Source organism: Pleurodeles waltl, chromosome 2_2 (genome assembly GCF_031143425.1).
Source record: "Pleurodeles waltl isolate 20211129_DDA chromosome 2_2, aPleWal1.hap1.20221129, whole genome shotgun sequence".
In the NCBI taxonomy this organism is placed as follows: domain Eukaryota; kingdom Metazoa; phylum Chordata; class Amphibia; order Caudata; family Salamandridae; genus Pleurodeles; species Pleurodeles waltl.
In genome coordinates this window covers 963,650,680-963,794,858 of record NC_090439.1, presented here as the reverse complement: position 1 = coordinate 963,794,858, position 144,179 = coordinate 963,650,680, and the positions used below count along the sequence as shown (strand labels likewise).

Below are 144,179 nucleotides of genomic sequence, written 5' to 3'. Positions count from 1 at the left end.
GTCATTGAGCCTTCAGACAACCCTCAAAATGGTTAAAAAAAAACAACAACAAAAAAGAGATGAGGTTCTGTGTTGACTACAGAGGCCTTAATACAGTCACCAGGGCTGAAGCTCATCCAATCCCTAGGGAAGATGAGCTGATAGATACTCGGGCTGATGCCAAGTATCTCAGTACAATTGATTTGACTGCTGGATACTGAGAGATCAACTTATCAAATGATGCCAAATCCAGAATAGCATTCTCAACACCTAGTGGGCATTATCACTTTACAGTGATGCCCTTTGGTTTAAAAAATTGTGCCTGCAACATTTCAAAGATTGGTGAACAAAGTTCTCCAAGGCCTGGAAAGCTTTAGTGCAGCATATCTAAATGATGTAGCTTTCTTTAGCGCCACCTGGTCCACCTTGGAAATATACGAGAGGCCCTGAAAAAGGCAGACCTCACTATCATGGCATCAAAAAGCCAGATAGGGGAAGGCAATGTGATTTATTTGGGCCACCTGATAGGTGGAGGCCAAATTCAGCCAAACATGCATTGGGTTGCCCCTTCTACTCAAACCCATATCAGAGCCTTTTTGGGTCTGACTGGGTACTAAAGGAGGTTCATTAAAGGGTATGGCTCCTTTGTAGTACCCTTAAATTACCTCAAATCCAAAAGGATGCCAAATAAAGTCTCGAGGACAGCTAACTGCCAGAAGCCCTTTGATCCCCTGAAACGGGCAATGTGCTCTGCTCCTATTCTAAGTAACCCTGACTATAAACAATTAATTGTCCAGACAGATGCTTCAAAGGTAGGGATGGGGCAGTTCTTTCACAACTAAATGAAGAGGGCCAGGGTCAATGCCCTAGAGAGAAGCGTTGGTCAGCCATTGAGAGGGAGGCCTTTGCTGTGGTCTGGGCCTTGAAGAAGCTGAGGTCATACCTGTTTGGCACTCACTTCCTTATTCAGACAGACCACAAGCCCCTCATATGGCTTAAACAGATGAAAGGTGAAAATCTCAAATTGTTGAAGTGGTCAGTCTTCCTACAGGGAATGGACTATACAGTGGAGGATGGACCTGGGAGTAACCACGCCAATGCAGATGGGCTCTCTAGATATTTCCACTTAGATAATTGAGACTCAACTGGGCAAAGTTAGTCTTATTGGCCTTTATTTGAGGAGGGGTTGTGTAAGAGTCACTCTTTTTGGCATGGTTACCCCCCACTTTTTGCCTGTTATCAGTGTGCTTACACTGTTCTCACTGGGATCCTGGTAACCAAGACCCCAGTGATTGTGCTCTGTCCTCTAAATGTGGCAGCTTGGTACCCTCCACACACCCCACAATCGGCATACTGGTGTGCCCCTGTAAGTCCCTACTAGATGGTACTTCAGTATCCTGGTCATTGGTACACCAGGGTTCCCCCATGGGCTGCAGCATTTATTATGCCACCCAAAGGAGCCTAAGCAAACTGTCTGCAGACCTGCCATTTCAGCCTGGGTGAAAAGGTGCATGCACACTTTTACTACTGCACCAGGTCACTAAGTCACCCCTATGGTAGGCCCCCCTAGTCCAGAGGGCAGGGTGCCCGGTGTGTGAGTGCACCCCTGAATGAGCAGAGGTGCCCCTACTAACTCCAGTTCCAATGCACTGCAGTTCTTAAGTGTGCGGAAGCCATTTTACCCTTGTACTGGCCACAAGTCACTACCTGTGGTCCAACTTCATAATGGTATCTCCGAACCTAGGCATGTTTGGTATCGAACATATCCAAATAATACCCCAATACTAATGGCAGTATTGGTTTGATGATTCCATGCACTCTGGCGGCTCCTTTAGACAACCGCCGGTATTGCTCCTACCAGTCTTCCAGAGTTCTGCGAGCAGCCCATGCTGCTTCAGCCACTCAGACAGGTTTCTGCCCTCCTGTTGCTTGACCAGCTGAAGCAGAGGAAGGCAGAACAAAGGATTTTGTGTGAGAGGGGATGCAACACCCTCTCTCTTGGAAGTGGGTGTTGGGAGGTAGCCTCCCCATGCCACTGGTTTGCTTTGAAGAGTGTATTTGGTGCCCTCCTAACATTATTTGGTTTGCACCCATCCAGGAACTGCCCCGGTCCCTGCTCTGGTGCAAAACCACACAAAGGAAAGGGAAGTGACTACTGCCTTGACTATCACCACCCGAGAGGGTGGTGCCCAGACCTCCTCCAGGTGTCCACTTGATTCTGACATATTGAAAACAAGATGGGAAGAGGCCAATAGGAACATCTGGTTGGTCAGGACAAGTAACTGATGTCAGTGACCACCTCAGATAGGTGGTCACCCTACAGAGTGGCCAAGCCCCCCTGTTAGGGATATTTAGGGACTCCCTTGTGGGTGGGTCACCAGATTTGGCATGCAAGACTCCACCAGTACTCCTCCATCGATCTATTCTGCTCCTGGCCACCGTAACCTCTGCTGGGATTCACAGGAACCAAACAAGCCTGCAACTCCTGATATAACCTCGCTTTGCAACATTGTTTCCCCGGCTCCTTCCAACAACTGCAAAATTTCCATGGCTGTGTATCCTCTGGGGTCGGCAAGACTTCAGCTGCATCAAAGAACCAAGAAGGAATCTTCCTAGAAGTAAATGAGTCACGCCCCTGCATCCACAGGCACCTAAGGCAACGACGGTTGATCCTCCAACACAGGTGGTGGTTCTGAGTAGCCCTCTAAGCCTTCTGTCTAACTTGGGAGACGGTGAGCCCGTGCCTCTCCTTGCAGGACAGAATCCCTGTGCACCACGACTCTTGGAGAAACCAAGGTGTGTTGACTCATGCTCTGAGGTATCTTCCAGCTCCAAGTAGCCATGGTCTCCAGCCTTTCCTAATTACAAGGACAGTCTCTCCTCCAGCAACATGGGACTCCTCTCCAGGAGTGCTGACTGGGCCTCACTGCAACTTACTGTGCCTGCTGCAAGTGGGTTGCCTGTGAGGGTTACAACTGCTTCTGCTGGCTCTCTCGACTACTGAGGGACAGCCCGGACTCCCCTCCAATGGTCACATCTCTGCAAATCCTCTTCTGCTCTGATTTGCGTTTGCCAAGGCCTGTTGGTGGTCCTCCTGACCACTAACCTGACTGTGACCCGGCGACTGGCATGGGCCAGCTTCTGCATGACTTCAGGGACTCTTCTTCAGCTCCTTGGCTCCACAGCTGGCCTTGATCATCCACTGTTGACTGGATCTTCATCCACAGAAGAGTGGGTAGTGGCTTCTGTCCTACCTGTACACTTCTGCGTGGACCGGACTTTGTCACCTTCTTTTTGCAGGCCCTCTTCTACCAGAATCCACTGTTGGCTTCCACTGGATGGGTCCTGTTCTTGCAAAGTTCCTTTTCCAAGTCCCCTTGTAAGTCATTGGGAAGACCAGGTAACTTGCCTCTGCTCTCCTGGTTGCTGGAGATCATCTAGGTACTCACCTCTTTGGGTCCTGAGTTCTCTCCGCTCCCTTCTAACTATTCTACATCCTTGGGTGGGGTACCTAACTTCGATTTCCACAATTTTAGTATATGGTTTGCCCCCCCCCCCCCCCCCCCCCACAGGACACTAGCAATTTTCTGCTATTTCTTGCCAGTGCTGGTTATTTTTCTATGCTAATTCCTAATACTTACCGTGTATCTATAGTGTGTACTTACCTCCAGTTGGGGAACTGCCTATAAGTAATCTAGTTCAGTGTTACTTTAATAAAGTACCTTTACTTTTGCAACACTGGTTTCGTGTGAGAAGTTACTGTGTGACTACTGTGGTATTGCAAGTGCTTTACACTCCTCCTAGATAAGTCTTGACTGCTCACCACAGCTATTACTACAGATCCCTTGCGTCATAGACACTGTCTTACTAACAAGGGTTGCCTGGACCTGGTATAAGGTTCAAACACCATAGGTGTCCACCACACACCAGGCCAACTATCAGCAGAACGGCCCTCCTTTCTTTCCATCCTTTGCATACATTCACAGAAACTTCAGTAATGGCTTCATGCCATGACGTTTGACTTGGGAAAACATGTCCTGCTTGCAAAATGCATTATCGAAAAAGGGGAGGAAGGTGCCTTCTGGAGACGTGGATTAAATATTATATCTGATATGATGAGGCTTCTAAGAGACCTTTGGATTCAAAACAGAAGGGATTAAGGGGGTAGCCTTGACAAAATAATGAAATAAATAACAAACTGATAAGCACAGTAAGGCAGTTTAGAAAACTGTAGTCTTCCCAAAGTAAGTGTGATTTCCATTCCTCAGAACCAGATTTAATGGATGAATATCGACAACCTCCTTATGAACCCTAGGAAGAATGGACAACACAGGGACCTGATCCACCCAACGATTATGTAGGGAAATGAAAGTGCAAATATCACACACCAGGTGTTACCTATACCCCCTACATTCTTAGTGCAAGCTCACCATCTTACATGTGATCCTGCCATAAATAGGTTTCTGGGAGCGGTGGGGAGGGACTGCATCTACATTGTGAGAAATTGGATTATTAAGTGGGGCAGGTGGTTGCACATTTCAAAGAAAAATCCCAGGCCTTGTGTAGAAAAATGCCTCTCATGGCATGGTTACCCCCTAACTTTTTGCCTTTTGTTGATGCTTGTTATGATTGAAAGTGTGTCGGGACCCTGCTAACCAGACCCCAGGACTAGTGTTGATTCCTTAAACTGTACCCTTGTCTCCATAATTGGCACAGCTATGGCACACAGATAAGTCCCATGTAAATGGTACCCCTGGTGGCCAGGGAAGGTCTCGAAGAGCTGCAGCATGTATTATGCCACCCTGGGGACCCCTCACTCAACACATGCACACTGCCTCACAGCTTGTGTGCTGGTGGGGAGAAAATGACCAAGTCGACATGGCACTCCCCTCAGAGTGCCATGCCCACAACCCAGTGCCTGTGGCATAGGTAAGTCACCCCTCTAGCAGGCCTTCTATCCCTAAGGCAGGGTGCACTATACCACAGGTGAGGGCATAGTTGCATGAGCACTATGCCCCTACACTGTCTAAGCCAAATCTTAGACATTGTAAGTGTAGCGTAGCCATAAAGAGTATATGGTCTGGGAGTTTGTCAAACACAAACTCCACAGTTCCATAATGGCTACACTGAATTCTGGGAAGTTTGGTATCAAACTTCTCAGCACATTAAATCCACACTGATTCCACTGTGTGATTTATTGAGAAATGCACACAGAGGGCATCTTAGAGATTCCCCTGTATCCTAGTCCAAATGCCACTGTTAGGATGACCAGTTCCTGCCAGCCTGCCGCATCCAAACAGGATTCTGGCCACATGGGGTGAGTGCCTTTGTCACTCTGTGGCCAGGAACAAAGCCTCTACTGTGTGGAGGTGCTTCTCACCTCCCCCTGCAGGAACTGTAACACCTGGCAGTGAGCCTCAAAGGCTCATGCCTTTTGTTACAGCCGCCCAGGGCACTCCAGCTAGTGGAGCTGCCCGCCCCACTTTTGGCGGCAAGTTCGGGCGAGATAATGAGAAAAAAACAAGGAGGAGTCACCCACCAGTCAGGACAGCCCCTAAGGTGTCCTGAGCTGAGGTGACCCTTGACTTAAGAAATCCTCCATCTTGTTTTGGAGGATTCCCCCAATAGGATAAGGGATGTGCCGCCCTCCCCACAGGGAGGTGGCACAAAGAGGGTGTAGCCACCCTCCAGGACAGTAGCCATTGGCTACTGCCCCCCCTGACCTAAACACACCCCTAAATTGAGTATTTAGGGGCGACCCTGAACCCAGGAAATCAGATTTCTGCAACCTGAAAAAAGGACTGCTGACCTGAAAGCCCCACAGAGACGATGGAGACAACAACTGACTTGGCCCCAGCCCTACCGGCCTGTCTCCAAACTCAAACAACCTGCACAGCGGCACATCCAGCGGGACCAGCGACCTCTGAGGACTCAGAGGATTGATCTGCACCTAAAGGACTAAGAACCCCTCCCCCCCCCCTCCCCCCAAGGACAGCGGCTCTGTCCAAAAACAGCAACCAATGAAACCAACTTTAAAGAGACTCTGGCCTCGCTCCGGAAGCGTTAGTCTTCACACACTGCACCCGATGCCCCCGGCTCAAGTTCAGGAGAACCAACACTGCAGAGAGGACTCCCAGCTGACTCCAACGACATGGACACCCTGAGTGGACTTCCTGCACCCCCATAGCGACGCCTGCAGAGAGGATCCAGAGGCTCCCCCTGACCGCAACTGCCCGGTAACAAAGGAACCCGATGGCTGGACAAAGCACTGCACCCACAGCCCCCAGGACCAAGAGGAACCAACCATCTGTGCAGGAGTGACCAGCAGGCGGCCCACATCCTAGCCCGGTCAGTGGCTGGCCCGAGAAGCCCCCCTGTGCCCTGCCTGCATCGCCAGAGTGACTCCCGGATCCCTCCATTGCTTTCAACGCAACACCCGACACCTACTTTGCACACTGCACCCAGCTGCCCCTGTGCCGCTGCAGGTGTATTTTGTGTGCCTGTGTGTCCCTTGCCTGCCCCCTCCCACCCACCCCCCCGTACTCTACAAAACTCCACTGGTCTGCTCCCTGAGGACGCAGGTACTCACCTGCTAACAGACTAGGACCCGAGCACCCCTGTTCTCCTTAGGTGCCTATGCTATTTAGGCCCTACTTTGACCTCTGCACCTGACCGGCCCTGTGCTGCTGGGTGTTTGGGGTTGACGTGAACCCCCCAACGGTGGGCTGCCTATGCCCAGGAGACTGAACTTGTAAGTGCTTTACTTACCTGTGAAACTAAGTATTACTTACCTCCCCCAGGAGCTGTTTATTTTTGTAGTGTCCACTTTTAAAATAGCTTTTTACCATGTTTGCATAAACTGTGTACATTACTGTTTTAATTCAAAGTTCCATACGTACCTGTGTGAAGTACCTTACAATTTATGTACTTACCTAAAATCGGAGTCTTGTGGTTCTAAAATAAATTAAGAAAATCATTTTTCTATATAAAAACCTATTGGCCTGGAGTTAAGTCTTTGAGTGTGTGTTCTCATTTATTGCCTGTGTGTGTACAAAAAATGCTTAACACTACCCTTCTGTTCGACCACACTACGTCAAAATAATTAGTATTATCTAATTTTGCCACTATCAACCACTTAGGGGAACCCTTGGACTCTGTGAACACTATCTCTCTCTTTGATATATATATATATATATATACTATCTCAAAGTGAGAGATAGTGTTCACAGAGTCCAAGGGCTCCCCTAAGTGGTTGACAAGGTGTAGGAAGTTGGCTCTATATATATATATATATATATGTATATATATATATGTGTGTGTATATATATATATATATATATATATATATATATATATATATATTGGAAGGAAATGCCTCCTTGGCATGGTTACCCCCTGACTTTTTGCCTTTGCTGATGCTATGTTTTGAATTGAAAGTGTGCTGAGGCCTGCTAACCAGGCCCCAGCACCAGTGTTCTTTCCCTAACATGTACTTTTGATTCCACAATTGGCACACCCTGGCATCCAGATAAGTCCCTTGTAAGTGGTACCCCTGGTACCAAGGGCCCTGATGCCAAGGAAGGTCTTTAAGGGCTGCAGCATGTCTTATGCCACCCTGGAGACCCCTCCCTCAGCACAGACACCCTGCTTGCCAGCTTGTGTGTGCTGGGGAGAAAAAAACGAGTAAGTCGACATGGCACTCCCCTCAGGGTGCCATGCCAACCTCTCACTGCCTATGCAGGTATAGATAAGTCACCCCTCTAGTAGGCCTTACAGCCCTAAGGCAGGGTGCACTATACCATAGGTGAGGGCACCAGTGCATGAGCACTGTGCCCCTACAGTGTCTAAGCAATACCTTAGACATTGTAAGTGCAGGGTAGCCATAAGAGTATATGGTCTGGGAGTCTGTTTTACACGAACTCCACAGCACCATAATGGCTACACTGAAAAGTGGGAAGTTTGGTATCAAACTTCTCAGCACAATAAAAGCACACTGATGCCAGTGTACATTTTATTGTAAAATACACCCCAGAGGGCACCTTAGATGTGCCCCCTGAAACCTTAACCAACTATCTGTGTAGGCTGACTGGTTCCAGCAGCCTGCCACGCTAGAGACATGTTGCTGGCCCCATGGGGAGAGTGCCTTTGTCACTCTGAGGCCAGTAACAAAGCCTGCACTGGGTGGAGATGCTAACACCTCCCCCAGGCAGGAGCTGTCACACCTGGCGGTGAGCCTCAAAGTCTCACCCCTTTGTGCCAGCACAGCACGACCCTCCAGCTAGTGGAGTTGCCCGCCCCCTCCGGCCACGGCCCCCACTTTTGGCGGCAAGGTCGGAGAAAATAATGAGAAAAACAAGGAGGAGTCACTGACCAGTCAGGACAGCCCCTAAGGTGTCCTGAGCTGAAGTGACTCTAACTTTTAGAAATCCTCCATCTTGCAGATGGAGGATTCCCCCAATAGGATTAGGGATGTGACCCCCTCCCCTTGGGAGGAGGCACAAAGAGGGTGTACCCCTCCCTCAGGGCTAGTAGCCATTGGCTACTAACCCCCCAGACCTAAACACGCCCTTAAATTTAGTATTTAAGGGCTTCCCTGAACCTAAGAATTTAGATTCCTGAAACTACAAGAAGAAGAAGACTGCTGAGCTGAAAAACCCCTGCAGAGGAAGAACAGAAGACACCAACTGCTTTGGCCCCAGACTTACCGGCCTGTCTCCTGCCTTCCAAAGAAACCTGCTCCAGCGACGCTTTCCAAGGGACCAGCGACCTCTGAATCCTCTGAGGACTGCCCGACTTCGAGAAAGACAAGAAACTCCCGAGGACAGCGGCCCTGCTCCAAAAGAACTGCAACTTTGTTTCAAGTAGCAGATTTAAAGACCCCTGCAACTCCCCGCAAGAAGCGTGAGACTTGCAACACTGCACCCGGCGACCCCGACTCGACTGGTGGAGAAACAACGCAACAGGGAGGACCCCCAGGCGACTCCAAGACTGTGAGTAACCAAAGTTGTCCCCCCTGAGCCCCCACAGCGACGCCTGCAGAGGGAATCCCGAGGCTCCCCCTGACCGCGACTGCCTGAACTCCATTTCCCGACGGCTGGGAAAGACCCTGCACCCGCAGCCCCCAGCACCTAAAGGAACGGAACTCCTGTGCAGGAGTGACCCCCAGGAGGCCCTCTCCCTTGCCCAGGTGGTGGCTACCCCGAGGAGCCCCCCCCTTGCCTGTCTGCAACGCTGAAGAGATCCCTTGATCTCTCATAGGAAACCATTGAAAACCCGACGCGTGTTTGCACACTGCACCCGGCCGCCCCCGCGCTGCTAAGGGTGTACTTTTTGTGCTGACTTGTGTCCCCCCTGGGGCCCTACAAAACCCCCCTGGTCTTCCCTCCGAAGACGCGGGTACTTACCTGCTGGCAGACTGGAACCGGGGCACCCCCTTCTCTCCATTGAAGCCTATGTGTTTTGGGCACCTCTTTGACCTTTGCACCTGACCGGCCCTGAGCTGCTGGTGTGATAACTTTGGGGTTGCTCTGAACCCCCAACGGTGGGCTACCTTGGACCAAAAACTGAAACCTGTAAGTGACTTACTTACCTGTTAAAACTAACATTACTTTACCTCCCCCAGGAACTGTGAAAATTGCACTGTCCACTTTTAAAACAGCTTATTGTGTTTTATGTAAAAAGTATACATGCTAATGTAATGATTCAAAGTTCCTAAAGTACTTACCTGCAATACCTTTCAAATGAGATATTACATGTAGAATTTGAACCTGTGGTTCTTAAAATAAACTAAGAAAATATATTTTTCTATAACAAAACCTATTGGCCTGGATTTGTCTCTGAGTGTGTGTTCCTCATTTATTGCCTGTGTGTATGTACAACAAATGCTTAACACTACTCCTTGGATAAGCCTCCTGCTCGACCACACTACCACAAAATAGAGCATTAGTATTATCTCTTTTTGCCACTATCTTACCTCTAAGGGGAACCCTTGGACTCTGTGCATACTATTCCTTTGAAATAGTGCATACAGAGCCAACTTCCTACATTGGTGGATCAGCGGTGGGGTACAAGACTTTGCATTTGCTGGACTACTCAGCCAATACCTGATCACACGACAAATTCCAAAAATTGTCATTAGAAATTGATTTTTGCAATTTGAAATTTTTCTAAATTCTTAAAAGTCCTGCTAGGGCCTTGTGTTAGTCCCTGTTAGCATTTCCCTTTAGAGTTTAAAAGTTTGGTAAAAGTTTGAATTAGATTCTAGAACTAGTTTTAGTTTCTTAAAAAGTATTCCAACTTTTAGAAGCATAATGTCTAATACAGATGTGAATGTGGTGGAACTCGACACCACACCTTACCTCCATCTACAGATGAGAGAGCTAAGGTCACTCTGTAAACTAAAGAAAATAGCAATGGGCTCCAGACCTTCCAAACTACAGCTCCAGGAGCTGTTGGCAGAGTTTGAAAGAGCCAACCCCTCTGAGGATGGCAACACAGAGGATGAGTATAGTGACTTGGAGGGTGATTCCCCCCCACCAGTCCTATCTAGGGAGGACAGGGCCTCTCAAGCCCTGACTCCACAAATCATAGTCAGAGATGCTGGTTCCCTCACAGGAGGGACCAACCTCTCTGAAATCACTGAGGATAACTCCAGTGAAGAGGACATCCAGTTAGCCAGGATGGCCAAAAGATTGGCTTTGGAAAGACAGATCCTAGCCATAGAAAGGGAAAGACAAGAGATGGGCCTAGGACCCATCAATGGTGGCAGCAACTTAAATAGGGTCAGAGATTCTCTTGACATGTTGAAAATCCCTAAAGGGATTGTAACTAAATATGAAGATGGTGATGACATCACCAAATGGTTCACAGCTTTTGAGAGGGCTTGTGTAACCAGAAAAGTGAACAAATCTCACTGGGGTGCTCTCCTTTGGGAAATGTTCACAGGAAAGTGTAGGGATAGACTCCTCACGCTCTCTGGAAAAGATGCAGAATCTTATGACCTCATGAAGGGTACCCTGATTGAGGGCTTTGGATTCTCCACTGAGGAGTATAGGATTAGATTCAGGGGGGCTCAAAAATCCTCGAGCCAGACCTGGGTTGACTTTGTAGACTACTCAGTAAAAACACTAGATGGTTGGATTCAAGGCAGTGGTGTAAGTAATTATGATGGGCTGTACAATTTATTTGTGAAAGAACACCTGTTAAGTAATTGTTTCAATGACAAACTGCATCAGCATCTGGTAGACCTAGGACCAATTTCTCCCCAAGAATTGGGAAAGAAGGCGGACCATTGGGTCAAGACTAGGGTGTCCAAAACTTCCACAGGGGGTGACCAAAAGAAAGGGGTCACAAAACCTCCCCAGGGGAAGGGTGGTGAGACAGCCAAAAACAAAAATAGTAAAGAGTCTTCTACAGGCCCCCAAAAACCTGCACAGCAGGGTGGGCCCAGAGCCTCTTCACAGAACAATTCTGGTTACAAGGGTAACAACTTTGATCCCAAAAAGGCCTGGTGTCGTAGCTGTAGTCAGTCTGGACACCAAACTGGAGACAAGGCCTGTCCCAAGAAAGATACCACTTCTAACTCCAATCCAGCTAAAACTGGAATGGCCAGTCTCCAAGTGGGATCAACAGTGTGCCCAGAGCAAATCAGGTGTCACACTGAAGCTACATTAGTCTCTGAGGGTGGGGTGGATTTAGCCACACTGGCTGCCTGGCCCCCTAACATGCAAAAATACAGGCAGCAGCTCTTAATTAATGGGACAAGTGTAGAGGGCCTGAGGGATACAGGTGCCAGTGTCACTATGGTGACAGAGAAACTGGTTTCCCCTGGCCAATACCTGGCTGGACAAACTTATCCAGTCACCAACGCTGACAATCAGACTAAAGTACATCCCATGGCTATGGTAACTTTAGAGTGGGGAGGGGTCAATGGCCTGAAACAGGTGGTGGTCTCCTCAAATATCCCAGTAGACTGTTTGCTTGGAAATGACCTGGAGTCCTCAGCATGGGCTGAGGTAGAACTGAAAACCCATGCAGTCATGCTGGGTATCCCTGAACTGGTGTGTGTCAAGACAAGGGCACAGTGCAAGGCACAGGGTGAAAAAGTAGAGCTGGAGTCTGGAAGAAAGGCCCAGCCTACCAGGAGAAAAGGAAAGTCAGCTGGGAAACCAGCTGCAACACAACAAGAAAAAGAGAACCTCTCTTCTCAGGAAGAAGTTCTGCCCTCTGAGGGAACTGAGCCTATGGAGCTGGAACCTTATGGGGTTGAGCTCTTTGGCCCAGGGGGACCCTCAAGGGAAGAGTTGTGTAAGGGACAAGAAACCTGTCCCTCTCTTGAAGGCCTTAGGCAGCAAGCTGCTGAAGAGTCCAAAGGCAAGAAAAATGGAACACATAGGGTCTATTGGGAAGATGGACTCCTGTACACTGAGGCAAGAGATCCCAAACCTGGTGCCACTAGGAGAGTGGTAGTGCCTCAGGGTTTCAGAGAGTTTATTCTGACCTTTGCCCATGATATTCCCCTTGCTGGGCATTTGGGACAAACCAAGACGTGGGAGAGGTTAGTCAACCACTTCTACTGGCCCAATATGTCCCAGAAGGTTAAGGAGTTTTGCCTCTCCTGCCCCACCTGTCAAGCCAGTGGTAAGACAGGTGGGCATCCAAAGGCCCCCCTCATTCCACTTCCAGTGGTGGGGGTCCCCTTTGAAAGAGTGGGTGTGGACATAGTTGGTCCACTAGAACCTCCCACAGCCTCAGGAAATATGTACATCCTAGTAGTAGTGGATCATGCTACTAGGTATCCTGAAGCTATTCCCCTTAGGTCGACTACTGCCCCTGCAGTAGCCAAGGCCCTCATTGGTATCTTTACCAGAGTGGGCTTCCCTAAGGAGGTGGTGTCTGACAGAGGTACCAACTTCATGTCAGCATACCTAAAACACATGTGGAATGAGTGTGGGGTGACTTATAAATTCACTACACCATATCATCCACAAACTAATGGCCTTGTTGAGAGATTCAACAAGACATTAAAGGGCATGATCATGGGGCTCCCAGAAAAACTCAAAAGGAGATGGGATGTCCTCCTGCCATGTCTGCTTTTCGCTTACAGAGAGGTGCCTCAGAAGGGAGTAGGATTCTCACCCTTTGAACTTCTGTTTGGCCACCCTGTAAGGGGACCACTTGCTCTTGTTAAAGAAGGCTGGGAGAGACCTCTTCATGAGCCTAAACAAGACATAGTGGACTATGTACTTGGCCTTCGCTCAAGGATGGCAGAGTACATGGAAAAGGCAAGTAAAAACCTTGAGGCCAACCAACAACTCCAGAAGTTGTGGTATGACCAAAAGGCTGCACTGGTTGAATTTCAACCAGGGCAGAAAGTCTGGGTTCTGGAGCCTGTGGCTCCCAGGGCACTTCAGGACAAATGGAGTGGCCCTTACCCAGTACTAGAGAGGAAGAGTCAGGTCACCTACCTGGTGGACCTGGGCACAAGCAGGAGCCCCAAGAGGGTGATCCATGTGAACCGCCTTAAGCTCTTCCATGACAGGGCTGATGTAAATCTGTTGATGGTAACAGATGAGGACCAGGAAGCTGAGAGTGAGCCTCTCCCTGATCTCCTCTCATCAGACCCTAAAGATGGCTCAGTGGATGGAGTGATCTATTCAGACACCCTCTCTAGCCAACAGCAGTCTGACTGTAGGAAGGTCCTACAGCAGTTTGCTGAACTCTTTTCCCTAACCCCTGGTCAGACACACCTGTGTACCCATGATGTGGACACAGGGGACAGCATGCCTGTCAAAAACAAAATATTCAGACAGTCTGACCAAGTTAAGGAAAGCATCAAGGTGGAAGTCCACAAGATGCTGGAATTGGGAGTAATTGAGTACTCTGACAGCCCCTGGGCTAGCCCAGTGGTCTTAGTCCCCAAACCTCACACCAAAGAAGGAAAGAGAGAGATGAGGTTTTGTGTGGACTACAAAGGCCTTAATTCTGTCACCAAGACAGATGCCCATCCCATTCCTAGAGCTGATGAGCTGATAGACAAATTAGGGGCTGCCAAATTCTTAAGTACCTTTGACTTAACAGCTGGGTACTGGCAAATCAAAATGGCCCCTGGAGCAAAAGAAAAGACAGCATTCTCCACACCTGATGGGCATTATCAGTTCACTGTTATGCCCTTTGGTTTAAAGAATGCCCCTGCCACCTTCCAAAGGTTGGTGAATCAAGTCCTTGCTGGGTTGGAATCCTTTAGTGCAGCTTATCTTGATGATATTGCTGTCTTCAGCTCCACCTGGCAGGATCACCTGGTCCACCTGAAGAAGGTTTTAAAGGCTCTGCAATCTGCAGGCCTCTCTATCAAGGCATCCAAATGCCAGATAGGGCAGGGAACTGTGGTTTACTTGGGACACCTTGTAGGTGGAGGCCAAGTTCAGCCACTCCAGCCTAAGATCCAGACTATTCTGGACTGGGCAGCTCCAAAAACCCAGACTCAAGTCAGGGCATTCCTTGGCTTGACTGGGTACTATAGGAGGTTTGTGAAGGGATATGGATCCATTGTGACAGCCCTCACAGAACTCACCTCCAAGAAAATGCCCAAGAAAGTAAACTGGACTGTAGAATGCCAACAGGCCTTTGACACCCTGAAACAAGCTATGTGCACAGCACCAGTTCTAAAAGCTCCAGATTACTCCAAGCAATTCATTGTGCAAACAGATGCCTCTGAACATGGGATAGGGGCAGTTTTGTCCCAAACAAATGATGATGGCCTTGACCAGCCTGTTGCTTTCATTAGCAGGAGGTTACTCCCCAGGGAGCAGCGTTGGAGTGCCATTGAGAGGGAGGCCTTTGCTGTGGTTTGGTCCCTGAGGAAGCTGAGACCATACCTCTTTGGTACTCACTTCCTAGTTCAAACTGACCACAGACCTCTCAGATGGCTGATGCAAATAAAAGGTGAAAATCCAAAACTGTTGAGGTGGTCCATCTCCCTACAGGGAATGGACTTTATAGTGGAACACAGACCTGGGACTGCCCATGCCAATGCAGATGGCCTTTCCAGGTTCTTCCACTTAGAAAATGAAGACTCTCTTGGGAAAGGTTAGTCTCATCCTCTTTCGTTTGGGAGGGGGGGGTTGTGTAATGAAATACCTCCTTGGCATGGTTACCCCCTGACTTTTTGCCTTTGCTGATGCTATGTTTTGAATTGAAAGTGTGCTGAGGCCTGCTAACCAGGCCCCAGCACCAGTGTTCTTTCCCTAACCTGTACTTTTGATTCCACAATTGGCACACCCTGGCATCCAGATAAGTCCCTTGTAAGTGGTACCCCTGGTACCAAGGGCCCTGATGCCAAGGAAGGTCTCTAAGGGCTGCAGCATGTCTTATGCCACCCTGGAGACCCCTCACTCAGCACAGACACCCTGCTTGCCAGCTTGTGTGTGCTGGGGAGAACAAAACGAGTAAGTTGACATGGCACTCCCCTCAGGGTGCCCTGCCAACCTCTCACTGCCTATGCAGGTATAGATAAGTCACCCCTCTAGTAGGCCTTACAGCCCTAAGGCAGGGTGCACTATACCATAGGTGAGGGCACCAGTGCATGAGCACTGTGCCCCTACAGTGTCTAAGCAATACCTTAGACAATGTAAGTGCAGGGTAGCCATAAGAGTATATGGTCTGGGAGTCTGTTTTACACGAACTCCACAGCACCATAATGGCTACACTGAAAACTGGGAAGTTTGGTATCAAACTTCTCAGCACAATAAAAGCACACTGATGCCAGTGTACATTTTATTGTAAAATACACCCCAGAGGGCACCTTAGAGGTGCCCCCTGAAACCTTAACCAACTATCTGTGTAGGCTGACTGGTTCCAGCAGCCTGCCACGCTAGAGACATGTTGCTGGCCCCATGGGGAGAGTGCCTTTGTCACTCTGAGGCCAGTAACAAAGCCTGCACTGGGTGGAGATGCTAACACCTCCCCCAGGCAGGAGCTGTCACACCTGGCGGTGAGCCTCAAAGGCTCACCCCTTTGTGCCAGCACAGCAGGACACTCCAGCTAGTGGAGTTGCCCGCCCCCTCCGGCCACGGCCCCCACTTTTGGCGGCAAGGTCGGAGAAAATAATGAGAAAAACAAGGAGGAGTCACTGACCAGTCAGGACAGCCCCTAAGGTGTCCTGAGCTGAAGTGACTCTAACTTTTAGAAATCCTCCATCTTGCAGATGGAGGATTCCCCCAATAGGATTAGGGATGTGACCCCCTCCCCTTGGGAGGAGGCACAAAGAGGGTGTACCCACCCTCAGGGCTAGTGGCCATTGGCTACTAACCCCCCAGACCTAAACACGCCCTTAAATTTAGTATTTAAGGGCTTCCCTGAACCTAAGAATTTAGATTCCTGAAACTACAAGAAGAAGAAGACTGCTGAGCTGAAAAACCCCTGCAGAGGAAGAACAGAAGACACCAACTGCTTTGGCCCCAGACTTACCGGCCTGTCTCCTGCCTTCCAAAGAAACCTGCTCCAGCGACGCTTTCCAAGGGACCAGCGACCTCTGAATCCTCTGAGGACTGCCCGACTTCGAGAAAGACAAGAAACTCCCGAGGACAGCGGCCCTGCTCCAAAAGAACTGCAACTTTGTTTCAAGTAGCAGATTTAAAGACCCCTGCAACTCCCCGCAAGAAGCGTGAGACTTGCAACACTGCACCCGGCGACCCCGACTCGACTGGTGGAGAAACAACGCGACAGGGAGGACCCCCAGGCGACTCCAAGACTGTGAGTAACCAAAGTTGTCCCCCCTGAGCCCCCACAGCGACGCCTGCAGAGGGAATCCCGAGGCTCCCCCTGACCGCGACTGCCTGAACTCCATTTCCCGACGGCTGGGAAAGACCCTGCACCCACAGCCCCCAGCACCTAAAGGAACGGAACTCCTGTGCAGGAGTGACCCCCAGGAGGCCCTCTCCCTTGCCCAGGTGGTGGCTACCCCGAGGAGCCCCCCCCTTGCCTGTCTGCAACGCTGAAGAGATCCCTTGATCTCTCATAGGAAACCATTGAAAACCCGACGCGTGTTTGCACACTGCACCCGGCCGCCCCCGCGCTGCTGAGGGTGTACTTTTTGTGCTGACTTGTGTCCCCCCCGGTGCCCTACAAAACCCCCCTGGTCTGCCCTCCGAAGACGTGGGCACTTACCTGTTGGCAGACTGGAACCGGGACACCCCCTTCTCTCCATTGAAGCCTATGTGTTTTGGGCACCTCTTTGACCTTTGCACCTGACCGGCCCTGAGCTGCTGGTGTGATAACTTTGGGGTTGCTCTGAATCCCCAACGGTGGGCTACCTTGGACCAAAAACTGAAACCTGTAAGTGACTTACTTACCTGTTAAAACTAACATTACTTTACCTCCCCCAGGAACTGTGAAAATTGCAGTGTCCACTTTTAAAACAGCTTATTGTGTTTTATGTAAAAAGTATACATGCTAATGTAATGATTCAAAGTTCCTAAAGTACTTACCTGCAATACCTTTCAAATGAGATATTACATGTAGAATTTGAACCTGTGGTTCTTAAAATAAACTAAGAAAAGATATTTTTCTATAACAAAACCTATTGGCCTGGATTTGTCTCTGAGTGTGTGTTCCTTATTTATTGCCTGTGTGTATGTACAACAAATGCTTAACACTACTCCTTGGATAAGCCTACTGCTCGACCACACTACCACAAAATAGAGCATTAGTATTATCTCTTTTTGCCACTATCTTACCTCTAAGGGGAACCCTTGGACTCTGTGCATACTATTCCTTACTTTGAAATAGTGCATACAGAGCCAACTTCCTATATATATATATATATATATATATATATAGAGCCAACTTCCTACACCTTGTCTAGGTGAACCCTTAATGTCGCTAAACCTGAGCCCTACTCCTTGGTAGCTATTGCATAGAGTAGATAGTCTTAACTTAAAGCAATCTGTAAACTATATTTATGCAGTATCACAACAGTAATAAAGCCAAAATGCAAAACAATAAAATTCCTAACCAAACTAGAAAAATAAATAGTTAAAATTTAAAAAAGAAAACAACAAAAATCCAATAAGGTTAACCCTGAGATGAATTTTGAGTTTTATGTAGAAACGGCCCCAAAAAGAGCAGTGTCTGATCGTCAATGACTGCTGTAGACCTGGAAGCAACTTGAGGCTGACTTTGATGCAGTGTGTTTTGGATACATCAACCAGGTTTGTCATAGTCCATGATTTTACTTTCTAACATAATTCTTTAAGCTCCAAACCACCACAGGAGTACACATCTAGAACCCCCACAGGAGCTTTTGGGGTTAGCACTTTAAACTCACAGGTTGTCAGGCATGGGTGAAAAGGAGGGTTGAGTCCAAGTCCAGTTGCTACTAGTGAGGTAGCCAGTCTCAGGGAAGCCCTTTTATAGCTTGTATCCCTGTAGCTTGAACCAATTCTACCTCCTTTGGGCATTATCAAATGACAAGTGTCTTTGGCCCCACTAAACTTGGGCTCAGAAGGCTCTGGATTTGTCTAGGTGAGAGCACTATGGTAATCCTAGTGTCCTCCCATATCGTAAAATGCAGTTTGAGGCAACCATACTACCTTCTATAAACTCAGACAGAAGTCTTGTAGGATAAAGGCAGGATTCTTCGGCAACCAGATTGTGGATACACACAAATTGTCTTGTATCCTGTTCCCTTCCTTTTAAGCGCTAAATGTATCCCTATCAATCCCTAAAGCTCCTTGCCGCCTGGTACTCTGCTCCTCATAGGTCCTGAACTCGGTCAAGAAGAAGGTCCTGAGACCAGTCGCGGAGCCCCCCATGTCTGATTCTGACCCTTATTCTTATGGTTTGGGGTATGGTGAGGAATAGTAGCAGTCTCTAGAATACCAGCTTCAAGATCCTATGGACTGGTTGATGGTCCTGTATGTGAAACCAGTGGTCTGAATACTTCCCCAGACACTGGCATGCTTGCTCCCCCTACCGTGGTAACACAGGAGGGAGCGTCCTATTTTATGGTGGTGTGAAGAGTGGCCAAGGTCCTGGGCCTCAAGCTGCCTTCCGTAGCAGTCAGGAATAACCTCCTGACAGAGGTGCTTCAGCCTCAGGCTTCATCCTCTGAACCTCTATTGCTCTTTACTGAAGCCCTTACTGATGTCCTGTTGGGTATGTGGTCCAAACCCAGCGCAGGGGCTCCTGTGAACAGGAGTACTGCCTGCTGATATCGACCTGCTCCAACTGATCCAGCGTCCCTGGTACAACATCCCACCCCTGAGAGCTTGGTTATTCAAGCCTCCACATCTAAGGGCGTGTTCCCTTCCGCACCCCCAGATAGGGATCCAAGAGGTGGGACCACTTTAGGAAGACATTTTCTTCCTTCAGCCTAGCATTGCGGCCCTTGAACACTGCATGCCTTTTGGACTATTACTTTCACACACTGTGGGATATGTTGCACAAGTGCTGCCAAAGGACCTGGAGGAGGCCCAGGCTGTCCTCTCTTAAACTGCTGGTGATGGGAAGGATGCACCAAAGTTCAGGATCCGATGTGGATAGGACATGACTGACTCATTGGGCAGAGTGGTTGCATCGGCGGTGGCCCTGAGGTGCCACGCCTAGTTGAGAATTTCTAGCTTTTCAGGGGATGTCCAAAAATACCCGTATGGGCATAACTTTTGATAGCACCTGTGTCTTCGGAGACGGAGCAGTCTCTCGAGCGCTTCAAGGATTCCCATGCTATGGCCAAGTCCTTGGGCCTAGCAGCTGCCTCTAGCCCTGCCTCAGTCTGCTTTTTTCCCCTTTCGTGGCTAAGGAAGGGGTGCCCCAACACATCCGTTCCCCTCCAGCCACCATGCTACACATGCTGTCCAGCCTCTGTGTGACCAGGTAGGCGGGAACCACCGTACTCATGGCTCAGGGAGCTAGTGTTCTAGCCATTCCTCTGCCCCAATCCTCCTCCCTCCCCTTTCTCAAATCACCCGTCCAACCCTCTGAAGATGCCGCCAAATCTTCCTAGTCTGACGATTCCCCACCAGGGACCAGTCAGAGGCAGGATTCGCCATTACCTGCTCTGCTGGCAGTCCATCGCGTCAGACAGGTGGGTTTTGCAGATAGTCCAAAGGGACTACTCCCACCCCTTCAAGACTACTCCTCCATCCTTGCCACCATCCTATGATCAGATAACAGATGATCACTTGGCACTTCTTCGTGAGGTGGTTATGGTTCTCTTGGCCAAGGGAGCCATAGAGGGGGTCCCTGTGCCAGAAGTAGTTTGTGGTTGTTTTTCCCCACTACTTTCTGGTGCCCCAAAAGGACAAGGGCCTCAGCCCTATTCTAGACCTTTGGTCCTTCAGTCTCTTCCTCAAGAAGTTGTTCAAAATGCTCACTCGGGCTCAGGTTTTATCTGCCAATGACTCAGGAGACTGGATGGTAGCGCTGGACTTGCAGGACACTTATTTTCATATCCCTGTCCCTCCTGCCCACACACATTACTTGTGGGTCATGGTAGGCCACAAGCACTTTGAGTTCACAGTGCTCCCTTTTGGCCTTACCAGCACCTTCCGGGTATTCACCAAGGTGATGGTGGTAGTCGCAGCTTACCTGCGCAGGTCAGGGGTTTGTCTTCCCCCTACCTCGACAACTGGCTGTTGAAGGTGGGCTTGCCCCAGGCTGTCGTCTCCCAACTTCAGACTCTGGCAGACCTTCTGCATTCGCTGGGGTTCACTATAAACATGCTGAAGTCACACCTGACTCCCTCTTGGATGCTCCCTTTCATCAGAGCTGTTCTGGACACAGTGCAGGCTCAGACTTATCCTCCTGAGCTGAAAGTCCAGGATATTCAGGCTATAATACTGATGTTTCAGTTTCTATTCTGGATTTCTGTGAGAATGACTGAGGGTGCTGAACCTCATGGTCTCCTGCATCCTGCCAGTGACACATGCCAAATGGCATATGTGGGCGCTGCAGTGGAACCTGAAGTTCCAGTGGGCGCAGCATCGGGAATCTCTGACATGGTCCAAATCTCTGAGGGAGTTGCCGGGGATCTGCAGTGGTGACTAACAAAGCATGATTGAGTAAGAGGCAGATCCCTTTCCCTCTAACCAGATCTAACAGTAGTGACAGATGTGTCACTCCTGGATTGGAGCGGCCACCTAGGAGAGGCCGAGATCAGAGGAATCCAGACTCCACATCAACCTGTTGGAACTCTGGGCGATCAGACTAGCGTTGAAAGCATTTCCTTCCTCTCTCAAAGTGAAGGTAGTGCAGGTGTTTACTGACAACACCACCGCCATGTGGTACTGCAACAAGCAGGGCACAGTGGTGGTGTGGACCCTTTGTCAAGAGGCACTGCACCTCTGGATGTGGCTGGAACAGTAGGGCATGTCCCTAGTGATTCAACATCTGGTTGGCTCTCTGAACGTCCGAGCAGACAAACTTCAGCTGAAAATGCTTGGTCAAGCAGGAATGCAGTCTCCATCCTGAGGTAGTGCAAGGTCTTTTTCATAAGCGGTGAGAGCACTGGTTAGATCTGGTCGCCTCTGCAGAGGACGCACAGTCAGCACTATTGCACATTGGAGTTTCCAAGGCTGCACTTCCTCTGTGACTCTCTTCGTCGCATGTGAAACTCAGCCTCCTGTACACCTTTCTGCCCATACCACTTCTGCCCAGAGTTCTCAAGATCAAGAAGGACCCGGCCCCAGTAACCCTTGTGGCTCCGGACTGGGCCCAAAGAGTCTGATTTCCTGTGCTATTGAGCATGGTCATTGATCCTCTGATCCGACTGCCCCTTCTGGAGAATCTTATGTTGCAGCAGGTGAGGGTTCTTCACCCGAACCTATCCAGTCTCTGCCTTCTTGCGTGGAGATTCATTGGCAACAGTTGAAAGCTTTTGACCTCCAGTCTGAAGTCTATAACGATAACTTGGCAGCCAGGCATCCCTCCACCAAAATGGTATACGCCTGTGTAGGAAGCTGGCCTGGTGTATGGTGGGTACCTAAGGTACTTGCACCTTATACCAGGTATCCTTGATCAGTGAAGTGTAGGCAGTGTCTAGAAGCCAGGCTCTCCAGAGGTAGCTGTGGATGAGCAGCCAAGGCTTATCTAGGAGACATGCAAAGCTCATGCAAAGCCACTGTAGTCACACATCACTTACACACATGAAAGAAAATAGTCAGTTGTACAAAAATAAAGGTACTTTATTTTTGGTCAAATAATACCATAAAGTACTAGAAGGGCAACCCTCCAATTGGAGGTAAGTAATACACTAATTATCTACACTAGTAAACCGTAATGAGCATAGAAAAGGTTAGAAAACAGTGCAAATGTAGATAACCAATAATGATCCTAGTGGGGAGCCTAAACCGCATACTCAAAAAATGGAATGTGAGCACAGGACCCCCACCTAGGTAAGTAGAATGTGTAGAGGGGAGCTGGGAGTACTAGAAAACTACAGAGGTAAGTAACACAGCCCCCCCCGCAAGCAGGATTAAACTACTGGAATTTCCCCCAAGCCACCCAAAAGGAGGAAAAAGAAGAAAAGACGACACACAGACAAGACTCCAAGAAACCAGCGGTGGATTCCTGGAGAAGACCTGTGGAGAGGGAACCAAGTCCAAACGTGTCAGTGGAGTCCAGTAGGAGGTACTACCCACTCAGCTGTACTTGCAGGAATTGGTCGACGGTGAGGAAGAACAGGTCAGCACTGCAGCCCTGGAGGCGAAGAAGAGTTCCTGATGGATGCAGACAATGTCCCACACTGGAGTGAAGATTGCAGATAGGTGTCTGTGCAGGAATTCCACTAACAAGCCTTGGCAAATGCAAATTTACAGTTAGTGGAAAGGAGGTGCTGCTGGGGACCAGCAAGGCCCAGGAGGACTCAACCCAGAACGGGAAGTCAGAGGGGGGACCCTCAGTGACATAGAGAGCCATGCAGAGGGCTGTGCATTGAAGGAAGGAGTACAGGGGACAGGAGCTACGTGTTGCCTGAAGATCCCTTGGAGGAGATGCAAACAAACTTTGGCAGCTGCAAGAGATGTGGTACATGGGGGTATTGTCCTGCGTGGGTAGGCAAAGGCTTACCTCCACCAAAGTTGGACAGCTGGCAGAGAGGACCAAGAGGACTACTCCAAACCACCACCCAGGATGCAGGATTCATGCAGCTCAAGATGAGGGGATATCCACGCAGCCGATTGTGGTTGCAGCAAGTGCCTGCGGATTCACGGGAGTGACTCCTTCACTCCAAAGGAGATGCCTTCTTTCTTCTAGTGCAGACCAAAGACATGCCGCCATCAGTGGATGAGCAGCTGGTGGAAATGTTGCAGTTGCTGGCAGGAGCCCTGGAAACAACATTGCAGAAGAGTTCTTCTTTGAAGCAGCTTGTTGGGTCCTGGATCATTCAGATGCAGTTTCTTTGGTCAGAAGTCGAAGTGGAGGTTGCAGTGAAATCCTGCTGGAGTCTTGCAAACTGAATCTGAGGAACCACCCAAGAGAGAGACCCTAAATAGCCCTGAGAGGGGCATTAGTCACCTAGCTGTGTGACCACCTATCAGGAGGAGGATCTGATGTCACCTGCTGGCACTGGCCACTCAGATGCTCCAAGAGTTCCCTGCCAACCTTGAATCCAAGATGGCAGACCTCAGGGACCCTAGGAGCTCTGACCACCACCCCTGGGGTGGTGATGGACAGAGGAGTGGTTACTCCCTTTTCGTTTGTTCAGTTTTGCACCAGAGCAGGGACTAGGGGGTCCCTGAACTGGTATAGACTAGTTTATTGAAGGACGACACCAAAAGTGCCCTTCAAAGCATTACCAGTGGCTTGGGGGAGGCTACCCCTTACAAGCCTGTAACACCTATTTCCAAAGAGAGAGGGTGTAACACCCCTCTCCCAAAGGAAATCCTTTGGTTTGCCTTCCTGGGCTTGAGCTGATCAACCAACAGGAGGGCAGAAACCTATCTGTGAGGTGGCAGCAGGTTGGGCTGCCTGGAAAACCTCAGAAGGCTGTAATGGTAATGCTGGGGGTCCTCTAAGGACCCCTAGAGTGCATGAAATACAAACAATGCTTGCAAAAGCACTAGGGTATGATTCCAACATGTTTGATACCAAACATGCCTATGTTCGGAGTTACCATTATGTAGCTGGACATAGGTATTGACCTATGTCTAGTACACACGTCAAATGGTGTCCTGCACTCATGAAGTCTGGGGAAAATGGACCTGGAGGGGTGCCCTCACACACAGGTACTTTGCACGTTGCCTTCTGGGCTAGAAGGCCTGCCATAGGGGTCACTTATAAGTGACAGGGTGCAGAAAAAAAGTGGCAGTGAAAGGGTGCTTGTACCTTTTCACGTAGGCTGCAATGGCAGTCCTGCAAAACCCTTTGCTTGGGCTCCATACGGGTGGGAAAATATATGCTACAGCCAATAGGGATCCCCTGGAACCACAATGCTCTGGGTACCATGGTACCATATATTAAGCCCTTACAGTGGGGCACCAATGTGCAAATTCTGGGATGAAATAAAGAGTTTTGGGAGAGAGAATAATCACTTGGGTCCTGTTTAGCAGGATCCCAATGAACAGTCAAACACACTGACATCAGGCATAAAAATGGGGCAACCGTACCAAAGAATAGGGTACTTTCTTACACATCCCGCCTTCACCCAAACGAAGGACAAGAAGACTAGCCTTGCCCAGATGAGTCTTCTTTGTCTAAGTGGAAATATCTGGAGAGTCCATCTGCATTGGAGTGGTCACTCCCAGGTTTATGTTCCACTGTAAAGTCCATCCCCTGTAGGGAAATGGACCACTCAGCAATTTGGGGGTTTCTCCTTTCATCTGTTTAAGCCATAAGAGAGGTTTGTGGTCTGGCTGACCAATGAAGTGAGTACCAAAGCGGTATGGTCCCAACTTCAAGGCCCAGAGCACAGCAAAGGCCTCCCTCTCTATAGCTGACCAACGCTTTTCTGTAGGGAGGAAGGGTCAACCTTCTGCTAATGAAAGCTACCGGTTGATCTTGGCCGTCTGAATTAAGTTGAGAAAGAACTGCCCAAACCTCTACCTCTGAAGCATCAGTTTGTACTATGAACTTCTTGGAGTAGTTAGGGCTTTTTAGAACAGGTGCAGAGCACACTGCCTGTTTAAGATCCTCAAACATTTTGACAGTCTGCTGTCCATAACACCTTTTTAGGCATTTTCTTAGATGTGAGGCCATTAAGTGGGGCTACAATTGAGCCATCGATCTTAATGAACCTCCTGTAATACCCAGTGAGGCCTAAGAAGGCTCTGTCCTGAGTTTGTGTAATAGGGGAGTCCAATCTAAAATGGTTTGTATTTTCCCCTTTAGTGGCTGAATCTCTTCCCCGCCTACTAGGTGTCCCAGATAAACCACATTCCCTTGTTCTGTCTGCACTGTGAAGCCTAGATAGTGAGGCCTGCTTTTTGCAGAGCGTCCAAAACATTCCAGAGATGGACCAGGTGATCATCCCAGATGGAGCTAAAGACAGCTATTTCATCTAGATATGTTGCACTAGAGGCTTCCAGACCTTGGTGGACAGTGTTCACCGGCCTCTGAAAAGGGCATTACTGTGAATTGATAGTGCCCTCCAATGGTTGAAAATGCAGTTTTTGGTTTAGTCTCTTCTGACAAATTAATCTGCCAATAGCGAACAGTAAGGTCAAAAGTGCTAAGGTACTTGGCAGATGCCAGTGTGTGTATATGAGCTCATCTGCTCTGGGGATAGGATGAGCATCAGTCTCATCAGTCTTGGTTACTGTATTGAGCACTCTATAGTCAACACAAAACCTCATCTCTTTTCCTATTTCGAGAGTGGGGTTTTGGGACCAGTACCACTGGGCTAGCCCAGGGGCTATCCGAGTGCTCAATGACTCTTAGATCCAGCATAATTTCCACTTCTGCTTTGATGCAGCCCCTTACATGGTCAGGCTGCCTGTAGATTTTACTCTCAACAGGTAGGATGTCCCCTGTGTCAGTAGTGTGTTCACACCATGTAGTTTACAAAGGTGTAAGTGAAAACAGTTCAGAGAACTGTCTTGGATTTCTGCAGTCTTATTTTTGAGACTCAAAGGCAATCTGCTAAGACTACCCCCTCAACTGAGCGATCAGCTGCAGAATTGGAGAAGAGATCAGGGAGAGGGTCACTCTTTTTCCTGTCCCTCATCAGTGGCCATGAGCAGGGTTAAGTCAGCCCTGTCATAGTAGGGCTTTAGATGTTTCACATGAAGTACTCTGAGAGGACTTCTTGGAGTGCCAAGTCTACTAAATAGGTGACCTCACCCTTCTTTTCCACAATGGTGTGTGGTCCACCCCAGTTGTCTTGGAGTGCCCCGGGAGCCACAGGCTCCAGGACCCACAATTTCTGTCCTGGTTGACAGCCTTCTGGTCATGCCATTGCTTTTGCAGTTCTTGGCTGACCTGAAAGTTTTAGTGGCCTTCTTCATGTATTCAGCCATCCTTGATCTGAGGCCAAGTACACAATCCACTGTGTCTTGTTTAGAGGGTTTGCTCCCATCCCTCCTTCACAAGAGCAAGTGCACCCCTAACAGGATGACCAAAAGGGATTTCAAAAGGGCTGTAGCCCACTCCCTTCTGGGGTACCTCCCTGTCGACAAAGAGGAGGCATGGCGATAGGACATCCCATCTCCTCCTGAGTTTTTCAGGGAGTCCCATAATCATGCCTTTGAGTGTTTTGTTAAAACGCTCAATCAATCCATTTTCTGGGGAGGGTGGTGAGGTGTAGTGAATTCATAAGTTCTCTTCCAGGGGGATCCTCATCAATAGTCATAAACACTGAATATTCCCTCCCACGTGCGGGGACCACGGAGCATATACAAACACACATGCATATATATGTGAAATATATGAAAAATAATACTTTAGTAGAGAATTTCAATACCAAAATAATATATACATGTGTAAACAGTAATGCAGTCTATGATGAGGAAACAGGCTAAAAATGCTTTATTTATGGAGGTTTTTTTTTCTTCTTCAAAATATAAACCTTCAATTAAAGGTACAAAACTTTCTGTAATCCAAGTATAAGGTATAAAAAGTATGAGTAATCTATAAGAAAATAGAAAAAACTACATTGAAAATAAAGGAGCATTATTAGCCAACAGGCTGCATGCAGGTTAACACAGTAGAATAAAGAAACTGGCACCGTGCCTTTAAAACCCTGAGCACCTCAGGTATCCCACCATGCCTCAGCAGTGAGAGTGAGGTGACAGCTGGCTCACAGTTAGGGCAGTTCTTTTTTCCGTCTCCTTCTGTGAGGATCCTGGAGCACTGAGCTCACATTTTTCTGTTTTTTTGGCCAGAAAAATGGTCTAAAAACATTTTTCTCTAGTTTACTCGACAACTACCCATATTGCCTGAGTAAAGTGACAATTTTTTTCTAAAGAAATGCCTTCACTTTTTGTGAAATGTCCTGCTTGTGGGAAGAAGGCCCAGTCAGACCCACACAGTGTGCATAGTGTGTTTGCCTCAGAGTCACTGCCCTGACACCTGCAGACATTGTAAGAATCTGTCCAAAAGAACTCTAAAGGACAGAGAAAGGATTTGTTTGCATGGACTAAATGAAAGAGGGAAGACTTCATCCTCCTCTCTTCCTAAGAAGATTTCTAAAGACGCTTCTGAAAAACGGCGAGCCAGATCGACGGCAGCTGGTAGGAAAATTCCTGTCTGTTCACCGTTGACGTCATCCCTTCTGTCGTCGCATCACCAGATGTCGAAGAGTACACCGCCATGGACGGCGATTCAAGCGACGTCGAGAGACATGACGTCGAAGACTCAACTCCCTCATCGGGATAGATCTCCGTCGACAGTCATACACCCATCGACGTCGAGTAGGCACAGGAGTGCTCATATTCCGTCGAAGACGAGTCACCATCCTCTGACATCAAGACATCTGACGTCGAAGTCGTCATCTAGAACAAGGTCAAGGTCCCCACATCATTCGACGTCGAGACGCTTGTCACCGTTGGCCCATCACTCAACATCAAGACGCTCAATGTCAAAGCATGTCCCTCAGTCGCCGTTGAGACCTGAGAAGTCGGGGAAGTCTCAGTCGACGTCAGGAACTCGTAGATCTCCGTCGACAACAGATCAACGTCGAGACAACCATCACCAGTGACACCTGTCTCTCAAAGAGCGACACTATGCACCAGCCCTCCTCAGAGGTCATCGACAGGACTGCAACCGACTGCTGAGACTGCCCTACTGCAACAAGGTGTCGGTGGTCACTATACAAAGTGGGTCATCGGGGGCATCAAGAACATTATCTCTAGGACACCTTTCGTCTAAAAACTTGTCTCTGAGATGGTTGGAAAGCCTTAACGACACCGGCTTCCCCAGACTCACAATATTTGTGCCTATATTTGCCGTCTTTGCCACGAACGCCTTCACCAACGACGGCCGCTAAACGGATAAGGCCAACATCGGATCAGCCCAGTCCTAGACACAGACGCAGCCCGTCAGGATCACTCACCAGGAGTAGTTCGCGATCCAGACGGTGGTCTAGATCCTCTAGATCACGACACCGACGACGCAGGTCTCCTTCGTGGTCGACAGCATCGCAGTCTTCAATTAGAGATTATTCACCAACCCTGACTAATACTCCTCCAGCAAGAGTGTAGCCATTGGACGATATAACAACCATCAAAGAAGTGTTTGTTGGAGGGGCCCAGAAGCTTAATATAGACATTCCAGAGCCGACAACTTCATTTCATCATTGGTAATTGTTGAGACCCTACATCATCGTACATCTTCTAGACAGTTGTTACCACTGGTGCCTGGTCTTTTACAACCGGCTATGGACATGTTTTTGACTCCTGCAAGCCTGTGTTCAGTGCCGGCTAGGATCTTAAAGAAGTATAAGGCCCCAGAGCAGTATCCTTTATTTCTCAGGGTTGATCCACCACCAAATTCTGTTATTTTAGCCATTGCCCGCTAGACCCATTCGGTGGTCTCATCATCAACGGTTCCTCCAGATAAGGAGAGCAAACATCTGGATTCGTTGGGCAGAAAAATGTGCGGGACCTCAGTAGCATTCATGAAGGTCTCTAGTGCCTCTGCGCTCTTGGGGAGATATGACCGTTCTTTCTGGGACTCTCTGAACAGGTTTGTAGAGAAATTGCCTAGGGAAGATAGGCAAGATTTCCAGGACATCCTTCAGGAGGGGAGTTTGGTGTCCAACCAGGTTATCAGTGCTGCTGTAGATGTCGCTGACTTGGCGGCTCATGGCTACGCACATGGCATTTGTGCAAGGAGGTCCTCTTGGCTACGCCTTACAGGATTGAAACAGGAAGCACAACACCGCATCCTGAACTTGCCATTTAATGGGAACTCCTTATTTGGCTTGCACACTGATGATGAGATGGCTAAGATGAAATCAGAAGTTGATATGATGAAAGCAGTGGGACTAAATAGGCGCAAATGCTATAGACGAAGGTACGGGCCGTATGATAGGTGCCCTTATCAACAGATGGTTCAAACCCCTCATTGGTCCCAAAGACAGCAGAAGCAAGGGCGACCGTTTTTTCAGTCCTGCAAAACGACTAGAAATCGTGGACCAAGCAGGCCACATCAGTCTACCCCCAAAGCATTGGGCAAGCAATGAGGATTTGGTTCCCCTAATCCTGTCCACCACTCTGGTGGGGGGGAAGTATTACAAATTACATACATGAGTGGCACACCATAACAAGCAACAAATGGGTGCTGAATATTGTTGAGAATGGATTTTCTCTGCGTTTCAAGTCTTCGCCTCCTCCAGTGCTCCCAACGAGAGCAAAATGTGCTCACCAATCTTTGCTACGAAAGGAGGTTCTCATCCTGTTAAAAAAAGAGCGATAGAAAAGGTTCCATCTTGGCGGCTCATGGCTACGCACATGGCATTTGTGCAAGGAGGTCCTCTTGGCTACGCCTTACAGGATTGAAACAGGAAGCACAACACCGCATCCTGAACTTGCCATTTAATGGGAACTCCTTATTTGGCGTGCACACTGATGATGAGATGGCTAAGATGAAATCAGAAGTTGATATGATGAAAGCAGTGGGACTAAATAGGCGCAAATGCTATAGACGAAGGTACGGGCCGTATGATAGGTGCCCTTATCAACAGATGGTTCAAACCCCTCATTGGTCCCAAAGACAGCAGAAGCAAGGGCGACCGTTTTTTCAGTCCTGCAAAACGACTAGAAATCGTGGACCAAGCAGGCCACATCAGTCTACCCCCAAAGCATTGGGCAAGCAATGAGGATTTGGTTCCCCTAATCCTGTCCACCACTCTGGTGGGGGGGAAGTATTACAAATTACGTACATGAGTGGCACACCATAACAAGCAACAAATGGGTGCTGAATATTGTTGAGAATGGATTTTCTCTGCGTTTCAAGTCTTCGCCTCCTCCAGTGCTCCCAACGAGAGCAAAATGTGCTCACCAATCTTTGCTACGAAAGGAGGTTCTCATCCTGTTAAAAAAAGAGCGATAGAAAAGGTTCCATCTTCTTAAAAAGGAAAAGCAGTGTATTCCTGATATTTCCTAGTGAAAAAGAAAGGCCAAGAAAGGGGTTTCAGACCCATTTTAGATCTGAGACATCTGAGCAAATATATTCAAAAAGAAAAGTTCAGAATGCTGGCCCTTCACCAGATTTTCCCTCAGCTTCATCGAGGGGACTAGATGTGCTCCATAGATCTGCAGGATGCGTCTCTCGGAGCCAGTACACCACTATCATAATGGACGCCAAAAGACATACTTAAGAATATTATTTATCATGTCAAATGTTATTGGTTATAGAATGTTCATGGAAAGCCAGTACATTGAAATGTATCAATACTGTGTAACGTATAAAAGTTAGAAGATAGGTGACTTTTCGCCTAAATATATGTAATGTACTGCTATGTCCAGACCTTGTTTAACTTTAAGTTTAATAAACAGATTTAAAAAAAAAAAAAAAAAAAAAAAAAAAAAAAGATCTGCAGGATGCGTACTTTCACACCCCGGTTATATCAAAGCACCTAAAATGTCTTTGCTTCGTAGTGGCATCACAACACTACCAATTCAAGGTGCTGCCCTTCGGGCTAAAATCAGCCCCTCAAACATTCTCCAAATGTGTAGTGACAATAGAGGCGCACTTGAGGAAAAAGAATATCTACATTTATTCATACCTAGATGATTGGTTGCTAAAAGCCATCACAGCAGAGCAAACCTTGAATCATCTCAACATAGTTCGGTACACCTTCAGCTCTGTGGGTCTGCAGGTCAGTTTCCAAAAGTCCAACCTCACTCCAGCTCAGACATTCTGTGGGTCTGCAGGTCAGTTTCCAAAAGTCCAACCTCACTCCAGCTCAGACATTCCATTACCTAGGGGCAATGCTGGTCACCAATCTAGAAAGAGTGTATCCTTCAGAGGAGCGACTATCCTCAATAGCACAGGAGTGTCACACACTTCTTAACCCTCTCAGGCCTACGGTCAGGCAAATAGCATCTCTACTGGGCTCCATGGCCTCCTGCATTTTCATAGTCCTGAACGCCAAATTGCACATGAGATCTCTTCAAGAGAATGTGGAGGATCAGTGGAGTCATCTCACAGCCACTCACAGGTACTCTGCATCCTGCCCTCTGGGCTAGAAGGCCTGCAATAGTGGTGACTTATAAGTGACCTGGTGCAGTGAAAAATGGCAGTGAAAGGGTGCTTGCACCTTTTCATGCAGACTGGAATGGCAGTCCTGCAGAACCCTTTGCTTGGGCTTCCTATAAGTGACAAGGTATATGCTGCAGCCAATAGGGATCCCCTGGAATCCCAATGTCCTGGATACCTAGGTACCATATACTAGGGACTTACAGTGGGGCATCAGTGTGCCAATTGTGGGATGAAATACAGAGTTTTGGGAGAGACAGCATAATCACTTGGGTCCTGGTTAGCAGGATCCCAGTCAAACACACTGACCGGTAGAAAAATGGGGGTAACCATACCAAGAAAGAGGCTGCTTTCCTACGGTAGGGGGATGGGAAAAAGTGTGGTGCAAGAATTTTATTTTTCTCTAAAAATCGGTTCCGCAAAAGGCTTGCTGTTCTTCCCAGCTTTCAGGAGTTGTGAAAATATGCATTTTTTTTTCTTTACAAGTTTATTTTTTAACCACAGTTTTGCATGTTTTTAAATGAGTAAATTTTCCCTATTTTTTGTGGTTTCTACGTACTTGAAGTGTGTTGTGGAAGTAGGTGTGAAACTGGTGGGTGAACCCAAAAAGCTATACATTTTTGAAAACTATACATTTTCAACTTAATAATGGGTCATTTGTGTATATTGACCATGGTTTCTCAAAATAAACTAATTGTTATGTTTAAAAAACATGAAATGAAGTAAAATAGAAATAGGTGACTTTTTCATCTGTATTTTGTTTTGCCCTGATGGCTGATATACAAATAATATATTGTTACATCCATCAGACCCTTTTTATCACAATGATGTATAGTGTTTGTTGGTTGGCCAAAAGCATGGGATTTCCAGAGAAAGCAACTGATTTGCAGCTTATAATGATTTTTCTTTGAGTACTGACTATGCGTCTATTCATATGGTAAAGACTAATCAACGACAAATGGGTCTGAAGGAAACCTATGCATTTTCTAAATGGGCCTACGATACAGAGTTTAGGAATAGTGGTTATTTGGGAGTTACCAATACTATTGATTCAACTGATTAAGAGGACATTTTGCTCTGTGTTCTTTGTTGCACACTGGCCTAAATTTGGAAGTAAAATGGAAAGAAATTCAGTTGATAACATTTCTCCCTTTAAAGAGGTACCCCACTTATGTATATGTGTGCGGGGGAGGAGGGGGTTGTCGCCCACAACAGATAAGATCCCAATACATGACGTGGAGACATTCAAGATTTACTACAAACAATCACATTTTGGGGGACGTGGGTAGCTGTACAATTTTGGTCTGGGCTCTGGTAACACACAGGGCATATTCTTAACTGAGACATTTCTGAAAACCTGACACTTAGGGCAGTCCAGTGTGCTGTGACTTGTATGGATCCCACTAACGTTTCTGGCTGCAGAGTGCCCAGAAAACGTACACTTTGGTAAAATCACACGCTTTCCTCATCTCTATGAGGGAACCTTCCTGAATCTGCAGTGATCCACAACATTTCTACCACCCAACATTCCCACACTTCTTATGACATAAAATGGAACTCTACTTGTGTGGGTGAGCCTATTACCTGTGACGGGTAAGCCCCCAAAACGCAATGTAGAGACATGACATTTTTATGATGAACAGTTACTCATTTTTGGCAATGTTGGCAGCTCCACAATTTAGGTGTGGACTTGCTGCTACGCAGGGAAGCCTCCCAAATGCAGGCATTTCTGAACACTAGACTCACCAGGGCAGTCCATGGTAGTGTGACTTGCGTGGATCTCATTACCTTCGGAGATGCCCCCAGTATAGATCCCCAGGGAGGCAGAAAGGTTGTTGGTCTTGAAATAGGAACATGGCCCAACGTCACGGTGGACTGTCTCAATACCTTTCCTAAAAAAAAATAAAAAAAAAAAAATACAAAATAAAAACACATGTATGGCATTGTAAGAGGTGTTCTGCTTCCCTGAGGGCAGAAAACTGTATTGCCCCTTTTGGGGTAGGGCTATGGCTTGATGCCAAGGTACGCCTTCCACACCCCTAAAAAAAAAATTGTCTGATGCCTAATGGGCTTTCTGCCCCAGAGGGATGGGGGAGGGTGAATTCCCTAAACTCCAAATCTCCCAAACCAGAGCAGCAGAAAGACTACTGGGGTTGTTTTGCAGTTGTGACACGCACTAGTAGCATTCTTTTTTTCATTTTTGTTTGTTTTCTCCCTAGTATTTATTGTAATGGGCACAGATTTTCATGTTGGTTATTCCCTCTGACAAACCTTTGGTGATCCAAAATTTGCAGATAGTTGGTCCTAGGCCTTTTTAGGAGACAATAGCTTTTTGTTTTGCCAATTGCATGTTTATGACTGATGGTTGCATTGTGGAAATGCTTACGTTCAGTACTGTAGGCTTGAATTCGCTTTAGTGACAATGATAAAAGATATAGGGGGTCAATACGACCCTGGCGGTCAGAGACCGCCAGGGGTAATGTGGCGTCAGTACCGCCAACAGGCTGGCGGTATGGAGACCCGTATTACGACCGCAGTGGTAGCTCCGCGGTTGCACCGCCGGGGCCGGCGGTTTCCCGCCGTTTTAGCCCAGGCGGTGATAATCCGCCAGGGCAGCGCTGCATGCAGCGCTGCCCTGGGGATTATGACCCCCCTACCGCCAGCCTGTTTCTGGCGGTTTGCACCACCAGGAAGAGGCTGGCGGTAAGGGGTAACAGGGCCCCGGGCAGCTTTTCACTGTCTGCATAACAGACAGTGAAAAGCGCGATGGGTGCTACTGCACCTGTCGCACGGCCGCAACACCGCCGGCTCCATTAGGAACCGTCTCCTATGTTGTGGCCTCATCCCAGCTGGGCCGGCGGGCCTAAACTTGGTTTGCGCCCGCCGGCCCAGTGGGGATGTCGTAATGGGGTCCGCGGGAGTGCGCCGCACGGCGGTTACCGCCGCCCGCCAAGCTTGTATTGACACCCATAATCCTAATGTGTAAATGAAGACAAGTTTTATCCAGTGCCATAGGACTGATCTGTTTATTATGAAAAGTTAAGACAAAGGAAATGAACTTTGTGAAAAGTGTTTGTTAAAGCCAAGAGGATTATATGGATGGATTGTTATTGCTCTGTATTACAGGCTAGTATAGACAGTACTTTTTACGTGAAATCACAGAGTTTACTATAATAGGCGAGGTTTTTGGTCTTAGTTATCCCCCACTCTTCTAAATCCAGGGGTTGTACATTGCTTTGACAACTGTAATTTTGTACATTTTCTTAAATCTATAACTGTATGCCTTAAATTTGCTAGTTTATGGGGGAGGGGAGTGTGGACAGCAAGATAGCCAACAGAAGGCACTCCTAGGGAGCTCCGCCCACCGACCGCAGAATCCTGCATCTAAAAGCAATCTACACCGTCTGAGCTCAACCACAAAGCACCCTATCGGCCCCTGCGTGGTATCGGGGCGAATGAGGTGCTTAATCCTGCCCCGGAGAAGCAGCGATATCACTAAGGCTGTGGCTGCCTGGTTCTGAGGTACGCCGCACTGAGGCACGGCCCTGCTCGATTGGCGACAGCCCGCGTTGAAGGCAGGTTGGCAGAACGGAGGGCCAAAGTAGCAGGGGTGCCACTCAATCACTGAAGGGTAGTACCCCAGGAAGCCTGCCGGGGGAATGGCAGCACAGATATCCTGCATGGCGGTAGTGGGGCCGGCTGGCTAGTGGCCAGGGCAAAAAGCAGCAGACAGCATGCAACTGTGGACACGGATTCGACTGCTCTGGCTGCAAGCCCGACCTGGGTATAGGGCCTTCGGCAACTATCTTAAGGGCTTGGGAGGCACTTGGCACCAGCGACTTCTACTCTGAGGCTTCGATTGCTTGCGGGCCTCCAAACTGCCTGGAAATAGCAGGAGTGCATTGCCAAGAGAGACTTGGCCTTTGTTCCTAGATGTGAAGTGGAACAAAGACTGAAAGAGGGCTCCTGCAGTTAGCAACGACAACGCACTGAAGCAGTCTTTACAATGGCTTCTTGTGGCGCCTGGGGACACGGCTTGCAGGTGATTGAACCCATATAAGAGGCATGGTGTATGGGGGCCCTGTATGCATTTAGATTGGAAAGGCGCTGGGACCTGGGACTTGGCCTGTGCCCCAGTGTGAGAAACCCTCCTTAAATTTCACCTGACAGACATCTAAGGGGTCCTCAGTCTGCTATGTTTGCCCAATGATTCCTGCTGTATTCAGATGCATCTTCTCTATAGAGGCTCTGCTGGGCTGTGGCTCTGGCTGCAGGCAAAGACTAGAAACTCTATGGGAGCCTATGAACATGCTGCTTTTCTGATGGAACCTGCAGAACAGGGCCCTGTCGTAATTTCACACTACTTAAGATTGGGCTTTGGTTTACTGCCTGCAGGGACAGAGTGCCGCTGAGAACCTGGGAGTTGGTGGTGAGCCCCCTTGTGGAATCGGTAAGAGGCGAGTGGAAGAGCTGACAGTGTTACGGGCCCCTGGTTTGGGGGTCAGGGCTGGTTGGCAGGGGGAACAAGTGGCTGCACTTTAGTCATCTGTGGGATGCCCACACAACACTCTGAGGACTGTGGTTGCCCTATTGTGGGCCGATCATACGCTATGCATACACTTTAATGTTGGTCAGTGGCTACTGACCATTAGACAACCTGGATACAGCACCTTACATAGAGCAGACTGCAACATAGGGAAGATTGGTTGCTACCACAGGCACAGGGTAACACCATAACCCAGTACACAACCTCACAGCAGAGCACACAGCGTCTCACCAGGCAGGGCGAGACATGCCAGAGCACTCGCCAAAGCAACAGGAGGAACGCTCGCGAGCAACCTTACTGGAAGCTATCCAGAGGTCAAAAGCGCCATTGTAGAGACAAATAGCCAGAGTGTGGGTGGAGGTCAATCTGCTCCAGGCAAACCTACGCAAGGTGGCCGACAGGGTATCTGAGGCAGAATCAAACATAACCCTACAAACTGAGGTGCACCAACTTCAACAGCAGGTCGCACATGACCACAGTCATCTCTATACTAGAAGACAGAGCTGACAATGCAGAGGGATGTTTGAGACAGAATACTATCGGCCTCCTGGGTTTTCGAGACAGGGCAGAGGGACATGTCCACTAAGCAGTTCTTCAAGAAATGGGTGCGGACGAAGTTGAACTTTCTAGGCTTGTCAGCACACTTTCTGATAGAATATGCACACAAGGCATTGGGTCCAAAGCCACCGCCAGGTGCCCCACCTCGGGCTTCCAAACTGTTAAAAATTACAGGTATGCCTTCATTAAGGCAGCCAGAGAAAGTCTGACTCCACAATTTGAAGGATGGAATATTGCAATTTATCCAGACTATGGACCACATTTTGAGAATGGCGGTAAATGCTGCCTACTGCCGCGGCGACGTCTGCCAAAAGACCATCACCACTGCTAACATCAGCCTGCCAAAATATGATCACAGCCGGATTTCCGCCACAAGAAGGGCAAGCCGGATTTCTGACACAAGAAGGGCAGAAATACGGCTGTGACCATACTGGCGGATGGTGTTAAGGTGGCGCTGCTACTATCAGCAGCGCCACACTAGTAGACTGCCGCCAGCCATATTATGTCAAATAATATGGTCTGGCGGTGTTCTGCTGGTGGGCACTTCTGGCAGTAGCAGCGCCACCTTAACACCATCCGCCAGTATGGTCACAGCCGTATTTCTGCCCTTCTTGTGTCAGAAATCCAACACCCAACATTCCCACACTTCTTATGACATAAAATGGAACTCTACTTGTGTGGGTGAGCCTATTACCTGTGACGGGTAAGCCCCCAAAACGCAATGTAGAGACATGAAATTTTTATGATGAACAGTTACTCATTTTTGGCAATGTTGGCAGCTCCAAAATTTAGGTGTGGACTTGCTGCTACGCAGGGAAGCCTCCCAAATGCAGGCATTTCTGAACACTAGATTCACCAGGGCAGTCCATGGTAGTGTGACTTGCGTGGATCTCATTACCTTTGGAGATGCCCCCAGTATACATCCCCAGGGAGGCAGAAAGGTTGTTGGTCTTGAAATAGGAACATGGCCCAACGTCACGGTGGACTGTCTCAATACCTTTCCTAAAAAATAAAAAAATAAAAATAAAACACATGTATGGCATTGTAAGAGGTGTTCTGCTTCCCTGAGGGCAGAAAACTGTATTGCCCCTTTTGGGGTAGGGCTATGGCTTGATGCCAAGGTACGCCTTACACACCCCTAATTTTTTTTTGGTCTGATGCCTAATGGGCTTTCTGCCCCAGAGGGAAGGGAGAGGGTGAATTCCCTAAACTCCAAATCTCCCAACCAGGGCAGCAGAAAGACTACTGGGGTTGTTTTGCAGTTGTGGCACGCACTAGTAGCATTCTTTTTTTCATTTTTGTTTATTTTCTCCCTAGTATTTATTGTAATGGGCACAGATTTTCATGTTGGTTATTCCCTCTGACAAACTTTTGGTGATCCAAAATTTGCAGATAGTTGGTCCTAGGCCTTTTTAGGAGACAATAGCTTTTTGTTTTGCCAATTGCATGTTTATGACTGATGGTTGCATTGTGGAAATGCTTACGTTCAGTACTGTAGGCTTGAATTCGCTTTAGTGACAATGATAAGAGATATAGGGGGTCATTACGACCCTGGCGGTCAGAGACCGCCAGGGGTAATGTGGCGTCAGTACCGCCAACAGGCTGGCGGTATGGAGACCCGTATTACGACCGCGGCGGTAGCGCCGCGGTCGCCCTGCCGGGGCCGCGGTTTCCCGCCGTTTTAGCCCCGGCGGTGATAATCCACCAGGGCAGCGCTGCAAGCAGCGCTGCCCTGGGGATTATGACCCCCCCCCTACCGCCAGCCTGTTTCTGGCGGTTTGCACCACCAGGAAGAGGCTGGCGGTAAGGGGTGTTCTGGGGCCCCCTAACAGGGCCCCGGGCAGCTTTTCACTGTCTGCATAACAGTGAAAAGTGCGACGGGTGCTACTGCACCTGTCGCACGGCCGCAACACCGCCGGCTCCATTAGGAACCGGCTCCTATGGTGCGGCCTCATCCCCGCTGGGCCGGCGGGCGTAAACTTGGTTTGCGCCCGCCGGCCCAGCGGGGATGTCGTAATGGGGTCCACGGGAGTGCGGCTGCATTGGCGGCCGCACAGCGGTTACCGCCGCCCGCCAAGCTTGTAATGACACCCATAATCCTAATGTGTAAACGAAGACAAGTTTAATCCAGTGCCATAGGACTGATCTGTTTCTTATGAAAAGTTAAGACAAAGGAAATTAACTTTGTGAAAAGTGTTTGTTAAAGCCAAGAGGATTATATGGATGGATTGTTATTGCTCTGTATTACAGGCTAGTATAGACAGTAATGTTTACGTGAAATCCCAGAGTTTACCATAATAGGCGAGGTTTTTGGTGTTAATTATCCCCCACTCTTCTAAATCCAGGGGTTGTACATTGCTTTGACAACTGTAATTTTGTACATTTTCTTAAATCTATAACTGTATTCCTTAAATTTGCTAGTTTATGGGGGAGGGGAGTGTGGACAGCAAGATATCCAACAGAAGGCACTCCTAGGGAGCTCCGCCCACCGACCGCGGAATCCTGCATCTAAAAGCAATCTACACCGTCTGAGCTCAACCACAAAGCACCCTATCGGCCGCTGCGTGGTATCGGGGCGAATGAGGTGCTTAATCCTGCCCCGGAGAAGCAGCGATATCACTAAGGCTGTGGCGGCCTGGTTCTGAGGTACGCCGCACTGAGGCACAGCCCTGCTGGTTGGCGACAGCCCGCGTTGAAGGCAGGTTGGCAGAACGGAGGGCCAAAGTAGCCGGGGTGTCACTCAATCACTGAAGGGTAGTACCCCGGGAAGCCTGCCGGGGGAATGGCTGCAAAGAGATCCCTGCATGGCGGTAGTGGGGCCGGCTGGCTAGTGGCCAGGGCAAAAAGCAGCAGACAGCATGCAACTGTGGACACGGATTCAACTGCTCTGGCTGCAAGCCCGACCTGGGTATAGGGCCTTCGGCAACTATCTTAAGGGCTTGGGAGGCACTTGGCACCAGCGACTTCTACTCTGAGGTTTCGATTGCTTGCGGGCCTCCAAACTGCCTGGAAATAGCAGGAGTGCATTGCCAAGAGAGACTTGGCCTTTGTTCCTAGATGTGAAGTGGAACAAAGACTGAAGGAGGGCTCCTGCAGTTAGCAACGACAACGCACTGAAGCAGTCTTTACAATGGCTTCTTGTGGCGCCTGGGGACACGGCTTGCAGGTGATTGAACCCATATAAGAGGCATGGTGTATGGGGGCCCTGTATGCATTTAGATTGGAAAGGCGCTGGGACCTGGGACTTGGCCTGTGCTCCAGTGTGAGAAACCCTCCTCAAATTTCACCTGACAGACATCTAAGGGGTCCTCAGTCTGCTATGTTTGCCCAATGATTCCTGCTGTATTCAGATGCATCTTCTCTATAGAGGCTCTGCTGGGCCGTGGCTCTGGCTGCAGGCAAAGACTAAGAACTCTATGGGAGCCTATGAACATGCTGCTGTTCTGATGGAACCTGGAGAACAGGGCCCTGTGGTAATTTCACACTACTTAAGATTGGGCTTTGGTTTACTGCCTGCAGGGACAGAGTGCCACTGAGAACCTGGGAGTTGGTGGTGAGCCCCCTTGTGGAATCGGTAAGAGGCGGGTGGAAGAGCTGACAGTGTTACGGGCCCCTGGTTTGTGGGTCTATTAAGAGCTTACACACTGCAGCAGAGGGCTGGTTGGCAGGGGGAACAAGTGGCTGCACTTTAGTCATCTGTGGGGTGCCCACACAACACTCTGAGGACTGTGGTTGCCCTATTGTGGGCCGATCATACGCTATGCATACACTTTAATGTTGGTCAGTGGCTACTGACCATTAGACAACCTGGATACAGCACCTTACATAGAGCAGACTGCAACATAGGGAAGATTGGTTGCTACCACAGGCACAGGGTAACACCATAACCCAGTACACAACCTCACAGCAGAGCACACAGCGCCTCACCAGGCAGGGCGAGACATGCCAGAGCACTCGCCAAAGCAACAGGAGGAACGCTCGCGAGCAACCTTACTGGAAGCTATCCAGAGGTCAAAAGCGCCATTGTAGAGGCAAATAGCCAGAGTGTGGGTGGAGGTCAATCTGCTCCAGGCAAACCTACGCAAGGTGGCCGACAGGGTATCTGAGGCAGAATCAAACATAACCCTACAAACTGAGGTGCACCAACTTCAACAGCAGGTCGTACATGACCACAGTCATCTCTATACTAGAAGACAGAGCTGACAATGCAGAGGGATGCTTGAGACAGAATACTATCGGCCTCCTGGGTTTTCGAGACAGGGCAGAGGGACATGTCCACGGAGCAGTTCTTGGAGAAATGGGTGCGGACGAAGTTGAACTCTCTAGGCTTGTCAGCACACTTTCTGATAGAATGTGCACACAAGGCATTGGGTCCAAAGCCACCGCCAGGTGCCCCACCTCGGACTTCCAAACTGTTAAAAATTACAGGAATGCCTTCATTAAGGCAGCCAGAGAAAGTCTGACTCCACAATTCGAAGGATGGAATATTGCAATTTATCCAGACTATGGACCACATTTTGAGAATGGCGGTAAATGCTGCCTACCGCCGCGGCGACGTCTGCCAAAAGACCATCACCGCTGCTAACATCCGCCTGGCAAAATATGATCACAGCTGGATTTCCGCTACAAGAAGGCCAAGCCGGATTTCTGACACAAGAAGGGCAGAAATACGGCTGTGACCATACTGGCGGATGGTGTTAAGGTGGCGCTGCTACTATCAGCAGCGCCACACTAGTAGACTGCCGCCAGCCATATTATGTCAAATAATATGGCCTGGCGGTGTTCTGCTGGTGGGCACCTCTGGCAGTAGCATCGCCCTGTCCTGTCCCCTGCTGAATGACCTCCTGGATGTAGGTAAGTTGGGTTTCTGACACGGGAGTGGGGTAAGGGGTGTTGTGTGGGGGTGAGTGTATGTGTGAATACGAATTTGTGTGTAGTGTTTGCATATGTGTGAGAATGTGTGTATGAATGGAAGTGTGAGTGCGTGTCTGCGTGTCAGTGTGAATGTGTGTACAGATGAGTGCGTGAATGAATGGATCCATGCATGTATGCCTGTGTAAGGATGTGAATGCATGGTGCGTGTCTGCGAGTGTGCGTGTATGGGTGGTGGGGAATTGGAAGGGGGGGAGTGTGGATGGAGGAGGGGGTAGGGGGTGTCTGGGGAGTGTTGGGGGGTGGGTGGGCCTCCTACCAGTGACAGGGAAGGAATTCCCTGTCACTGGTAGGGCCTATCGCTATGGTTTTCGTGACGTTACGAATGCCACGAAAACCATGGCGGTAGGCAGGGTCAAAATGCAGCCGGCGGTACATTAGCGGCCGCCGGGCTGGAGATTATCTACAGCCGGCGGCTGCTTGCTACCGACATGGTGGTCGGTGTGGTATATTGGCAGGTTGGCTTCAGCCAACCCTCCAATGCCATAATGTGGCGGTATGTACCACCAGCCTGTTGGCGGTACAACCGCCACATTAACACTGACCGCCAGGGTCATAATGACCCCCTATATGTGCAAAGTACAGGCGCGCCGTAAAACCTTGCTTGAGGTTACAAATGTCTCAGAACTATGGGTGTCCGTTATATGCTCCTTTATCCGGCCAAACTAAAAGTCATTGATGCCAGCAAATCCTACTTCTTTGAGCGATCAGACAATGTGTGGACATGGCTGGTGCCACAGAAGGACACCTTATGATGGAAGTAGAGCCATTTCACATAAGTGACAAGGGGCAGGGGTCCCAGCATCGCCACCCTGCCCGAAAGTCACGCCCTGCAGTGGGGTGGGGGGGGGGGGGGACACTGGCCGGCCGAGTGTTGAATTGCGATGATAGAAGCAACAACTGTGAATCATCAGACGGACTGAAGGGGCAGTCTCCTCCGGTGAGGTCGAGGACTCACCCCTAGATACAGGGTAAGTTGTTCCAGAAACAGAAGCCTGAGCCTTGAGTGAATGCTGCAGAACAATATGATCAGCACATTGCAGAGAAAAGTATGCTGTGTATGAGAAGGGTGGTGAGACTGGTGACTGCATAGGAGGGACTGTATGAGCCGCTGCCTGCGCAGGATGCATGGGGTGCACTGAGGGTCTGTTTAGCAACTGAATGGTATGCCTGGGGTCGTTGGGGGTTTGCGACCATTGGGTATGACACGCCCCTATATACTGTTGCTCTGCAACACTAGCTATGCGTAATATAAGAGGTTTATGACTGTGGAGAGCTTGTAGGCAGTACAATAAGCTGTCTGTCTGCCTTCTGGTTTTCTTTTGCTGCTCTGGGGAGTGTGGCATTTTGAGAAATGACCAAAAACGCTGGTATTTTTGCAATGCTGAATCTGCTCATACAAAGCTCACCAAGGATGCTAAAGTGATGTTGGTTTCTTTGACATGTTATTTGGGCAGAAGTGGTATTCCCCAGTAAGCTGCATAGGAAGGAAAGCCTATGGGTGATCTTGGGTGGGGGGTGTGGATGGTGCAAGTCCTGGCACATCCTATATTGTGGACAAACATGTGGAATTTGTTAGCTTTTCCTTGACCTGGTTGGAGGGCAGGGGGAGAGTTTCTGTTGGGGAGTTTATTTGGTTTTTGTACTGGGGTCATTGCCATATTGACATGCCAGAACGGACCAATTGCAACTAATCGATGATGACTATCCCGATTAAGTTGAAACTCCTCTCCTGGAATGAAACAGAGTGTTGTCCCTTCTTAAACGTCACAGGATAGGTATTGCTTGTTTACAGGAGACACATCTCACTGATGAGGAAGCAAACAAACTAGCAAAAAATGGAGGGGTCAAGTGTTCTATGCCAACTATTTGTCACACTCCCGTAGAGTGTTATGGTTTGATCCAGGGGTACTGTTTGCACTAACTTGTATGAAAGCTGACGTGGAGGGTCGATACCTGTTACTACAAGGGTGATTAGATGGGGTGGATGTGGCCTTTGTGAACTCCTACGGACCGAACCTGGATGATTGTTTATTCTATGGAACCATAAGAGATGTAGTGTCTCTATTGATCTGTTTTGGGTGGAAGATTTCAACTGTTTAATAGACAGGTAATTGGATCGCCCACCCTCCGAAACAGAACACTAAACTGAGGATGACGACACAACTGCGAGAGGTTATGACACATTTGGGGTTGAGTGATGAATGGAGGGAGACACACCCTCACAAAGCAGTACATTTCTCACACTGACACATGGTACATTTAGTAGGTTGAATTGCATTCTAACATCAGGACACCTGGCCCCTAAGATCCATGATGTGGTACACTTCTTTCACCACTTATCTGACCATGCACCAGTGGCATGTACATTTGATCAGGGAGCTGGTCCCTGGTCGCCTAACAATTCTCCACTGACATATTGCAAGACACACAAGGTCAGAAAACACTTTCGGAAGTGCTGAAAGATTACCTTACAGATAACTGGTTGGGCAAGCAAACTCACGCTTTGGAGTGGGAGGCCATGAAGGCTTTGAAGAGGGGTCGGGGTGTGGGCCTTTTGAGCATGGTGTGTAAGGTCCTTCAGTCAGAGTTCTGTGGCAGGGAGGATGCTTTGGCAGCTGTTCAGAGGCTGCTTCCGGAGAACAAGTGGGGCTATGTGAAGAGGCCACCTTGCAGCATCAGGTGATGTCTGTGAGGGACTGACTTGAGCACTACACCTTGAAGTCCTACCGCCAACTATTGCACAGGGAAGGATACAGTTCGGGGCACCTCCTAGCATGGATCTTACGCCGGGAAATACCCCACTCACCTATATTGCATCATAAGACCCCTACAGGGGCTGATGCATGCACATAGAGGCCCATATTTATACTTTTTGACGCAAAACTGCGCCGGCGCAGTTTTGGGTCGAAAATATTACCGCCGGGCATCAAATTTATACTTTGACGCACGGCGGCGCTCACCACAGGTGTGAGTCATTTTTTTTTACGCACACCGCAGCGTCAAGTCGTAAAGCAAAACAACGTTAACGCGGCGGAAATTAATGTGGGTCGATTTATGACACCAGATATGCAGCATTTTTTGACGCATTAGCGTAAAAATTCCCTGCAAACACAGGCATTTCAGCAGAGGAGAGCCAAAATGGATCCCAGATGCCTGTACAGTAGGAGAGAGGTAGTATGGCAACAAATTGTTGACAAGATTAACAGTGTGGCAGAAGTATGCAGAACATTCATCGAGTGCAAGAAACGCTGGCATGACTGCAAGCGTAGGACCAAGGAAAAGATGGCCGGGAACAGGAAGGCAGCACTGCAGACTGGAGGAGGGAGTCCAGCACACCAGGAGGCCCTGGACCACATGGAGGAGATGGTCGCAGCCGTCATCCCTGAGGAGATCGTCACAGGGATTCAAGGACAGGACACCGCAGACTACCAGGAGACAACGCACATGCGCAGGGTAAGTCGCATGGGGAATTAAAATGCACAAATTACAACTGTAAGCAGGGGGGTATACGGACCACAAAAGGCATGGAAGTCATCATATACATGGAGTGGCATGGGGGCATGGGCTGCACAGAGAGAAGCTGAGGCACACCATTACACTACACCAACAACAGTCCCATGGGGGCATGCTGCCATGCCAACAATGGAGCAAAGGTAAAGCCGCGCCAGGAGGGAAGGGCACAACGTCAAACTGACATCCTGTCACACGTCAGCCACTATACCCCCTACAATAACTAGGGCCCAATTAACAACCTCTAGTCATACCGACAACTGGAATGTAACAGTGACAACAGTTGCCACTACCACCTCCGCTCTGTGTGCAGCTCAAGTTGCCAATGGCAGTAACGTCCCCATGGATATTACACACCTAAATTAGAGGGTTGAGGATGACAACTTCAACAATCCCCTGAAACAAGACAAATGTTCCAGTCCTGTCAATTGTGAATGCCCATAGTTGCCGCAAACATCAGCCAATGTCATCAACATTAGGAGCTACACAGCACTAAGGACACACCCATGTTGCATATGTCAGGGTCCATCTTGTGCCTGGGTCACAATGCAACATCCCAAATGTCATACTGCTCAGGCAACAGCATTGAGGGGGAGGACACATGTAACTGGTCACTAACATACACCTGCACAGTCAGAGGAGGAAATAGGACACTGCTACGACTATCAGGGCAATCCAATCCCCACACATTCCCCAACATCAGCTGTACACATTACCAATGCTAACATCCATATTGTGCCATAACAATGCTATGCATAGGATACGCTACATGTCAACTACATATAAGTGGATGTGAAAGATCAGAGACTGGGGCAGGTCCAGATTGTTAAGTGTGCTGCTAGTGCCATCAGATCATCCACAGCCAGTGAAAGGTCTCACCATGAGAATGGATGTAGACGGAGGCTTGAGTAGGACAAGAAGGCGGCAATTCATTATTTGGCCTAAAACAACACTAGAGGAGATGATGCTGACAAGTCTAATAACTTAATACAATACATGTGACATGCAGGTGGGCCATAGGCCTGGGAGACCGCCCATCTGAAAGACTGGAACAATGAACAGGAAACAAGATCACAATGTGAATTCATCACATGGCAGGCATATCACATCACCAATGCCACAACACAGACACACTAATTGTACCCTATTTCCTTTCAGAGGACGATGGATCTCCTGCGGATATGCCTGTCCAGGAATACCCTGATGACATGGATGACGAGCTGACAAACATCTCCCAGCAGACCATCCAAGATGTCCTTGGAACCCTCCAGACCCCACCTTTAGTCACAAGGAGGAGCACAGAACAACCAGCCATCGCAGAGGACCCACCCACCACCCCAATTGTAAGACCTGCCAGCTCCAATACAGCTGAGGACTCAGACGACACAGGCACCAGCTTTGAGAGAACTGTAGTTGGAGTACAGCGGGACACATGAACCCAAGGGCTGTGTTACACGGCTTAATTACTAGCAATGCATAACGGTGTATTTGACAAAATGGCAACCTCTATGCTGTTCCAGGCATCAACAGGGGCAGTGCATGTTCAGATGGGTGGTGTGCATGGAGGTGATCACAGGTGTGTGCTGCATCTGTTTCTCACAAGTCCCGTATGTGACTATTGAATTCAAATGGCCAATAGTACCTTTCACATGGGAAGCAGACGTCCATGCAGTCAGATGTACTATGACAATGGCATAACATAGGAAAGGGTGTAGCACACAGGATTACTATTGTTTGTGTGTGTGTAGAGGAGGGAATATCGGGGTACACATATTACTATTCCAGGGACTTCTTCAGACAGGTGGGTTGTGACCAGGAACATGGGTGTGTCAGGAGTTAGGAAAGGGGCTGACATGTACATGGAATGTCATGTGCGCAGTGCTTGTCATATGTGTGGCACTTGTGTTGTCTATGTTCTGCTTATATGGAACTCTAGTCACAGATAGTCCTTGCAAAGATTGGATGCAGTTGGACTTATTGGTGTCAAGGGTCTGGTCATACATTCCTGTTAGCAATGCAATAGCACATCAACTGCCTCGTGTATGAGGCTTGTTTTCCCCTTATTGAGTGATGGTGTCTTAGTTGTGTGCCATATGCTGCGATGAACTATGTTTCCAACAGGTATGTGTGAAATAGGCGTGGTCCTCTGCTATTGCCCTTCAAAGGTGAAATGTACAGGATATATGTCATTTACAGTGTTTGTGTATGTGACTGTTGTATGATACACATCACAATTGCTCTGGGATTTTCTGTGTCCTGATCGGTATATCAGCTATGCTCCATGACGCTACACTCTTATTCTGATAGTTAGAGATAAACGTGAGCAAAAATTATTAGTCAGACCATGATATGGTGATTATTATCGGTGTTTATTTACATTAGTTGATACAGTGGTGAGGGTGATTATTTTTAAAAGAAATTGTTCACAATATGTTGGCTCCTACGCAATCCAGCAGCCGTGTTTTGTTGTTCCCCCTCATGTTGCAGGCCACCATCCTCCTCTTCAGGCATGTGTGGCTCTGGTTCCAAGAGGGGAATGTTCCTTCTTATGCAAATGTTGTGCAGGATGGTACATGTTAGAATGATCTTACAGACCATTTCAGGGGAATATAGGAGGCTACCACCAGTGATGTCGAGGCACCTGAATCTCGACTTGAGGATGCCGAAGGTCCTCTCGACTATGCTGCGTGTCCCCCTATGTGCGTCATTGTAGGCACGCTCTTCTGCAGTGCTTGGGTTGACAAATGGTGTCATAATCCATGGCTGGATCCCATACCCCTGATCAGCTGTAAGAGAAAATGATTGGTATCATGTTGATGTAGCTTGCCCCATTAATATCACCTTGCATGGCAGTAGTTGTCTTGTGTTGTCTGTGACTCTTTTGTGTTATTGTGTTGCTTCATAGCCTTCTAGGATGTACAATCTGCATTGTGTTGTTTCCTTGGCTGAACGATTGTTTGGCTGCTCACCGGTTGTCAGCAGTATGTTTTGGGATTTGCAGTACAGTGTGCACTCCCTAGCATTGTGGCATGTGATACAGGGGGTGAGATGATAGTTCCATACACAGATTTATTTTGACAGTGTTGTTAACACATTCACATCTATGTAGCCTGGACATCCAATACCTTTAGACTTATGCAATGGATTAATTTAAACATAATTGAGACGCTTACATTTGGCAAGGTGACAATTAGGCAAACCACTCCAAATGTTGTGATCATTGACGTGTTAACATTAGACTGTACACTAATTTCAGATGTGTGACAGGTTCAATGCTTACCTATGAAACATGGCTAGTGATGTCACGACCCCAGTGTGTTCCTGTCGACATGTTGCTGTTATGGTGTATGTGTTGTGTGTCCTAGAGGGTTGCTGTGCAGTGTGTATATAAGTAGGTTTCTGTACTTACCAACAAGTAGACAATTGCCATACCATCCATCCTTGAAGTGTTGATTGATGGTAGAGTGACGGAAGATGAATGAGTCATGGACACTCCCAGGATATTTTGCCACGATGTTGGTGATCGATCCTTGGTGATCGACAATGGCCTGCACATTGATGGAATGTGTGTGCTTCCTGTTGCGGTAGATGTGTTCAGTTGCAGCAGGTGGCACAAGGCGTACATGTGTACAGTCGATTGCGCTAAGGACGCATGGGAAGCCACTAATGAGGTAAAACCCCTGTTTTGTTTCCTGCTGCTTCTGCAGTGTGTTAGGGAAGAAGATGTGGCGGGGTGTGAGTCCAATGATGGCTTCCAGTACTTTGGGCAAAAAGGCAGAAAATGATGGCTGTGATATTCCGGCAACCAGGGCACCAGTTGTTTGAAAAGAGCCACTTGCCAGCATGTGAAGTACAGCTAGCAGCTTGGTTTCTGTTGGAATGGTGCGGGTTATCAGCAAAGTGGGTGCCAACTGTGGCTCTATGTTTCGCAGCAGCTGTTGAATGGCCTGCCAGTTCAACCTGTACCTCTGGATGATGTAATGTTCCCTGAGGCCATGAAGGGTTGTTCTGGTGCGGAATATCCCTCCTGCCTTCTGCGCTGCCTTTGGGGTCCCTGCTGGTGTTGTGGTAGCTGCTGTTGTTGTTGCTGGGCTCTGCGTCTGCGTGCACGCTGGATGAGAAGCACCTCCATGTCTCCCTTTTGCTGCTCTGCTGTTGCTTCTCTGTGTTCTGATTAAATACAGGTGTGTTTGCCCCATTTTAACGCCTGCCCTGACCCAGGTGTTAATTTGACGCAAATCGGGCTGTGCGTCAATTTCTGGCTCCGCCTCCCGGCCTTGCGGCATTTTTGCCAGAAAGCATAAATAGGACGCACGGCCGTTTAAGTCATTTTTTGGACGGGAACGCCTACCTTGATGATTAACGCAAGGTGGGTTGCCGCATCCAAAAAATTACGCACGCGGCGGGATTTTGACGTCCGCGGGCTCAGGCGTCAAAGTTTAAATATGGGGCAAGGTTTGCACTGAATGTGCGTCAAAATTTTTGACGCACATTCGGTGCAGACAGAGTATAAATATGCCCCAGAGTGCCATATTATACACATTCAGAGAGCACCTGGAACAGGTGTACTCCAGGCCGCATGATTTGAAGCCGGAGCAGATAAAGGAGTTTCTAGCTTGCCTGACTCTACCACAAGGTGGAAAGGGAGCAGCGCAGGAGGTAGATGCTGCCCTTACACCAGAGGAAGTCAGAATGGCGCTAGCATGTCTTCCTCGGAGGAAGTCGCCCCGGTAGTGATGGCTTCCCCGCAGAATGTTACTAAGCCTCCACAGTGGACGTTGCACAATGTCTACTTGAGGTGAATTTAGAGGCTAGAGAGAACATAATACTGCCCCATCTATGAGGGAAGGATGTATCCCTATGATACTAAAACCGGGCTTGACGCTCTCAGATCCATCCTCATATCATCCACTCACAATGATCAACATGACACAAAGATACTTTGCAAATTACGTGCTTCTAGTCTGTGGCCAGTAATCTCATGACTAGTGCATGTAGATCAGTGTGGCATTTATTCCTGGAAGGAACACAACAATGAATCTGAGACATGTAATGCATGAGGTTGAAGACACTTCGGGCATATTTAAGAAAAGTGGCACTGCACACAATGCAGCACCACTTTTCTAGCGCCCCATATGTGTGCTGTATTTAAAATATTGTGCACCATGGCGGTAGTTAGGGGACTAGCTAGTCCAGCGCTTTGCAGGATTAGCGTAAACAATTCTGACCCTAATCCTGCAGAGCAACCCGAGGCCCATTGTACACAAAGGAAGCCTTCTTTTGATGCCTGCTCTGAGCAGGCGTTAAAAGCGCCGAAAAAAATGGTGCAAGGAAATATTTTAGATTTCCTTGTGCCATTTTTTCAACCCACCTAATGGGGATCACCCCCTATGCATACATTATGCCTGGCGCAGGCATAATGTAGTGCAAAGGGTTACAAAGTGGTGCAATGTATGCATTGTGCCGCTCTTTAAATATGGTGCAGCATTTTTGGCCTCCTAACGATACATTAGCATAAAAAAGGACGCTAATGTGTCATTGTAATGGAGCTAGGGGCTCTTAAATATGCCCCTTAACATGATGTGGTGGTAGTGTCCTTAGATACAGCCAAGGCATTTGATACTGTTGACTGGCAATACCCAATGAGTGCGCTGTAAGCAATGGGGGTTTAGATCACAGTCCTAATCATGGATATGACTGTTATGCACCAAACCCACTGCTAGGGCAGAGCCAATATTAGATATATGGAAGAAGCCTGTTCCTACTCATGCAGTTTCCAAATCCAAAGCCAGGAGGTACAGAGTTGCACCAGGTGACCCGCAGTTCTTGAGTCAGCATTCAACTCCTGAAAGCTTGGTGGTGCAAGCTTCTTGTTCATCTAAATCAGCTCCTGGTTCATTTCCTACAACTCCTGCCAATAGAGAATCTAAATGTAAGGCAAAATCGTCGAAAAAGACCTTTTGTTCAGGAAGCATGGCACTAAAGTCAGTCGAAACAACTTGTGTGCTTGGCAGGTACATTCATGTATTGATGGATTCAGCGAAAGAGGTCATCCCTAAATTGCAGCAGGATATACAGGGCCATTTTGCAGAGCTTTTGCAAGATAGTCAGGCGGCAGCGAAACTGGTGATACAATCATGGTTGGACACTGCGGAGTCTGTTGCTAGAGCCATGGGGACTTTAATTGTGACCAGAAGGCATGCATGACTCAGAGTATCGGGGTTTTCCTCTAATGTACAGTCCACTGTAATGGATCTTCCATTTGATGGATTTAGACTTTTAGTGCCAAGGCTGACTCTGCCCTAGAAAGATTTAAGGATAGTAAAGCCACCGCTGAATCTTTTGGTCTTTACAACCTACAAACCATTCCATAGTTTCAAGGGGTTTGGCTGTAGCTACTCCTTTCGAGGGAGGCAGCAGTTCCAGGGTCAATAGCTTGTCAGCCCACTCTACAGAGGAGGTCGTCGTTGTCCTCCTACTCCTCTCCTTCTCCTCCTCCTCCTCCTCCTCCTCCTCTTCCTCCTCCTCCTCTTCCTCCTCCTCCTCAGGTTGCTGAGGGAGTTGATAACATAAGCCTCGTGGGTGCAGAGCATTGTAGAGAATGGAATGGTTATACCCTTCTTTTTCAGGAGTTTCCCCCACCCTTCCCTCCCCAACAAACTTTTTGCTCATAAGAGCACCTGCTGTGTCTTCAGCAGGAGGTTCAAAAGGGGTCAGAGATGGTATTCAAGATATTTTCTGATTTCCAAGAAAGATGGTCATTTGAGACCCATTCTGGACCTGAGGATTTTGAATCAGTTGCTCAAACAGGAGATGTTCAAAATGCTGACCCTAGCACAGGTGCTTCTTGCGCTGGACACGGAAGACTGGATGGTTCCTATCGATTTGCAGGATGTGTATTTTCACATCCCCATTCTGAAGTCACACAGGAAGTATCTCTGTTTTATGGTGAGGTTGCAGCACTACCAGTTTGCGGTCTTTACATTTGGTCATACTTCCGCACCTCAAGTCTTCACGAAGGTGATGGCAGTGGTTGCAGCGCATCTCAGAAGGAAGGGAATTTTGGTAGTCCCTTACCTGGATGATCGGTTGATCAAAGCCAAGTTCCCAGAGTTAGTGTTGCACCATCTGCAGATGACAAACCAGCAGTTGTTCATCATAGGCTTTTTGTTGAACATGGCCAAATTTCACCTGGAGCTCCCTCAGCAAGTCCTGTTCATAGGGGCACTTCTGGACACAACATTGAATCATGCCTTCCTTCCTCTACAGAGAATTTGGGACATTCAGGCTATGATTCCAATGTTTCAGAATGGAGAGGTCGTTCCAGGCCTAAAGGTCCTACGCTGGCTCGGTCTGTTCGCTTCCTGTATTCTGCTGGTCACTCATGCACATTGGCACACAAGGGCTCTCCAGTGGTGCCTCTACAAGCAGTGGTTTCTACACAAAGGAGATCTCAAGGAATAACAATCTCCAGAGACACTGCAGCGGATCTTCAATGGTGGAGTGCGGAGGGCAACCTATTGCAAGGAAGACCGTTTTGTCTTCCACCTCCAGTGACCACAGTCATAACAGATGGTTCCACTCCACTGTGGGGAGCGGATCTGAGGGATGTGGATATCAAAGCTCTTTGGTTTCCAGTAGAAAAGATTGTTCACATCAATCTTTTGGAGTTGCGGGCGATACGTCTGGCTCTCAAGGCCTTCCTCCCGTCCCTTTGCGGTCAGTCAGTACACGTCTTGACAGACAACACTACCGCGATGTGGTACATCAACAAACAAGGTGGAGTAGGGTCGTACCTTCGCTGCAGAGAGGCTTGGTAACTATGGTCCTGGGCTGTGGACCATCCGATTTGCATAGTAGCAAGCCATTTAGCCGGAGTTCTCAACGTACGTGCAGTCTCAGCTGGCACTTTTCAGCCGATCATGAGTGGCGTCTCCATTTGGAGGTGGTTCTTCACGTCTTCCAGTTGTGGGGGACCCCTCAGATAGACCTGTTTGCCACTTGCAAGACCGCGCACTGCCCATCGTTCTGCAGCCTCCAGTATCCGATGTAGGGAGCATTGCGTTTCAGTTGAGCTGGAGGGAACTGCTGCTTTACGCATTTCCTCCCATACCCTTGATTCCACAGGTTCTGAGGAAGATATGCCAAAACCGGGCCCAAGTCATAATAATAGCCCCGGATTGGCTAAGGAGGGTGTGGTACAGAGACCTGCTTCAATTCTCACTGCCCCCGCCGCTTTGTCTCCCTCAAAGGCATGCCCTCTCTCACAGTTGCAGGGACAGGTTCTACATCCCCACCTCCAGAGCCTGCACCTAATGCCTGGAGATTGAACGGGGCAGTTGGAGTTCTTTTTCTCTCCCCCTGAAGTGGTGGATGTTATGTTATCGGCCAGGCAGCACTCCACCAAGACTGTCTATGGGGGCAGATGGGCGAAATTTGTTAAATGGTGTGAGGAGAGACACATTGACCCTTTAAAGGCCCATCTATCTAATGTTTTGCAATTTGCTCTTTCCTTAGCACAAGGTTGCGCAGTTGCGACAGTGAAGGTTTACCTATCTGCGCTGCCAGCTTTTGTTTACCTGATCAACCCTCTTTCTTTAAGTCCCCTATCGAATTAAGTTTTCTTAAGGGTTTGACTAATAAGATTCCTCCCACTCCATTTATAATGCCTCAGTGGCATTTAAATTTAGTCTTGACATATCTGATGTGTTCACTGTTTGAACCCTTGCATAATTGCCAGTTGAGACTTCTTACTTTTAAGACAGTTTTTCTAATAGCCATCATGTCGGCTAGACGTGTTAGTGAGCTTCAGGCTCTAAGTGTAAACCCCCCACCCTTTACTATCTTCCATGCTCATAAGGTGGTTTTGAGAACCAAGGCGGCTTTCCTACCTAAGGTAGTGACACCTTTTCATTTAGGAAAATCTATTACCCTTCCGGCCTTTTACCCTCCTCCCCATCCTTTGAAGAAGGCAGAAAGACTGCATTGTCTTGATCTGAAAAGAGCACTTAGCTTCTATGTGGACAGGACGAAAGACTTAAGGACAGATGATCAGCTCTTCATTGGCTACGTGGGCAAGATGAAGGGCAAAGCCATCCACAAAAAACACTTTCAAGGCGAGTCATTCTTTGCAGAAAAATATGTTATTTGCCAGCAAAGAAAGATCCTCCTCAGGACAACAGAGCTCATTCGACCAGAGTCTGCCACTTCTGCTTTGACTAGAGGTGTACCTGTTGTTGACATTTGCAAGGCAGCAACTTGGACTTCCCTCCACACTTTCGCAAAACATTACTGCTTAGACTCTGAAGTGAGGAGGGATGGTCATTTTGCCTGTTCAGTGCTACAGGATTTCTTGGTATAGCCAGACAGGCACCAACCTCCGAGTGCGGGCCTGCTTTGGGATTCTATTCAAAAGGTGGGAAATCCACAGGTATCCATCAGAAGAACAAGTTACTTACCTTCGGTAATGCTTTTTCTGGTGGATGCAGTATCTACCTGTGGATTCCTCACCGTCCCACCCGCCTCCCTGTTGCCCGTTTGGAGATACCAAGATTATTATAGGTTGTATATATATTGTATACATATGTAACTCTGGAAAATTATATATTCAGAATGTATGTTTTTATAGGTGTGTGTGTGTGTGTATATATATATATATATATATATATATATATATATATATATATAAATAAATAAAAGTTATTGTGTTGAGTTTGCACATGTTGTGCTTGTGATGTTGGTTTTCACCCGTTCCCTTACCGTGCCTTTGAAGGCACGGTAAAAAAGTAAATTAAAAGAAATTAAAGAAAAGCGGGTGAAACTGACGTCAGCAAGGACTTCTTATGGCTCAGGTGATGTCAGATGGAGTTGCGTGCGGAGACGTGTTATTGTGATGTCGACGTGTTGAGCTAGAAAGAAAAGATTTCCATTGGAAGCTGGTGCATTGGGAGTATTAAAAAGGTGGGGAATCCACAGATAGATACTGTATCCACCAGAAAAAGCATTACCGAAGGTAAGTAACTTGTTTGTTAGAACATTATCTGTAGACATCATACCTCAGAGTTAGGAACAGTTAACAGTGGATTCTTCTGTGTCTGAAATGTGCTGCCTGCAGCTCACTGTGTAACTCGCAGGCTTGCCAAGATAGATCATGTGCTGTACATGCTGGAATTTTGTTAACAAGCACTGGAAATGCCAATAAGTCTAGCGTATAAATTAAAGTGACCTTTCAGTCACTGATAGGTTTAGTTACTCATCATACATGCACTCTGTCACTCATTCCTGAATCTATGTATCCACTTCTCCCTGTCTAAGTCTTGCAGCCACCCACTTACACAACCACAATAACATATACACAAACTCAACAACATATGCAAGATAAATAAAAGCTATAAAAGTAGAAACCCAAATCACACTGCTGCCTAAACACAGGGGTCTATGTTTACTATAATGCAGCAGGAGGTGGCTGTCTCAAAGCGATATTGGACATGGTGCATCACTGTTTTAAAGTTCTAGCATGGCTGCCACATTTAGAACTGACACGTTGGCCATTTTGGAATGACAATGGAGAGTACCATTTCAAGGTGGTCCCCACATTTCAAGGCAGTGGCTACGAGGGGTGCTGCACAATACAAATACAATGAACAGAAACTAAGCAACCAGTTGGCACTGTCTGGGGAACTGTAGTCTTTATTGTAACCTTTCAGAATAATCAGATCAGAGCTGTGGCATTTGAAATAACCTTTCCCCAATGTAATCAAGCAGACTTATAGCAGTTACTGTTGTTTTGTCACCATAACCAACTCAGGCCACCTGTGTTAAGCTTTCCAGACAAGGCAGCGCTCACAGGTATACAGTAATACACTTGCAAATATGTACAAAGTTAGAGTTCTGAAAACAACATAAAAGACTTCCTAAAAGGGACAAATAGGGATTATCATCAACCAAATCTTCTGTCCTCACTGTTTATACAAGTGGATTAATATAACCAAAAGCCTTGCCTGCAGCAGCAATCTGTGAGTCTACGCAGCAAAATACCTGCCTATAGGCTTTAGCACTGAATAACAATCCACCCTTTCGGAGCCTATTGGCTTTAATGCATGTTTTTCTCATTAGGTCAGGCCTATGGCTTTGTCGTAACTGTCCTTTGTCTTTTCTAAAGTAGAAGACGGCTGTGGAGTTGTCTATATCAATTAGCACCGAAAGGCACTGTTGGAAAGACATTCCATGGCAGAGGACCTACCATGTTTATAGGCAAGGACAAATCTTTCTTGGTCCACAAGGCAACTATGGATAGCGCAACCCACATCTGTACTCACAATAGTCACTTGTCCACAATTTGTTTACAGAACAGTTACAAAGGGCTATGCCATTGACAGAGAGAGAGAGAAAAGAGAGAGAGAGAGACAGAAAAAGAGAGAGAGAGAGAGAGAGAGAGAGAGACAAAGAGACCACTACTCACCACCTCAATGTTGGAACCAAGGATGGAAGGACTGTGGCTTTTACTGGTCGATCAATAACTCATACCAGTGTTCTGCCAGGTGGAGCTGCTTGGAAGGCTTGTGGCTTTTGGCTAGGGAAACCATCTTTTTGTATGACGCACTTCACTCCAGAAGTCTTTTGAATCACCAGATTTATACAGGTTCGCTCTTCAGGATGCAGTCCACTGTCCCTATAATGGCTTTACCCACTCTGGAGGATAGAAGGCCTTAACTAGACTGGAGACCAGAACATCCCTAATGAAATTACCTTTTTTTGGGACTACACCAGCAAGGATCTGGGGTAGTCCGGAGAGCCCACGATTGTAGGAGGTCTAAAGGGCCAGGTGAAACCAGTCTCTGCTTGCTTCCTGATCTCATGAAAGTCAAACAGGTAGATGTAGCAGTGTACTTTCTGCAGTTGGAGAAAGGATCCCACCCAGAACATGTTTTGATGAAGACCAGACATGGGGTGGTGGGGGCAAAGGTGCTTTTTATGTTCCTGTTGTCCTGACATTGAAAGGCATATGCTCATGGAAAGACACTTTACTTGGCAGCGAATATAGGCACATTAACCATCCCCTAACTGTATATAAAATGAAAGGTCCCTCAACCCTTATATATGCCGTAGAGACAATTAAAGTTAGTCATTGGCATTTTATGCATAAGGTGGAAGGCAAGATCCTTCGCACAATTGTACTTTAAATTCTACGGTTTCAGTAGAAGCATGAAGGTTAGAACTAGGATTAGTGAGCGCGTTCATAAGAGGTTTGGCTGCTATTTTGAGATGGTACCATTGCATTTTACATGCTAAGGAAAACACTTCAAGGAGGTTTTTATAGCTTTGGAATGTCTTCTTTCTGCACAATCTGGAACCTTTTGAACTAATGTTCAATTTGCACTTCAGCACTTTACATTGTCTAAATTAGACATCCAGAATATGACCTACGTCCAACATAAAACCTTTTTAACGTGTAATATGAAGAATTTCTCAATGTTGTATGATATGAATTTATGTAGAGCATACTATTTTTATAATGTTACTCACTCTTGTCAACCGGCTACACAACTGGCATATTTAAATTGGAACCTGGTGTAGGAAAGTACCCTCTTTTTGGCATGGTTACCCACACTTTTTGCCTGCTGTCAGTGTGTTTTGACTGTTTTCACTGGGAGCCCGATAATCAGGACCCCTGTAATATTGCTCTCTCCCTTTAAATTTGGTTGCTTAGGACTTTGCAGAGCCCACATTTGGCATACTGGTGCCCCAATACAAGTCCCTCCTATATGGTACCCAGGGCATTGGGGCACCAGGGGTTCCCCATGGGCTGCAGCTTGTTTTGTGCCACCCATGGGAGCCCATGCAAAATGTGTCTGCAGGCCTGCCATTGCAGCCTGCGTGAAAAGGTGCATGCCCACCCTTTCACTATAGGTCACTGCACGAGGTCACTGTAAGTCACCCCTATGGTAGGCCCTCCTATCCCAGAGAGCAGGGTGCAGGTACCTGTGTGTGAGGGCGCCCCTGCATTAGCAGGGGTGCCCCTACAATCTCCAGCTCCATTACAATGGACTTCATAAGTACGGGGAAGCCATTTTACATGTGTACTGGACACAGGTCACTCACTACCTATGTCCAGCTACATGATGGTAACTCAGAACCTGGGCATGTTTGGTTTCAAACATGTCGGAATAATACCCCAATACTTTGCCACTATTGGTTGTATGATTCCATGCACACTGGGGGCTCCTTAGAGGATCCCCAGCGTTGCTCCTAACAGTCCTTTGGGGTTTTCTGGGCAGCCCGCGCTGCTGCCATCCCTCAGACAGGTTTCTGCCCTCCTGCTGCTTGACCAGCTCAGGCAGAACTAAAGATTTCTTTGGGAGAGAGAGGTAACACCGTCTCCCTTGGAAATAGGTGTTACATGGCAAGGGAGGGGTAGCCTCCCCAAGCCACCAGTATTCTTTGAAGGACACATTTGGTTCCCTCCTTGCATAAACCGATTTGCACCAGTCCAGGGACCCCTGGTCCCTGCTCTGGCGTGAAACTGGACAACTGAAAGGAGAGTGACCACACCCCTGCACACCATCACCCCAGGGAAGGAGCCCAGAGCTCCTCCAGGTGGCCACTTGATTCTGCCATCTTGAATCATAGGTAGGCAGAGGCCCCTGAGAGCATTTGAGTGGCTAGGTCAGGTAGGTGATGTCACAGCCCCCTCCTGATAGGTGGTCACCCTCCTAGGTGACCAATCCCCCTTCCTGGGCTATTTAGGGTCTCGCTCTTAGGTGGGTCCTCAGATTCACTGTGCAAGATTCCAGCAAAACTCCTCTGCATCGTTTACTTCATCTGCTGGTCACTGGGACTGCAAATGGACCCTCCAGGAACCGACAAACTGCAACTACAGCAACCACGCTCTGCAACATTGTTTCTCCAGCTCCTTCCAGCAACTGCAACATTTCCCCAGCTGTTCATCCTCTGTGGGTGACGAGTCTTCAGCCTGTACAAGAAGTAAGAAGGAATGTCCCTTGTAGCAAAGGAGTCACTCCTCTGCATCTGCCGGCACCAACTGCAACAACGACCAGCTGCGTGGATTTGCTCTCCTCCTGAACTGTGCGGATCCCGCATCACAGGTGGTGGTCTGGAGTGGTCCCCTTGGTCCTCTCTACCAGCTGTCCAACTTGGGAGACGGTAAGCCCTTGCCTCTCCTTGCAGAACAGTACCCTTGGGCACTGCGACTCTAGCAGCTACCAAGGCTTGTTTGTTCCTCCTCCAAGGGATTTTCAGGCTCCGTGTCCATCCTGCTAAGCACAGGCTCTTGACTGCAGCTCCAGTGACGTGGTACTCCTCTTCAGGTGTGCTGAGTGGGCCTCACTGTGACTCCTGTGCCTGCTGCCAGTGGGTTGCCTGTGGGAGCTGTCTCCTCTTCTTGTGACTCTCCCAGCTGCTGAGGGCCCCTGGACCTTGCTGGTCCTCTTCAGCCTTGCAAAACTTATTCTGTCTCTTGCATTTACTAAGGCTTGTTGGTGGCTTTCCAGCACCACTGACTGACTGCATCACGACTGCTGATGTGGGGCATCACTCGCATCACTTCTGGGACTCCTCTTCATCTACTGTGCTGCACTACCGACTTTCTTCGTCCACCATCGACCTGGTCCTCCATCCACAGAAGGGATAGTAGTGGCATCTGCCACCACCGGACTCTCCAAACCGAACTGGACTTGGTCCCCTTCCTATCCAGGTCATCTTCTTTTGCACAATCTTTTTCCAAAGTCCTCCTCTTGGGTTTGGGGAAAGCCAGGTACTTACTTCTCTCCTAGTCGTTGGGGGTTCACCCTGGTACTTACCTTTTGGGGCTCCAGCTCCCCTCTCCTGATTCCATTTTAGGTGGAGAGACTGCCTTTTGCATGCCACTTTTTTAGTATATGTTTTGGGTCTCACTATTTGCTATTGCTTTTACTAATGTCTATTGCTTTCTATGCTATTTACTGATTGCTAATGTGTATATAATGGTGTGTTTACTTACTTCCAGTTGAGGGATTTCCTATACAGTATTTTAGTATTTGTGTTACTATATTAAAGTACCTTTATTTTTTAACACTGTGTGGTTCTTTCATGTGTATAAGTGCTGTGTGACTGTAGTGGTATTTTATAAGCTTTGCATGTCTCCTAGCTAAGTCTTGGCTGCTCCTCCACAGCTACCTCTAGAGAGCCCATCCTAGTATGTGGATTAAGGTCAGACTACTTAAATCAGAACTGCTGGACCAAAGACAGACTGGAATTCATGGTCTCTGCAATAGTATCAATGACGTTTTGGGACCTATACAATTAATGCTCAGCTGCCACCCTACCTCAGTTAAGAAAAAAAGGTTTGATGGTCTGGGCATAGTCTGAGACTAAGAAGGCATAGCAGTTGAATTAATGACACAAGTGCTGCCTTTAGATGGACATGAAGGGACTGACTCTGCTCAGCTAGATTCTGTCTGAATGGTATATTTTCTTCCCATATATTTTGGGACATTGCTGTAAGTTTGTAGACATTAGGGGCCAGATGTACCAAAAAGGTGGTTTACAATTTCCTAATAGTGAATCCTTGTGATTTGCTATTAGGAAATCGCAAACTGGGATGTACAACTGTGTGTTTAACACTTTGCAATTCCTAAATGAATCGCAAGAGATCTGCCTCATTAATATCCATCAGGCAGGTCGCAGTTTGCGACCCATTTGGGAATGGCTACAATCATAGGGATAGGCCTGCTGGGGGCAGTAAACCACCATGTCTGTGATTGCTTTTAAATAAAGCACTTTTTTTTTTGTTTAAATGCAGCCTGTTTTGCTTAAAGGAAAACGGGATGCGTTTAAAACACAAAAATGAAACATTTTTCATTTTTTAAGAGCAGGCAGTGGTCCCATTGTCTGCTCTTAAAAAACGCTTTCGCTACCATTCTCATAGAGGAAGGGGTCACCTGGGACCCCTTCTCATTTGTGAATGAGTTACCACCAACTTGAAGTTGGTGGCAACTGAAAATGTTTTGCGACCACATTCACAGTCGCAGAACAATCCTACATGCCAGTGCAATTCGGTATTAGGAAGGGATGCCCTAAAAACACCCCTTCCTAACACTGAATCGCAAAAGCAAAACGAGATTCAGTGGAAAAGTTACTGAGTCGCATTTTGCTTTGGTACATTGAAAAAAGCATTTTTCCGGCCGCAAACAGCCCAATGGGTCGTTTGTTACCGGAAAAATGCTTCGTACATCTGGCCCTTGGCTTCCATGTCCATGTAGGACAATGCCTCGTTTAACCTGTTGTGTAGCCATTTTAGTTATAAGCTCCATGCACGTTGTTTTAACACACTAGGCCGCTGTGCACTTTAACCTAGATGTATTTTATTCAGTTTCGCTTTATTATTATCACAATAACCATTTTTTATGGGCTTGTTTTATTTGCATCTAACTGTTTTTGCCTAAGCCAGTACTCTGTTCTCAAACAAGACATTCTTGCTCAACCTGTGCTTCATTCAAGGCTACAGTCTGGTACATTGCCGGTGAACGTAGTAGGAGTTTAGTCTCCAACATTCGTAGAAAATACATATCCTTACGTAGGGACATTTTCTCCGAACATCAGCTGTGTTATTATATAAACACTTCCTTGTCCTTTATATGTTAGAGGGAGATTCTAGCCAGGGAACCACGACTGTATGCTGATTGCTGAATGCTTCGCTACAGATGCTAACGCAGATCACAAGCCTTTGCTCAGGTATAGGGGTTGATGTCTTTCCGGGGGAACCCAAAATGCAGAACTAGAGCTTAACATGCTGTGCTTAAATTACAACCTAGATAGAAAATAGTCTATCGATCATAGTGACAATATGATTGCGTTGTTTTTATGTTTCACCCTTCTCGTCACAATTTAATACTGTCATGTTGTGTCGTCCTGGTTATTGCAGCTCACGATTTGCTATTTAAGATGCAGTCGTTTTATTAAACTCATTATTGAAACATATACTGCTTCTGTTTGTCATTTATATATGAGACTAAATTGTAAATGAGAGAACCGGATGCGACCTGAGTGACCACGACTTCCCTGAGAAGGCTAGTAGGTCATGCCCTCAGCTGCCCAATCATCACTATCCTTTGGTAGAGATGAGGCACTGCTAGTTAGCCGGAGCAAAACCCGGGTTGGAGCAACAGGTGTCACCCGCAGTGGGTTGGACTCAATCTCCCACACCGCGGGCGATTCTACTGCTCAAAATCCAGTAGTCTTATTAGAATAATGAGAGCCTACGCGAAAAACCCATAAGCAACGAACTCCACTCCAGACTAGGCTGACACGTGGCTAGCTTCCATGGACACACACTGGACTGCCTTTGACAGCTGGGTAGTTATTTCCCAGAGCATTTGTAATTGCCAGCTGGGAGAATGGCTTCTTCCAGATGCTCTGAACCAGTTTAAGTACCTGGGCCTACATTTACTATACCTTTGTCTATTGCAGGGCAATGGAGGGTAACACAAAGGTTACTTTGGAATTTACAAAGCCACACAAGGCCCGATTTGTGTGGCCCTGCAAAAAAAAAATTTACGCAATGCAGGGGGGTCCGCTGTGCTACATTTCTTAATGGTAGGCATTCAATGGGTAGAGTATGGGCCTTCCTGTGTCTCCACCCATGGATTTCACACAATTCTAGCTTTAATGAGGTTTATAAAGATGGAGTTGTGTGAAAATGATGAGCCTACCACAGACGCTTTATGTATGATGTATTCTGCCTCAATGCAGAAAAGAGGAAAACACGTCTTTGGATTGTTTTTGTGCAGGAAGGTACGCCTGCTCATAATGCAGACACCCTTGCACCATGGGTGGCATAGCTGTCTTCCGTTCACGCAACAGTGCCCTTTGCTTGCTGCTCTGCTTTGCATGAACTTTTGATAAACAAGCGGTTAGCACTACCAAAACATAAATGCCCTCGTTCCCTGGCTAGAGAACCGGGCATTCAAAATACAGCAGTTCCAATGCCTTACTTCGCGTGCACTGCATGGCTGTGCCAGTTGGGTTTAAGTGCCTATGGTGTCTTTAAAAATCTACGTTATTCAGTTACCTAAAAAAACAGAGGTGTCCAAGTTTAGGGTGAAGGATAGCATAAGAACGTTCTTATTACGCAACACTTCATAATATGTTGCTGCTGTTTCGGATCGCTGCAAATGACTGCTGTAACCACTACTCCTCTGAAAGGAACTTCGAATGTTTGCAACTATAACTTATCCACCATCTATGAAAGAGGATGTCAGAATTTACTGCTAATCCAGCTAGGTCTGTAAACAACAACTGGACCAAGGTGGGGAATCTAAGCCCTAAATTTTAGCAAGTCCCTGCCAAACAGTCTGCAACATACATACAGGGCGACCTGGCCAGAAGCCCAGGGCACCTAGGACTAAGGGGCACACGATGAGCTGATCTAACTGCCCGCTTTTACTGTTTTTAGGCTGAGCATAGCAGCGCATGAGTGCTCCTTTTCCGATGTGTTGGGATGTACCTGGGCTTTTAACCACGCCCACTGCATGCCTATCACTATCACTCATTCTTGGGCTTGCCCTTCAGAAATCCTTTGTTTTCGTTGGTAATTGCTTTACGATTGTCCCTCCTTAGGGCAGTTTTGTAACTGCCTTGGCCATCGACCCTGTTACATGGATGATTGCACTTTTGACGATAACTTTGACTGCAAGCGAGCGTCTTTTTCCTTTTGTCTCTCTCTTTGCACTCACGTCGGAGGTTTGTATCGGCTTGCTTATGTCAACTGTTTTACTTTTTATTTTAGGTTTGTGTAGCAAGAAAAGTCAAGTTAGGAATTTACAACGCTAATAGCTCTACCTCGACCAAACGCGAGACCCATTGCATTGCATTGCAAATGCTTGTTATGGCAGGCTGCTAGCGCCTTTTCATTTTCTCTATAAACATTCCCACTCTCTTCGTCTGCCTCCCTCCCCCACCCTCCCTTTACCAGTTACATCCATTATAGCACCTAAATAGGTGACACAGGTTTGGGGGGGGGGGGGGGTAAGGGGAAATTTGTGTTCAAAGTTGACACTGATAAGGTTACACAGACAATGGCTGACCTGTGAACACGAAAGGCCACCAACTAAGATCATCTGCAGTTGCACGTGGAGCCTTGTTGGATGCCTCGCGCAAGTATGAAGAATAATGCGCTGTAGTTGTGAAGTGACAGCGCCTCAGGCACGAGCCTCCCTTCTCCCGGGTTAATTTCGGTAAATGAATGCAACCTTCTAGAAAATGATGTTGTAATGCAATCTGGGATGATTACATGCAGATATGAGAACCCTAGTCGCACAACCATTTTTATCTGCATTTTCCTTCCCACTATAAGAAGGGAGGGATTAAATGCACCTTTGAACCCAATTCTCTTATCCTTTAGCAGCTTTTCCATTACTAGCTGAAAAAAGACAGGCTACATTCCTGCTGATTTCAGAAGTATTTTACTAAGTACAGGCATCAGCGGAAACCCGCGTCCCTTCGTAATTCTGCAGTAGATATAGATAAAAGAAACCGTTATGCTTTTCCGGTTTGTTACCCCTGCTTTTTGTCTTCAATCTATAATTCCATTTGTTATTGCTTCCAAATTGTGTTCTGTTTAGCGCAGATATAAGACAATAGCGTGTGCTAACAATTTAAGGGCACATTTATAAGAATGTCATGCAGAGCTGCGAGACAGGGAAAAGGCAGGAATGCACTGTATCTATCATTATACTTTGCATTCCTGTCTTTTACCAGCACTGTTGCACAATGTGCCCCCTAGCGCCAACACAGGCACTCTTGCATTCTGGTGCAAGGGTGCCTGCGTTGTAAGGAGGGTTGTTTTTGTGCAGGAAGGGGCACATTCCTACACAAAAACAACTATAAGGCATTTTTCATTCTGCAGCACACACTGAAAGAGAAAAAACAAGGAGAAATAAACATATTTCTCCTTGTTATGCCTCACCTGGGGAGGCGCGGCAGTTTTGACACATCCCCTGGTCTACCACTTATGGCAAATCTGGGAATGCATCAAAATCCATGCGCTTTGCGTGGGAATACCCAAGCACCACCCATAGAATGCCTCCCTGGTGCAGAGTAATGCAACACAGCTATTTGCTCTGGATTTATCAAACCACTCATGGCCACACAAGGTGGCCTTGTGTGGCTTGATAAATTGCATTTTAAGGGTTGCGTTGCTTTTGCACCCCGTTGAGTGTTGCAAAAGCAAAACCTGCCTTTGATAAATTTGCCCGAGAGTTCTGTGATGGAAAACTACACTTCTGTGCATGCACCTCTCCCTAAGACGACAAGCAAGGTGGGGAAGGGGGCTGTACCACGAGCAGAAATGGAAGAGGAGAGAGTAGACATTTGTGTCTAGTACCTCCATAGGGGTGAAAGCATCAGATATAACACCGTCAGCACATGGCAGTAGTGTGCTTTAGACGTACATGAAACAAACCCAGATTGGTCTGATAAATTTATTGTGGCATCGAGAAAATTCTTAGTGAAAATTATGACCAAGTATTTGGCTATGCAAGTTAATTAACTACAGCTGCCCGTACATGGAAACAAAACCCCTGGATTCCTTGGCTTCAGCAGCGATGAGATAATCGCTTCATGTGTCATTTGTGGCAACAATCCCTGCTTTAGGGACCTCCTCTTATAACAGCATCATATGCGGTTGCATTATACCATCATGACTGTCCTGAGACCACTGTTTTGCTGGTTCCTTTAGCTGGTAGCTATGACTTAAGTGTCACGTGGAAAGCACACCATCCCTACACCGCAGGCTATCTCTCTATGTCCTCTTTAACCAAGTACATATCTGACCCCTCACGGCTAATTAAGTTGGGCAAAGAGTTGCATGCTAAAAGTGAAACTTAGACTCTGCTAAACAAACTGGTGGCCTAACTTCAATTTGTGTGATTACAAAGACGTATACCGCCTTTCGGTGTTCGTAGATTTGCTACCATCCTTAATTCCATGGAGCAGTTGTCATTTGTCTCCTTATATTAAACTTGCCTTCAAAACAAGTTATGGGTTGACCTTGAACAGAGGCAGACAAGCCTGGGCTAAAGTGTATGGGACCCTCTACACACTTATAGACTAAAAGCGGCAACATGTGCAAGCCATTGAACACCCATGAAAAAAGGGAGTCGTTAAGTCGTTTTGTTTCTTTGTTTACCGTTTCAAATGGTTATTTCCTTAACACATGGGCGACTTGCGTGGTTTGCATTAACATTTCATCTGCTCATGCGCTGTAAGGTATGGTTGTTTTTCCACCACGGTAGATCATCTTACATTGTTTTTTTTTTTTTTTTTCCTTTCCATGGTGTCGGTGTGTTGGCGTGAAGATGAATTAACTAGCCATGTGCAGTAATCTTCAGTGGCGTGGCGCCAGGCTGTGAACTTGCTGTTAAAAGGCAGGAGAACGATCGATTATTGGAACTATTTAGGTAGAGACGCATTTCAATAAGAAAGCCTCAAACACAATCCATTCAATATCAGATTTAAAAAAAAAAAAACTTCATGAAAAGGTGCAACTGACCTTGGAATCGCATGCTTTGTCCCGCATCACTTCCACTATAGGGATTGGGTATTAGGCGGAGACTAATTTCTATAAAAAAGCCCCAACATAATCCATTCAATAGCAGATGCAAAAAAAAACAACAAAAAAAACACTTCATAAAAAGGTGCAACTGACCTTGGCATTGCATGCCTTGTCCCGCGTTACTTCCACCACATGGATTGGGTAGGGATATATTCTGATTGCTCTCCCAATTCCGCACATGCATCTACTATCGCAGCTACAGCAGCAAAGGATTGCTATGCCTGATCCCATTTAGCATCTGAAAATGGCAGCAAGATCGTTAGAAAAGGGACAATCTCCTCATTTCAACTGTACCTTCTGAGGGGTAGAAGGGAATGGAGGGGTAGTGGTTGGGGATATTCCTCAGTTTAACCCTTTAGAGTGCCAGAAGACAATCACCTCCCATTTGGCATAAAGGATGGCTGAAACACCACAAGACACTGGCATTTTTATTAGCAGGGTTCCTATGCGATGGAGTGAGAGAGATTCCCCCTCCCCTCCCCCCCCCCCCCCAAAAAAAAGCTTTGAACATAACAGCAGGTCACAACTTCTCCCTCCTCCATTCCTTGCCCTGCCTTCTCATCCTCTAGGGGGTATTTCCCAATTGTCTATCTCCTCTCCTCCACCAGAGAGCAAGTACCACTAAACACAGGGCAACAACTACAGGGGAAAATGATCACTTGTGAGGTGATGCAACGCTCCCAGGCATAAAGCTAGTGTTATCAACTGGTTCACTCAGCCATAAGGCCACTTCCCTCCTTTACATCCATTCCACTCCACTCCTGCCCCCAATCAGGAAACAACAGGAATACAGTGAGGGGAAAATCTCTCAGCCATTGTGCCACTCCACTGGCCCCACCAGCACAGGGCATGTACCACTGAATAGGAGGTAATCTCCACTGTGTAATGGTATCCCTCCTAAAAGAAGTTCTGCTTCAGCAATGCAGCAGGAAAATGACAGCCAAGCAGAACCCCCTCAAAAATGCACCAGAGGTATGTAAATTGAGAGACACGCATCTTCCGCATAAGGCACGGCTGCCCCCCTTACACAACCTGCCCTTACGCTCACATGTTGGGTCAAAAGCAATAAGTCTGCTACGGGAGCAGGCATCGACGGTAGAGGCACCAAAGAAAGGGGAAACCCTTCCCATTCCAAGGCTGCTACTCCCTGGAGATGGGACACCAACCCACTATAAAAGCCAGAATATATTTTCATCTAGCAAGATCATTTGTTTGAGCGGACTGCCACAGCTATGTAACAGTTTACTCTTTCAAACTAGGACGTGAAGGTGGCTGTAGCGCAAAGTGAAGAGAAGACTGAAGTTGTATCCAAGTGCACAGCACTGTAGATGCGCTGTTCCTCACTGAGATTTGACAAGCAGCTTGCCCAAAAGTAATCACTTGCGAAATGCCTGTACCAGAAAAATGTACGATCTCCTGATCCTTTACAAATCTATAGCCCGTGGTGGAATCCAAGGAGTTGTGACTTGTGTGGAACATCCCCAAAATGCATGTTCCATAATTCAACAAAATGTTGTTCAAGAGTTTTTTTTTTTTTTTTTTTAACAATGACGGTTCCATTCACACACGGGTCCATATGGGTGGACAGATGTTTCAGACAGCACAAAACAGCCTGTAAACAGATCGTATCAAATTATGTTTTGCCGCCTCCAAGTTTACAATTATAGGACTAATGGGATCTTGAATGTTTTTTGGTCCTGGTGGCTGTACCCAGGAAGCCTACTATCCATAGACATTCCTTGAAAGTGGGGAATCGCGAGGATTCAGCGAGGTGAGAAGTATGTGTGATCTCAAATAGTCAACTTACCCATAATGCCCTGCAGGCCATTTCTCCATTTCCCCTCTTTTACAAGTCAGTAAATATTGCAATTCAATTCAATTCATGGTCAGTGCGCAATGACCAATCAACCTGCCTGCTTTCCCATGCTTCTCCCAATAAAAAATAAAAAATTTACGTCACATATGAAACAACCCACCCCACAGCTGAACAGCCAAATATCGAAGGCATTCAATGCATCATATTTCCTTATATGTGGGCTGCAATTTTTACCATGAGAAATGTAGTAACACTGAATGGTAGAATTAAGCCAGCACACAGCACTGTATTTCAGCAAGTGAACACGTGTTGTGTTTTTTTTTTTCTTGTTAAGAAAAACTAATGCGGACCCATGCTTTCCCTTCCTTGTTCTGTTTTTCTACTTTCCAAAATGTCTGGGGGTGGTTGGATTACTTAGGCCCTGTCAAACACTTACCTTGATCCGACTATGATTTGAGCCATTCCTCTTCTATCCCATGTATCAGATGTGGTGCCATACATAAAGGTATCACGTTTGCTACTACTCGAGTTGCACAAACATTCAAAATTACTTCTTGCACATTTCAGGGAGGTGGGAAAGCTACCGCTCAGATTCTGGAGTACAATAACAAATGTGCAGCTTCCCTTGATGTCCATATCCTACGCACTTCATTTGCTAATGTCAAATGTTGCTTAGTCAGTACTCAATTAAATCACCTCAGTAACTAGGGATTGGTATTTCTTTTTTTTCCAGACAACCAACATTTGGTGCATATTACTGTATCTGGAAGAAGCATTTTACTTTCAATTCAGCAGCATTCAATACAAAGTAACAGATACAAACCTTTACATCTGTTAGTTTGTCGATTCATATACACCATTTTATGAATTTGCTGACAATTGTTTAACAAAAGCTTGACTAGACTTTAATCTTGTGTAGAACTATATGTCTTTAGGAGTTCAGAGATGGTATTCTCAAATAATTTCAACAGAAAATGCAAGCACTTGAGATAAGCAGGAAATGAAATCCTGTATCATCGTTTAGAAAATTATGAAATGCATTTCTACTTCATGAATCTTAGGAATCTCAGAAGAAGGTGGGTTCAGCATACCTTTCACTTAAACCATTTGTAATAATAATAAATAAATAAAAAGCTCCACCTCTTGCTGCTGCCTCTGCCGCATTTCGAATTGAGAACCTGCCTGACTCTTAGTTCGAGACCCGCCCGCATCCCATTCCTGAGGGCCACCTGTATGTAAGTATCCTGTGTCTCTTTTTACTTCTGCTTATTTTTTTTGTAATTTTCCTTTTCTCTATTCTATCTTTTCTTTCTTGTCTTTCTCTCTCCTTCAGACTTTCACTCTCCTTGTACCACTGCTTTTCCTGTAACCCCGCCTCCCTCCAAAGTGCTTTTCTGCCCTCCTGCCTCCCAGCTGACCAGAAACCCCCACCTCCCTCCCCCTCTTAATGACAGCCGCTGCGCACTGAGAGCATTTCAAACTATGAGCCTGCCCTAGTCTCAGTTCAAGGCCTCCCACCTGCGCATCATCTCTGGTGGCCATCTGTATGTAAGTATCTTGCGGTCTTTTTAATTTTGCTTATTCTTCCGTCACTTATGTTTTCTCTTATTTAGTTTCTCTTTTCTTTCTGGTCTCTTTCAGCCTCTCACTCTCCCCGTGTTTACCGCGCCGTGGCTGCTCCTGCAGCCCCACCCGCCTCCCTCCCTTCGAAGCGCTTTCCCTCCCTCCCCGTCTTAATGGTGGACCACTGGTGCACCAAAGGCAAGCTTGTCGGCACCTGGACCGCACCCAGTGCCACTAACCCTGGTCCTTCAACCTTCCATTGCTACAACACGGAGACCCTCTACACGCTGAACACAGGACGATCCACCGCCTGCCATCTCGCATCACCCAGGGACACCCAGGGACACCCATGGACCGTTCTCCAGCCACCGCACTCTTGCCCTACACCAAGCACCGGACCCTCCCACCGCAGATCCATCGAACACCAACCCGGAGCGTCTCAGCTGCATCCTCATCAACATTTGATCCCTCCACAAACACGCCATAGAACTCTGGTACCTACTGGACTCCACCCGCCTGGACATCGCCTTTCTCACTAAAACTCAGACAAACCCAGCATCTGGACCGGGCTCCGGCATCCCCAGCGACTACAAACTGCTCTGCAAAGACCGGCCTTCTCACTCAGATGGCCTGGCTACCGTACACAAATCCTTCCTCCGCTTGACAACCAACATAGAAGAACACTCCACTCTCATGAAGCATGTCCATTTCCAGATACACACCACACCCAAGTCACCCTTCTGCAGCACCCTCAGCTACAGGCCACCCGGCCCCCTGTTCAGCAACTCCATTGTGAACATCATTTCTCCTCACGTTCTCATTTCCTCAAACTACTTCCTCCTTGGCGAACTCAACTACCACATTGACAACAGCAACGACATCAAAACTGCTTCACTACTCAACAACCTCGTCACAACAGGAGTAAAGCAACTGGTCACCTCGCCAACACACATCACAGAACACACGCTCAATGCCAGTTCTTCCATCACCAGCAGCATCACCGTCCACAACACCTCCACACTTCACTGGACTGACCACCACTGTATCCATTTCAGCATCACCTCAACGACCATCCACTTCCACACACTCCGAGCCCCAAGCAGAAAATGAAACCAGGTCACTGAGGAACAGCTCTCCAACACCCTCAGCAAGTCTCCCCCACCCTTCACCACAGACGCTAACATCTCAGTACGGAACCTCCACCAATGGATCACCGAATGTGCCAACACCCTAGCACCTCTCCATAAGACCTCAGGTAAACACCACCTCAAGAAGGCCAGCTGGTTCTCCCCCACACTCCAGGCACACCTGCAGACAGCTAGAGAAATGATGGAGGAACAGCAAGTCCCTGGAAGACTTTGAGGCTTTTAAAGCAGCCACCAAATCCCCACCACCTCATCAGTCATCAGTCATCAGGAAAGCCGCCTTGCAGGACCGTATCAGCGCCAACACTCACAACACCAAAGAGCTCTTCAATGTGGTCAAAGAGTTTGCCAGCCCCCAATCAGAAACTGCAAGCATCCCTCCATCTCAAGACCTCTGTGACAGGCTAGCCAACTTCTTTCACCAGAAAATTAAAGACATATACAACAGCTTTGGATCCCAACACCTTCCAAGCACTCCAACAAACCCCCAGAATCATCCCATCGAACCCTGCACCGCTGGACCACCGTCACCACAGACGAGACCCACACCATCATGAGCAGCATCCACTCTGGAGCCCTTATGGACTCCTGTCCTCACCACATTTTCAACAAGGCTATCACATTAATTGCACCCAAGTTATGACACACCCTCATATGTTCCATAGAGACAGACACCTTCCCAGAGGACTGGAAGCACGCCAAGATACGCCCACTCTTGAAAAAACCCACAGCCAACCCCCGGACCTCAAGAATTACTACCCCAGCTCTCTACTGCCTTTCTCAGCCAAGCTAATTGAAAAGCCCATCAATGCTCCACTCAGTAAGCACACAGAGGACAACATCTTGGACACCTCCCAATCAGGCTTCAGGAGCAATCACAGCACAGAGACTGCTCTCCTCACCATGGCAGATGACATCCGCTTGTTCCTCAACTTCGGCCATACAGCACCCCTCATCCTACTAGGCCTATCAGCAACCTTCAACATGGTTTCACACCTAATCCTCTGCTCCAGGCGCTATGCAGCCGGCATCCGCAGAAAGGCCCTACAATAGATACACTCCTTCCTGCCTGTCAGAACACAAAGTCAGACTCCTGCCTTACCTGTCAAAACCTATGGAAATCAACTGCTGAGTTCCACAGGGTTCCTCCCTAAGCCCCACACTGTTCAATGTCTACATGGCCCTGCTCGCATCCATAGTGAAGGGCCACAGACTGAACATCGTCCCCTAAACCAACAATACTCAGCTTATCTCACAGACTGAAAAACCCACTACTGCCAAGAAGAATTTCCACAACGGAAGCCGTTGCCGCCGGGATAAAGGGCAGCTGCCTCAAGCTCAACTCTAACAAGACCCAGATCCTCATCCTGGGATGGCTCCTGGTGGCCATCGATTCTCGGCACCCCCGGTCACAACAAACCGCACACGCAACCTTAGCGTCATCCTGGACATCCTCCTGCTTTTCACACACTCCAATATCTCCGGAAGATTTACAAATGGATCCCTAAGGACTGCCGCAAAACGGTAACCCATGCCCTGGTTCCCAGCACTCAACTACAGCAATGCCCTTTACGTTGGTACCACCCAGAAGAACCTAAAGAAACTACAGCACATCCAAAACACCCCCACCAGACTCATCCTGGACATTCTGTGCTGCAAACTTATTGCCAATCAACTAAGAGACCTCCACTGGCTCCTTATCAAGGGGAGAGTTAACTTCAAGCTCCTTGTCCACGCTTACAAGGCCCTCCACGACCTAGGACCTACCTCAACCACTGCATCACCTTCTACTCCCCCCCAGCAAACCTCTCCGCTCAACAAGCTCTAGCCACCATACCCTGCATGCACAAAACCTCAGCTGGAGGGAGATCCTTCGCCTACCTCGCGGCAAAGAGCTGAAACACCCTGCCCCTGCACCTCAGACGGTCATCATCGCTACCTCAATCCAGAAAGGACCTTAAAACCTGCCTCTCCATCTGAAGCTCAGAGGACAAACCCCCTTAGCACCTTGAGACCCTTATGGGTGACTAGTTGCACTTTACATACCCCGATTTGACTTGACAGCAGTCTTTTCGTTTTTTATTTTATAGTACATTTTGCCAATTTTCGCAGGATTCATAGATTAGAGAGAGTTAAATGAAACATGCCCAAATGTCACAAACGGGCACAGCATAAGGAGAACAAAATCTAACCAGTAAAGCAGTGTGTCTTTAAATCTCATACAAGTGACAATCATCCATAAACACTTCAATTTGGCAGAGAGATGCACTCTGGCGTCAATACCCAGCTCAAGGCACCTAGGAAAATCATCTGCACCTTACCACTGAGTTTCAACCAGGAGACATTACACTTGAGTCTTCTTTTGTTCCTATACGTTAGGGGCACGGTGGACTGGTCACGTCGGGAAAGGTCAAGAATTAATTATGTTTGATAAACTTTTAAAATTCGACAGGTTAGCTAAAACAATGAAGTTGGAAGAAGCTTTGGATCACATACTTCCATAAAACACACTTTTCTGCTCTATAAGCACATAGAAGCACCTGCAAAGGGTGTTTTTTTTTTTTTTTACAGTACCAACAACAGTGGCAATTTTTTACAAGAACCCTAAATAGATATGTCATTTTTAAAAAATGCACTAATTACGATGGCAGCTTTATTTTCCATTTTCAATGTTTCCTTTAGAATCTACTTTACTTTGAATAGAAATACTGTTAGTTGATTAAAAAGCGATTTTATTACAAGAAAAGAACATTTTTTTTTTTTATTCTTCTAGGGTGGTGTTGTTAATTGTGCAGGCATAGGACTCCCTTTAGATTTCGACCGCTTACGTGTCCGCTTCTTCTTCCCAGCAGGCGATGTTGCAGCAGGTTTTGGTGGTGTGGGTCCTTTTTTCTTTTTCTTCAGGCAGCTAAGAGGATTGGGGCCACTTATCCTCTTCCGTTTATGGCCTCTGCGGCCCGAGTCTTTTGCTATCCCCTGTTGTTCTTTGAGAATTTCAATGCTTTTATGCTGGTGTACTGGGACGAGCTGGTTTGCCTGCACTGACTGGACAAACGCAAGGGACTTTGGAGAGGGTTTATCCAGCACCATAGTGTTCTGAATGATGAAGAGGAGGGGGACCCCAGGCTTTTTCTTGACTTTTTCTGCCAACTCTTGATCCTGTTTAGACAAAGGAATACAATCAAAATGTTATTTCTGATCGTTACAGTTTCGGCTTCTAACAGTCTAACGACACAAAGCAGTTGCTCAAACTATTTCCTCAAAGAAGGGACTACAGTAAAATAAAATATAGAACTACATTAAGGCTGCATGCCTGGCAAACTGAGGTTTGGCCCAAAATGAATCTGGTTAAGTAAGTAAAGGGCTACAGAGAGTTTTCTCTCATTTTGGGTGTATGTACTACTAGAAAAAAAATCATTTTTTTTTTTTTTTTTAAAGACTCATTCATTAGGTTTTTTATCTGGTGGCATGCTTTAGCATCGAAACCTAATCCAGATATCTTCATGTATCTGAGCAGCGGTCCCCAATATAACAAAGCGGTGGGGTGAAAAAAGTGCCTCACAGCATCAAAAAAAGTGAAACAGTAAACAAGCATACATTATATTACAATTAAAAATAAAATAATTGTACTTAACCGGGCTGCGTCATCATGTGTGTCCTTCCTAATCTCAGAGTGGCACGAGTGGAAGCAGAAACTTTCCTAAGCAATCCTGGTGCTGCTCTCATGCTGTTAGCCTGCATGAGAGCAGCACCAGGAGTGGATGGAGCGTCCAAGGCTGTTCGCTTTTACAGGCCCTTTAGGCCTGTGCTTGGTCTCCACCGAGCTGTCCAAGGCAAGTGCGCATGCAAATTTAGCAGGAGCAAGTCTGTCGGCCAAACTCACATGTGCACTTTGCAATGTCTGTCCAGCACTGCCATAGTACTCAGTAAAAAGAGGATAAGCCCCTTATTGCTCCGGGGTAGGATGCAGCACTATGTGAGAAATCAAATGGCAATGAAATAACTTAATTGTCTTTTTATTATTTGTGTTTAACGTGGCTCGCAGGAAGGTGGTAGGTGGGACAGGCGCTCCCCTACCCCAAAAGAGAAACCGTCACTGATGTATCTGGGTGGGCACAACCTCGACAGTCAAGGGAGCTCTTTTCAGTTTTTTTGTTTTGTTTTGTTTTTCTAGCAGGATCTGAATTGATTACGATTGCCTACAATAGGTCTTCCGAGGATGCAAAACGTTTGACAGAAGGGTGACTACACGGTGTGCCTTCCTTTAAAGCCTTTAACGAATTGAGATAAGCAAGAAAAGTTCTGTTTGGCACGTATTAAGGCATGTTGTGGTGAACGTGAGTGAAAGAGACTAAATGAGCTCCCAATATACAGCACGGCAGGATTACCACTGCCCTAAATAAGGGGAATTAGAGGGCTCTCTCAAATAATACAGCTCTGAAGAAAGTCCGGAGGCTTTACCCATACAGGTGAGATTGTAAGGTTGAAGCGTGTAGGCCGAGTGGTGTCAGAGTACATTGCATATTCCATTATGTCACCTCCTTTCTTTTAACTCGGTCAAAGGATCCTTGGAATAAACTATGTAAGAGTTTAAGTTCCCTTAGGCAATTTTAATAAATTGTGGGCACAGTCTTACGTATCAGTGTGTTTGGTTTTGTTTCGTGTTATGTTTTTGGTGCATCCTGTTCAGTGTTGGGCAATGTAATTTTCTGTGAAGTGGGGAAATCTATTATAAGCACTGTACCCGAATTAAAGTGGATGTTTGTCGTAGTACTAACTTTTAGAAATACAGAATATATTTTCACACTTAACATGTCTAGGGAGTTCAGCTGAGCCTTCTTGCTGTTACCTGGAGGGTTGTCGACGGCTGAAAGAAGACTTACTTCCACTAAGTCTGCTAACAGAATTCAATTAATTAGGTCAGGGGTGAAGGGCTGAACCAGACTCCTCAACCCACACAGGTTTTATTTCAGCAGGTCAGACCTTCAGTTATAACATGATGTCCCATGTTCCACTCCATTCTTCGTTAATGATTCTTGAGAACAGGTCTTAGGATAAAGGAGGCTTTTAAGGATGCCGTACTATGGCTCGCATCTAAAACTGGATTCGAAGCTCTGCTTCAGTCTTAACGACACGTTTTCAAACCCAGAGGCAGCCAGTAGATTGTTCTTTGTGCAAGACAGCCATGCGACACAACAGCCTCTTATTCTATCCCAAAACACTGCAGGTCACAGGGTATGTCTGTAGGAAGGCAAAAGCGCTTGAGGTCTTCCAGGCTGGTGGCAATGGGGGTCATCTTGTGCCTTCCAATATTTTCAAAGTCACACCTGATTTTTCTGCAGCACTGAAAGGTGGCAAAATCGGAACTTTGCTAAAATTTAAACCCTTGTATAATATGAGTCGCAGTTCAATCAGAGAAGCTATTATCAGAGCACACTGCAGGTATAATGAAAACACTGCCATAATTTATCATCTTACTACATACACCAAAACAGACAAGTAGATTTTTTTTACAAGGCAAGTAGATCGCTGAAACTTCCTGTCCCTTGGCCAACTAGATAATTTAAAAAAATTCCACATCCTTCACACAACTTCATAAGCCACCATTATCACAAAACGTCCTCACTACCCTGCATTCTAAAGGAGCTAAGGAGTATATTGGGGTGTTTGGGGAGTGTCACAGACAACCTTACCCTTCTAACGTTCCAGGGATATATGGAAAGTAAAATACTAAGAGGGCAATGGCTCACTGCTGATCCAAATGGATCATATTTCAACAGAATGCAAATACAGCATCAGTGGATATTGTTAAAGATGATGTAGAACACATCAGAATTTAGTTTTGTGTGGACTGTTCAACTTTTCCTTTTTGATGCCATTTGAAATGCAGGACCCTCAAATATTCTCTTGTGGAGGAAAGTAGTGTTTTGGTGTCCTATTTGAATATGGACAACACACTTTGCCTCTTCCTCTACTGACTTAGACACAACTACCAAAGAAGGTTGGTCGGCAACCGTGCTTTACGAACCAATGTAGGACAGCTCTCATACTGACCTACCTATATGCCCATCAGCATAAACTATTCAAGAGAACAGAGCCGTACAAACACTTGGAATAATGATCTCCTTCCATTAATTCTTATTGGCTGCACTGTAAATGGGTAGAGACAGTTCAGCTCTGGCAGAGTAAGGTCGGATCAAACACTGAGTCCACCAAGGTAACAGTCACACTTTAGAAAATATGGATGCAAGTAGGCCATCCATTCACGAAGACATCCTAAGCTACTACCTCAGGCACCATTCAGTCAATCCCATAACCCAAGGTGGTCTAAGCTGTGTAGCCTAGTTGGAAGAAGTATGCATACTTAGAAACCAATCAACACGGCATCCTTGTTACCCAACCAGACATCAAAAGTCATTGACTGTAGTGCCTCACACCTATAAGCTAAAAAGCCCTCGTTGTAATGTTTACTATTACAGTCTGCCTTATGAGCAGTGCTGGTTTCTTCATGAGGGCAGCGGAGCATCACCTGCTGCGCGCCGCACATGAAAAATAAATGGCAATTAAAAGATTTCATAGCATTTTATTTTTACAGATGTGAGCACTGCAGCAACCTCAGCCCACAGAGATGCGTAGCGTGTCCTCTGCTGCCGAATGGCAGCATGGGGGACTGAAGCAGGGCTGGCTGGATGCTCCAAATTGCGCATGTCACTTTGGCCAGCTATCTTGCGCTGGCCAAAGTGGCATCTTAGACAGCTGGGTGAGACCAAGCACAGGCCTCCAAGGCCTGAAGGAGCAGCCAGCCAGCCCACTCTATCCAATCCAGTCGCTTCTCTCATGCTAACAGCATGAGAGCAGCAGCTGGATTGGTTAGGGGATTTCTTCGTGCATCAGACAGCAGAAGAACACTGAGGAGGATGCGCAGCCCATGGGTAAGTAACATTTTATTTGAAATGTGTAATGCATGTAAGTAGTGGTTGTTTTTTTATTTTGTAGTTAGTGGCTATTTTTTTTATTTTGGCTTTTGTAGGGAGGGAGTATTTTATTTTGGGGCTTTCAGAGGGAATGGTGGTTTACTTTGGGGTTTTGGAGGGAGAGTGCGTTTTTTTTTATTTTTTGGGAAGTGGTGGGACACTTTACTTGTCCCACCACTTTCAAAGGGTACCAGCCGCCCCTGATTAGGAGGCTACAGTTGCTACATACTGCCCTTGCCAAAACTAGGCTGACAACACCCAGGAGTCTAGAGTTGAGCGCTGCTATGGAACAGACCCTGGCTGGATAGTTACAACCATCAGAGTCTAGTACTCAGCATGGCAGAGTGAAGTCACAAACACTCACTGTGTAGTGAGACCTTATTCCGAGAGTACTATTGCTAAGGAAACACAATTAAGCACCAACCAGCTGCTGTATCGCCAAGGACCACAGGACCTCATTGGAGAATATCAATATCCAAATTATTAGTGACCCACTGCAATCGCTGTAAAGAGCTCATAAGTGAGCATGAGTATGAGCTAAAGCTATGATTAAACTGTCAAAATGGGTCAGCCAGAGGGAGGTAATAGGCTCTATTACTCAGAGCTACCCCGCAAACAGCAGATCACACCCTCTGACATCATCGCTTTACCAATTAAACAAATGTCACCAGTGAACCAAAATCCAGGATGAGTTTACAGAGCGTTGTAGAGATAAAGCATGAATATACTAGGAGTATTACACTGATTGCATACAAGTACAACAGAGAAAGTTATTAATTCCTGTACCTGGGAGGAATCCTGGTAAAAGAGGTTTACTAAATATTTACAAAGCAACAAACACTGGTTCACAAGATTCTATTTCAAGCACTTCATTTGTTAGCCTTTCGACAAGGGCAAGCTATAAAGGGGTATTCTACAAGAAAACAAGAGAAGGTATAAAGTGTGTAGCAAGACATCTTGCCTTTGTGTTGACAAAAAGGGATATGTTGGAAGCAGGGTTATACTTGGCTGCAGACAGAGGAGTAGGAGAACTGTTTCCATGTGTGCCTGTAGTATTGGCGATGATAAAAGGGAAGGTATAGGAGGTATGCACAAACAGCGAAGGGAGATAAGAGATGTACGAGGTACAATCCTGCTGGGTGTTGCAGTACAGAGCTTTGAATGATGACGCTGTTTTACAGTGGTGTTATTAGAGGCAATGGCTCTTTCAAGCTCAAGGTTTCCTTCGATATTCTATATACAACAAGCATATTAGGAACTGTGCACACGGCTATCTGCAATGTGCATGGCTTGACAGTGCATTGTTTACTTTTACAGTGGTAGACTCTGTGGTAGATGTACTTCTGTAGGTTACTGATGTACTTTGTTGCCTGTGGATGTTACGTATTAGGGTCATACCAAAAAGTTAAAACAGATTTGCTTGTAAATGCAGGATTACTCCATTTTTGTGCAGTCTATACATGCAGTTTTTTTGTGCACTCAATAGGAAGTCCTTTGTCACAACATCACACGTTTGCTGCAGTGCAGTCCTGTGATGAAAAGAGAGGTCCATCACCAGAAAGTCCTGTCTTTCTTGTGCAAAAAGGTTGTTTCTGCAAAAAAAAAAAAAAAAAAAGCCATTGGTCTCTAGTGCTCTTCGCTTTTAGGCTCCGATTAGCTATCTTAGCAAGAAACGAGAATTAAAAATCAAGCGCGAAAGTGGAGCAACTTAGGGATTCCATCAGAGGCAAGAGATCATTTAGATGGGTGAAGCTGTAGCCTGAATAATCATAACGGGGTTGCTGTGGTGATGCCAGTTTCTGAAGCAGTCTTGGGCGTCGTAGGTGGCTTCTGAGCTGAGCTGGTTAGTTCCACTGTACTGTACTGTACTGTACTGTTGGTGGGCCTGTGACATTCAACTCTGTGGCCCAATAAGGATTTATCCCTTCTGGTGAGTTCACACTGAACAGGTGTTCTGTTCAGTTGAAAAGTGGAGGGGCAATAAAAGATGCCTTTAAATCTTGTTCTTATGTTACATTTGCTCTGTGTTCACAGACAGAGGACAAAAGTCAGTTTTTCTTGCAATTAATTTTCCTTCTGACTGCAGAGTTCTAGGACTTTGTAAGGTGAACTGTGGGACCTGCTGCTTAGAATGTAAAATAAAAGGATATAGGGTGTCAGGTTGTTCCTAACACACAACATTTAAATGACTAGGTAAACTGTGCAAACACTTCAAAATATATTTCAGTAGTTGTGAAAGCCCTTTTTTAAATATTTGTGTGATGAAAAAATATATTTTAATAGGATGAAAACAAATCAGAATACTTTAAATGTTGATGTGAAAAGGACATGTTTTCTGAAACCTAATTTTCACAGATTGTTAATACACTATATAGTTTTATCAGTAAAGCTGCAAGCTAGTGGAGAGGTTTTTGGACATTTCTTGGAAAGTTACTGTGTGTAGATGACAATACGTTACCACATCATGGTTTAGTAATATATTTATTAAAACTGAGTGTTTAAACAAACTGAGGAGCACTCCTGCCCTGATGGCAATGTTGTTAGTAAACTAAAAAGTCCTAGGTTATGTGGGCTAGACCTCATGGGTATGTGGGCTAGATTCTTGTGATGCATGCAGCAAACTTTAGTCTACTTAATCAAACAAAAGAGTTTTTTTGTACTGCAGAAATGCTGAGCTCACATATTTGAAGGTGCAATCATATGTGAGAATTAGGAAAAAGGCGACTGTAAACTATTTGCCTAGGATCACACACTTTGGGACCTGTTTACCGGTCAAGTACATTAAAGTTAGGTTGAGTAACATTTTTATGATTTTTGGAGCCCTGGGTATAACATCTGGCATTTAGAGAGTTGCCACAAAACATTCCAGTTCTACATTAAAAGGCCTTTAATGCTTGTAGCATTGTGCTACGTTCACATTTACAACAATAGAGAGCTGCCTTTATCATTTATTTGAACAGAAGCCTCCCGGCACTGCAATCACATGCCCATAACCCTTGAGAATCTTTGTCTGGTACCAAATATACCACAAGAGTTAGCAGTTAAAAAGGAGCCTGCATGTAACCTGATGGGAACACCGTCACTGCTGTTAATCTCTGTTTAGGATATTCGGTACTGTTGTGCTTAACAAAATGCTAATAAAACAAAAGTGTTTAGAATAATAAAAAAAAAAAAATAAAAAAAAAAACAAGAGCTGATTTCTTATTTTGACTCTGCTTTTTTGTGGAAAAAAACCTTTTTGAAAGTGAGGCCTAGATATAGGCTTTGGGCTATAGTCACAGAAATAAAATGAGTCTTCGGCTTTGGCGGCTGAGGATGGTTCTGGCATGCTTCTTGTGAATAGTGGCAACAAGAAAATATATAATTTTTAAAAATACATCTGTGCATTTGCAGGAGAATGGCAGTTGCATAAACCCACAATGCACAAAGTCTGCAATGCCAAAAAGTTCTCAAATGTTAAAGGGCGGCTCTAGATATATCAGCAGACCGTGGGGATGGGGAGCGTAGAAAAATCCAGACGGTCTTCACCCAAAACAAAAGTTCAAAGTTAGCACTTAAGATACATTTACATACAACAAATCTAAAAAGAAAGTTACTCACATTGCCAGTAGTTAGACTAAAATTCTAGCATGAATATTTCCCTCCTGGACCAAGCAAATCCAGGTCTGTAAAGTCTTGATTCACAAAAAAGAACTGCACAGGCAGCTTCCAGGAAGGCTTCGTATGCGCAGACAACTTTCCTTACCGTACTTAAGCAAGGTCTGATCACTCTATTAGGATACATGTTGTGAAATGTGTAAGTACATGTGAAAATAAATGCCCACTCACCCAGAAGTAAAAACGTGGGTTGAAGAGCGACTAAGCCCCAAATTTTGTTTGCTCCAATCCAGTCTTCGTTCCTTCCCTACCTACCCTCTTATTGTGTGTTACAGGAGTACTATAATAGACCAATGAATGTGCTCCCTATTCTATGTGTGCTGTACATTGCTAAAGTCAAGAGGCATTGTGGGCTAATGCTTTTCACAGGGTATTTAAATTTTATCAAGTTGTAAAAATTTACGGAAGTGCAAAAATAAACAAGAAAAATCTTAAAGTGGAGGCAAACATCACCACTACCTGCGGAAATATTACTTGGTCGAGTTTAATGAGCATTGGTGTTTGAAGGTGAGACTATTTGTTGCAATTTGGATTTACAATTGTATCCACATTGCACTTCGTATGCCCACTGAACTTACAAAAATGGTCCTTTATCAAAGTAGCATTACATTAGTCTGGATAAAGGCCATTCAACAAGTGGAAAAACCGTGAGCATCTAGCAAGGTCACTTGAATGTGTTCTAAAAACAATACCTGTGTTGCAATGAAGTAATGATGAGGGTTGCCTTCTGCAATCATAGACAAGAGGCATGCTGATCCGCCGACTGGACTCTTAAAATGAGCACAGTGCCGAGCTTGAAATCGCTGCGCAATTAGTTTTGCACCATACAGCTCCTTCCCCAACGACTGCAACTCCTTTAGAACACAGCTGAACGTGAAAAAAGAAATAAGAATCAATCTCCAATTCTCAAAAACACTTGCAAAAGATCACAACATCTTCAATCTTCTTATTAATACTCGACAGTATCCCCAATACTAACCTACTCCCTGCTTCCCTTATGATTTGGGAGACCATTTTAACATTCCAAACTCACACACATTCATTGTCCCACCTTAGGAAGGGCATCACATGCATCGAACACTGTAGTTTGCCCGCCAATAATGCTCCAGAGCATGCAGATTTTTGTGAAAACACATTCAAACATAAACACCGCCACTGCCTGGAAACGTCACAACATCCCACAGGGCTAGGTTTCCCCACATGCAAACAACACTTCTCAAGTAGGTTTTCCAAAGCCATATCATAGTAGGGATCCAGACATATAGCAATACAAGTGTGATATTTGATCTAGAAATTCTGCAATAAAACACACTTGACATAACTGTAGCTTTGGCTCGCTGTCCGTCAAGTGACTTTCAATGTTTCAGAAATTATTGGTATTAGATTTCTACATAACAAAAAGAGGACCCATTTAAAAAAAAAAAAAAAACTGTATTTTGATTTTTGCCCCTTGACTTTGATTTTGTTGTGAAGTGTTTTCTAAAATTGCAAACACACCGGGTAGAATATTAGTCACAATTATACAGCCGGTAAAAATGGATCACATCAGTTTGCTTACGTGTAGTTTTGTCAGGAGTTAGTGTTGTGGTATATATATATATATATATATATATATATATATATATATATATATATATGTGTGTGTGTGTGTGTGTGTGTGTGTGTACACACACACACACACTATAGTCATACACACACACACACTATAGTCATAAGGGACGATAAGTAGGCGTAGCATACATACTAACTTGCCAGCTTGATTAGGTGGGCAGACCAGATTTGTTTTGTGCTTGGCTCAATCAGGTCCCGTAGCTCTCAGGGAGTCGTTGTACTGCTTTTTACAGTCTCTGTGTGTTCATTTTGGCATGGCTTTAGTTCGATTTGAGTGGCAAGACTTGCAGGTTTCTGCATCTTAAGGGTACTGGCTATATGAGCGTATACAGTGCAAATGTTTCAGTCAGATAGTCTAAAGTCAGGGGCTTGGCTTTGACATCCACGAGCGAGAGAGGAGGGCATTTTGTTTTTTAAATGAACGATGGACCCCGATTCAGGAATCTAACTTCAAATATTCTGTTTCTATCTGAAGTATACTTAAAGAGGAGTGTTAATGTACTTATCTAAAAAATGAAGTAAAAAAAAAAAAAAAATCAATTAGCCTGCTCGCTAGAGAATCAACAATAAAAAATTTCCAGCACGATCCTTCTAAGATACATCAATAAACATCTGGAGGATGGTACAGCAGATCAGACATTAATTCACTTTGTAGATCCGTTTAATAGAATACCCATAATCAAATCATATTGCAGCTTCTATTAACTCGTAAGTGTTTAAAATACTGCACACAAGGACTTTGTAGAATAAAACTCGAAAACCTGTATTTAAATGGATCTTTCCGTATCTAGTGTCTGTGGTATTAGAGCTCAATTGTGAAACAAGCTTTACTCAGACGCGGGGGCAACCAACAGATACTACCAGAGGTACTAGGGTTAAGACAAGAAAGGTTAACGCCACTGTGATGATAAGACTGCCAAATCACATCCCCATAAAGATGCATTCTACAAAAACTCAAAAATAAACAAATCTAACCCCAATGTTGTACGGAACCTGAAAGGCAGCAACTCCAAAAACATTTCAGTAGACACCATACTGAAAGTGGGACAATTAAAATATCTGGGGTGGTCTTTGCCAACAGTGAACGGGAAACAACACAACAAGGATACAAGGAAGAAAATCATAGGACGAAGATAGGGAATTTTGCAAGATTTGAAAACAAATAAGGTGGGCAGAGGGCACAATATATGTCCGAGATCTCCAAAACTTAAGTGTATGCCGTAATGATGTATGGTTCTTACGCTGGAAATACAACAAATCTGACTGTTGAGGGCTGGACAGAATACTAACTGAAACAGATGAAGCGAGTGGCAAAGCTGCCCAATCTCCCAAAACAAGTGCGTACCACAAACTATACTAAAACCAGCAGTCACCAAAAGACAGATTTCAGATAAAGCAAAACTGAATGCTCAAGAAGATCCTAAATACTTAATGGGAGAACTAGGGCCCAAGAACCCATATATTATGGTCTCTCTCACTGGAAAGCCAACTCACCTCCCAAGTCAGTTGTAACATCTTGGAAATAGTGAATAAAGGAAGAAAACTGCCCTTGGGATCACGAATATAAAGACGATCTTTACTGTACGCTCTTCTATGGGGGGGAAATAAGACCAATATGAAGGATTCATATGGAAAACTACCATTAAACTAGCAAAACAGCTTCAATCTGAGAACTAGAAAATAAAACAGAAAAAGGAGGAGTCAGTATGCTGGTAGAGCTCAACGCACAACTTAATGGCTGGCCAAAGAAGATCCCTTCTTTCTTGTGTTCTTCTGACTTTCTTTTCCCCCTGCTAGCTTGCTTTTATGTGCCCCCTTCAGAACGTTTTGTCTTCATTTGTAAAATTACTCATTTAACAATTTAGTTTTCTTTTGTACGAGTGAAACTGGCAGATAGGTAGACGCAGCTAAATATCTTCGAACCGATGCCCTTAGGGGCAGCAAGTGGGCAACATTAAGAGTCACCACTTACAGTGTGCCAGGCAAGTGCATGAGGAAGGTTACCCTTAGTAAGCAGCTCCTTGGCTCGTAATGAGGGGTTTTAAACTGATCTGATATACAGTCAGGTGCCATGCCAGAGCTCCCTAGCAGAGAGCAGAAGCCTGAATGACAATCTGATAGGCTCTTACCTCTTATGAGATACACAAGGGTTATCCTCTCACACTCTCATATGATCCCCCTGCTGTCTTCTACGTAGCATCTGCACCCCAGGAAATAGTGAAAGCCCTTGGGACACCACTCGGAAGAGGTGATCAAACCAGCTACGATAAGATTGAAAGAGTGGAGCTTTCCCGACTTGGTCATGAAGACACGAGGAGAGAGCAGAACCACAGGTCAGATAGACTAAGGCTTACTAGGGTCCTCATTAAATCCATATTAAATCGTGAGAATTAATTTTAGCATGAAATTATCGACCACTCTATGTGAACTGGCAATTGGGTGGTTATCTGAAGACGTGCTTGAAAGAATCATCTCCTTGTGGGTAGCACAAAAGTTCTTGCAGGTTACCTCTGCATGAGGGACCCTTTACTAAAGGCTATAGTATAAAACACAGACAACTATTGACATGTTTTTACTTTGAAAAATGTAAAGCCTGAATGAGACACAGAGAACATAGTATGGAGTATTTCCCAGTAACAAGAGACACAAGAACTAAGCTCACCCACATCACATACGAACACAGGTAGACTCCTGTTAGGATACACACAGGTCAGTCAGTGCCTGTGGCAGTGAATCGGACACATGGAGGCATGCGATCATTAGACCTTTGTTAAAGAAACCATCATTAAACCCAGAGTTAACCGAGAGATATAGGCCTCTCTCTCTCCTCCCCAGAGTCAGCAAAATCCTGGAAAAAGTAATTAACAATCATCTCTTGGCATTCTTGGAACCTCAGGACATATTACACCCTCTCAAACTGGATTCTGACCAGGATGTAGCACAGAAACTGCACTACTTGCTGTGACAGAGGAGCTTAAAATGGTTTTCAACCATGGTGGCTCAGCCAACGTTATCCTTCTCGATCTAAAAGCAGTATTCAATACGGTCTCATATCCAATCTTATTGCAAAGACTGGAAGAGGTAGGGGGCATGGGGATGGCATTAAAATGGCTCTGCTCTTTTTCAAACAGTCGTAGCTTCCAAGTCAATGATGGACCATTTCTTTCAGCCATCCATCATCTGAAGTATGGTGTTCCCCAAGGCTCCTCCTTCAGCCCAGCACTCTTTAATCTACATGTCCGTCCTTTGTCAGACAATCTGCTCCTTGAGTTTTTCTATGGGGTCCTAAGTGGACAACACACAAATTATTGTGCCCCTTGCCCCCCCCAATATAACAATTGTCTCACAGCAACTTAATGTGTGCTTACAACAAGTTGCTGATTTGATGGCTGCCACTTGTTTGAAGCCAAATGGAGGTCCTGTTGGTTGGCAACAACCCGTCACTCTGGAATCAGCTTAGCTGGCCATCCTCTTTGGGCTATCACCCTACCTTCCCCCGGCAGAAGTAAAAAAAATGGATGTCATACTTGACTGCAAGCTCACCTTGGGTTCCAAGGCCAGGAAGCAGTCTTCCAGCTGTTTTGGCCTATTACAAGCCCTTAGGAAAAGGCTTAGCTGGCTACCTGTAGCTGTCCTGAGATTGGTGGTTCAAGGTCTTATTCTATCTTGTTTTGAACTCCCTCTATTTGGGAAGTACACTCTAGGCCATTAAAAGACCAGGTAATTCAGAATGTGGCAGCTCCAGTCCTCTTGGGTATCCCCACGTTTCAGACTGCCTCTCAGGCACTCACTACTCTTCACTGGTTACCCATTAGCAAGACGATTCAGTTCCACACTGTGCAAGACATAAGATGGGACCTCACTGCCTTCATCAGCTTATCAGCCCCTACCATCCAAATAAAGCACTCAGATACCGAAGCCTGTGCCTTCTTTCATTCCTGGGTAAAAAGGGCAATGGGTGTTGGGGTGGGCCTCCTTTGGTTTTCTTGCTGTAAAGCCTTGCCCTTTACTCTCAGCTCAAATGACAAATTACTTAGATTCAAGAAACAACTTAAGACCTACTTATTTGCTTAAAATCCCAGAGAGGTGCCTAACTTACCTTAGCGATGGGAAGCCTGTTGAGTAGCCACGCGGTTGGTAAATTCCTTTGAATTGAATTCAAAAGTCTTAAAGCCAATTTTGCCAGCAATCAATGTCACTTTGAATTGTCTCATGTGGATATAGAAAAAACCTCTCCATCCACTGCATAAAACAGCACTACAAGAGATGACTGAAAAGTGTACTCTTCCACCAACAACCGATTTCCAGTTGCTCACTTTAATATTATCATAGCTCGACTTTCTCTTGAAAATGTCTTGCATGCTGTGCCTAGCAAAACTGGCAAACGCTGCGATGGGTATAATTCAATCAAACACCAGCAAGAGGCTTCACAATGCCATGTTTACCACGGAGCTCAGATTTTTGTACACACTTATTTGTAACTTTACTGTGGACTGAGGCTGTATGCTGAAGGTAATTGTTTTGCGTTCACTACCACCTCTCCCATCAAAAGCACTTGTGTTCTTTTCTATTCGGACAGTGCACTTCATTGCTATTGTGGAGTCCCACATTGGAGAGTTCAGGAAAGTATAATATCAAAGTGTAGTAAGAGGTTTTTAGATTCCAGGAAATGGTAGCATTAAGAGATAGTAAGGTTTTTTTATGGTTCTGGCAGGGGTAGCGTCAAAGGGTAGTAAGGGGTTTTTAGCTTGAGGAAGGGTTGTGTTTAGGTGTAGTTAGGGTTTGTATGGTTCAGGGTAGTGTTGGGTTTGTATGGTTCGGGCAGTGGTAGCGTTAATGGGTAGTAAAAGGTTTTTAGTGTTCATGGAAGAGTAGTGTTAAAGGAGAGTAAGGAGTTTTTAGGATTGAAGGAACATAATATTAAGGAGTAATAAGTGATTCTTAGGATGTAGGAAGCAAGACGTTGTTAGTGATGAGGAAGGGCAGGATTAGGAGGTAATGAAGGTCTTTAGGGTTCAGGGCTGGGTAGGGTTAAGCAGTAGTAAGGGGTTTTTAGGATTCAGGGAGTGGTAGCTGCAAGGCACAGGTTCTCACAAACATTTGCCTGGGTGCCCAAAGGTATGGTCTTTGGTGTGCCAGAGAGCCTCATCAATGCCAGCAAGACAGGATTGGCGCCGGGAAGGGGCTGTAGCATGTACATGGTATGGAAGTAAGTCATTAAGTTATGTTGAGCGTTTAGTTCTCCTAGTCTTTAGAAGAGTCATAGATTTGACAATACTGTCTTCTGCAGTATATAAATCGCCATTCCTCTACAACACCCTTGATAAGCCTGCTCTGCTTGCTATGACTACATTGGGATATTCTAGTGCAAAAAGTGAGTAAATTGATTTACTGAGTTAGAATTGCATGATATAAAACCACAGAACCTAGAATCAATCCTGGCTTTCTCACTTGACCAAATTGTCTGATCCTAGGCGACTGTTTTATTTCACCTTGTCTTTTCCTTCATTATGACATATAATTGCATTTTAAAATACACTGGTTCAGGATGTGTACTGCACAAAACCTTCGCTTGTATTTCATTTAATAAATTAAAATATTGTACAAGTATATTAACCGAGGTGACCCAGAGGGTTCCACGTGACAACTGACTTTTCTCTTAGAACACCTCTGACGTTGTTGTCAGGGAGGAAGGACTCTACGTTCATTTCTGACAACTACTACAGCTGAAATACTTCTGCGTGTTAATTAAATACACCTTTTTGGATTTCTATTGACGTTATCTCATTTTTCTACGTTTGTTACAAGAGGTCATTAAAAATGAGTGTTACTGAAGTTATGTGGTGCAGCACACCTTATTTGCTTATTTTCTTTTACTTAGCAAGCAAACAAATGCTTGCCCATCTTTCTGAATGTTAGTCATCTCTCAAGTAAACAGCATCCCAGTGGTGCTCATTCACCAGGGGGCCACATGTGAAAGTCACGGGGGTTGCAACTGACCCCTGGGCTGTACTTCGATTATCAGTGCTGTAAGGGGTATTAAGGGCTTTATTTAGGGTTCAGGGGACGGTACCGTTAAGGAACAGAAAGGAGTTTGTACGGTTGAGAGAATGGTAGAGTTAAGGGGCATTAAGGGAGTTTTTAGTATTCAGCCAGGGGCAATTCAAAATTACAGTATATTAAATAAGTAAACAAACGAATATATAAAATATTACATTTAAAGTAAATTAAATGTAATACTTGTAATGTCATTTTTTTAAGTTTCAGGGCTGGGTAGTGTTAAGGGATAGTAAAGTTTTTTTGGGTTCGGTAAAGAGTAGTGTTAACTGGTAGAAAAGGTTTTAGGGTTCAATGAAGGGTAGCGTAATGGTAGTTAGGTTTTTCAGAGTTCAGGAAACTGCTGCATTAGGGGACACAAAGGGGTTTGTAGGGCTCAGGGAAGCGTTTCATTAAGGGTTTTTTGGGTTCAAAGAAGCGTAGCTTTAAGATATGGTAAGGAGTTTTTAGGGTTCAGAGAAGCATAATCTTAAGAAGTAGTAAGCAGGCTTTTAGGGTTCAAGGGTATGGGTCTGATTATCATTAAGGAGATCCAAGGTTTTTCCAGTTTGGTGAAGGATAGTGTTATGGGTAACAAGGGATTCAGCTACAGGTTGAAAAGGGAGTAACAGGTTTTGTAGGGATCAGAGAAGGGTAGTGTCAAGGTATAGGGTGCAGTTTTTAGGGGGCAAGGAAGGGTAGCACTAAGCAGGAATAGGGATTTTTAGGGTTCACAGAAATGTAGCATTAATGGGTAGTAAGGAGTTTCTAGAGTTCCAGGTTAAGCAGCAGTAAGGTTTTTTTTTTTTTTTTTTTTTAAGATTCAGGGAAGGGTAATTCAAAATTACAGTATATTAAATCAGTGAACGAATTTAATACATAAAAACAATTGTGAAGTAAATTAAAAAATAAGTAACAATTTAAAAAAATGAAATAATTAATATCATTAATTAAATTAACTTGTGGTAGTAAAGAGTTTAAAACAATCTCTCCCGCTAACGCATCATTTTTTCAAGGATTGCCATGTAAAGTTATCTCTGAAGATGATGACAGAAAGGGAAGGAGGGGGTGGCTGGGGCTGCAATACACCAACACAGTGCTCCCGACTGTCCTCCTCCCATCTGTGCTGCTGCCCGAGAACAACAATACACCATAATGATCAAATTATCTAGGAGACATATCCCACTGAAGTGGCATGTCTTTAACTCTCACACTCATGTTTTTCAAGTTTTGTTTTAACACAATTACTAGACTAGATGGAGAGCTCTAGCTCAAGCACCTTCATAAACACATGATTAGAACTCTTGAAGGGTAAGCATTTTTTCTTAAAACACATAGCTTCTACCCACTCAAATCATGTACCCCTGTCCATCAATATTTGGGTGGAGCCACTGAATGCTCTTTTATATGTTGATCACACAAGGCATTGAGAAAGCTGCACTATCAAATCAGACATAAAAATAAAGCATTGAACTTCTAACATTTCAAGCTCCTTTCATCACCATACACAAACATGCCTGAACGTGCCAAGTTCATACACCAACCCAAAATCACTGAAAATGGAAATGTCACCTCATTATTAACAGGTAATAATATGGACACACAAACCCGTACTTCAATCTGAACTACACTTTTCTCAGTTACCGCACCTTATAATAGAAATTAGCATTACAAAATTGACATAAAACTGAATGCCAGTTCTCCTGCAGATAGAAAAAGCTTCTTTCCACATGTTTACGTTTAGCATCTTAAACTGGCTTCAACTTACTATTTCACAGGTGGACATAAATGGCACAGACAAGAACAAATGTAATTCATCTAAAAGACCAATATCATATATATAATAACTAGAATTTGCAACAGATCATCCGGATGTAAAACATGCCAAAGGTAAAAGGTCGAGGTGAAGTCTTATGAACAAATCAAAATAAATCAACAGTTCCTTGGTATTTTGCCTCACCTCTCTGTGCAACACCGGGCTGATTTACATTATGGTATTGGTACAGTACATTAAGCAACCTTTGGGAGACTTTCTAAATAGCACCACGTTTTTCAAGGTAAGCTAGAGAGCCTAGATGGTATTCCCATTGCCCACAAGATATAAACAGCCTGAACAGCTACAGCTATGTTCTAACTAGTATGGTAAGTTGAGAGCAACTGTGTTTGAGCCGCAAAGAAGGGACACATTTAGTGGTAGGGTTGACTGAATTATTTGTATGGTGAGAAAAGGCAAAACAGACTTTGTGGCATTACTATATCCACAGTTTGTCATTTAACACAGTAATATCAAGATCCTTACAGTATTCAAAATCCAAAATGTTTTTTTATAAGCAATTTTTTAGGGAGTTTAATGAAAAGAAACATCAGTGGTACAGATAGCCGTAAGGACGACTATAGCAGTACAGTTAAGCAAGCGTAGTATCCACTCCACCACTAGACATCAAACAAACAACACCTAGCTAGAAGTTTCACTAGACTCTGGGCTGAAAGTATTCAAGGAATCTGACCCAACCATTTCCCCCACACCAGTCTGTGCTTACAGGGGCAGCGCTGGGCCTCATAAACCGGCTGTTCTTGTCTTGCACACAAGTTAACTTATTGGCGCCACTTTGAGAGGGTGAGGGCGCGGACGATCTCCAGCTGGTCGCAATGTCTCTTTTTGCCACCACCAAGGCTGTACCCAGGAAGGTGTGATCAACTCTGGTGTTGTAAACCCCATCCAGCACCCACAAAGGGATCACCATGGCGGGGATGCACGGGCAATGGACCTTATACCCTAATATCTCATTAAGTTCACTTGTAATCACCACCCATCAAAATCCAAAATGTTCTTAAGAAAGAAAAGAATACACATTCAAAGAAATTGTTATTTAACATGGACTCGTTATATGGAAGCTCAGGGGCACCATTTTCGTAACAGTCTTTTCTACTCCCCACAGTACAATAGTTTCTGGTTTTCATTCAGTGTTCCAGTCTGCAAAAAACATCCTTAATGTGCACACTTCTTGTAATAAATGAATATCCCAGTTATGTTTTAGAACGTGTCTTCAGTTTTGGATTTAGTCTGTGTTCGTACAATCAACATCTTGAAATACCCCTTTCCATTAAAAAACAGTAATGGAGAACAGTATTGTACATTGCAAAGGCTTAATGTCAAACAATGGCTTCGACTGACATCATATACCAAAATTCTAATTGGGTTACTTGTCAAATGTGTTCTGTCGGCTAATGCTGCTGGGAGCAATATGTCTGCCTGCCAGCAATAAAGCTGTGCGATACTGATGCACACACAATGCCCCAAAATATTCAGCTGTGCACTCATACAAGGAGCCTAATTATTAATATCACACAGAGCAAAGGAAAAGCTTCCTACATGACCTGCGCTCATCACGGCTACGCGCAGTGTCCTATGTTCTGCTGCAAGTAAGCGACACTCGTGGAAGCAACACAAAAACCTTGCAAACTCAATCTGTGCCATTCACTGTCTTAACAAGCATTTACAATGCAACGGGTCTTGCGTTTGCTCATGTTAGAGCTGATTGCGTTGTAAACTCCTAACCCGACTTTTCACCTATCGGGCAAAAGTGCATTTATGTACATAACCCGAAAAAGTGAAATTAACTATGTAAAGCACTCGACTTCTGCCAAGCGAGATCGCGCTTGTACATTAGAGAAAAGGAAGTCCACGAGCCGGACAGAAAACAGCGAGCCTCGCATGTTTTCTGTACTTGGTCTCTGCGCTCGAGGAGGGCTAGCCACCGGAAAAGGCATGACGTATGCGTGCCTTCGACTAATGAAAGCAAGCAGATTTTATTAGGGAAGCCCATGAACCAATAAAAAACACTGACGTGAAGTTGACAGGGCTCCGAGCCCTTTTCTAAATACAAAAGAGTCTCGCCGCGATACGCATGCGCAAGCGCATGCAACACAGGCTCAACCCTAAAAAGTGGCTACCGGTTGGCTAATACGATGCACTGAAGGAAAATTTGTTATTGAAATAGCTGCCCTTTCTACTGAAGAAACGGCAGAGTTGGGTCAAATTCCTTTTGTCTGATGCTCCATGTCCGTGTCCTGTAACAGTGTCTTTAGAGATCCCAAGGAAAACATGTATTGGCAAAGCCAATAGGTCTTACCTATGTGAGAGCATTGGCTTTGCCATCTTCAGCCACGCTGTACAGAAGTTAAAAGTTAGTGGCGTGGGGTAGAGTCGAGTGGCATACAAAAGAGTGGCATAGAGAAGAGTAAGCTAGTGTGGAGTGGCTTGGTGTGGGGTAGTACAGTTGTGGGTGTAAGTAACTAAAGCATCAATAGACAGCAGTCAGGGAGAAAGCTACATAAATAAGAAAATGTATGCTGGTAAAAGTAGGGAAGCGCATTCACTTCCAGCAACAGTACAGAAACACTTACAATATAAAAAACAAAATAGTGCGTTCCAAAAGATGAGGTGGTTCTTATGTACTTGGTCCATGTTCCAAAAAACATGAAGAGAAGCCTATGGGAGCTAGGCAATCGAGACTGCATATGAGAGCGACAATAAAAACAACTAATGGCATGCTGCGGGCAGGACGTAAGCCCATTGAGCTGTAAACAAAATGTCTCGTAGCACAGCGCATGTTCTGTGTAGGAGACACCTAAAAACACCAGTGGACAGCTGTAGGCCTTTAGCCTGAATGCACAGAGAATGGTCATGTGCCACAGGAAATGGTGAGCAGATGGAATGATACCAGTTAAACCAGTTGCGTGGGCTCTCTTGGTCTACTGTGGAGTGATCAGTCCACCTATGGAATATGTTAGCTTTGTCCTTTGCATGGCCCCTCTTGCTTTGCTATCTGTTTCAACATCCCGTTGTCAGGGATGTGGGCATTCCAATGCTTCAAGGGCATGGTGATGTTATAGTCTTGCCACATGCTGCAGCATATATCTAGGATTTCTGCCCTTTCTACAAGTCCCATTAGGACCTAAAGCTCTCCTGGGTAGCAGCAATCTTTGAGATATGGGTATGTAAAAGAACTCGGCCTTTACTTTTCAGAATTCTCTCACGGCAGTGAAAACCGAGATTATGATAAAAATCTAACATCCGCTCTTGGTTCAATCCATAGACGCATCAAGACTTCGGGCGGCAGGAGAGTGAGGTCCTTTAAGGCAGCATTCTTTGTTCTAGATTATTGACATGTTGCATTTGGAGTGTAACTGGTTTTGTGTTTCAGGAAAAACCAGCTCATTGTTGGGTTATGGTGCAACTCCTATATAAAAAGATGCCGCCTGATAACTGTTGTATGGTAGATGCAGTATGCTCTACCTCAGAATTTCAACATGCACATCCCTTCTGCTTCTTAAGTTCTAAGATTGTGTAGGAGGCTGGACTGGCTTGTAGTGAGTACCAAGGGGTACTTGCACCTTGCACCAGGCCCAGTTATCCCTTATTAGTGTATAGGGTGTCTAGCAGCTTAGGCTGATAGATAATGGTAGCTTAGCAGAGCAGCTTAGGCTGAACTAGGAGACGTGTGAAGCTACTACAGTACCACTTAGTGTCATATGCACAATATCATAAGAAAACACAATACACAGTTATACTAAAAATAAAGGTACTTTATTTTTATGACAATATGCCAAAGTATCTTAGAGTGTACCCTCAGTGAGAGGATAGGAAATATACACAAGATATATATACACAATAGCAAAAATATGCAGTATAGTCTTAGAAAACAGTGCAAACAATGTATAGTTACAATAGGATGCAATGGGGAAACATAGGGATAGGGGCAACACAAACCATATACTCCAAAAGTGGAATGCGAACCACGAATGGACCCCAAACCTATGTGACCTTGTAGAGGGTCGCTGGGACTATTAGAAAATAGTGAGAGTTAGAAAAATAACCCTCCCCAAGACCCTGAAAAGTGAGTGCAAAGTGCACTAAAGTTCCCCTAAGGATAAAGAAGTCGTGTTAGAGGAATAATGCAGGAAAGACACAAACCAACAATGCAACAACTGTGGATTTCCAATCTAGGGTACCTGTGGAACAAGGGGACCAAGTCCAAAAGTCACAAGCAAGTCGGAGATGGGCAGATGCCCAGGAAATGCCAGCTGCGGGTGCAAAGAAGCTTCTACTGGACAGAAGAAGCTGAGGTTTCTGCAGGAACGAAAAGGGCTAGAGACTTCCCCTTTGGTGGACGGATCCCTCTCGCCGTGGAGAGTCGTGCAGAAGTGTTTTCCCGCCGAAAGAACGCCAACAAGCCTTGCTAGCTGCAAATCGTGCGGTTAGCGTTTTTGGACGCTGCTGTGGCCCTGGAGGGACCAGGAGGTCGCAAATTGGACCAGGAGAGAGAGGGGACGTCGAGCAAGACAAGGAGCCCTCTCAGCAGCAGGTAGCACCCGGAGAAGTGCCAGAAACAGGCACTACGAGGATGCGTGAAACGGTGCTCACCCGAAGTCGCACAAAGGAGTCCCACGTCGCCGGAGACCAACTTAGAACGTCGTGCAATGCAGGTTAGAGTGCCATGGACCCAGGCTTGGCTGTGCACAAAGGATTTCCGCCGGAAGTGCACAGGGGCCAGAGTAGCTGCAAAAGTCGCGGTTCCCAGCAATGCAGCCCAGCGAGGTGAGGCAAGGACTTACCTCCACCAAACTTGGACTGAAGAGTCACTGGACTGTGGGGGTCACTTGGACAGAGTCGCTGGATTCGAGGGACCTCGCACGTCGTGCTGAGAGGAGACCCAAGGGACCGGTAATGCAGCTTTTTGGTGCCTGCGGTTGCAGGGGGAAGATTCCGTCGACCCACAGGAGATTTCTTCGGAGCTTCTGGTGCAGAGAGGAGGCAGACTACCCCCACAGCATGCACAAACAGGAAAAAACAGTCGAGAAGGCGGCAGGATCAGCGTTACAGAGTTGCAGTAGTCGTCTTTGCTACTTTGTTGCAGTTTTGCAGGCTTCCAGCACGGTCAGCAGTCGATTCCTTATCAGAAGGTGAGGAGAGAGATGCAGAGGAACTCGGCTGAGCTCTTGCATTCGTTATCTAAAGTTTCCCCAGAGACAGAGACCCTAAATAGCCAGAAAAGAGGGTTTGGCTACCTAGGAGAGAGGATAGGCTAGCAACACCTGAAGGAGCCTATCACAAGGAGTCTCTGACGTCACCTGGTGGCACTGGCCACTCAGAGCAGTCCAGTGTGCCAGCAGCACCTCTGTTTCCAAGATGGCAGAGGTCTGGAGCACACTGGAGGAGCTCTGGACACCTCCCAGGGGAGGTGCAGGTCAGGGGAGTGGTCACTCCCCTTTCCTTTGTCCAGTTTCGCGCCAGAGCAGGGCTAAGGGGTCCCCTGAACCGGTGTAGACTGGCTTATGCAGAATTGGGCACATCTGTGCCCAACAAAGCATTTCCAGAGGCTGGGGGAGGCTACTCCTCCCCTGCCTTCACACCATTTTCCAAAGGGAGAGGGTGTCACACCCTCTCTCAGAGGAAGTTCTTTGTTCTGCCATCCTGGGCCAGGCCTGGCTGGACCCCAGGAGGGCAGATGCCTGTCTGAGGGGTTGGCAGCAGCAGCAGCTGCAGTGAAACCCCAGGAAGGGCAGTTTGGCAGTACCAGGGTCTGTGCTACAGACCACTGGGATCATGGGATTGTGCCAACTATGCCAGGATGGCATAGAGGGGGCAATTCCATGATCATAGACATGTTACATGGCCATATTCGGAGTTACCATTGTGAAGTTACATATAGGTAGTGACCTATATGTAGTGCACACGTGTAATGGTGTCCCCGCACTCACAAAGTTCAGTGAATTGGCTCTGAACAATGTGGGGGCACCTTGGCTAGTGCCAGGGTGCCCTCACACTAAGTAACTTTGCACCTAACCTTTACCAGGTAAAGGTTAGACATATAGGTGACTTATAAGTTACTTAAGTGCAGTGTAAAATGGCTGTGAAATAACGTGGACGTTATTTCACTCAGGCTGCAGTGGCAGGCCTGTGTAAGAATTGTCAGAGCTCCCTATGGGTGGCAAAAGAAATGCTGCAGCCCATAGGGATCTCCTGGAACCCCAATACCCTGGGTACCTCAGTACCATATACTAGGGAATTATAAGGGTGTTCCAGTAAGCCAATGTAAATTGGTAAAAATGGTCACTAGCCTGTTAGTGACAATTTGGAAAGAAATGAGAGAGCATAACCACTGAGGTTCTGATTAGCAGAGCCTCAGTGAGACAGTTAGGCACTACACAGGGAACACATACATATAGGCCACAACCTTATGAGCACTGGGGTCCTGACTAGCAGGGTCCCAGTGACACATAACAAACATACTGAAAACATAGGGTTTTCACTATGAGCACTGGGCCCTGGCTAGCAGGATCCCAGTGAGACAGTGAAAACACCCTGACATACACTCACAAACAGGCCAAATGTGGGGGTAACAAGGCTAGAAAGAGGCTACTTTCTCACAGATTGATCACGCATATGGTAGTTTGTGTGTGGAAACTTTACTCCAAGAACTTGTGGTTGCATGTTATGAACAATCGTAGGTGATAACTGAGATTCGTTAATTGTCAGTGCTGAGAAAAGGAACTTGCTCCAGGAATCAAACACCTCCTATCCTCGCAGGCATGTTTAGTTGTGCTGGTTTTGTAAGAATAATACTGGGATACTGCACAACCAAAAACCATGCATTAAAGATATTGCTTTTCTTAAACTAGGGTACGTTATGACATTTTTATTTAGGAGATGACAGGGTTATTAACATTAATTTAAAAAAGCACATTTGAGCATGCGTAAAGTATTCCTAATTGCATACGTATCTATAAAAAGGCATAGATGCACTGACATGGTTTAAGGCTACCATTGGGAAAATAGATGTGCAATATAGAAATTAGCAGTGATGAACCCAACACGGCTGCACTCACTCACTCACTTTTCTATTTGAAGTTGTAGAGATGGTATTTCAGTTTTTCGTGAAGAAAGTTGGGATGGGATGAAGTTTAACAGATGCTCTGGGATACTGCAGATTGGAACTGAAAACATTGCAGGATGCTATTGGGTTTTTGTGGCATCATGTTTACATAAAACAAGTATAGCTGCCTATATTCGATGACCACCTTCCTCAAGAGAAACCATGGGCTCATGGAGGCAAGGAACTTACACCTCGGAAACAGCTCCTGCAGCTTGTTTTCAGGAGATGTGACAGTTGTCGCTGCTCTGGTAGACATGCAGTGAAAGCCATTCTGATATAAACTGGAACAAAAGCAAGATGCATAACTCTGGCATGCCCCTCCACATTCCGAACATTTACCACAGCATGTTTGTTTCATCCTAAGAAATGGCAAAGATCCATATATCAAGCAGGTCCAGGATGTCAGCTGGACTCAAGGTGGAAGCTGGGTCTCCATATCCAGAATGCTGGAAGTGGCCCGGTTACAGTGAGAAGTGGTGTAGTCACAGGCCAGCGCCCACATGGCGGCAGGAGAACACGCTGCACAGGGGGAGGAGATGACATCAACATATGTCTAGCTGTCAGTCAAGGCTCTGGAAGTCAGCACCACCAGCATGCCGACACACTGTAAGAGCTACAACATTCTGTCCAGATGCACATGCCAGAAGGGCTTCCTCAAGGATGATGCACATGCCAGGCGTGCAATGAAGAACAGATAAAAAGGCTTCCACAGGAGGCTTGTTCATCTTCATACCTTGGTGTGTCCCAGTCTTGGAAGTCTTTACTTTGGGCTATGATTATTTGAAGAAGAGTGCGGCTGGTTCAGGCAAACAGCATGTAAGAGGCTTCAGGAACGTGGAATGGAGGCAGTTCTTTACGAGCGTGGTGGCGTCACGTGCAGGAGGCAGGACAGAAAGTAAACTCGATACTCTTGACTGAAGGTTAAATGTGTTTTACTCTGCCTGCTGACTGCACCCTGGGTCAATAAAATAAGGGGTTTCCTTCTGTTTTGTAAATTTATGGACACTTTTGTAATAACTGCAACCTGTTTCCAAAGTACCAATTTCGCAATTTTATTGCAAATTCTGAATTCATAAAATCTTGGAGAGGCTGGTAAAGAGCTTCAGCAGAGAGTATTGAAGGTTAAACAATCGGAAATTAGAGGCAGTGCAGGGCTGCTTGTGTGATGTAAATGGCTCAGTTCTTAGCCGACAGCCAGGCTGCTTGATGACCAGATGTACAGGTAAGTCTATGCTTGGACACACTGTTGAAGATTCTTGTGGCAAAGTAAAACACTTTGTTCAGTGGGACAAATGAGTTCTGAGGCAGGCCTATGAGTAGATTGTAGAAGTCTACTCTGCTGTGTGCCAGAGAACTAATGAGAGCTTTGGCAGAATCGAGTGGGATGAGTTTATGGACCTTGCGTATAATCCATATTTTATGTTGTGCAGCGGCTCCCACAGACGGGCTGAAAAGTACTAGAACGTTTGTTGTTAGAACAGGTGAACTTCAGGGCGCCAGGGTCAAACCGAACAGAGCCAGTTGAAAAGACAGGTGCAGCTGTGAAGGGAACATACAGGACCCCATTTTTAGTGTAATTTTAACAATGGAGTGCAAAGCCACCCACTGGGGGACGGCAGTGGAACAATTTAATACCAGAAAACAATTTGAGTCTGGCGACAGTATTCAAATTCAAACTAGTATATAGTATGAATGGAGATATGTAATGTAGAAGGGGAGAAGGCCTAGTGAGACACTGGGAGAGAGGGAGTTAGTTTTACAGTGACATGATTGAAAAGGAACGGACAGAAAGGTAGGGGAAAAGACAATTTTGGGCAAGACCTGAAACATCCAGGAATGACAGCAGAGTAGGATGATTTCTTAGGTCAGGTAATCTCTAGAAGAAAGGAATCTGCGATACGTATTGGTGATAAAGTATGAGATGTTGGAAAGTGCAGCATCCAGCTTAATGAAGGGCCGGGAAGCACAGATTAATACGCCTCAAGGTCTGATGTCCAGGTATTTTGGAGAAAAAGTGTAGCTGTGACACTAGGCAATAACTGGAGAGAGAAACAGGATTATTACCACTACTTTTGTTTTCCTTTCAAGAGATCAGGCATCCATTGATTTCAAGCATGTGGCACATACAAGGGAATGGTTAAATAAAGTGATCAAGAATAACATAACTCTGGTTGTGAGGGCAAGAGGTTTCATGGTTTGTGGGTTGGAAGTGGGTGAAAGCACAGAGCATGATTTTGCGAATTTCACTGCTGGAATTAGTTCACGGGGTGATGTTGTGCTGAAGATTAATACTATTGCCGAGTGAGGTTGTGATGAAGTGGCAGAGAAGGAGGCAGTTGCTGATTACAATGGTTTTCTCTAATGTGGATTTCTTCTGAAGAGATGCAATGATGCCAAGTCACTGGCTGATACTGAAGAGTTTGATAGGTAATCATCGTGGGGATAGACTCTTGATAGTGACATAAATCTCTTTGGCTAAGAATGAAGTGAGGTTACCAGGCCTTGACAGCATGAAGGTTTGTCTTTGTGTAAGGCATCAAAGAGTGTGCTCAGATCTTGCTTGCACATCTTAAGGATTGTAGAGATCTTGTTCTTGCCAATCTACAAAGCAACCCATGCATTTTTGTTGTTAGACTTCAAATATGAAGAGTAACTTATGTTTGTGGCCAAGGGGCCATAGCAGAGAAAGTGATATGGGGTAGTGGGCATTGAATACTTGCTTCAAGGTAGGCTTAAATAGATCGAAAAGTGTATAGTTTTGTAGTGAAGAGAGGTCCATGTATATTTGAAAGGAGGAATGCTTGGAAGAAGTACGGATTTTGGATCTTTTTGGAGACCTTGCGAGTGCTGAAGGGGTGGTGACCATAATGTCTTTATTAAAGCGATCAAAACACATAAGTGGTCAATGGAAGGTAGAGAGTGAGGTTCAGATTAGATAACAGTATGAAATGTAGGAATTTCCAAGCACTGAGTTGTTGTTGAGTTCATGTTCATTAGCAAGTGATGAGAGAAGTCAATAGAGAGAGAGAGTTGTACTTGAATATTGAGTATAAGATTCAAATCACCAAGAAAGATAACTGTCATAGTGGGTGACAGGCACAAGTTTCCCAAAGAAAGTGCCAATCCTGACCAGTGGTGGAAAGTAGTGAGTTTGTTTACTTTAAAGGGGTCAAGAACTGATGTGCAATGATATTTGAACTAGGTTAGGTGAGGAGACGTTGGTGAAGGAGTTATTGCGAGTGACTTATTAGGGAGAGTACTCACTTCCCTACATTTGCAATGTGTGGCAAAAGGTGGTATAATCTATGTGGTGGATGTAGGCCTCCACACAATTCTCTTATTTGAGCACAGCAATGATCGAATCAAATATCATTATTTTCCATATGTTATATCTCTCAATGTAATAGCAAAGGAATCAATACGCTGTATTGATGTAGGACTATGGCATTTCTATAGCACAAACCTAGCCAAAAGACAGTACAGGGGTGTATATGGTCAAAGACTAGCTTAAATTCAATGAGTAATAGGAGAGGAAGCTGGGTTGTGGACGGTTAATACATTGTGATGTAGTGTTCTTTCAAAAAGTGAGTCTTCAACTGTTTTCTAAACTGGAGTAGCGCTGGGGCTGTCTTGATGGATACAGGGCTTTTGTATCAGGGTTCAAGAAGCTATGGCAGAGGCTCCCAAATCTCATCAGGCTTCTTCCTGCAAGGAGGAAGATCTAGAAGCAGAGCAGCAAAGGCCAGATCTCAAGGTGCAGGATTCAAAGTTATGTGGAACAATGTGTTTTGGTGCTTTCCAAGCAAAGGTTGCCAGAAGGCTAAAACTGTGTATTCAGAAATGGGGGGATGACAAACGATCCCTGGGTTCTGTCAACTGTATTAGGTTTCAAGATAGACTTCTGGGAAAGCACTATTCAGGCCTCTCAACCCGGGAACCCTGTCTTTGACAAAGAAAAAAACGAATTGGTGGATGTGGAGGTTTTCCAAATGTTACAGAAAAGCGCAATGATACAGGCTGTAGATTCAAAAGATGGTTTTGTGAGTGCAATTTTCTTGATGAAAAAGAAAGACAAAGGATGGCACCCTGTGATAAATTTAAGAGAACTAAACAAATATTTAGTTTACAGGCATTTCAAGATGGAGGGTATCCAACTTTTACAAGATATATTACAGGAAAAAGATTGGTTAGTAAAACTAAATTTGAAGGATGCGTATTTCACAAATCTTATGGAAAAGAATTTGCAGAAATACCTCAGGTTCAAATGGAAGGGTGTTTACCAAACTTGTTGTCTTCCTTTTGGTTTGTCCTCTGCCTTTTGGTACTTTACCAAAGTCTTAAAACTGGGGGTAGCTTTTCTGAAGGAGAGGAGAATAATATATTTGGAGGATATACTCTTGAGGAGCCAGGTAAATTCAGAACTTCTAAAACATTTACATATGATGGGGGAACTTCTAGAAAATTTGGAGTTCGCTGAGAACGTGGAGAAATAGGTCTTGATATAGAGTCAATCTTTGGAATTCCTAGGTTTTCGGGTGGAAACTCTTTGAGCCCAGTTACTTCTACCTCAGAAAAAGATAAAGAAAATAAGAACGGACGTAGATACCTAATAGGAAAGGAAGTAGTAACTCTCAAGGATCTAGAAAGAACTATTGGTCTCCTAGCCTCATCAATCCAAGCAATTTCTCCAGGCCCCTGCACTACGGAGCTCTTCAGAGGTTAAAGGCAGTCAAGCTGAGGAAACGCATTTGGTGTGCAGATTCACTGGGTTTATCTCGGAAAGCCTGAAAAGATCTCCAGTGGTGGTTATACAGCCTGGGGAATTGGAATGACAAAGCAATTTTTAGAAGTATGCCAGCGTTTATTTTAGAAGCAGATGCAAGTTCTTTAGGCGGGGAGGGGAGCTTGTCTGACCAACTTAGACTGTAGGAAGATGGTTGAGTCAGGTGAGTTTTCTGCACATAAATGGTTTAGAAATGATGGCAGGGTTGAATGGTTTAAGGAGCTTCAAAAATTAGTTAGAAAGCAGTGTAGTGTTGATTTCAGCAGTTCCTAATATCAATCGCCTGGAAGGTTAGAAATCAAAACAGTTATAGCAAAGGAGATATTGTATTTTCGTTGGGAACATTAAATTGCTATGCCAGCACACTCCAGGTGATCAGTATCTGAGGGCAGATTGGAATTCACGCCCCCTCAGAGACTTCAGCGACTGGCAATTTAACCCAGAAATTCCAGAAGATTCAAGAACTTTGGGGCCCAATACATCTAGATTTATTCACCAGCAGGCTGACTTGTCAAGTTCCAAGGTATTTCAGTTGGAGGCCGGACCAAGGAGCAGTGGCAGTAAATGCCTTTATACAGGACTGGTTGGTGAAGAATGCTTATGCATTTCAGCCATTTGGAATGGCTCAGAGGGTATTTTGGAAGGTTCGGAAAAAGGGATGCAGGTTAATTCCGGTGACCCCCCTTTTGGACTTCACAAGTATAGTTCTCAAGGGTATTGGAACTTGCAGTAGAACAGCCTCTTCCTATTCAGGTACATCTGGGGTTGCAAGTGGGCTCAGATGGAGAGGAACATCCTTCTGTATTAGAAAGAAAGCGGAACCTTCTTGTTTGGAACATATCAGGGGCTCCAGAAGAATCTCTGGCCTTTCGGGAAAGCCTAAAGATTTATTGGATGAATCATGGGCACCAGGTATTCAGGAGAGATAAAGGGGTTTGGTGCAGATGGTGTAATTTGTGCTTGGAAAGGGGTCTGGATCCTGTAAAAGCTCTTGTGATTTATTTGGCTGAACGCTTCTAGTCAGGATTATCTATTAGTTGCCACAGCTTGGGTGTTTCAACTGGCCATGCCTTTGTGGGTGATACCACAATTGAATGTGACCCACTTATAAGCAGAATGATAAAGGGAATTAGATTTTAGAGACCATCTAAGTTTTGTTATACCTTTTTATGTGATGTAAATCTGATTTTTAAACTCAGATTCTTGGCAAGGAAATAGTTATCTTTCTTTGAGACAGATTTCTCAAAAAGTAGCACACTTCTATGTTAAGTACCTTTCAGATGGGTTTCTGATGTTAAAGTTTTAGACATTTGCAACAGCATTTATTTATCAGATGGTGTCCACTTTGATATTTGGAAGAGAAAAAAAAATATGTCTGGTCATGTATTCTATCCTTCATTTCAGGATTGTCAGAAACTGTGTGTGGTAAGGTGCAAGAAGGTTTGTAAGCAGAGAACGCTACAATTTAGACATGATGGGGAGTATAAACTTTTAATAGCTTATGTGAAACCACATAAAGCAGTATCTACAGCCACAACAGCTAGATGGTTTAAAACAATAATGAGTGAGGCAGAAATAGATCGGTCAACATTTGGTGCACGTTCCGCCAGAGATGCAATGGCCAGTAAAGTGTTCTGTGCTGGAGGCACTCTTTCGCATAGCTTAAAAACAGCAGACTGGTCAAATGCTAACACCTTCGCAAATGGTCATTTCAGACCAGTGAAGCATGTAAGTAGCAATGTTGTAGATGGCTTTAAACATACATAATGATTGCCTCCGATCTTGTAATGAAATGACAATTCTCCAATTAACATGCAGAGAGAATCCTGATTCCATTAGAGACAACAGAGACTATCATTATCCCACTCACCTCACTCTGTATTTACTGTGCAGATATAAATATGTAGAACATAATGAGGAGAGTAAAGAATTATAAGTTTAACTTGTTTTTCCAATTCTATTCATAGGAGAAAACTATTAAGAAGAATATTATTAACTCTTATTGTTTTTTTTGTCCATAGGAAACAGTTAGTGATTGGATCAGATCTCAATGGATTGATGGAGTGCTTGATTATGTCGCTTCTGATGTTCTGTTTTGTTTCAAGTTCTTCTCTCAATTCACAGCCCTAAAAGAGGAAGATAGCTGATGCCATGGACATATATACTGTACTATGGTTCTGGATTAGAATGCTTCAAATTGAGATGTCTTTATGTTCTTTGAAGCGCTGCATGTTGGGTCAGCAATAAGGGTTCTATGCCTAGCGATAGCCTCCTTTGTCTTTAATGAAATCAAGATTCTCTCTGCATGTTAACTGGAGAATTGTCATTCTCTTGAGGACTGCCTCACTGTTCAGACGAAACTCCTCAACCTGAGAAAAGGTAACCACCACTGAAACCAGCTTATCTCTGTGGGTCCTTCTGTTTCAGTAGTGCCACCTCGATCACAATCCATGTCAAGACTGGCTCCTTTCCCCTCTATAGCCTTACACTCCGATTCACTACAGTACACTTTACCAACCTTTGCTCGATGCAATATTTTATCGTAAGAACTGAAGGGACGGTCTCTGAAACACGACTTTAAAATTTCAGAACTATTAATGACAAATGTCTATTCACATGACAAAACAAAGGTGACTATCAAAACTATACACACATATGAGCAGCCTGGAACAGATTATTGAGCATCACTATGACCACCATCTGGAGCGACATTTCATCACCTTCTTTCTGCTTGATGAGCCTGGCCTTTCTTGCTGCTGTTACAGCTCCTTGTGTGAACTAAAACAAACTACTGTACAAAGACATGGCTTGCTCCATACAACTCACAAAAACATTCATACCACTTGAGGAAACATAACTACTACAACTTTATGATCGCCCTGTGCTATTCTCACCGCAATATTATGATATTGCATACATAAGGACCATTGTGTAACCTCTGCACTTCCAGCCACTGTGGAGAAGGAAGACAAACCCTTTATCGCTTATACAGTAAACCAAGCACTTTAGTGTTCACATGCATGTGGGTCCTGTTGGGTTGATGTAGGTTTCTCTGAAGTGTTCGAAACAAGACAAAATAACTGTTCCACTGTCTCTACAGAGCTATTTAAAAATAAAATAGATATATTTTTGTTTAACCCCTTCGATGCGTAGGATGGCTCGAAGCTATCCCCCGCGCTGGTGCCCATGTGCAGAGGACAGCTCCGAGCCTTCCCTGCACATGAGGCAGGAAATCCCTCTAACACAGGCCTCAGAGGGATTTCCTAAAACTGAAATTAGCCTTGGGAGCTGGGGGACGAGCATCCCTAGCTCCTGAGGTGATTTCAATATTTTCAATCAAATTACAATCAGCGCGCATGGGGTGCTGACGTAATGTTAATGAAAATGAAAGCAAAATGAGCCAATCGGCTTGTTTAACTTTCACTGCCTCAGTGCTCGCAGGGCTATCTCAGCCTGCCGAGCACTGATGCAGATGGGAGAGGTATTAATTGGAAAGGGGAGAATCTCTTTGTCAACAGTAGATTTCCCTAGTGGATCCCTAATTGGGGATCGCCGCAGGAGGGCGATCCTCCAGCAGGAATCCACCACTTGACATCAGGGGTGGGGGAGTGGCCCCCTGGGCAAGGGCTTTTGCTCCCCCAGGGGCAATTTTTTATATTTCAGTTTTTCTGTTGAAAGCCCACTAGGCACCAGAGACTATTTTTTTCTTAGTGTGGTGGTGGGGACTACCCAGAATGTGCATGGGATAGGAGTGTCGGACGGGAGAGACAGTGTCACGATATTTTGGATCAGGGGTATTTTCTACCATTCGGGAATGCTTCCACATCTTGCAAGGCTGGCAGTTGTTTCCACTGGGTCACATCACCACAGGTGTTTTGTGACATGAACTACAGATATGTCCCTTTCCTAAACGCCCCACCTGATGACGATGCCATTGGTGAACTGGTGGGGGGTGAAGTCTGTTGTGATGCACACCCTGTGTGGCCTAGATTCTTGTTATACATGAAGCAGCATTACTGTCTGTTGGATCAACTACAGGAGAGATTTTTTGTGTAGCGCTTATCCTGGGATCAATGGTTTGGGGGTGCTCATGTCTAGTGATGATAGAGGGGGATGCTCGCTGAGGTGTTTTCCTAGCTCACATGGTTTGGTCGCAAGGGTTGGGGACGGGATTGGTCCCATGTTTTCTGCTTCCACATTGTGTGGTTCGGACATTGGATGGGTGTTGTTTGCACCTGTTTTGCTTCCTGGGGTTGTGTCTTCGGTTTCATTCTAGGCACATGGGGTTGGGGTGTGGGTGGCAGGCAAGGGCCACGTGGGACCTTGGTTTATTGGGCTCAAAGGTCAAATAGGATCCCCGGCTGATTTGAGCATCTAGATCAGGCCTGCAGTGGCTCACCCAGAGGACGCAGATTTGGGGTGGGGGGGTGTTGAGAGCATAGCAAAGGGTCAAAAACATTGATCTAAACGTACACACGTCCCAAGGACACCCCAGGGACGTGGTTTCATGAAATCTATATGTGTTAATAAGTTAACAAAGGGGATAATACAATGATCCCCTGGGTTAAGTCTACAAGTGTGAAATACATGGTGAAAGATCTCAATTAACCAATCCTGTTTTGCAATATACAGAAAAATGTGCTTCTGAAGTTGACCATTTAGGGCTGTGCAATATTTTACTGTAAACTAAAAAGAGGTTTCTTCACCATACCTAAATTACAGCAGAAGTGGCTCAGTGTGTGTGGATAGGAAAAACACTTGAGAGGATGTTTTCTAATTGTTGACAGTTAAACCAGATCACCTTATTTTCGGAAGATACCTAAATAGGGGACGACGTAAGCAAACTTTTGAAGGCGAATGGATGACTCAGGCCATGATTACAAGGCACTAGGAGTAGCAAACCATCTCTTATGCTACATCAAAGACCACTTGCATGTATACAAGTCAGTTTCCGATTAAAAAAAACACATCCATATCCAATGGAATAAAAACGAATCAAGATAGTCAGGGTATCCGTGATATTTAAATATTCACACATGAGGAGGATGCAGGAAAAAAGGAAGAAAGCTGGATTAAAGTCTTGGCTCCTTGGTACCAGGTTGGGATCCAACTGGCCTTGGCCTACGACTTAAGCACTGCATCACATATTTCTCCTCACTCCTGCCTCCCTTGTCGGCAGGCCATTTATAACATGCTAGATGGGGTGTGTGGGGGGAAAAACTATCAGCACCTCCTCTTGGTAACAGAAATAACCACTTTTCAGCTTTCATACACACACAATGTTTAACGTTTGGAAATACTGGAACTTGAAGAGAAGTGCAAATGTGGAATCTGTGCACCGCAAAACAACATCAATAAAACATCAACCAGTTTGCCTTCCACTTAAACAGGAGCAGCAAGTAAGTGCAGACGTAAGGATTCCAGGTTGGAGAGTCCCAAGGCAGCTACTAGGCCCAAACTATAACAACTGCCATCTTTTGTAACAGATGTCCTGGGACCTCTGTACCCCTCCCCCATTCAAACCTTGGAGACAAGTACACATTTCAAACATTTGGCTCATGGTAGCAAGGCAGAGACGTCCAAGGTTAATTCAGTGAAGGTGCTGCGAACTACAGACACAGAACTCAGTATGTATCAAATAAAATTCAATAATTTGCTGTCTAGTCAGTGCTTTTTGTTTTATTCTATCCAGGAAGCTCCCGGAAATCAAAGCAATGTTGTGCAGTGCCACTGCTTATCCTGGACACCCCAGTAAAATATTAAAATGAGCACCCCAGTGCACTATGGACAGTCCTTTGGCCTGCAGATATATTTTCTTCAAATCAACCACAGCAGGAAATATTTGCTTTTTGTTTCAGTTCCTTTCCCTTCTGAACCCCAAATCCAATCCCCACTGGTGTGAGCATTTTTTCCCCCCACCTGGTGCCTCAAACCCGATGGTATACCCACAACACTCCTGTTGGGGACAACAAGGGAGCTCCCACAACCCACGTGGTATCTGCTGACCTTCTGCCCTCACTGCAATGTTCTCATTTTGAGGAGTTGAGCCTGGTCCTGCTTACTTCTCCAACACACAGTCCAGCCCAGAGGGAACTGTTGTGCTGTGTGTTTCCCATTTCCCCCAAAAACAGGCAAGGAGAAGGAAGTAGGGTTCTGGCCACTACAGAGGCCCTAGTACAGGGATACACTGACATTCAGCAAACTATACCTAAAGGCAGTGGTATCCTCTTGGAGGGACTTAAGAGGATGGAAGAGGTAAGGCTATGTTCCCCAGAACAATTCTCCCTGGGGAAATAGCCCTCCTCTTTGCCACAGAATTGCAGATGGATAGAGGGGAATGCTACATGGTCTTTAGGAAGATTCTCCCCGAGAACCATGGCCATGTCTGGGGGTGCCAATTATGAAGCCGCTCCCGATGGCACGAAGGACCTCCTGGGCAGGCCCAGAACAAAGGAGTCAAACACAACCTATTTTCTCTAGCCTCACTGAGCTAAGCTTTTCCCTGCTTTGCTCCCAGTGACACACTCAACCACCAGATGTGTCACTTCTTCAAACGCCCTGAAGTCTATTTGTAACTGTTCTCCCTCCGATGAGTGAGAGCTTAGGGCCTGCATCCTGCTCCCTTAGTTTTTGTATGTTCTTCTGCAGCCCAGCACCAGAATACCCTCTTCCAGCAGCAGTGAACCGCTAAGCACCAAGGGACTGCTCTTCTGTTTGGGCTCATAGTAATCTCACTGGCTTGGAGTCTTCCTGAGCAGCACCCACTTGACCTAAAAGCAGATTACACGCTCTGCTTGCATTTTCCAGATCCCATGGTTTCCTGGCCACTAGCAGGGTGCCTGTGTGTCTACTTGTAGTCAGGGTCCTCCATCAGTATATACTAAAGGACCAGTCCACAGACACTCCTAGCAAGTCAACCCTCTATTGTCTCCCAGCCCGAGTGAGGAGGTGAGTCCACTGGCCCTAGCAACACAGCCAACAGAGTCCAAGTAAGGACAATTCCAGAGTGAGAATTCCTTCTATCCAGACAAGGGACCATCTATGTGGAGCCCAGCCCTACTTGTTTTCTGCAAGTTCCTAGTGCTTATCAGAGTTCTACCCTTGGGCAGCAGAGGTGGAGTTTTATAAGGTGGTTGTCTCTGACCAAGTCAAAGGTGACGTCATCCCTCCTCCTCTGACCTGTTTTCTTGCACAACATTTTGGGACTTTTCAACATGGAAAATACAAGCTTTGGGATCTCCTCCAAATTCTATAGCTCAGCTACTGACAACAACCCCTTCCAAAACGGAGCCCCTCCTATGAGTGGTGCTAGAGGTCTGACTGTCTTCAAGTGTGAGTTAATTAGCCCATGCATATTTCTCCATCACCCTCTTCCTCTTCCAGGTACAGGCTAATCTTCTGCCAATGGACCTATTGCCTGAGGGTGGCTCTGATCGACCTACCTCTTGGCAGACTAATTAACTTGGCCCAACTGGATAGGTTACAGCCGAAATTCCAAAGTACTGCCTCACGAAAATACTGTAGTACTCAAAGTATATAAATGAGCACAAGTATGACTAATCAATGTTATATTTGTACTCGGGACATTTTTAAACTCATATAAAGTGCCTTATCTTTTCTCTAGGTTTCTCTAGGTTTCGATTAAGTGAATCTGATGGGTTGGCACAGCGTTTATCTACAATGTTTATACAGTAAAGCACTTCAAGCTTTCCAGTAAACCATTCACACCATAATCTAAAAGAAATGGTGATATTACATGTTGTACCCACAATTAAATGACAAGACCTGAACAAGCCATAACTAATTTAGAAAATATTCCATCTGTTCAAATACTGGGCTGAGTTTGTCACCCTTGCTCAGCCTTCACCCAGGTGCATGTGTTCACTTGCAACTACTGCACAGCCTCTTACCAAAGTGGGCACGGTGGTTAGCATTTTTACTGCAACTTAGAATGAGTGAGACTCATTTATCAACAGCAAATTTTGGGGGTGAGGGTGGTAGGTCAGGATTGTGAAGCAAGGTTGGGCCAAATTCAAGGAAAAGGAGAGTAAAAATAAAACATCTTGTGAGAACATGGGCTATACGGAGAAAGGGACAGGTCAGGCTACAGTTCCCAAAGGTACCCGAATGAACTAAAAAGGGCTAGAATATTGGTTAGAAGTGCTGGACAATTCGATTATGGAAGTTAGGAACAAGATCTAGACTGATAAACTGTGTGTCTACTAATATCTGGGTTGATCCCACCGCTTCTGGGGCAACGCAGGTACCAGAGGTATTAAATCTCAAAGTTAGCGTGCAGAAGCTGCCTGGCAACTTTCCACACACAGTTATCCCTCCCAGCACGTTACCTGCTTTTTCCTTGGTTCCCTGCTTTTTCCTTGGTTCCCTGCTATTAAGATGTGTGAAATTAGTTTTTTCCCTAAATTCCATTAAATTTTGCCCAAATTACATTAATTTTAAAACCAACATTTAACACTATGGGGGTTATTACAACTTTGGAGGAGGTGTTAATCCGTCCCAAAAGTGACAGTAAAGTGACGGATATACCACCAGCCGTATTACGAGTTCCATAGGATATAATGGACTCGTAATACAGCTGGTGGTATATCCGTCACTTTTGGGACGGATTAACACCTCCTCCAAAGTTGTAATAACCCCCTATATCTTAAACAAGAAATGCTGTGACCAGGCACTTGTGTTTTGGTCATTTGTGTTGTTCCCTCACAACAATGTTGCCATGTGGTGTAATTTCAAGAATTTCATGTAACACAAAATTTGTGAAATGGCACAACATTATGCTAGTGTGCCAGAAATTTCACCTGGATCTAATGTTTAGCAAGATTAGGCAGGTTTGCCATATGCCTGTTCCTTAACGCCTAGAGTTACCGGCTATCCTAGCATCCTGCGGTTCCACACCTACATCCTGGTCAGTATGGATGTCATTATAGAACATTCCACAACAAATTTCAGTAAGCAATGGTGAATAAGTTGCATCATAGCTATTGACGCCTTGTTTTTAATTTGCTCTGATATTAATGAATATATTGGTCTCTCACACCCAAGACTCCTCCCCCAGTACTGAGCCTGACCCTTTATTGCTGAAGATTTTATCTTGCTGTATAATCATATTTGCAAAACAACATGCAGGGATGTGGAATTCCTATGGCCCGACGCCCGGGACATCTTGTTTGGGGTCAAGGGCAACAAGTTTTTATGTTTACTTTGTCCTTGGGACAAGTAGGCCCAACCCCCTGCAGCACAAACCCTTTGGCTGCCTGTTTACAGAGAGTGGAACTCTCTGCAGTTGAGGTAATGTGTTTCCAAAAGATAATGCTGTTCGAACTTGTATTTATGGTTCATTATTTGAAAGCCTTCATTATTAGGGTGAGTGCTGTAAATAAATGTTTTAAGGTCACACTTCACTACTGACGTTGGTTCCAGTAAAACAAAAAAAAAAAAAAAAACGTGTACACACATGTTTGAAAAGTTTAGGCTAAGAGGCTAAGTATAATGCTCCCAGAATGCTCTCTGATTATATGCAAATGAAGTGTCATTTAGTAAAATGTGTTGATGTATGCTAGTATTTCCCAAAAATATTTCTAATGGAAAATCAGTGTAACCATTTTCAACACGATTATGGGAAGCATGAAAATAAACAAACACTGAAAAAGCCAACTGATCTGACATATTTTTATAAGTCTTTTAGTTTCATCAATGCGTGTCTTGTTTTGACATGGCTTTTGTAACACTTTATTGTTGTGGGAGCTACCAGGCCCTCAACATTGTAACAAACACTGGCAAAACCCCCCCAAAAAGTTCTTGAACTCTAAAAGCACACGTTGCCACCAGCGGCATAACAAAGGCCCCGCAGCCGCCCTCCAGGGGGCCCCTTCAGCACAGCACCTGCCCTGAGTGAGTCTGGAGAGGGGGCTCCTCCATGTTCTTTGCAAAGGGGCACCCTCCAGTTTCGTTACGTCACTGATTGCCACTGTAGTTCCTGACACTTAACAAAACTACTGCAATATGCTCCTTGTGGAAGAGCAGAATGCGATCACTCACAGTAAAGCCAGCCGAAAGAGAGAGAAATAGAAGTTTAATAAAAACAAAATGTCTTTGTTAACACCAGACCTAATTAGGGACCAAGACCCGCATATAGGTAGCTTTTTGCATGTCGCAAACAGCGACTTTCGCTGTTTGCGACGTGCAAAAAGCACATTTGCGATGCACAAACCCAGTTTTGCGATTCAGTAACCTGGTTACCGAATCACAAAACGGGTTTGCGACTCGAAATTAGTAAGGGGTGTTCCCTTCCTAATTGCGACTCGCAGTGCAATGTAGGATTGTTTTGTGACCGCGAACGCGGGCGCAAACCAATCACAGTTTGCACCCATTTTAAATGGGTGCTAACACTTTCGCAAAAGGGAAGGGATCCCCACGGGACCCCTTCCCCATTGTGAATGTCACTGTAAACATTTTTTCAGAGCAGGCAGTGGTCCTGCAGACCACTGCCTGCTCTGAAAAAATGAAACGAAAACGTTTCATTTTTCGTTTTTGTTATGCATCTCGTTTTCCTTTAAGGAAAACGGGCTACATTACAAAAAAAAAAAAAAAACTGCTTTATTGAAAAGCAGTCACAGACATGGTGGTCTGCTGTCTCCAGCAGGCCACCATTCGCGAGGGGGTCGCAAATTGCGACCCACCTCATGATTATTCATGAGGTTGGCATTTGCGAAGCCCTTGCGAATCACATTCGGATTTGCGACTCGCAATTTGCAGGTCACAAATCTGAACCTACCTACATGTGGCCCCAAATTCTTAAAGAAAGTCACAAATGTGCACCCATGGTATATGTCGTACCCCTATAAAATATTTGTGAACTGTATTTTAGCATGGGTAAATACGATGTGTAGATTTGCTCATGTGAAAATCTATTGAGCATTTGCAAGTTCATTTTCCCTCCAGCCACTTTCTTCCCAACCCTGGAAGAAGTTCTAATTCTGCCATTGTCAGGAGTAAATGTCCAACCTTTCTTATTATGGGAAAATATTAGAGAGAAGCTGGTAAAAATCTTTAAAACATGCAGGTTAGTAGGTTTGCAGACTCAAAGGCATTCCAGCCCTGGAACTATTGCTTACTGCTTCCTCCAGCCCCAGTATGCAGATCTGCAGAAAGGTGGCAAAATAAGGAAATTGCTACAGTAGGGATTGAAACTGCAAGTATTCAAGCACTACTATGGTAGTAGCCCTGGCATAATCAGAGAGGCTATTAATTGCGGTCATAATTTGTCGCCACACTACATGGCACCAAAGGGACAAGTAGATCTTTTTACAGGACAAGTAGATTTGAGAAGCAACCTGTCCCCTGGACAAGTAGATATTTTAATAAATTCCACACCCCTGAACATGGTTCTTGGCACAAAATGTACCCTCACTCCCAAGAAGGCCCCCACGGCTTCAGGCTGAACAGCTGAGTGCTGATAGTACGGATTTCGATTATGTAGCTCACAAAGCCAAAGAGCACAATACTCCTTAATAACATCACAGCACAAAACATTGCTGTAACCACTGTATTATTATTATTTTTTTTTAAACGTAAGTATAGCATGGTCTTGCCCCTAGGAAAGGGTGCCCAGGTTCTTCACATGTAGAAGAAATGCTTCTGACAGGACTTAAAGTGGAGAGGCACATAGGAGGTGGTGACAGACTCAAGTGGTTAATGGTCATGAGTGAATAACAGCCTGGCTGCAATGCATGTTAAATACATAAGTATATCAAGAGCTTTATTTCAGGGACTAGCCAGTGAGTTTTGAAGATTGTCAAAGGTGTAGGTTCCAATTTGTTTTGGGAAAAGAAGGTGTTGCCCAACACAGCATGCTTCACTGTGGACTTTTTATCTTTGCTACGGATGAAGTATAGAGAGGCCTTCTCACTTAGGTCTGAGTCAACAAAGCTCCTGTCAGTTTGTTTGCTAGATATTTTGTAGTGTCAAGCAAGTGCTTCACATTATTGACCATTACTAAATAATGGGTTTACCTCCTCCTCCCACCTTTCACTTCGTGCAATATTTCACTCCTTTCTGCAAAGAATGCAGATCCACAGACATCTAGTGACCTACTCATTCCACGTTCCCTTAACTAAGTTGAGAACGTTGTCAATCAGAGGTGCAGCTTTTTAAGGAATAACTTGGGACGTTGCAGTGCATCAGGCCTTTATGGAAAGGATCCTGAGAGCAGTTTCATCTCAGGTGGCAGGAATCTCGTGGACTGCTTGTAACAATTTGCAGGGATATCCCTCCATTCTGCGTTAAGCCCTGGTAGTCTTCCTTGAAGTGTTTCTTCACTGCCCAATCAGATTTCTCCTGATGCAGACTAGCATCACAATTGCTGAATGAAATTAAAGTAGGCGTGTTCTTTTTCCTATTCAAGGAGAATACCAAGGCTATCAGTCAATTCAAGGGGATTCTGCTATATATTGTCCCAGGTAAACATAGGTCTAGCATTTAAAATGTTAAAGGGGCATGATAGCAAATTCAGAAGTTTCTGCATAGTACAGATGAGTAACACCAAATGGCTTGAAAGTATCACTGCACTGTATCTGCTTGGGTATGTAAGAATGAGTCAAGGTGAAAAATAGCATCTACTGTTTCACATAAATGATTTTCAGATTGGCTGAATGTCTGTGTAAACCCCTCTCTTCCTGACTGGAATAAACGTGGCAGCTTGTGATAACAATGTGCAACTGAAAGGAGTTCTTGTGAACAGCCAGGTTTGCTTGTTTTGTGTACGAGTGACTGGAAAATTGAGCCACAGGAAAAAAAGACTTGTCAGTTGTTGAGATGACATCACCAGGGAGCAGCAGCCTCAGAAGACAGACTTCGGACACAGGGTTTGGGCAAGGAGTCCTCAGCCTTGGATTCTCGTGACTCCAATAGAGGACCTAGGAAAGGCCCAAACTATTCAATGAATAAACTACTAGGAGGCTAAGGGCTGTACATTTTTGTATGTCAGAATGGTTAAGGTTTGGGGTTGACCTCTCCCAGAAAAGGCAATCACCTACCAACAGCGAGGGGATCCTGTCAAGTGTATTCAATAGCTGGATATATAGGAAACGTTGAACAGAGGAATCCCCAAATATTGCTAACCCCTTCAGGAACGCAGATAAGACATTTTAAAGCCAGGGATTCTACTGCAAGTATTGTTCCTTAAGTGCACGGGGATGGAATTAGTTCACAGTGTTCCAACAAGAAGGAACAAATCTAGTTAAATAAACAATTTAAATAGATTCAGCAGTAAAGAATTATGAAAATTGAGTATTTTTTAAAAAAACTCACATTTCATCGTGAGCTAGTAAGAGATGATTTGCAGTTTATTTGGAAATTCATGACTGGATGGATCCTGTCTGGGAAAAGTTATAACAATTAGAAGCTAGCTTTCACCTCACATTTAGGGCATAGGTGCCCTCCTCTAACAGAAATCAATTCATGTCTCTTCTCCCATTACACAGTGTGCTCTCTATTTACAATAAAAACTACTTAAGAGAAATACATAGAATACCAATTTTCGGAGCTACCCTCAATGGTGTACCTCTCAACATCCTGTGGTGCTGCTGTGCAATCGTCAGAGGTGAATTCATCCCCACAACAAGGAAATAGGGCAGTTCAGTGATACGGAATTGACACACTCGCATCTAGTACGGTTAAACGGACAGGTTTTCTAGGGGTGCTGACTCACTGCACCGGGTCTTTCCCCAACAGGTCTTGGAGCCCACAACTTCCCTTTCAGAAGCAAATTACAACATTAGCAACCGGAATCAGCCTTAGCTGTATCATCTTTGTCATTTAGAACTGTCAATGTCACTACATTTTAGTTTTCTTTGTTGCATCCTGAGTAATAAATCCCAGGCTTATAAGAAAAACAAACAAACAAAGAAAACACTATTTCACAACAAACTTCCCTTGTTGGGCGGTAAGTGCTCCGCAGGACTCTGGCGATTTGTGAAGCCCTGCTATGTGGCTGTATTTTTCTGAGCAACCCTGTTTTTTCTTAGTATGTTCGATAATCACAAGGGATCACTGCGGGTTCTCCCATAAAAAAGTTTAAGACCCCAGAGAAGAGCTCTAAGGGTGGGCCCTCAATGTGCATACAATCTTAACAGACAGTGGTTACTGTCTTACCTATCCAGGCTAAGAAACTGATAGTCGTACCAGTGTAATTGTATTGAGGAGAGTGGACATTTTCCCTTCTCTCCAAATACAGAATAGTTCTCCAGCTTCTTGGCCCTTCATCCTTTCCCACCTGGGTATTTTACCTTCATCGTGCCTGTGGCATGCAATAAGGGCCTGCAACTGTATGTGGAGTGTACTCTACATATGTGGATTCCAACAGGGCGGTGGCTGGTTTGAGAGGGGCTGTCAACGATCCATGCTGAACTTTGGAGCCTGCTTATTTTAGATTCCATTTCCTCTTGCCTATAATAAAAGTGTCCCTGTCAGTGTGAAAGGCATCCAATAACCCCTTTGAAATAGCTGCAGTTCTCCAAGTGATATAATCTGTAGGAAAGTGGATAATTATGGGGAGTGGTTGTAAGACCTCGCCATTTAATAAATGTCACAATCAGGTCCAGTTAGGTTCTTTAATAAAAAAATCTTTAGCTCAGTCCAGAGTAGCTGTGTACAGAGCAATCAGACTTAATTAAAGAAACAAGTGTAAAGCATTTAGAAGTACCAAAACAGTCTGTAAGAAAGAAACAACTCAATAAAAACGCGCACCAATTGATAAAAATAGGTTACAGTTGTATCTTTCAATAGACACTAAAGTGGCAAAAATCCATTGAGGGAAACCAGAGAGATGATTTTTCAAAGTTAGCAAAAATCACTGTAGTTTAATCTTTAGAATACAATAATATATGTATACGTACTAAGCAGTTATGAGGCAACTGGCAAAAACAGCTACTAAAGCTATCTTGGATGTGCCCCAAAGGGCCCACCCAAGTCCAGGAAAAGAGTTACTTGTCAGGACCAGCAGTTTCAGGGTCCTCGTATTTTTATCCTTAATCGCGGTCCAGCAAAGAAATGGTCCTGAAGCAAGGAATGAAAGATGCTGTACATACTGAGGAGGTGTGTCAAGTCTTCCTGGGACCATCTTTTGGACCACGAACATCAGGGGTAATTACCAGACTGAGGACTAGACCTCTTACTTTGCACCAGTGGAGTCCAATGCAGATTCAGTTACAACTGGACTTCCGGTTACAGCTATCTCAACAGTTACGTGCAGGCAAGAAAATCTTTCTTAGCTGGGGATAAGAGTCCACTCTGCCTTTGGCCATGAATCCAACAATACTGGGGCATTTCTTGATGGTCAAGACTCATTCTCCCAGGCTGCACTGGGGCATCCATCGGTGAGCAGGCATTCCTGGGGAGCTGGACTCTAGAGGGTGCAGGCTCTTTAGCTTTTGTAGTCCAGACACTTAAGAGGGGGCTAGCCACCTAGACCCTGGAATCATATCTTCTATCCTGGCAGAAGTGGAGTTCTTTCCCACACGTGGGCACAGCAGACACAGTCTTCTTTGCAGGTCTGTCAGGTGCAGTCGAGTCACTGGTGCAGCTTCTCTTTGTCTGATTCAAACAGCAGCAGAGCAGTCTTCCTTCCGTCTTCTTTCCAGTCCAGTAGTTACCTGAGGACTTTGTATCAGGGGTGCCACTTTTATGCCACCTTCCTGTTTGTGGGAATGGAGGATTCACTAGCTAACAAGGCTACAGTTCCCACTCGGCAATCTTTCCCATTTTGTATCACTTCGTGCAGGGTCCGGCCAAAACAAATTCCAGACTACCCTTCTCCGCCTGCATCCAAGATGGCCCAGGTCTTAGTTCCCTGTGTGGAGCTCTGGGCACACCCCGAGGGTGTATCCAGCATAATCAGCCACTCCTCATGGAAAAACGGTTCTACAACAGGTTTCGCCATCTGGAGGAGATGCCAGCCTGTCTGCCTACACAAAGGAGCAAGGAGGCCAAGGGGCAATCGGCATTTGTTTATCTGAGGCTGTAGCCGCTTTGAAGCTGGGCCAACTGTGGCTTTTGTCCAGCAGTAACCCTGTTGAAGGCAGTCACACCTCCTCCCACCAACAATGCTCTTTGTTCAGTGTTCCTAGTAGCAATTCACCATTCCAGCAGGAGGCAGCCTGTTGTCACAGGAAACAACAGCTGGAGACAGTCAGAAAGGGCTATGAGTTTTGGGCAACAAAGTGGTGACTTTCTAAAGTCACCTTTGCCTTAAAAGTTACTCTATATCTGACTAAAGCAAGAAGTTAGTTTATGGAACAATTAATTTGATACCTTGAAGTAATGTCTTTGGTGGTCCAAATGGAAATTAGCACTTAGTGTGGTGGCTAGTGTAACTCCATGTTAGCCAATGGGGCCAACCAGCCTTACTACAGTGAAAGAGGCACTTTGGAATTTTCACTGTCGGGGCATGTCAAACACAAGAGGAACATGCCCTTCCTTTAAATAGCACCCTGCCTTGTTGGCTTTGACTTAGCAAGCTCGTTTATCTTACCATGTCAAGTTGACAGTTTGGGAGCTGTCTGACTAGGCTGCAGTGGCAGGTAAGAGTCATGTTTTCACCTTGTCACTGCAGTGATGACACAATTAAGTTCACTAGTTAGATTTAACTAACTAGCCCTGGGCACCTCTGGTACCATATGCTAGGACTTATAGGCAAGTTAAATATACCAAGTCGGTATTAGCCAATTGTGCACATACTTGGAGAGGTCAGAGCACATGCACTGGGGCTTGGACAGCAGGGCCAAGTGCACCTCGCAGTCGACAAACCAGCAGCGCCAGTCCAACACTTGCGGGTGAGCATACAAAAAGAAGCACTTTCTTACAACAGACCTTTACTTCTTCCTGCTGTGATCTACAAACCTGAAAGATCTTACATTATATCTTTCAAGCAAACGTCCATTTACCCTGGCCCAGATCAAACTAGCCCAAGAAATGCTACAGTGAGTCATGACCCCATCTGAACACCGATTGTGTGGTGCCCCTACCTTTCTGGGATTGGTGGAGCCCCTTAAATTCAAAAGGTGCAGATGATCTGATACAACAGGTCTAGCTACAAGTACTGGGTCCCTTGACCGTCACTGTGTTTCATATTTCTCTTCACATCCAAAAAGGAGTTTCACACCAGTGTAGTATCTTTATTGCTGCCTCCGACTAAGTCTAGGCCTGATTAAACCATTGTTGTGACCTGACCTGCAAAGAAGTAAGGAAGAGATCACTTTGTGACTAAACCCAGAATCCCTCTTCCTGCAGCTGGAAAATTGTTGAACTTCTGGATGCCCCAAAGGTTTTAAGTGTTATGATTTCACCCCTTGACCAGGAGAGTTGGAGTAGCTAGAGGAGCTACTTGATTCCAAAACTGCTGAAATTGTGGCTGTACCCATACAGTTTTGGACTTGTCACTTGACCCACTGGTCCCTATACCAGGATACACACTGTCTCTGGCTTTGTCCTTGAATGTTCTGTGCCCATTGGTAGGTACCAACATCCCAATTGGTGCACCACCACCAGACTTTCTTGAACATCACTAGAGTCTTTAGAGATATAAACTTCACGATACTTTCTGTACCATTTAAGAGGGCACTAAAGTGCCTTAGAAACTTGACACAGTAATACCATCCATTAACTACACTGGTGGCTAGTGGACCTCCAATACACTGATTTTGCCTGGGCACCGGAAAAAGCAGACTTTGTCTCCATGCCCCTAGAAGAGACTATTTTTGCTTGCTAGATTTGGGTGGGCAAGTCATTGAAGCCTATTACATGTCCCACCAGTAAAAAACTACAACTACAAGCCTTGAAAGTTGAAGGCTTAACTACAAATGTTTAGTACTGACTGGAGTGGTACCCATATTGAAAGGCATTATTGTGTTGATGGAGCGGAGCTCTTATAATCAAAATTAACATGAAATGTTTATGAATTGATGCATAATAATGCTGCATAGAAAATATATTAATGTGTTTTACTAAACATGAGACTGAAATGTGCCCACGGGGAGTGGCCACCAATATATGGGGGGACTAATAAAATTGACTAAAATGAGTTATTAATGCATTAATGTATGATTTTGTATTAGTATTAAGAGCTATATGTTAAGACTTTGCTAATTAATTCATTAGGCCTTAGTTAGCATGAGTCGGGGCTTAGCTGCCAGGTTTCATATTAAATGTGTTTTTCTAACATGCAGTGTGCTGATTTGCTGAAGGACATGTATTTTTCCAGAAGCTAGAAGATGAGTGTAACTGTAGTAGATCCGTTCTCATGAAATTTGACTTGCTAAAGGACACATTTTTGCTAAATGCAACAATGTAGACTTGTTACAGGTACAAAGTCGCCTAAACCAGTATAGACAATGGACCTACTGACTGGGGATGCGAGAGGACCACGAGAAGATGAAATCATACCGGACATTCTACCCGGTGGAGACGTCAATCACCAGAACCAATAAACTACGTGAGAACTGTTATGAGGTGACAATTTTGATGATACCACTGGAAACCTACTGGATGGAGATAGTGGGGTGCCAACCCTACCTAATTAGAAATTAGGGGACTGTACAACAGAAAAGGGATAAAAACCTTTGACACGAGGAGCCATTAGGAGATGCCACTGCAAACTTTTGCTATGACCCAGACACTTTGTCACTCTGCATAGAGACTTTGTGGTTTGACTCTTCAAACCATCCTCACCCTTATCTTGCCCGTTCTATACTTCTCCTCCTTATGAGGAAAGTGTCCCTACTTATCCTGTCCTGCTGAACTTTGCTGTGTTCCCTGGCTGATGGTGAATCAACTTATGTCCTGAGGACGAAGACTGACTCTGTATGCTGGCCCATTACGGAAGGTAACTATATGATGATGAAATTGTAATTGTCTGTTTGCCTTTCCTTTCTAGGTACAAACTGCTTCTTTTGACAAAGACCATAGAAAGATGTTTTCTAAATTCGTGTTGCTAAATTGTTTTGCATGAAGCCCAACATGCCAATGCTAATTCGAGGTTAGTTAAGGGGTTCACTAAAACGGATGCAAACAGACAAATGACTGAATCCATGCTTTGTTGAATAATGCGCTAATGTTACTCTGCTAAGGTTAACCTATGTTGATGTTGTGTTATGTTCTAACGTTCGTGATCTTTGCTTTGATGAAAACTTATTCGAGTTGCAATATTATGACAATGCTGATGTATTTCATGGTTTTGAGACTAATAAACGTACTCGTAGAATTGTAATCAATAGGGAATAAACATCATAAATTGTACTAAACTGGTGTGGTTATTCAAGACTGAAAGGTCATGGTGGTTTCAGAGTCTTGTTAATGTTATTGATTAAACTAATTGGTTTGTCATGATGACTATTGATGACGTTATTGACATATTGATTGACATGTTGATTAGTTATCTCGTCTTAAGGTGTCTTCAATCAGGGTCACAAGATTCATCGGCCTAAAACAAGTCCCAGAGTGAGTAAATTATTTAGATTGGGACGTGTTACCAGTTTTGGTAGCAGAGTGACGGTTTCACCCTTTGGGGGCCTTAGGACGAAGGACCATTGTTTAAAAGTGTTTTTCGAAATAATGCAAATTGGAGGCATGATGTGTCTTTAAGTTCCAAATTACTTTCCCGGAATCTCTGAGCTTGCCTAAGTGAGTTGGGTATGTTCTCGGCGTTCTAGCATGTGTGGTGTAGAATTTGCGCTTGCTCAGCTCATGCATATCGCAGGTGATTTGTGAAGTTTGTGTGAATTTAGGCCAGGTAATGTTTCAGTAGGAATGGGCGTACTCCGCAGTATGAGAGTAGGGAAGTCGGCGAACTCCATGTGATTGTGGCTCTTTGTGCTCAAAAATTGTCCAAGTGGTGGTTGGTGATGTACGGACCCGTCGTGGTCTAAGACTCCGGAGTATATTGATAAGTGTATGAGACACTTGGTTTATGTTGTAATTTGTGCGGTTTAATAGGTCAATCAGGCGTGGTTGATGAGTCAAGTTTGATTTACGGGTCGAATTCTGCTTGCGAGTGCGGGAGCTGAGAAGGAGAGAATAGCGGCTGAGGCTTCAAGTGAAATCTCTGTAAAGTTCTGAAGCGATTGCGTTACCCTTCCTGTAGAAAACCGGCAAATTTGAGTTTATTGTTGAGGTGCTCGCAATATATTTCATTTGTTTCTGTGTGAGGAGGACAAGCCGCAAGACTGTCAGCCGCAGTGGGTGTGACGTCATTGGAGCAGCGCTGGGATAGGTCAGTTGCCGAGAGGGGACGCGCACGGATTGGCAGCCGTCCGTGAGAGGCAATTGGTTGAGAAAGTAGGTGAAGAGTGTTCTGGGAATTAAAGTGACTTCCTGATTAGATTTTAAACAAAATAAAAGACGTAAAAATTAAGTTTTTCAAGGCTCTAAAGAGTGCTTTGAGGGGAGATACATACATTACAGTGAGTGTAGGGGAGCCTACACCGCCAGAGGATACTCCAGCTTATACCGTAATGGAGGAGAAGGGAGTCGCGCCATGTCTTTGGTTAAAACAGTGGTGCAAACTGACAGAAAAAGATGGATGTTTAGCGTTTCTGGAATACGGAACGTTTAATATAAGGATTTTGGAAAATTTGCAGAGGGTGCTAAGTGAGCAACAACCGCCGAGACCAGCTCAGTATGAGGCATTATCGGTCTGGGATTTAATGGCCATACAACATAAGCAGCAGAAATTTGTGAGGAGAATGAAGAGAGCAGAAAAGACTCTAGCGGAGGCTAGATGGGATAACGAGACTAAGATGTGGAGAAGGGGAATAGTAGATGGAGTTAGGATGTTTCCGGCAATAACACAAGAAGACGAGACACAGGGAAAGAAGGCCACTTGTAAGACAGACAAGGGCTCTAGTAAGACAAAGGAGACTCCGAGGTCTTGAGCAGATGCAGATGATTCAGACAATGAGAAGTTTCTTAATCAGTTGTTACATGACCACCCACCACCATATGCCATAAATGATAATGGACAGAGTACTAGTGCGGGTCCTGAAGATCCGACACAAAATAAGGGAATCACGAATACAGTACAGACAAGTGATACAGTTTCGATACAGAATAGTGTCAGTGTACCCACTGCACCAGACATGCAGATACAGTTGCAGCCGCCACAAATTCAGAGGCTCTATCCTGATGTCCCAGTATTAGAGACTACTACGAGTTTGATGGTGTCGCCTGATCCAGTATACACAAGAGCAAAGTTAGTGCAGATTGAGCCAACTCCACAACTGCTGCCTCAGCCACAGCAGCAGGTGGTTCCGAGTTACACTTCTGTCACAGGACCGCAGTCAGTAGCTACAGCACCCATGATGAATCAAGCTGTGGGAGTTAATGCTCCACAGGGTTGGGGAATTGGACAGTCACCAGCTGCTATATCATTGCCAATTACTGTTGGTCCTCCAGTACTGATGTATGTGCAAGCTAAGCCTAGCGTATGTGACCAGGAAATAATGACCCCAGAGGAGATAAGAGGAGGGTTCACAGGAAACTTGCAAGGAATGACATAGGGAGGACAGTCAGCCGAAAGGTCTAGATCCTGGTTGGATTTCAGTCCGATTGGAGACAATGAGGCAAGCAGGATTGGGTACACTAACCCCACAGGTGATGAGTGCAAATACGTCACAGACATCAGTGATGCAGTCTGGAAATGTTTTGTTGCAAGGCTTGACAGCGCAACAATTGAATGAATGGTTAGACAAGCTCAACACTCCGCAGACTACTACAGTGACCGCAGAGAGATCAGAAAGAGAGGAATACCTGAATTTTGTGAGGTTGGGTGTGGAAGCCACAGAATTAGTAGAAGGGACAATGGGGGTGAACAGATTAAAGTCATACACGGAAGCAGAATTGAGATATCTGTGCCCCAAAATAACCAAAGAAGTGAGCATGGTGCATCAGAGGTTGGCAAACCTAGCGGACAAATATGGCATAGACTTAGACAATACTAAGCATTTGAAGAGGAGCTATACGTTAGACTTTGAACCTAAAGATTTCGATCACATGAGATCCACTGGAATGAAGGCACATCTTAAAGAGATATTGCAGAGTGCTCAAATTTGGGGAGCATTAGAGAAGTGGGAAGGCAGATGGACAAAGAAGAGAGAGAAAGAGAAAGGTGACTGCCCAGAACCTAAGCAGGCGAAAGCTGCACCAGACACGGGGACAATAAAAATGTTACCAATGAGAGAAACAGCTGGAGGGGTTCTAGTCCATGTACTGTGGTCTAGAGGTGACATCCTGTCATTCACAAATGACTATCCCAGGTTGAGGGAGAAGCCAAAAGAGTGGTACCAGCAGACGGACAGGTTTGTGAAGCTTGCGAAATGTCTTTGGGAAGACTTGAACACACTGTTTGAGATTATAGTCACAGCTGACCTATGGCTTGAGTGCAAGAGGGGTGTGGATTAGCCAACAGAGGAGCTGGCAAGGGACAAGGTTACTGGAGCACCGTCTTCTGAAGTGATGCGGTGTTATCACAAGGTGATTGAGTTTCTGAAGCAGAAAGTGTTGCCGAAAGTTACTGAATGGCAGAAAATTGACCGAACGTCACAAGAGGGCAAAGAGTCGATACATGCTTACTATGAGAGGTTGCTGAAGGCATTCAAACACTAAAGTGGCACTGAGGTCATAGAGCCGGAAGATATGAATCACCTTGTGTTCAGGTTTGTTGAAGGGCTGAGACCAGAGATTAGCCAGATGATTAAGAATCATTTGATCTGTTGGCAAGCGAAGCCGATTGATGAAGTGTTGAAGTATGCGAAATACTGTAGCAAGGAGATTGAATTGAAGCAGAGAAAGCTGAAAGAAAAGGTGAAGGGGATGCAAATTAAAGCAGCTCAAGCAGGGATGCAGGGAAATGGAGTGCAGCAAGTGGTACATCAGCAGCCTCAAGGGAACGGGATGTTCCAACTGCAAAGAAGAGGCAGAGGTCGGGGAGGTTTTGTGAACCGTGGTCCAGATTTGAATACTGTTGTGGTTCAAAATGATGTGGAAGGGATGAAAAAGGTGTCACCATGTCACGCGTGCGGGGGCGTGGGACACTGGAAGCGGGAGTGCCCAATGATGGTGCAGGATGGTGTTGTTCAACAAAGCAATGAGGTCGGTACATTTCAAAATGTGAGGGGTCCAAGAATGAGGGGTCAAAATCAAGGGGAAGCTTCCAGAACAACATGGTGCAGATGCAGGGTCTACAGCCTATGCAGCAAATGCCACGTGTCCAACCAGCACAGATGCAGCAGGTACAACGGCAGATTCCAATGGTACCTAGACAGCAAATGCAGATACCACTAGCTCCAATGGGACAGCAACAGGTGATGCTTCCTCAACAGGTCAAACAATGAGTCAAAATGATACAGTACAGCAGTTCCCATTGCGTGGTGAGGATGGAATAAACTATGAATGGTCGGATGATTGTTCAGATAGTGAAGAGTGTAGGCTTGCAGCTACCCAATTAGAAATTAGGGGACTGTACAACAGAAAAGGGATAAAAACCTTTGACACAAGGAACCATTAGGAGATGCCATTGCGAACTTTTGCTATCACCCAGACACTTTGTCACTCTGCATAGAGACTTTGTGGTTTGACTCTTCAAACCATCCTCACCCTTATCTTGCCTGTTCTATATTTCTCCTCATTATGAGGGAAGTGTCCCTACTTACCCCGTCCAGCTGAATTTTGCTGTGTTCCCTGGCTGATGGCGAATCAACTTATGTCCTGAGGACGAAGACTAACTCTGTATGCTGGCCCATTACGGAGGGTAACTATATGATGATGAAATTGTAATTGTCTGTTTGCCTTTCCTTTCTAGGTACCAACTGCTTCTTTTGACAGAGACCATAGATAGATGTTTTCTAAATTCGTGTTGCTAAATTGTTTTGCATGAAGCCCAACATGCCAATGCTAATTAGAGGTTAGTTAAGGGGTTTACTAAAACGGACACAAACGGACAAATCACTGAATCCATGCTTTTTTGAATAATGCGATAATGTTACTCTGCTAAGGTTAACCTATGTTGACGTTGTGTTATGTTCTAATGTTCGTGATCTTTGCTTTGATGAAATCTTATTCGAGTTGCCATATTATGACAATGCTGATGTATTTCATGGTTTTGAGACTAATAAACTTACTCATAGAATTGTAATCAATAGGGAATAAACATCATAAATTGTACTAAATTGGTGTGGTTATTCATGACTGAAAGGTCATGGTGGTTTCAGAGTCTTATTAATGTTATTGATTAAACTAATTGGTTTGTCATGGTGACTATTGATGACGTTATTGACTTATTGATTGACATGTTGATTAGTTATCTCGTCTTAAGGTGTCTTCAATCAGGGTCAAAAGATTCATCGGCCTAAAACAAGTCCCAGAATGAGTACATTATTTAGATTGGGACGAGCTGTCAGTGTTAAGTGTCTAAACCCACATGCCCGCTTCTATCTCAAGTGAGTCAAGCGATACAAGGGAGTAGTACTTAGTCATTCGATTTGGGTTCAAAAGTACTGCGGCCCCAGAACACCAATGATAAACGACCTCACATCACAAATGAAGCAAAATAAACTTTGACTGCACCCACAAAAACATTCTCATGGCCCTCTTACGATCTCAAAGGTTGGCTGGTGCGGCGGTCTGGTTCCAGCGTCAACACCCTGATTTCTTAACCAATTGCCATAGTTTTACATCCCTGCCTGGGTTACAGCAATACCTACCCCGTTTGGACACCTTCCGGCCATGTTAAAACCGTCTGTTTGTGACCAAACATCCTGCATTTGATGGAGAAGGGAGAAGAGGAGCCAATCATCGACATATGAAAGACAGTTTAGTTATATCTTAGATATGAGGTTCTACTTTCATTGGTATAAATGTAAACGTATGATTCTTTCACCAATAGCAACGTGGGAGGAAATACTAGGGAATTTTAACTTAACCAGACGGCACCGAGAGAAGAGCTCACTTTTTTCCTAAAATCTTTACTGAGAAGTGCCATTTCTATTTTTCCCGTTCCGGAGACATTTCTATCTTGAACTTTATTGCAGAGTCTCAATGCCTTTGCTGACCGAACAGATGTCCAATTGGCGAAGACTATCGCAGTTTACTGAGCCATACTGATGCAAGGTATAAGACTATGTTATTGATATCGATGATATTTGCTTTTGTCTTTAGGTACCAACTGCTAATTTGATAGAGCGATAGTTAGATGTTTTCCAGATCTGTGTTGACTAAATTGTTTTGCATGAAGCCCAAACATGCTATTCTAATCGTAAGGTAAATAGGAGACTCACAGAAGATGCTTGCTAATTATTAACAACAGTTGATGTCTTTTCTTTGCTGAACCTAAATGTATGCTATTTCTATTGCACAGTTATTTTGCTATTGATTTGTACTGTAACTCTAGAATGTCTAGTGATCCATGTATTGATTAAATTGAGATTCTTTAGAAGGTTTGGTTAACCGATATTGTTCCTGTAAGTTTATCATCTGGCTTTGAGACTAAGTTAGGTGATGTAGGAAAGTACCATCTTGCCTGGCATGTTACCCCCATTTTTCACTGTATATATGTTGTTTTAGTTGTATGTGTCACTGGGACCCTGGTAACCCAGGGCCCCAGTGCTCATAAGTGTGCCTGAATGTGTTACCTGTGTAGTGACTAACTGTCTCACTGAGGCTCTGCTAATCAGAACCTCAGTGGTTATGCTCTCTCATTTCTTTCCAAATTGTCACTAACAGGCTAGTGACCATTTTTACCAATTTACATTGGCTTACTGGAACACCCTTATAATTCCCTAGTATATGGTACTGAGGTACCCAGGGTATTGGGGTTCCAGGAGATCCCTATGGGCTGCAGCATTCCTTTTGCCACCCATAGGGAGCTCTGACAATTCTTACACAGGCCTGCCACTGCAGCCTGAGTGAAATAACGTCCACGTTATTTCACAGCCATTTTACACTGCACTTAAGTAACTTATAAGTCACCTATATGTCTAACCTTTACCTGGTAAAGGTTAGGTGCAAAGTTACTTAGTGTGAGGGCACCCTGGCACTAGCCAAGGTGCCCCCACATTGTTCAGAGCCAATTCCCTGAACTTTGTGAGTGCGGGGACACCATTACACGCGTGCACTACATATAGTTCACTACCTATATGTAGCTTCACAATGGTAACTCCGAATATGGCCATGTAACATGTCTATGATCATGGAATTGCCCCCTCTATGCCATCCTGGCATAGTTGGCACAATCCCATGATCCCAGTGGTCTGTAGCACAGACCCTGGTACTGCCAAACTGCCCTTCCTGGGGTTTCACTGCAGCTGCTGCTGCTGCCAACCCCTCAGACAGGCATCTGCCCTCCTGGGGTCCAGCCAGGCCTGGCCCAGGATGGCAGAACAAAGAACTTCCTCTGAGAGAGGATGCGACACCCTCTCCCTTTGGAAAATGGTGTGAAGGCAGGGGAGGAGTAGCCTCCCCCAGCCTCTGGAAATGCTTTCTTGGGCACAGATGTGCCCAATTCTGCATAAGCCAGTCTACACCGGTTCAGGGACCCCTTAGCCCCTGCTCTGGCGCGAAACTGGACAAAGGAAAGGGGAGTGACCACTCCCCTGACCTGCACCTCCCCTGGGAGGTGTCCAGAGCTCCTCCAGTGTGCTCCAGACCTCTGCCATCTTGGAAACAGAGGTGCTGCTGGCACACTGGACTGCTCTGAGTGGCCAGTGCCACCAGGTGACGTCAGAGACTCCTGCTGATAGGCTCCTTCAGGTGTTAGTAGCCTATCCTCTCTCCTAGGTAGCCAAACCCTCTTTTCTGGCTATTTAGGGTCTCTGTCTCTGGGTAAACTTTAGATAACGAATGCAAGAGCTCATCCGAGTTCCTCTGCATCTCCCTCTTCACCTTCTGATAAGGAATCGACTGCTGACCGCGCTGGAAGCCTGCAAACCTGCAACATAGTAGCAAAGACGACTACTGCAACTCTGTAACGCTGATCCTGCCGCCTTCTCGACTGTTTTCCTGCTTGTGCATGCTGTGGGGGTAGCCTGCCTCCTCTCTGCACCAGAAGCTCCGAAGAAATCTCCCGTGGGTCGACGGAATCTTCCCCTTGCAACCGCAGGCACCAAAAAGCTGCATCACAGGTCCCTTGGGTCTCCTCTCAGCACGACGAGCGAGGTCCCTCGAATCCAGCGACTCTGTCCAAGTGACCCCCACAGTCCAGTGACTCTTCAGCCCAAGTTTGGTGGAGGTAAGTCCTTGCCTCACCTCGCTGGGCTGCATTGCTGGGAACCGCGACTTTGCAGCTACTCCGGCCCCTGTGCACTTCCGGCGGAAATCCTTTGTGCACAGCCAAGCCTGGGTCCACGGCACTCTAACCTGCATTGCACGACTTTCTAAGTTGGTCTCTGGCGACGTGGGACTCCTTTGTGCAACTTCGGTGAGCACCGTTTCACGCATCCTCGTAGTGCCTGTTTCTGGCACTTCTCCGGGTGCTACCTGCTTCAGTGAGGGCTCTTTGTCTTGTTCGACGTCCCCTCTCTCTTCAGGTCCAATTTGCGACCTCCTGGTCCCTCCTGGGCCCCAGCAGCGTCCAAAAACGCCAAACGCACGATTTGCAGCTAGCAAGGCTTGTTGGCGTTCTTTCGGCGGGAAAACACTTCTGCACGACTCTCCACGGCGAGAGGGATCCGTCCACCAAAGGGGAAGTCTCTAGCCCTTTTCGTTCCTGCAGAAACCTCAGCTTCTTCTGTCCAGTAGAAGCTTCTTTGCACCCGCAGCTGGCATTTCCTGGGCATCTGCCCATCTCCGACTTGCTTGTGACTTTTGGACTTGGTCCCCTTGTTCCACAGGTACCCTAGATTGGAAATCCACAGTTGTTGCATTGCTGGTTTGTGCCTTTCCTGCATTATTCCTCTAACACGACTTCTTTGTCCTTAGGGGAACTTTAGTGCACTTTGCACTCACTTTTCAGGGTCTTGGGGAGGGTTATTTTTCTAACTCTCACTATTTTCTAATAGTCCCAGCGACCCTCTACAAGGTCACATAGGTTTGGGGTCCATTTGTGGTTCGCATTCCACTTTTGGAGTATATGGTTTGTGTTGCCCCTATCCCTATGTTTCCCCATTGCATCCTATTGTAACTATACATTGTTTGCACTGTTTTCTAAGACTATACTGCATATTTTTGCTATTGTGTATATATATCTTGTGTATATTTCCTATCCTCTCACTGAGGGTACACTCTGAGATACTTTGGCATATTGTCATAAAAATAAAGTACCTTTATTTTTAGTATAACTGTGTATTGTGTTTTCTTATGATATTGTGCATATGACACTAAGTGGTACTGTAGTAGCTTCACACGTTTCCTAGTTCAGCCTAAGCTGCTCTGCTAAGCTACCATTATCTATCAGCCTAAGCTGCTAGACACCCTATACACTAATAAGGGATAACTGGGCCTGGTGCAAGTACCCCTTGGTACTCACTAAAAGCCAGTCCAGCCTCCTACATTGGTTGTGCAGTGGTGGGATAAGTGCTTGAGACTACTTACCACTCTTGTCATTGTACTTTTCATAAGAGAAAAATATACAAAACAAGGTCAGTGTACAGGGAGTGCAGAATTATTAGGCAAATGAGTATTTTGACCACATCATCCTCTTTATGCATGTTGTCTTACTCCAAGCTGTATAGGCTCGAAAGCCTACTACCAATTAAGCATATTAGGTGATGTGCATCTCTGTAATGAGAAGGGGTGTGGTCTAATGACATCAACACCCTATATCAGGTGTGCATAATTATTAGGCAACTTCCTTTCCTTTGGCAAAATGGGTCAAAAGAAGGACTTGACAGGCTCAGAAAAGTCAAAAATAGTGAGATATCTTGCAGAGGGATGCAGCACTCTTAAAATTGCAAAGCTTCTGAAGCGTGATCATCGAACAATCAAGCGTTTCATTCAAAATACTCAACAGGGTCGCAAGAAGCGTGTGGAAAAACCAAGGCGCAAAATAACTGCCCATGAACTGAGAAAAGTCAAGCGTGCAGCTGCCACGATGCCACTTGCCACCAGTTTGGCCATATTTCAGAGCTGCAACATCACTGGAGTGCCCAAAAGCACAAGGTGTGCAATACTCAGAGACCTGGCCAAGGTAAGAAAGGCTGAAAGACGACCACCACTGAACAAGACACACAAGCTGAAACGTCAAGACTGGGTCAAGAAATATCTCAAGACTGATTTTTCTAAGATTTTATGGACTGATGAAATGAGAGTGAGTCTTGATGGGCCAGATGGATGGGCCCGTGGCTGGATTGGTAAAGGGCAGAGAGCTCCAGTCCGACTCAGACGCCAGCAAGGTGGAGGTGGAGTACTGGTTTGGGCTGGTATCATCAAAGATCAGCTTGTGGGGCCTTTTCGGGTTGAGGATGGAGTCAAGCTCAACTCCCAGTCCTACTGCCAGTTCCTGGAAGACACCTTCTTCAAGCAGTGGTACAGGAAGAAGTCTGCATCCTTCAAGAAAAACATGATTTTCATGCAGGGCAATGCTTCATCACACGCGTCCAAGTACTCCACAGCGTGGCTGGCAAGAAAGGGTATAAAAGAAGGAAATCTAATGACATGGCCTCCTTGTTCACCTGATCTGAACCCCATTGAGAACCTGTGGTCCATCATCAAATGTGAGATTTACAAGGAGGGAAAACAGTACACCTCTCTGAACAGTGTCTGGGAGGCTGTGGTTGCTGCTGCACGCATTGTTGATGGTGAACAGATCAAAACACTGACAGAATCCATGGATGGCAGGCTTTTGAGTGTCCTTGCAAAGAAAGGTGGCTATATTGGTCACTGATTTGTTTTTGTTTTGTTGTTGAATGTCAGAAATGTATATTTGTGAATGTTGAGATGTTATATTGGTTTCACTGGTAATAATAAATAATTGAAATGGGTATATATTTTTTTTTTGTTAAGTTGCCTAATAATTATGCACAGTAATAGTCACCTGCACACACAGATATCCCCCTAACATAGCTAAAACTAAAAACAAACTAAAAACTACTTCCAAAAATATTCAGCTTTGATATTAATGAGTTTTTTGGGTTCATTGAGAACATGGTTGTTGTTCAATAATAAAATTAATCCTCAAAAATACAACTTGCCTAATAATTCTGCACTCCCTGTATATACACATAGCCAAAAAGTTTTGCATTTCCTCTTTTCAATCTTTTCTAAGTGCTGAAAAGTACTTCTAAACTTTCAAAAAGTTCTTAAAAGTTTAAAAAGTTTTTTTCTGTCTTTCCAAAAAGTTCTGAAAACTTTTTTCTCTTTTTCTATCACTTTAACTCTCTCTAAAAATGTCTGGCACAGGCCAAAATGGTGATCTGTCCAAACTTGCATATGACAACCTTAGCTGGAAAAGAGCAAGGAGTCTCTGTATAGAGAGAGGTTTGAGTGTAGGGAAAAATCCTTCCTTGGAACTGTTACTTAACATGCTTAGAGAACAGGATAAGGCCATAGGTGCCTCATCTGTTGAAAAAGTACCTAATAGTTCCCAATCTGATTCAGGGACTCCCCCAGGAAAAGATTCAGGAAAGAAACTCCCTAGCCTGCCCGTTACTAGACAGTCTAGCATAGTTGGGAATGATGATGAGCCACACCATACAAATAGTGTTGTCTCACATCATAGCAAAAGCATTTATTCTCACCATACTGGTAGTAATGTTTCTGTTAACCAAGCTGTTAGGGTGGCTTCTGTAAGGGACAGGTCTCCTTCTGTTCATTCCCATCATACCTCTGTATCTAGGAATGTCCCTCCCACCAACCCTGATGACAGAATGTTAGAGAGGGAACTCAATAAGTTGAGGGTGGAACAAACCAGACTGAAGCTTAAAAAGCAACAGCTGGATTTGGATAGACCGTCTTTTGAATTAGAGAAGGAAAGACAGAAGTTGGGTTTAGATACCCATGGTGGCAGCAGCAGTATTCCCCATAGTCATCCTGCAAAAGAGCATGATTCCAGGAATCTGCACAAGATAGTTCCCCCTTATAAGGAGGGGGATGACATTAACAAGTGGTTTGCTGCACTTGAGAGGGCCTGTGTTGTACAGGATGTCCCTCAAAGGCAGTGGGCTGCTATCCTATGGCTATCATTTAGTGGAAAAGGTAGGGATAGGCTCCTTACTGTGAAAGAAAATGATGCTAATAATTTCCAAGTTCTTAAGAATGCACTCCTGGATGGTTATGGCTTAACCACTGAACAGTACAGGATAAAGTTCAGAGAGACCAAAAAGGAGTCTTCACAAGACTGGGTTGATTTCATTGACCATTCAGTGAAGGCCTTGGAGGGGTGGTTACATGGCAGTAAAGTTACTGATTATGACAGCCTGTATAACTTGATCCTGAGAGAGCATATTCTTAATAATTGTGTGTCTGATTTGTTGCACCAGTACTTGGTGGACTCTGATCTGACCTCTCCCCAAGAATTGGGAAAGAAGGCAGACAAATGTGTCAGAACAAGAGTGAACAGAAAAGTTCATACAGGGGGTGACAAAGATGGCAACAAAAAGAAGGATGGTAAGTCTTCTGACAAGGGTGGGGACAAATCTAAAAATGAGTCTTCATCAGGCCCACAAAAAAACTCTGGTGGGGGTGGTGGGTCCAAATCCTCCTTTAATCAGAACAAGGAAAAGAAACCATGGTGCTATTTATGTAAAATAAAAGGCCATTGGACAACAGATCCCAGTTGTCCAAAGAAAGGCACCACAGCTCCAACCACTACAACCCCTACTGCTACACCTAGTGTCCCTAATAATAGCAGTGGTGGTGGGAGCAAACCTACTAATAGCCAATCCAAGGGAGTAGCTGGGCTCACTTTTGGTAATTTAGTTGGGGTTGGTCTGATTAGGGAGACCACAGAGGCTACTTTAGTCTCTGAAGGGGCTATTGATTTAGCCACTTTGGTTGCTTGCCCCCATAACTTGGAGAAGTACAAGCAACTAACCCTAATAAATGGTGTTGAGGTCCAGGCCTACAGGGACACAGGTGCCAGTGTCACAATGGTGATTGAGAAACTGGTGCACCCTGAACAACACATACTTGGACACCAGTACCAAGTAACCGATGCTCACAACATAACACAAAGCCACCCCATGGCTGTTGTAAATCTCAACTGGGGGGGGGGGTAACTGGTCCAAAGAAAGTTGTGGTAGCTTCAGATTTACCTGTAGACTGTCTATTAGGGAATGATTTGGAGACATCAGCTTGGTCAGATGTGGAGTTGGGGGCCCATGCAGCAATGCTGGGCATCCCAGGGCATATTTTTGCTTTGACAAGGGCTCAGGCCAAAAAGCAAAAAGGACAGGGAAGCTTGGATCCTGGAACAATGGACCAAGTGCTCCCTAAAGCTAGGGCTAGTAGAAGCAAACCACTTCCTACTACCCCTCCCTCTACAGTGGATTCTACTTCTGAGGAAGAAGAATTCCCTCCCTGTGCAGAACCTACACCAGAGGAGCTGGAAGCAGACACTGCTGAGCTTTTGGGTGAAGGGGGGCCTGCCAGAGAGGAGCTGAGTGTGGCACAGCAAACCTGTCCCACATTAGAGGGTCTCAGACAGCAAGCTGTCAAACAGGCTAATGGAGATGTCAGTGACTCTCACAGAGTTTACTGGGAGGACAACCTCTTGTACACTGAGCATAGGGATCCTAAACCTGGAGCTGCCAGGAGATTAGTGATTCCTCAGGAGTACAGAAAGTTCCTCCTAACACTGGCACATGACATTCCCTTAGCTGGGCATCTAGGACAAATGAAAACTTGGGACAGGCTTGTTCCCCTGTTTCATTGGCCTAGGATGTCTGAGGACACAAAATAATTTTGTAAGTCCTGTGAAACCTGTCAAGCCAGTGGCAAGACAGGTGGCACCCCAAAGGCACCCCTTATCCCACTGCCTGTGGTTGGGGTTCCCTTTGAAAGGGTAGGGGTTGACATAGTTGGCCCCCTTGACCCTCCTACTGCTTCAGGCAATAGGTTTATCTTAGTGGTAGTGGACCATGCCACAAGATATCCTGAAGCTATTCCTTTAAGGACCACTACAGAACCTGCAGTGGCAAAGGCCCTCCTGGGAATATTTTCCAGGGTGGGCTTCCCAAAGGAAGTAGTATCAGACAGAGGAAGCAATTTCATGTCTGCATACTTAAAGGCCATGTGGAAGGAGTGTGGTGTAACGTACAAGTTCACAACACCCTATCATCCACAAACAAATGGACTGGTGGAGAGATTTAATAAAACTCTCAAAGGCATGATTATGGGTCTCCCTGAAAAACTCCGCAGGAGATGGGATATCCTTCTACCATGCCTCCTTTTTGCCTACAGGGAGGTACCCCAGAAAGGAGTGGGCTTCAGCCCCTTTGAACTTCTTTTTGGACACCCTGTTAGGGGTCCACTCACACTTGTAAAGGAGGGTTGGGAACAACCTTTAAAAGCTCCTAAGCAGGATATTGTGGACTATGTACTTGGCCTCAGATCAAGGATGGCTGAGTACATGAAAAAGGCCAGTAAAAACCTTCAGGCCAGCCAAGAGCTCCAGAAGCAATGGCATGATCAGAAGGCTGTTTTGGTTCAGTACCAACCAGGGCAGAAAGTGTGGGTCTTGGAGCCTGTGGCCCCAAGAGCACTCCAAGATAAATGGAGTGGACCCCACACAATTGTTGAAAAGAAGGGTGAAGTCACCTACTTGGTTGACTTAGGCACTGCCAGGAGTCCCCTTAGGGTGCTCCATGTCAACCGCCTGAAACCCTACTATGACAGGGCTGATCTCACCCTGCTCATGGCAACTGATGAGGGACAGGAAGAAGACAGTGATCCTCTACCTGATCTCTTCTCTTCCACAGAACAAGATGCTCTTGTGGAAGGTGTAGTTTTGGCAGATTGTCTTACTGCTGAGCAGAAAGACCATTGCATAAATCTCCTAGGACAATTTTCAGAACTCTTCTCTACTGTGCCAGGCACCACTTCTTGGTGTGAGCACACTATAGATACTGGAGACAGTTTACCTGTCAAAAGTAAGATCTATAGGCAGCCTGACCATGTCAGGGACTGCATAAAGCAAGAAGTTCAGAAAATGTTGGAACTAGGAGTGGTTGAGCACTCTGACAGTCCATGGGCTTCTCCTGTGGTACTGGTACCAAAACCCAATTCTAAAGATGGAAAGAAGGAAATGCGGTTTTGTGTAGACTATAGAGGTCTCAACTTGGTAACCAAAACTGATGCTCACCCTATACCCAGGGCAGATGAGCTCATAGATACACTGGCATCTGCCATGTATCTAAGCACTTTTGATTTGACTGCAGGGTATTGGCAGATCAAATTGTCAGAAGATGCTAAACCTAAGACTGCATTTTCTACCATTGGAGGACATTACCAGTTTACTGTAATGCCTTTTGGTTTGAAAAATGCACCTGCCACTTTTCAGAGGTTGGTGAACACAGTCCTGCAAGGGCTGGAAGCTTTCAGTGCAGCATATTTGGACGATATAGCTGTCTTTAGCTCCAGCTGGGATGATCACCTGGTCCACCTATGGAAAGTTTTGGAGGCTCTGCAAAAGGCAGGCCTCACTATCAAGGCTTCAAAGTGCAAGATAGGGCAGGGTAAGGTGGTTTATCTGGGACACCTTGTTGGTGGGGAACAGATTGCACCACTTCAGGGGAAAATCCAAACAATTATTGATTGGGTTCCCCCTACCACTCAGACTCAGGTGAGAGCCTTCCTAGGCCTCACTGGGTATTACAGGAGGTTCATTAAGAACTATGGCTCCATTGCAGCCCCTCTTAATGACCTCACATCCAAGAAAATGCCTAAAAAGGTATTATGGACAGCAAACTGTCAGAAAGCTTTTGAGGAGCTGAAGCAGGCCATGTGCTCTGCACCTGTCCTGAAAAGCCCTTGTTACTCTAAAAAATTCTATGTCCAAACTGATGCATCTGAATTAGTAGGGGCAGTCCTATCACAACTTAATTCTGAGGGCCAGGATCAACCTGTTGCTTTTATTAGTAGAAGGTTGACCCCTAGAGAAAAGCGTTGGTCTGCCATTGAGAGGGAGGCCTTTGCTGTGGTCTGGGCTCTGAAGAAGTTGAGGCCATACCTGTTTGGCACTCACTTCATTGTTCAGACAGACCACAAACCTCTACTTTGGCTAAAACAAATGAAAGGTGAAAATCCTAAATTGTTGAGGTGGTCCATATCCCTACAGGGAATGGACTATACAGTGGAACATAGACCTGGGAGTAGCCACTCCAATGCAGATGGACTCTCCAGATATTTCCACTTAGACAATGAAGACTCATCAGGTCATGGCTAGTCTTATTGTCCTTCGTTTGGGGGGGGGGGGGGGGGTTGTGTAGGAAAGTACCATCTTGCCTGGCATGTTACCCCCATTTTTCACTGTATATATGTTGTTTTAGTTGTATGTGTCACTGGGACCCTGGTAACCCAGGGCCCCAGTGCTCATAAGTGTGCCTGAATGTGTTACCTGTGTAGTGACTAACTGTCTCACTGAGGCTCTGCTAATCAGAACCTCAGTGGTTATGCTCTCTCATTTCTTTCCAAATTGTCACTAACAGGCTAGTGACCATTTTTACCAATTTACATTGGCTTACTGGAACACCCTTATAATTCCCTAGTATATGGTACTGAGGTACCCAGGGTATTGGGGTTCCAGGAGATCCCTATGGGCTGCAGCATTCCTTTTGCCACCCATAGGGAGCTCTGACAATTCTTACACAGGCCTGCCACTGCAGCCTGAGTGAAATAACGTCCACGTTATTTCACAGCCATTTTACACTGCACTTAGGTAACTTATAAGTCACCTATATGTCTAACCTTTACCTGGTAAAGGTTAGGTGCAAAGTTACTTAGTGTGAGGGCACCCTGGCACTAGCCAAGGTGCCCCCACCTTGTTCAGAGCCAATTCCCTTAACTTTGTGAGTGCGGGGACACCATTACACGCGTGCACTACATATAGGTCACTACCTATATGTAGCTTCACAATGGTAACTCCGAATATGGCCATGTAACATGTCTATGATCATGGAATTGCCCCCTCTATGCCATCCTGGCATAGTTGGCACAATCCCATGATCCCAGTGGTCTGTAGCACAGACCCTGGTACTGCCAAACTGCCCTTCCTGGGGTTTCACTGCAGCTGCTGCTGCTGCCGCCAACCCCTCAGACAGGCATCTGCCCTCCTGGGGTCCAGCCAGGCCTGGCCCAGGATGGCAGAACAAAGAACTTCCTCTGAGAGAGGGTGTGACACCCTCTCCCTTTGGAAAATGGTGTGAAGGCAGGGGAGGAGTAGCCTCCCCCAGCCTCTGGAAATGCTTTCTTGGGCACAGATGTGCCCAATTCTGCATAAGCCAGTCTACACCGGTTCAGGGACCCCTTAGCCCCTGCTCTGGCGCGAAACTGGACAAAGGAAAGGGGAGTGACCACTCCCCTGACCTGCACCTCCCCTGGGAGGTGTCCAGAGCTCCTCCAGTGTGTTCCAGACCTCTGCCATCTTGGAAACAGAGGTGCTGCTGGCACACTGGACTGCTCTGAGTGGCCAGTGCCACCAGGTGACGTCAGAGACTCCTGCTGATAGGCTCCTTCAGGTGTTAGTAGCCTATCCTCTCTCCTAGGTAGCCAAACCCTCTTTTCTGGCTATTTAGGGTCTCTGTCTCTGGGGAAACTTTAGATAACGAATGCAAGAGCTCATCCGAGTTCCTCTGCATCTCCCTCTTCACCTTCTGATAAGGAATCGACTGCTGACCGCGCTGGAAGCCTGCAAACCTGCAACATAGTAGCAAAGACGACTACTGCAACTCTGTAACGCTGATCCTGCCGCCTTCTCAACTGTTTTCCTGCTTGTGCATGCTGTGGGGGTAGCCTGCCTCCTCTCTGCACCAGAAGCTCCGAAGAAATCTCCCGTGGGTCGACGGAATCTTCCCCCTGCAACCGCAGGCACCAAAAAGCTGCATCACCGGTCCCTTGGGTCTCCTCTCAGCACGACGAGCGAGGTCCCTCGAATCCAGCGACTCTGTCCAAGTGACCCCCACAGTCCAGTGACTCTTCAGCCCAAGTTTGGTGGAGGTAAGTCCTTGCCTCACCTCGCTGGGCTGCATTGCTGGGAACCGCGACTTTGCAGCTACTCCGGCCCCTGTGCACTTCCGGCGGAAATCCTTTGTGCACAGCCAAGCCTGGGTCCACGGCACTCTAACCTGCATTGCACGACTTTCTAAGTTGGTCTCCGGCGACGTGGGACTCCTTTGTGCAACTTCGGCGAGCACCGTTTCACGCATCCTCGTAGTGCCTGTTTCTGGCACTTCTCCGGGTGCTACCTGCTTCAGTGAGGGCTCTTTGTCTTGTTCGACGTCCCCTCTCTCTTCAGGTCCAATTTGCGACCTCCTGGTCCCTCCTGGGCCCCAGCAGCGTCCAAAAACGCCAAACGCACGATTTGCAGCTAGCAAGGCTTGTTGGAGTTCTTTCGGCGGAAAAACACTTCTGCACGACTCTCCACGGCGAGAGGGATCCGTCCACCAAAGGGGAAGTCTCTAGCCCTTTTCGTTCCTGCAGAAACCTCAGCTTCTTCTGTCCAGTAGAAACTTCTTTGCACCCGCAGCTGGCATTTCCTGGGCATCTGCCCATCTCCGACTTGCTTGTGACTTTTGGACTTGGTCCCCTTGTTCCACAGGTACCCTAGATTGGAAATCCACAGTTGTTGCATTGCTGGTTTGTGTCTTTCCTGCATTATTCCTCTAACACGACTTCTTTGTCCTTAGGGGAACTTTAGTGCACTTTGCACTCACTTTTCAGGGTCTTGGGGAGGGTTATTTTTCTAACTCTCACTATTTTCTAATAGTCCCAGCGACCCTCTACAAGGTCACATAGGTTTGGGGTCCATTCGTGGTTCGCATTCCACTTTTGGAGTATATGGTTTGTGTTGCCCCTATCCCTATGTTTCCCCATTGCATCCTATTGTAACTATACATTGTTTGCACTGTTTTCTAAGACTATACTGCATATTTTTGCTATTGTGTATATATATATCTTGTGTATATTTCCTATCCTCTCACTGAGGGTACACTCTGAGATACTTTGGCATATTGTCATAAAAATAAAGTACCTTTATTTTTAGTATAACTGTGTATTGTGTTTTCTTATGATATTGTGCATATGACACTAAGTGGTACTGTAGTAGCTTCACACGTCTCCTAGTTCAGCCTAAGCTGCTCTGCTAAGCTACCATTATCTATCAGCCTAAGCTGCTAGACACCCTATACACTAATAAGGGATAACTGGGCCTGGTGCAAGGTGCAAGTACCCCTTGGTACTCACTACAAGCCAGTCCAGCCTCCTACAGGTGATAATAGCATTTTTAATATTGGGAAATAACCATTCCCCAAGGGGTCATGGTACATGGAAATTACTGACTCCAAAGATTACTGATTCTATTGATCGATATTGTTATTGATTGGTACTGAAATTGAGGTCGATGGTGGGAAATACACTAAGCGCAGTCAAAAGGTCCATCGAGCCTCTAAGGGGACCTTTTAAATTAAAATAAGAACCAAATAAGCTAAGACGCGCTAACAGTTATGTATGTGGGGGCGAGGGTTTAGCATCCTTTCACCAGCGGCGTTGTCCCGCCCTCTCGAAGAGAAGCGGCAGCAAGAGAACTTGACATGACAGATATCAAACATTTATGTCCCGGCCACTTCACTTTATCGTTCTATAAACTTTTTAGTTTTAAGATTGTTGTCGTACGCCTGTGCCAATATGCAAAGTATTTACTGAACGTACATTTCATTTTTCATTCATGAACATCGCTCAAACGCGGGTGGATATCTTGGTTTAAATGTGTAAAATGTAAAACGTCTCCCGAGCTATGCGTTATTAAACACCTATATCCGTGAATGTTGTCCCTTACGCCCTATACAGACACGCCTCACAGTCACGCTTGCATACCCTCCCACCAATTATACCCCACCTCACTCTTGGCAGCGCAGCCAGCCACTCACCCGGTGGTACAGAGAGTAACCTCGCCCAGTAGGTATTTGGGAAGCTGTTCTTTGATCTGGATCTGGCCACGCAGAGCTGCCTGGCAGAAGGTCCCGTCCAGTAATACTTGGAATGGTTGCCTCAGCCCAAAGTTATGCTTGTAGAAAGACAAGGTCTTCTTAGCGTGCTTTTGCCGCCGAATCTTCATGTTGCTGTCTCCAAATTCTAACTGCGGTTAAAGCACAGAGCCCAAGGCGACACGGCAGTGAAAGCAGCTCAGTGCACGGTTTCCGTAGTAAACACAAAAGCAGGACAACCAATTCTACATGTGCGTGGCGGCCATCTTAGAACGGTTTTATACTTCACATGATGCCAACAGCTGTGCCTTTATGTTGGAGGCTGTGCGGTTATGATGGTTACTTCCCTGTCCTTTAACAGCATCTTAAGTGACTGACGCGGGCAAAGGAAGCGGCAATCACTGAAGATCATAGCACCCTTGCTGAGACCTCTCTTCAGCTCGGCTGGGCTGTTCACCTCACAGGGTTCAGCTCTGCTGTGATTAAAGCCCGACTGTGAATGGGTGCTTATGGGGTTCTATGGACATGTCCTTTGCTGTACAGGCAAAACAAAGATCGATTTGTTGACAATGTCTGTAGAAACCTCAAGGGAATCCATGTCAGTGAAGCATTCTCTATTTACGTTTCAAATGCTGTACAGCCCGTCCTTAGTGTAGCATTTGTTAGCTTCAATGTCACTCTCATTTGCTTTGCTCCCATTTGTCACAGTATGCAGGCGTAATGTCCTCGTCATGTTTTTGGCCATCCCCTGGACCCTGACCAAATACTTGGATCCATCCACTGCTTTTGATTTTGGAGCTACTTTTTAGGGTCCAACGCAAAGTGTTCTGGCCTTGGTTTAATCACTCTATGGGCTTTTAAACACGCCCATGAGTTTGGTTAGTTCGTGGTCTTGCCCTTTACAATTTGTTTCATTTCATTAGTGAAAGGCATGCATACATCATGCCTTTTCTGGTGTTTAGCCCTCCTTGAGTGCACCGGCCAACTAGTGAAAACATACTAGCTTCCATGTTCTCAGTATGGATTCTGGACTACTTTTTCTCTTTATTTCGCAGGCAGCGTGATCTTGCTGGTCAGTTGTCGAGCGCTTTGTGTGAGAAAGTAGCCTCTTTCTAGCCTTGTTACCCCCACTTTTGGCCTGTTTGTGAGTGTATGTCAGGGTGTTTTCACTGTCTCACTGGGATCCTGCTAGCCAGGGCCCAGTGCTCATAGTGAAAACCCTATGTTTTCAGTATGTTTGTTATGTGTCACTGGGACCCTGCTAGTCAGGACATCAGTGCTCATAAGTTTGTGGCCTATATGTATGTGTTCCCTGTGTGGTGCCTAACTGTCTCACTGAGGCTCTGCTAACCAGAACCTCAGTGGTTATGCTCTCTCATTTCTTTCAAATTGTCACTAACAGGCTAGTGACTCATTTTACCAATTTACATTGGCTTACTGGAACACCCTTATAATTCCCTAGTATATGGTACTGAGGTACCCAGGGTATTGGGGTTCCAGGAGATCCCTATGGGCTGCAGCATTTCTTTTGCCACCCATAGGGAGCTCTGACAATTCTTACACAGGCCTGCCACTGCAGCCTGAGTGAAATAACGTCCACGTTATTTCACAGCCATTTTACACTGCACTTAAGTAACTTATAAGTTACCTATATGTCTAACCTTTACCTGGTAAAGGTTAGGTGCAAAGTTACTTAGTGTGAGGGCACCCTGGCACTAGCCAAGGTGCCCCCACATTGTTCAGGGCCA

At 45.7% G+C, this 144,179-nt stretch overlaps 1 protein-coding gene across 1 annotated transcript; it reads right to left on the bottom strand.

Moving 5' to 3' along the window:
• Positions 1–74,009: 74,009 nt before the first annotated feature.
• Positions 74,010–142,681, bottom strand: UTP23 (UTP23 small subunit processome component). Its single transcript, XM_069220647.1, has 3 exons — positions 142,375–142,681; positions 82,618–82,792; positions 74,010–74,453 (listed from the first exon to the last, which is right to left on the bottom strand). Exons 1-3 carry the CDS (start codon positions 142,560–142,562, stop codon positions 74,064–74,066), a joined length of 753 nt encoding a protein of 250 aa, XP_069076748.1. The 5' UTR covers positions 142,563–142,681; the 3' UTR covers positions 74,010–74,063.
• Between the last annotated feature and the right edge of the window lie 1,498 nt (positions 142,682–144,179).

Bases quoted from the DNA above. Each gene is read 5' to 3' on its own strand.
- UTP23 (XM_069220647.1), bottom strand. From the start codon at position 142,562: ATGAAGATTCGGCGGCAAAAGCACGCTAAGAAGACCTTGTCTTTCTAC. The intron at 82,793-142,374 runs GTGAGTGGCTGG...TTTCACGTTCAG, and splicing joins GTTACTCTCTGTACCACCGG to CTGTGTTCTAAAGGAGTTGC. The intron at 74,454-82,617 runs GTATTGTTTTTA...TTGTCTAAACAG, and splicing joins ATTACTTCATTGCAACACAG to GATCAAGAGTTGGCAGAAAA.